Genomic DNA, 105,538 nt, shown 5'->3' on the forward strand with positions numbered 1-105,538 from the left:
CCAAGTTTGTATTTGGGCCTGCCTCTCGCTCTCTCTTTCTCATTTACCTGTAATGGTAGTTGTTGCATCACCTTGCAGACGCCACCACCAACCACCAACCGCCAACCGCCAACAAGCAGTGGCGAAAAGAGATTACTACCTGCCAGTACGGAGTACGGAGAATGTGTTTACGGATAGCCTCGTTTCCCTCTTTGCCCTCTCGCCTCCCATCAAGGCAACGTTGGACGTGGACCCCCCCTAGTCAGAATACCAGAATTTCCACTGCTCGCGGCCTATGTATCAGACCCGGCTGGTGGCCCACCCTGTCCTGTGCATGGCTTTTTTTCCTTTCTTCCTCGTGTTCCGTCTTGATGCCCATGCCCGCCCACATCTCCACCATCCCCCAAGCTTGGATGCGGATGGGGAACAAGTCTAGCCTTGCCAGGACATTGGCCGCCTTGGCTCTTTGGGCTCTTGCCGTTCTGTGGGCTTCAAACAGTGGTCCTGCTCGTCTTATTTTTATTATTACCTAGTTGCCTTGGTACTTAGCATGCACATTGGCACACCTTCTCCGTGTTGGCAAGGTGGGTGAGTAAAAAGTCGGCAGGCAAAAATAGAGTAGGCAAAGCAGGCTTTCGTAGAGCTCCCCGTCAGATCCCAAAAGGACGCCATCAATAAAAGTAACGCGAGCCCAGCCTTGCCTTGCTGCTCCATTTTGCCATTTTGCTACCTTGCACCAAGTCTTCCCGTCAGACTCTCCTCTCCAGGCCTTATTTGTACCGTTTGCGCTTCCTCAAACCCTCGGGGCGTGTAAAGTCGGGTGCCTTTCGCTAGGTACACTCTGCCTGTATCCATCCATCCATCCTCATCGCGACTGCCTCTGCACTCCAGCCAGCAAACCCTCGCCAACACCGTTGAGAGCCGTTTTGTGGCTTGCCCTACTTCTTCACCATCCATCGTCCAGTACTCACTTGACTCTTCCCATCATACATTTCGTCTCTCGCTCCAATCGATTCCCCAATCGACTCGTCATGCGCTTTTCGTCCCTCAGCCTCGCCCTGTCGGGTATGGCTGCTGTCGTCTCTGCGCTTGACGCGATTGAAGTTCTCGGCAACAAATTCTTCAAAAAAGATGGTTCTCAGTTCTTCCTCAAGGGTTAGTCTGATCTTGTAGATCAACCCACCAGTTCTATCCGGCCGCTGATGCTTGCCCTAGGTGTTGCCTACCAGCTTCGACCCCTCGACCCTTTGATTGACACCGACCAGTGTCAGCGAGACGCCAATGTCATGAAGGAGCTTGGCGTCAACAGTATCCGCGTCTATCACGTTGATGCTTCTGCCAACCACGATGGCTGCATGAAAGCTTTTGACGATGCCGGAATCTATCTTCTCATTGATCTAGACACTTTCGGCACCTACGTTATTCCCGTATGACTTGCCCCTTCCTCACTTGATACTACTTACCAAGTTGCTGACTCTGCCCCCCAGACAGACCTGCACTGGAACCAGACACAGCACGACGCTTATGCCGCTGTCATGGATACTTTCCACAGCTACGACAACGTCCTTGGATTTTTTGTCGGCAACGAGAACATCGCCAAGAGGGAGGACTCGATCGCCGCTCCTTTTATCAAGGCCGCTGCCCGCGATATGAAGGCGTATCGCGACAAGAAGAACTACCGCAAAATCCCCATCGGGTACTCTGCCGCCGACATTGTCGAGCTTCGCCCCATGCTCCAGAATTATCTTGCCTGTGGTGGCGACTCTGCCGACATTGTCGACTTCTTTGCTCTCAACTCGTACTCGTGGTGTGATCCCGCCGATTACAAGACGTCGACCTATGACAAGCTTCAGTCCTACGCCAAGGACTATCCTGTTCCCATCTTCTTCTCCGAGACTGGCTGCAACAAGCCTAGTCCTCGTCTCTTTGACGACCAGGATGCCATCTTTGGCAAGGACATGATCAACGACTGGAGCGGCTCCATTATCTATGAGTGGATTGAGGAAGAGAACCACTACGGCCTCATCAGCTACGGACCCTCTGGCGGCGACGCTTCCAACACGGACGTTGAAGGAGGCTTCACCCGCAAAGGCACGCCCACTCCCGTCAGCCCCGATTTCAACAACCTCAAGAGCAAGTGGGCCACCATCTCGCCGACCGGTGTTCACAAGTCGGATGTTGACCCCAAGACTCTGACTACTCCTGCGTGTCCTACTTCGACTGACGGAGGCTGGTGGGCCATTCAAGGAAACGTTCGTATCCCTACTCTTGGAGAGACCATGGCCGGAACGTTTACCTCTGTGCCGAGCGCTACTACCGACAGCCAGCCTCAGACTACTGACAAGGGCAGCGACGGCAAGGATGGTGGCAAGGGTAATGGAAAGGATGATGACAAAGGTAAGGACAAGGACAAGGGCAAGAATGCCGCTTCCAAGGACATGCAGGTCACCATCCTTGGATCCAGCGTTGCGGCTGTCCTTTTGTTCGCTGCTGTAGCATTGTGATTGCATTCTTGGCTGTGGGTTTTTATTTTTGCTTCGTAATAATTCTATCAACTTTTATTAAAATCACTGGTGCGTGAGATGAGGTTCATGAGCTCGTGTTCGACTTGATCACATTTTTATTTGTTTTCCGGCTACCATACAAGGTGCTTAGCTGTATGCTCAACACATGAGGTGCCAGGCGAAGACACTGCTTGGCTGGATAACGGCAGCGACGAGCATTGTTATTTTTCTTGTCCTTGCTATCCCGTGCCACTGCATTTGAGATGCATAGTTCTCAGGTACGTCCATGGTGTATGCCACTTGCCAAGGATCAGAAGTATGAAGATCAATGCGGCTGCACCGCTGATAAAAAGGACCACTCCGGCAGACGTTTGGTCTTTTGTATAAGTAGCGCCTTCTACACCTACAATGGCGGAGATGAGCCTCCTCCCCGGCTGCGTTACATGTCTCGCCCATCGGAGTGTCTATTGATACGTTTAGGGGTAATATAATTTTCGATTCAGCCAAGTCGTGTCCGAGGCAATGTTCAAGAGCGGGTGCAGTTTCCCACGGGAATGATTCAGAGCCGGGGCCGGCGTTTGGGAGAAACTGCGTTTGTGACGACATGGTGCCGAGTTTGCATCTTCGAGGAGGCGCTACCGGCATCTCGGGCGCTGGCCCCCAAATGTCAACCGCAACGTGTCTGACAATCGCTGCTTGAATGAAGGTTCCTAGAACGAGCTGGAGGGCTCCTTGAAGGAGGCACTCCCAGCACCTTAGGTGCTGGTCCTAAAATGCCAGTCGCAACGTGCCAGTACAATCGCTGGCTGGCTCCAAATCCGGAAAGTGGGTCACGTAGTGCACTAGAAAAAATTATTCGGGTGGTTGGAGTTGTTGGACTTGGCACTGGCTAGGTGGCGGCGCCAGCGGCGCAGCAAGCCTTTTCTTCTTTCTTGGTGACGCAGGAAGGCGCGTGTGTCTTGGAAGCCTTAATATCAGTATTGGGTACGGAGTAGTTACGGAAGGATGAATGAAAAAAAAAAAAGGTCGATAACGATAAGAAGCAACCGTATCAGTTGATACGAAGTCACTCCTCCACCCAGCCCACCAAAAAAGCGTAGCCTGCTGCAACTTTTATTATCTACCAGTGAAACAGATCTTCCTTTTTGGCCAGGCGCGATAATTTTGAATTCTTGTTGCTCGATATTAATTTTTGGCTCCTCGCCTCTGTGCCCGTTGTGTATCACTTGTGGCGAAAGTTTTGGGGCAAGAAATAAGGGCAGCGGTGACGACTGACTCAGCAAATTTTCTCCGCGACTGCCCGCATTCGATCGCCAGGCAAGAGTTGACGACAAGAAGACGGACAAGGACAAAAACAAATACAGCCAGAAGCAGGCACAGCTTTTGCTTCATTGGCAGAGAGGACTATCCGATACCCCTCTCCCAAACGTTTTCGCACATTTCCTCCGCCTCCTTTGGCTTCTCTTGCGCTCGCATCGTCGCATGCGCGCGCCGCTCTCCATCCAGCAAACATGGCTGAGCCGGCGCAACTTGAAGCGGCGGGCGGCGCACTTGGTACGTTGACCCTGCACCCTGCGGCAGGCATCTGCCTCGACCCTTTGGTCGTATGCTCGGTTCCAGTTCGCAATTGTGTGCTGCGGCAGCTCTTGAGACCGGTCGATTGCTAACGACACCTTTGTCGGCGCAGGCATAAAACAGGAACACGACCTGTCGGGCCTCGACGGTCTCGTTTTCAGCCTGCCACCCGAATTGACGAACCCCAAACGATCGTATGAGCAGGAGGGCGAATCATATCAAGACTCGGAGGCCAAGAGGTTGAAGACTGAGGAGGCGCAGGCCGCACAAGAGCCCGAGGATGACAACTCGCTCGAGGATGGGCTGGCGCTTCTCGTGCAAAATGCTCTTTCCAATGTTGGTGATCTTGTGGGGGACTTCGATGCGCCAGTCGATGGCGATACTAGCGACCCCATGGACATTGACACCGTCGCATTGCTAGAGAGCGTCGCGCCGCAACACACATTCTTTTCCGACCCTCAAAAATACGTGCGCAGTCTGCAGTCTCATACATTGGGCAGTCTGGTTTGTCTCTTCCCAATCCATCGACGGTCACACGAGTATTAACAGGATATGCAGTGTTTCACGCTTTTATACTCTCTTGTACAACATCAGCCCATCGACGAGGCAATCCGAGCGATACGAGATGCGGAATCAGATCATGGGCGGACGTTTCGCCATCTTCAAAGCTCCTTCGAGAGTGTGTGGAAGCTATTTACCAGCAACGATACCATGTCTGCTGAAGATGTCAACGTGGACAGTCACGCCGGCACGCTTCTTGAAATTGCCAATCTAGCGAAGCTGTGCGCCTGGCTCGTCGAAGCGACCGCTGAGTCTTACTCGATGGCTGATTCGAAACTCCTTGCGATATTCAACTGTCAAGTCTCGGACTTGCCCATTGATGCCGCTGAGCTCTACCTTGCAATCAAGACGCAAAATTGCATACAGCAGCTGTTAAATAAAACTGAGGACCAGCAGGCCGACCAATTGGTTACTCACGCTCTCACGCAAGGCCTCGGAGACAAGTTGAAAGCACAACACCCTGAAGACAGCTTGCTCAACGCCGATCAAGCCTTTATCACTTTGGCAAACGTTCGCAAGGCTGATTTGATAAATGAGACCAAAGAAAAGATTGACGCGGATTCGCTGAAGAAGAAATACCCTGCTGACGACTTGTTACGGAGTTTCGCCTCGTGCGTGAAGACCCGACTAGCAGCAGCATCCGAGGTCGGTAGCGCTTACGGGGTGCATATGGTCTTAGAGGTCGACCCCATGGAGCAGGCTACATTTGGCGATCTCGGCGGCAGCGCAGATCTTGATCTTGACGAACTTTCCTCATTCTTTGAAAAGACAGCCTCTGGGCTCGTGCAAGACGCGCTTGCTGGACTGACTGAAGCCGAAGCCACCCCCTCAATCATCATTGACGCTCCCGATAACAGTAATCCGACGAATGACACCCAAGCCATGGCTAGTGTAAACGGCACAGCTGCCACGGATAAGCCAGCGACGACTCCTAGCACCGGTACAGGTACCACCACTAGCACCACCACAGCTCCTGCTACGGGCAATCTCATGACCGACTACAAGGAGCTTGAGGCTCTGGTTGCAGAAAGTACCTCCAACTATGTCAAGACCACTCTTAATGGACTATCACCAGTGCCGTATCAACCAACTGTTCCAACCAGCACAACCGAGAGCATGACTTCTCAGCTTCCCTTCCTCAGTCATTTGCAACAGCACGGGCAGCACCACTACTACACATATTCGCAGCAGCCAATCCAGGAACAGCCACCTCAACCACCTGCCTCTGGTGAGAACCTGCCGCCAAATCAAACGTTTCCCAGCGCCATACTATATGACAAAGCACGCCAAGCTGCGCTTTCCAAGTCATCCGCGCATACGAGGCGAGAGGGGCTTCATTCTACTCGTCGCCCATGGACCCAGGAGGAAGAAAAGGCGCTGATGGCCGGCCTCGACATGGTCAAAGGACCTCACTGGAGCCAGATCCTCACTCTATTCGGACAAAGTGGCACCATTTCAGACATACTGAAAGATCGGACGCAGGTGCAGCTAAAGGACAAGGCACGCAATCTGAAGCTTTTTTTCCTGAAGACAAATTCAGAGATGCCATACTACTTGCAAGCTGTCACGGGTGAACTCAAGACCAGAGCCCCAACTCAGGCTGCCCGAAAGGAAGCCGAGGAGCGGGCAAGACTGAACTCGGAAGAGGACCAGGCTAAACTCCAAGGAATCATGACCCTTGCTGGCGGCTTGCAGCACCTACCTCAAGGGCGTACAGGAGCTTCAGGTGTCGGCTCTGGCGTTGTTACGCCCGCACAGGCGGCCAGCGCTGCTCAAGCTGCTCAAGCTGCTCAAGGTCGAGGAACGCCAGGCTTGGCAAATGTTCCTAGAACAGTCGCCGCAAGCCTGGCACAATCACGACAAAACCTACATCCCACAACGCAGCAGACCCTGCAAGCCATGTCCCAGCAGAACCCTCCTCGACCACAGGGCCAGGCACAACTCCCTCCCCACGTTCCGCGGCCTCAACCTCAACAGGCCCAGCACAACCTCCCGCAACAGCAACCTCAGCAGCGGCCACACCCAATTGCTCCACAGCAGGTATCGCAACAGCAGCAGCAACAACCTCAGCAACAAATCCAGCAGTACCAGCAGCCGAAGCCAGCACCTCAACACCTGCCCGTCCAGCCTGCCGTGCCACCTCCTCATCCGATAGCGCTACCAGCCACCATGTCCGCACCCCATTCCACGTCCCACACACCGAGCGCAACCGCTTCTCCAGCACCTGCACATCATTCCCACCCTCACACCCCTGTACTGCAGCATGCACCGCAGAGTGCACAGGGGACGCCTGTTCTGGCACCCAAGGAAACGCCAAAGCCAGAGGAGCCTCTATCTCAAGAAGCTCAGCAGGAAGCAGATAATGCTGCCGAAGCTACTCTATTAGAGGGGCTACAGGCCGCTATTGCTGGAGCGCTGGGCTAGGGCAACTATGTAAAGAGCCCACGATGAAAACTTATTATCATGACGAGTATACGAGAGACACCTTTTCTTTTTCCTTTTTTTTTTCGGGGGGACTTTTGGCGTTTCTTTCTTACTTTTCTACTTTCTCTTTTGGAGCCAAAAAGTTGGGCTTTTATTTGAAGCCTACCCTCTTCTTGTGAGAAGAGATGACGAAACAGGGCGTTTTTGACCGGTCAGTCAGATGAAATTTGTTGGAGAAGATACCAAGACAACATTGGAAATGTTTCGATTTATCAGTTAGACTTGTTCGTTCCAGGCAGATAGCTGTCGTGGTTTGTTCCAAGTAGTAAGACCGTCTCAGCGCGCGTAGCTAGTTTACAGCTAATGGACGTTCTTCACGGCAACCTACCCTGAACCCATCCTGACATGTTCTTCTGCGTGATGTAGAGCCGCTTGCTTGTGAAACCAGCTGAGAGTCATTTTTTTATTCGCTGATGGACCTTGTTCTAGGCTGTTTTAAATTTCCAGTTTGAAGCGCCATTGCCCGTGCTTGCCAGGTGTGCAAGATGTGTGACCAGTGGTACATGTATGCACGAGGAAGCTCGCGCGCGCGCAGTGTTTCGACCAGCAGGCCATAACCAGCACCTGCAGCCTCGAGTGTCGGAACTGGCTTGTTGGAAGTTGTTTTCTTGTCAAAAACTGCTCACCGTTGCAAACGACTGCCGTGCATCGAAAGGGGAGGGGACGGTGGGGGGCAGCCGGCCGGATCGTTACCCGCGTGATGGCATATTCTGATGTCACCCCAACACACGTGAACCCGCTACCTTCACCTCCTGCGGTCGAGTCAAGTCGAGTCGGGACCCCGTTACCAGGACACGAGAGGCGAGCGGGCCATCGAGCGATGAAAGGAATGTTTGATGTGCGCCATATTACGAGAAAACCGGGTGTTGTATGACTATACCATGGTCAACTGCTAGCTAGACCGAGGCCAGATAGAAATAGTGAGGCGGGTTGGAAATGCAACATGGTCAATGACCTTGCTTGCCCTATGCTAGTTTCCCTTGCCTAGGCAGAGATGGCCGTCAACCTTGTTTCCCTTTCTTATCAATCTTCTACTTTCTCCAATAGTCTTCTATTTGTGTTTACGAACGAAAACCTACTGGCGCGCACTGATTGACACATTGCAAGCCCATCCTTGTATAACACGCGACTGTTCCATTCATCAGCAGAAAAAACAAAACAAAAACGAAAGACCAGCCTAACAAGCAAAAGAAGGAAAGGTGAGCCCAGACAAAGGAAAGAGAAATAGAAGATGGATGCAGAGCCGGCCAAGGGCTTCTTCGCAGCGCACGCGCCTCTCATCGCCTCCTGGAAGTCGACGCCGATCCCGTCGCTGTCCCTCTCCGCGGGTGGTCTCCTCGCGCTCGCGGACCTCGGCACCGTGGCGCGCCGGACCGTCGTCGCCGGCGGCGCCTCGTGGCTCGACGTCCTCGTCCTGGCCCCTGGCCTGCACTACCAGCAGGCGGCCGACGCTCTCGAGGGGAGCGCCGCGGGCTGTGGCGGCGGCGGCGGCGGCGGCGAGGGCCTCGTCGGGGTGGCGCTCGCCACGGAGCTGGGCCTCACCGAGGCCGTCGAAACGGGGCCCGACGGCACCGAGGTGCGCCGCCACGCCGTCCGCAACGTCGCGACCGTCAACTACCTCGAGCGGCTGTTGGGGGTAGGTGACGGCGATCCGGGGGGCGGCAAATACCAGCAGCAGCAGCAGCAGCAGCAGCAGCAGCACGATGCGGTCGCAGAGGGGTCGGCGGTGACGATTTGTGTGGGCATGGCCAGGCACAGGAACGAGGACGAGGCGGACCGGATGCTGCTGCTGCGGCGCGCGCTGGCGGTGCTGCTCCGGCGGCGGCGGCGGCTGCGCCGAACGAGGCAGGAGGCGCGGCGCCACGACGGGGTGCTGCTGGACGTCGACCGGCTCAGCCACGCGCTGTACGTGCTCAGCCCGCTCCTCACCGTCGCGGCCACGACGCTGATGGTGCTCCTGCGCGACTGGTGGGGGCTGTCCTTTATCCTCGCGCTCATGCTGTCGCGCGCGCTCAACATCCTCACCATTATCCACCGCAGCCGGCCGCCGCCGCCGACACCACCACCACCATCACCCCCGACCAGGGCCGTGTCGCCGCCGCCGTCTCTTCCTCCTCCTCCTCCAGACCGCAACCGGGAGGAAGAACAGCGGCAGCAGGAGCGAGAGCCGACCGAGTACGTCATCGAGCTCGGCCCCCGGAGGCGACGGGTGGTGCTGCGCGGGCGGGCCGACGACCTGCAGGCCGTGACGGCGCGGGCGTGGCTGCGCGGCCGCACGGCGCGCGACGGCTACTGCGAGGCCGCGGGCAAGCTCCTCGTGTACGGCGTGGCCGCGTGCAGCGGCAACCTGACGCAGGCCGGCGCGCTCGTCCTCATGGCGCTGCTGCTGCTGAGCGCCGCGCTGCTGGGCCTGAGCAACGCGCACGCGCGCGGGCTGCGCATGCACGGGCGGGTGGCGCGGCCTCTCGGGAGGCCGCGCCGGGGCGACCGGCGCCGGCCACAGGGACAGGCACAGGCGTGGTTCCGGCGAAAGGCCGAGGACGACGAGGACGAAGACGTGGCCGATTTGGAACAAGGCCGGCGGGATGGGTTTCCGGTCGAGGACGTGCGGGGCAGATGACGAAGCTGCATAGCGAGAGACGAGAGACTTCGAACATGTTTTCAGTAAGTAAACGTTGCATGAGATGAGCGTTGTTGGTGTTGTTGGTGTTGGAGGTTTTTTTTTTTTTTTTGCAAACATATGTGAAGGGTACATGATACATATATACTCCCGAGTTTCTTGCGCAATCGTTGAGCAACATTAAAGGATCCAATAAGCACACAGCACAGCAAATACACAAAGCGACGAAAAAAAAAGCACCCAGTTGCGCCTGTTATACACGCCAAGTTTCATCTCCATAAAGACCATGTGTATTCAAAGCCCTCATTCCCGTTCGCGCCCCGTGTTCCTGGCATCTGTCGAAATGAAACACCGTTTCAGTAGCCAATAGACAGAAATAGATGTAAAAGAGAAGCGATTTAGTGTAGCTTTCTCTACGCCGCGCTGGTACCGTCTTCTTCGTTCGGCTTTGGAGCTGTCGGCGCAGGTTCCGTAGCCGGCACAGGTTCCGGCACAGTTTCTGGTACAGGTTCTGGCGCAGACTCCGGCGCAGGCTCCGGGATAGGCTGCATGACAGGTTCTAGCTCGAGGGCCTGCGGCTCTTCTGGTGCGACATCCACACTGGGCTCCGGCCGCAGTGGCACCGGTACCTCCGCGGGCTCAGGCTTCGCTTCGACGACAGCTGGCTCTGTTATTGGGGTGGGGGCGGAGGGCTTTGTGGGCTCTTCGGTAGGTTCGGGGTTGGGCTGCGGCTCCGTCTCAGCAGGCTCGGCGGCCACTGGTACTGGTGACGCCGGGACTGGAGGGGCGGCTTCAGCTGTGCTTTGCGGCTCCGGCTTCTGGACAGCAGCGGGTAGCGGGACTGGCTCCTCTTCGGCTTGCTCTTCGGCTTGCTCTTCCGATTTCTGTTCGGCCCTCTGTTCCGGTTTCTCTTCCGGCGTCTGTTCCGGTCTCGGACCTTCCTCCTCTTTAGGCGGTTCAAGCGCGGCAGCCCGAGTGTGTTCCGGCTCGGCCTCTGGAACTGGATCCTCAGCGGCGGCGGGTGCAGGCGCGGGCTCCGGTTGGGTTTCGCTCTCGACTGGACTGAGAGTCGGTGCGGGTGCGGGCTCCTTGGTCTCGTCTACTGACGCTGTGCCAACTTCCGATGGAGCGCCAGACTCTGTGAGCGGAAATCGCACCGACGCCGAGTCTTCGGGTTTGATAGTGTCCTCTGTCATGATGGAATCCTGATGCTGAAACGACTTCTCTGCATTCATGGTGTCTGATTCCTTGCTCTTATACTCAGAATCAGAGACCCTGGAGGAGCTGTCGTCAGCCTTGGGGGTAGCAATATTACCGACTTGCTCAGGGGGAGGGGGGAGCAAGGCACCGCTAGGGGTTGGAGCGAGTTCAAGGTCTCGGTTCTCCGCCGCCTCGGGCTCCTCGCCAACAATTGTAGAAGGAGGCTCGGCTACCGTCGAGCCAGATTCGACATCTGTTGGCTTGGCAAAGTCTTTGAGCGAATCTGGCACGGTGCCCTCTGTGGGCGAAGGAAGAACAACATTTTTCAGGGGACTGCCCTCTACTTTTAATGACGAATCACTGGCAAGTGAAGCAAGTGGTGGTGGCAGTGTCATCGGGTTGGCAGGTAACTTGTCGGCCGCCGCAGCATCTGCCACCATCTCCTTCACTTCCGTAGGCACGGGAGGTGCGTCGGCCATAGTCGTGTCGTGGTCCTTGGAATCTTCCACAATGCTCGTGTCCGGGTGGTCACTATCAGCGTGCTCGTCGTCATCTTCATCGCCCTCGTCACCGTCATCACTCTCGTCGTCATCGCCGTCCGCCATTTCGGTGTCCCTATTTGAGGCGCCATTGGTCACAGTCGGAGTACCCTGTATGAGTTGCGTTAGCAAAGGCCACATAACATCCAGATGACCAAGACTCACGTTCTCCGTCGCCGTGGGCTGGCTGGGCATTGCGACACCGCTACCATTGGGAACACTGATGTGTGGAGGTCCGCCTGCTATACCACCCCTGTTCTTCTTCTTGCCGCGACCAGGACCAGCCTTGGTCTTGCGCTTTGGGGGAGGTGGTCGACGGCGTTGGTTTTGAGCTTGGGCGAGAGGCGCGGCAGGGGCCTGCAGAGTCTCGACGCGCGTGGATATGATCTCGCCACTCACGGCCTGGCCATCGGCGAGCGTCACTTCTTCAGTGTACGGATTGCCGGCGGCATCGACGCGCCTCACTGTAGCTCTCGTGACAGTCGACCCTTGCACCCTTTCTTCAGGCGTCTTGCTCGCAATTGTAACGGTGTTCTTACGTCGCTTGGCAAGGCGCGCGATATCTGGTGCTTCAACATTCCTCGGAATCTGCTTCCAGACTTTGACGGAGAATCCTTTTGGAGAGGGCTCTTCCTCTTTTTTCTCGGGCTTTTCGTTGGCGTTGGCGTCTGCTTCGGTCTCTTCGTCGTCGGTGGGCACGGCGCGTTTGTAGAGTCGGCCGGACCGAGCTGCACGCAAAAGCTCTTGACTGTGCGGTGTCAGAAGACTGGAGTCCTTTGGCATGCCGTGTATCAGTTCGGATGCCCAAACATCGTTCACTTGTTGGGTTTCCTGTTCGACGGGCGGCGCGACGTTGACCCATTCCTGGCGCCATTGCCTGACGGGGAGGCCTGCATCTTGTCAGCTCGGACAGGGCCGATGGCTAGATATGCGCGGTGTTACCTTCAAAGTCATCATGCTCTGCATAGCCAGCGCGGTTAGCGCGACGAGTCTAGAAGAGTGTCAGCTGCGGGTTGCAAGAGGTGAAATGGTTGAGGCGGCTCACGCCAGGTGCCATGGTGCTTTTGCAGCGCTACAACGATCGCGATCGGAGAAAATACACAAAGGATCTCGCGCCAATATAGGAAGAGAATTGGGTGCCAATTAATTGATGCGACAGCGAAGATACGCTAGATGCCGTCGACACAGCATCTCTTGACACGGTTGGTGTCGGCGCGATGGCGGGAAGCAACGTTCGACCAATTGGTGACTGGAACCCATTACATAAGCAGGTGGTTGGACGCCTTCAACCAACCGACTCGGGAACAAGTATTCTACGCAGCTCTCGACTTGTTTGAGATTTGAAGGATCTAGAACATGATGGTTTAACGGTTGAGATTTATATATTGTCTATTTTCTTTCAAGTGCACTCGCAGTACGCCGCGCCAGCGTGGACGACCCATACGCCCTCCAATAAAGCAACATGTTTTTTGATGACCACTCTTGTATTGTACAGGTAATTGAACCATGGTTTGTCCTTTTCTGGAATTAATTGATGGGAGGGCTTGGTTCGTGTTAGTCCCCCAACTTCGCGTTCATCTTGGCACGAGATGGCTCCGAACGTAACGTAGCGACAAGCATTTACTGCTTCGCCACCTGGTCAGACTTGCTTGAGTCCTGCGACGGCTCGAAGTTAGCTGAATGTTAGATCTGTCACTGGACGATGGGTCCTACAGAGAGTCTCCCTTCGACGACTAATCTATCGAGCTGGTAAAATTGCCCGATCACTGTTTGGCGCTGTATTCGAGATTGTTAGCCATCTCTACGCAGTTGTCAGGGTCGGCGCGCGTCGGGCTCGTACCTTCATAGCTTGCAGCTCCTTGAGACCCTTTTGGATGAGCTCCTGGACCTTGCGCGAGTCCTTTTCGGCCTTGTGCTCGTGAAAGGCATCCCTCGTCCGTCGCTTCGCATACTCGCGGAAGTTGTACGCCGTGAACTGCTCGCCCTGTCGAAGTAATTGGCGGTACTAAAAAAGGAAGAAGACGGCCAGGGTTAGCAAACCCGAAAAAAAAAATGACAGTTTGAAAGGGATAGCGAGCGCGAGTTGGCAAAGGGGCGCGGGATAATGCAGCCGTGGTGGCGCACGGCGGTCGGTCAAGGAAAACAGTTTTTCTGACTTTGCACGCGACGGGCGCAAGGCGGCGCAAGAACAGATGCGATGCGTAGGCGACATACCAAAGAGCGAACCTGCTGGGGCGTTTCGCCTCGTAATGTTGCGACGGCAGACATTGCGCTTGATGGGTGTGAAGTTGAGGGAGGGAAAGGGTGATATGCAGGATTCACTAGTTCAGCTGTGCTAGGTAACAAGGCCCCGGGCGCTGATGATGTCGCCTCGCTACAATGTCGGTCTTAGTCGGGCCGTGCTTCAGCGACGGGGAGGCGGGAGGCTAGATTTTACCGACCCGCACTGTGTTGACACGGGGAAACTTGCTGGCGGTGTACAGTGCGAAATTTAGCGATACAGCAAGTCTGGATGGATTCTATTGGTAAATGCTCATGTGCAGCCAGTGTGTGTAAATAAAATGTCTTGTTGGTATTCATGCGGCATGATGCTGGATTACTAATGGAAACTATGCGGACTGAAATTTGTTGACTACATAACTGTGGGTATCGATGGCTTCTGATGCCGATTTATGTAGACTGTGATATTTGCCCATGGCGGACTGCACGTGGGTAATGTACATGCTTTGTCGCGGGTGTACGGCGTTGCGTAGCGCGGCTGTTGCCCCGTCTGGCTTTACAGAGGGCGCAGCACGAGCGAGCGATTCGCTATTACGTGGCTACATCCTTGCACGAAGCCGGATTTCCAGTCCTCGGGAAATTCGGACTATTCGGGCTTGCGTAACGCAACCAACTGCGGTGGCAGCGGCCGAGCCAGCCGGGCAGGCCAGGGGAGGCTCACCACTCGCAACGACCAAGACACACGGCGTGCGTCTTGAGAGCTGTTGAGCCTGACTTTGGAGCTCGACAGTAGTTTGTGTTTATGCGGCGTCCAAGCCTGCCGTTGGTGTCGCGAATGCTTGCAGTGCCCTTGTAATAGTGTCGTCTGAAAAGCCAGGGGTGTTGAGCATCTCGCCGAAGCGTGCAGCTGCCGAGTCTCCAGTGATTTGCGTAGAGAGGGTGTACTGGCGTTGGGACTGGCTCGGCTTGACCACAGTCGGCGTTTGGTGAGACTGCTGCGATGCGAGGAGGGGGATGAATGCCAGATTTGTGACAGAGGCGTTGAGGTTGGCGAGCTCGGCTGGGTGACTGTTGTCGGTCAAGTTCCACTTGAGAATCTTGCCTTTGGTATGACCAGTAATGAGCGTCGTCCCGTCATAGTTCAAGGCCAGGCAGGCGGCGGGGCCAGCGTCCGCGTCGGCAACGCCCAGAGGCGAGTCGACCTGGACGACGATGGAGGACAGCTCAGCACTTCGCGATCCGAGCAGGGCCTTGTCTCCAAAGAACTCGACGAGGAAGATGGAACCGTCTTCGGCAGCAACAACGAGGGCCCGAGCACAAGGGTCCAGCGTGGCGCAAAGGGGTATCGAAGGGAAGAGAAGGGTCCTCAGGACTTGGCCGGTCTGGTAGTTCCATACGATGCATGTCTTGTCTTTGCTGGAGGAGACACAGAGACTCGTCTCGGAATTGTCACCAGAGGCCACCACGAGAGACGTGATGGCACCACGGTGGTTGGATAGGGTCAGATCGGGCTCGAAGCCGGGATCGGCGCCGTACTCGAGCAGTCTGGGCAGGGACCAGACATTGATGTTGGCGTCATCGGAAGCTGTCAACACGTGGCTGTCTGTAGTGGCAAGACAGGTAATTGCCTGGACGTGGCAAGGGGGTGTGGTGATGAGACGCCCAGTTGATGTCTACACGCCGCCGAATTAGTATGGCTGGGTCGAGAGGTGGCGAGAGACGCCGACAAAAAGAAAGCAAGGATCCCCATTCGCAGGCAGCGAAAAAGGGGGATCAATGGATCATGTCTAAGGCAGGGACGCCGTTCCAAGGTATGAAAAAGAAAACTCACCTCCCAGAGAATCAGCCTGCCCTCGGCAGTTCCTAGCAGCAAGACGTTTCCTGCGAGAGCGAGACTGCGTATCCTCTCCTGGAAGGAGACGAGGGTCTCTTGGGTACCACGCTGGCGTGAGTAGACGTGGACGTGAGATTTCTGGTCCTGGGCGGCAAAGACGTGGTGACCACTGACGGCAAGACAGTTGGGAGCGACAGAGCTCTTCTTGAAGGAGGCCTTGAGACGCCACGCGGGTGCGACGATGTGGGTGTAGATGCCGACATCTTTGGGCACGGCGGTGTTGGCGGCGATGGGGGGCCCGCAGACGGCGGACACGAGCTCCTCGGTGAGCATTGCTGGTGCTTAGGTAGCTGATATGCTGCGGTTAGCGGCGTGCTTGTCGGGCTCTATTGGATGTTGGTCCAAGATTCAATGTCGAGTTATCAAGCGTTGCAGAATGAGGATGGGTTTTGCACCACCGGCACCGGCCGTTGACCGAGCAAGCAGAAAGCTTTGTCTGGCTTCAATTGGACTTGACTAATTGCGGTCAGACAGTGGTAATTGCGGATTCGACGTCACTGCATGCGCGATGGATGGATGCTGGGGGGAAAAGCAAGGGCGGCACAGCTGGAAAGGAAAAGCAATGTGAAAATTGAACGATTGGTGATGGTGAACTTTTTTTTTTTTTTTGCCCTTTGGGCGAGCCGGACGTGGAGACGGTGACGGCTGTTGAGGTTGGAGGTGTGGATAAGGCTGGTCGACTGGACTGAACCACCAACTTACTATCAGTACCGCATACCCGACAGGAGCAATTTCCTCCAAGTAAATATTGAGTCTACTAAAGAAAAAAAAAGAATGAAAAGCAATATGAATCAGTTTGAAATATAGATATTCATCTGCCTCGGCGCCGGCTAGCAGCATGTCTCCTCCGATACTCCGTAGATGGAATCTACCTACCACCTACCCATGTGCCGATCCCGGGATGCTTGACACGGAGGCAAGAGATGATTATAACATGATGACGGGAGTTTTCCTATCCGTACGTAGACACATTTTCGGGGCCCTCGCTTACAAGGTGGTGACGGCTGTTTGATTGACCTTGTTTCCAGTACCTGACCGGGTACCTGCCTACTGTACTCAGTAAAGCCAACACGCGTGCCATGCTGTAGATGCAGATGCCGTCTTGACGTTTATGTCATTTCATTACGTTGCGAGACAGCGAGCTGCCGACAAGAAACAGAGTGACCCTATCTGCTTGGTCTGGCAGATTATCAGTCACAGGCAAGGACCTCTGGAGCTCTTGTCCAGTAAGTAGTACGTCCAGTACCTTTCCGTAACCCCACTGTAGCGCAGTTCCGCTAGCATCCAACTATCCAAGCAGCCAAGTACCGACCTTTATATGATGGACAATGATTTGCACCGGCTACAAAGACACCTCTTTGGGTAGACTCAAGCGTCGTGGAATACCAAGGTATGCACTGTTGAAACTAGGACTCGGAGGAATGCCGTGCCTCGTGCCGACGCGTCGATTGGCTGCGCCCTCTTTATCTGCGCGAGCAGTGGGTGCTTGGCACGAGTAGCTAGGTAGCTGCTAAGCTACAACGTATTACAACTTCAATATCTCTACTACTTACTTTTTTCTTTTTCCTACCTGATCCTCCTGATCCTCCTAAAGGACGACTTGTTCTTTGCTTCCTTTTTTTGTTGGCCATGTTTCCTTCTTGCCCTACTTATCTAGCTTACCTCCACCTAAGCTAGGCGCTCTTTTTAGTTAGCATGCTACACCCTTTCCGAGACCCCATGCCCATCTTGCATGAGCGCCCTTTTAGCGATGGATGTTGCGAATTGCTTTTTTTTTTTTTTTTTTTTACTATTTCATTTTTCATTTTTTTTTTATCTTTACGGGAATGATCCGTCATATCCCTTTTGCCGTAACAAACCACACACGCTCCGCCAACGCACATCATTTTCAAAAACGAGCCATCGCGTGGGGGAAGCTGGCCAGCTGGCTCCATCTGCCGGTCTCGCGTAGATGCAGAAAGGAAAAAAAAAACGGGAATGGAAAAGAAGCACCTTTCTCCTGGCCTGTATAAACCTCATACCTCCCGCATTGCCTTGCATTCAACATGGCTGGGACCAAAAAAAAAAGCCATTGTAAAACTACCACTCATTCCTTTTGTCAAGCAAAAACTGGTTCACGCGAGTCCACGATGCCCTCCCCTCCCTCCCATTCCTTGCCCATGTAGCTGGGACTGGGAGGGGCTTCGCTCAACCCAGCTTATACCCACATTGCCGCACCACACCAGTCTCAGCCACGCCGCCCAGAAACATCTCATCTTCTTTGTTCTCAAAATTCACAAATGATACCGTCCGTCACCGCTGACGCCATCCGCCTCGCTCGCTCCATCCTCGAGCCGACTCGCGTTTTCAGAGCGTACCACCATTGTCCACCAACGTAACGCAAGGGGTCCGTCTCTTCTCCTCGCCGGCAAGTCGCCCTCGTCTCATCACCGCCCTCGCACCATCGCATCTCTGTTTCTTCCCTTTTTCTTATCCGGTCTTCTTTTAAAAAGTAGCTTATTGGACTCAAATCAAGGCCGACTAATCTGTGCTCAGTAGAATCCTCGCTGCTTTCAGCCTGCAACGTGCCTGGCTCCGTCTGTGCCGTCCCGGACGAGGCGTTGCACTACGTAAAACCCCTAGTTACCTACCAGTAGTTCTGAACGGTTACATGAACCGACCGCAAAACAAGGGCTTTGGCTTGTCAACGTAAAACCAATCCAATCCCACGGCCGGGTAAGTAGGGAGCTTGCGCCACATGGTGCTGTCGGCGCGCCGATTTGCTTGCTCGACGTTGCCTCGCACAAACCGCAGCAAGTAGAAAGCTTTGACCTTTTTGTCTCTCTCTCTCTCTCTCTCTCTCTACCAAGTACAGCCTCGCTATCACGCTTGCTTGCGCCATGCAGCAATCAGTTTCTCGTGCTGTGCCTTTCTCCTTGCTTACCGATGGCGCAAGCCCAGTCGCCAGCATACCACCATCTCTACCAGTAGAAATCCTCCATCATTTGATTCGGCAACCGGGCGCGTGGCCGTAAAAGAGGGAAACCCTTGACAGCCCGCCAGCAAACTAGTACCTGCGAGTTGCTTTTTTCTCAAACGCCTAGTTTTGAGACTTGCTTCTTCCAAAGTCTAAGCACTATACGCGACGGCAATTTTGAGGACGTCGACCGGAAGGAGAAAAAAAAAAACAGAAGAAAAAAAAAAAAAGAAAAGAGAAACAGTCCATGTCAAAGCTAGTTGCCATCATTCCACGTAAATCCCTCCCAACTGTAACGGCCTGCTTTAACCGTAAAAGTCGTCGTCCTGCTCTCTCTCCTCCCTCTTTCTCTCATATCTTCATAAGAGAGAGATGTTTTGGACTCCCTTCCAGCCCACACCTCCCTTCAGTCTTACACCCTTCTAGAGACAACTCGTGGTAACTTGTCTCGCCTGCCCGGCCCCCAAAGTCCTCTCTGTGTGGCCGAGGCAAACAAGTTGCTGCGCGCCCGCCTCCTCCTCCCTTGTCTCGCCCGTACGTACGCCCGCCCGCCGTGTCATCGCCGCCGCCGCCGCTCCCAGAGCTTGCTTGGGGTGCCCGGCAGTCTTTCTCGCTTCGGTGCCCGCCGCCGTCGCTTCTCTGATACTCGACCATCCGAAACCCAGTCAAGGCCTTTGTCTCGTCCTCTCTTGTCCCCCGGTTTCCTCGCTGAATGCCACGCCCCGTGGCGTTTACGTTTACTCTGCCCCCTCCCTTCCCTCCCCTTCAATCTTTGGACTCTTTATAAAGCGGCCCATCCCAGGAACGCGGCCCACCACCCTCGCTGGCAGCCCTCCTTGGTCCCCCATGCCCGCCTCCGGATACGAAGATCCTGCCTCCGTTCCGCTGGATGGCTTACACATTATACACTTGCCCCTACGACAGCAAACAGCCTCGCCGACGAGCGTCGAGTCCAGCCCAGACAGCCCAGACAGGAAACACACATCCGTCTGCTCCCGCCGCTCGTCTCTTTCACGCAGAAGATCCGTTTCAAGCATGAAGGACCTGATGCCACTTACACTGTCCACTTCAACATCCAGTCACGCAAGTCCAGTTCTGTCAGAAGAGACCCTAAAAGCGCGAGTCGACGACTACCTTCCTGAACTGTTAGCCCGCGATTTGCACCTTTCCGGTGACCTGTTCGCCGCTAAGAACATGACTGCGGGCGCACCATCCTATTCGGTCGTCGCCGACTACATGGCACGAGCCAGGGCCACGGGCAAGGTTACCAATCGATTCAACATGGCGCCTCCATACCAGCAAGCCTCCGCCCGGGTCCGGGTTCTGGGTTCTATTGAAGAACAAGACTCCATTACTTCTTTTCTGGAGCAACATGAGAAGAACCCCTACAGCGGCTATCCAGATACGTCAGACATGGATGATTTGTCCAGCGAGGGTAGCTCGTCCGGCGTGCCTCCTCCATCGTTTCGCTATCGCCGCAACATGTCCATAATTACATCATCTACGTCCTTTTCGAGTTCGTGCCAGAGGCAATCTCCTCAGCTTTCGCCGCTGTCGATGGAACCTTCCCGCTGCAGCTGGATCGACGGCGACTCAGACTCCGAGTTCGAAATGGGCGAGGAATCCGACGTCGCACCAGAGCCACTATCACCTCTTTCCCCCATATCACCAAGGCCGCTAACAGCGGCAGAGACTGATCCGTCTCTGCTCAGCCGTGACCAGTCCGCCGCGTCGTTTCGCAGCCGGTGCCTCCATACAAAGTCGCATTCTGTAGCCGAATTCCCATCCATGGCATCGCCTCAAACGGCCGGGGAAACTTCCTTGATCCATCTTTCCGTTGACGCTTCCCCGAACAAGCCGTCAAATCGCACAAGCTTCATCGCACAAGAGTTTCAGCCAGCCAGCTTGGCCGACCCGTCTCCTGCCGAGCGACGGATCTTGGTGTCACACATGGCTCCCTTGACGCCTCCACCCGTTCCGCAGAAACACCACCAGAGAATCTCGCGTCTGAGCAGAGAAAACCTCAAAAAACAGTCGCTCCCCCCTGCCGCTGCCGCCGCCGCCGCCGCCATCGCTCGTCCGCCGGCCCCAATTGTGGAATCACCACCCATGAGCGAAGTCGGCACCTCTGATGCAGATATTGCAGACAAGATCGCCTGCAACAACGGTCAAAACGAATTATGGCGAGCCCTGGACAGGGACTACTCCAGAACCACACCGCCTGCCTCGCCGCCGCGCACCTTTGTCACCTGGGCGAACTCAGCGACGCCGTACGTCCCGAATTTTGGGGGCGACGAGCTTGCTAGAGTAGTGCCGCTGCCGCCGGATGTGGTTGAGACGCTGCGAGTCTCGGTTGCGTGTTTCCCCGAGACGATTCTTCTGTCCTCCAGCCTGACAATCGAGACCGTCCGATCGTACTCGAAGAAGATGAGACACCCCGAGACGGACCTCCCGAGACTCGCATCTCCCGCGTCTTCCTCCGAGGACAATGGTAAGCGATCACTCTGGACAATGGTGAACCCGCTCAAGAGATCATCGTCCTCCAGCCTGAGGCGCAGCGCGATGCGCTCCGCCAGCGGAAGCCGCGCGGGCAGCATCAGCCTCTCGGACTCGCACAAGGCCTGGAGCGCGATCCAAAACGTCTTTGGCACCTGCTCCGAATACATATGCGACGCCCTCTTCGCCCACATCATGGCGTACAACTACCTCTCCGCGCTGCTGACCCGCAGCGCCGCCACCGCGCCGCCGGCCTCGGGCCTGCTGGGCCGGCACGCCAGCTGCCGCCGCACGACAGCGGGCAGTCGGGCGTCGGCGGACCACAAGCAGGACGACATTATTCCCAGGAAAGCCGCCTCCCTGCTCGGTCTAGAAGATGGTGGCGGCCTCGAGCCGCCCGGCTCGGCGCAGGCGCAGGGAGGGCGAGGCAGCAGCCGCCTCGTCAGCCGTACCAGCACCGTAAAGAGCACCGCGTCGCGACCTTGGTCCCGCGACGAGCTGCTGCCCAGCCAACCGGCTTCAAGTGCGGGAATCGATGCCTCTGTGCGGGCCGTGCACGAGGGCTTGTACAAGTGCATCGTGCGACTCATTGCCACGGCGCGTCTCACGTCTGTGAGCGGGCGCCTAGATCAACCCATCGTCGATGCGGACGCCACCGACGCTGATGTACTGTTTATGAGGAGTCTCTGCGAGATTGTGCGACTTGTTGAAGATACATCATGAGCCCATGGGAAAGACGGCGTTTTCGGCAACGTCGGGACCTATTCTTCGACAAGTTTTTCTTTTTGGGGGGGAGGGAGGGGGGTTTCGACATTACTATCGTTGCAGGTCATATTACGGTTTCCAAGGGATAACGGAATTTTTTTTTGTTCAAATTGGGATTTTCAAATTAGGACTCACAGGAGGGAAATACCGTCATTAGCGAGCGGATTGATTTTTTTTCTCTGAAACATATTTTTCTGATGTCTCTTCACTTTCGTCACTCTGTCGTTCTTCGCACTTGATACTCCTCACACTCTGGCTAGTATTGATTTACCCTTCTTAATCTACCAAAGAGCTGGCGTCTTTTCTACTCCACGCGCAATAGCATTGCATACTGCCTACCACTGCGTTTACTAGGATAGCTTTGTGGTCGCCATAGAGTGCGTCTTTCAGGCTTTCTGTGTCGGATTCCGGGTCACGTAATTCCTGGACAGCACCAGGACACTCGGGGCCAGTTGTTTCTACCGACGTACTCGCATGTTATTGGCACCTTCTTGCCAAAAGTGATGTCGGTGATGCAGAGTTGCCCCTTGCTCGAGCAACCAGGGAAGACTCGACTCGGATGGATCGTGTAATTGCCGCGCAACAAGATTTGCAATGGGAGTCGCACAAAGGAAAAAGGACATGGAAACTGGGCAGAATTACCACAAAGAGAAGTGCACAAGTGCTGCGCATCTCTACTTGAAAGATTCCACAAATCCACTGCTTGAGCAGTCGGAGTTGGGACCTACCTGATGGCAAGGTTCAGGGCTTTGCATCGCGCTATTGTAATTAAACCAGGTAACCAGAAGCTCCACGGTTGCCATGCAACATATTCTCTTCTGCTCGGGGCCATGTTAGCACATCCAAGGGGTTCGATGCTGCACGTTACGGCCGCCATTTGCGTCTTTGCATTTCACGGTGCAAAACGAATGTCTTGTGCAGGGGTCTGGCAGTTGCCATTCATTTATTACTTGATTGACCTTGGGTATCTTGTGCCTGCCTCCAAAGAAGAAAAAAGAAAAGCAACGTTCGGCTGTTGAAACGCCGTAGACAGGGAAGAAAAAAAATGGTATCTATGAGTCTTGTAGTACATGAGTTGCTGTCTCAGTGAGAGTACAGCGGATTAACATTGTTGAACATATAAGCCGTTTTGGTGCCAGACGGGTTCGAGGTGCTTCACAGCGCCAGGGGACCAATCTTGTCGCCAAAGAGCTCCTCGAACCACGGCTTCTTGCCCTTTTGGCAGATGCCATCCCAGGAAATGGGCGGAAACAGGGCCTCCCTGTCGTCTCGGGCGGGCTCAAACACGGTGACGACCTTTTCGTGGCTCTCGGACGCCGGGGGCATGTAGATGACCTCCTTGCCGTCGGCGGCGACGCCGTCGATGCGCACAATGGGGCGCACGCCGGAGCCGCTCTGCGGCAGGATGAGGTGGGAAGAGACGAGGCGGCGCAGCTGCGGATAGAACCACATGCGCTCCCACCAGTGCTCGACGCGCCAGGCCTTGAGGTTGTCGACGTAGGCGTTGTGGTGGATGCCGACGGGCGTGGTGCCAAAGAAGAAGTCGGTATAAAGGGGGACGTCGCCCCAGGCGATGTCGCGCAGAGGGTCGCGGTACTTGGCGGCGTCGCGGGCGGCGGCGCTGTTGGGCGAAAATGTCGCGGACGGCACCAGCTCCGGGGGCACGCCGCGGACGCGGACGCCGTCGACGACGCCGGCTCGCTCCGACTCGGCCTCGACCTGCTCGTGGTCGTTGAGGCGGACAAAGTAGCCGTCCTCCTCGGCGGAGCACGTGGGCGGGATCGTGCTGAAGCCGTAGTCGAGTCCGATGCCAAACTCGAAGCCGCGACCCTCGCGCAGCGCGGCGCGCGCGATGGGCACCACGTCCCGGTGCAGGCTCGACGGCCGGCCGTCGGCGACGGCGCCATCCCACGTCGACCCGAGATGGCGCACCCACTCGCGCCACAGCTCCTGGTCGCCCATGACCTCGCCCAGGAGCGCCTGGTCGCTCCAGAGCTGCCGCCCCGTGCGCTCCGCCTCGGCAATCTTCTCCTTGCTGCGGGCGAGGGCGGCCCGGAGCGCGCCCATGGTGCCCATGATCATGCCGCTGTTGACGCAGCGGGGCCGTACTTTTCTGTATTTCCGCGCCGAGTCGAACAGCGGGCCCGACACCTTGTCGGTGCCTGGGCCGTACATGAACTCGGGCATGGGCGATTGCGGCCAGTGGTCGTAGTGGGGGTCGGAGCCGGATTGGGGCCCCGGGTGGCAGTCCTTGGCTGATGTGACGAGTATGTTCTGTTTGGGAGGCGGTATGGGAAAGTTGTCGTGGTCGCCCCAGGTGTCCTGCCACTGCTTGCGTATCCGCCTGTCGGCCTCCTTGTTGATCTGGTGGTAGCGGCGGATCAGCACCGACGGGGGCAGCTGGAACCAAATGTCGTACGAGTCGACGAGGACGGCCAGGTCATCGTCGTGGGCAATGTCGTTGGGGTCGGCGAGCAGGGCCTCGATGGCGGCGTGCAGGCTCTCGAGCTTGGCGATGTGGCTGCCGGCGAGATGCCACTCGGGCCGGTTGAACTCGCCCTTCCAGTTGAGCAGGATGGGCAGCGGGTAGCCAAGCGCGACCGAGGACATGACGGACTTGCAGAGGCTGAGGTGCGGCGAGTCGGCGGGCATGAAGACGCGGAAGCGACGAGTGCCGCCCGCGTTTCTCGACTCTTGAGGGAGAGAGAGGTTCTGGAGCTGCGCGTGGGTGACGGAGGCATCCCAGGACGAGTGGCGGAGGGCGCCAGCAAAGGACGAATTCCTGGTGGCCTGTGATTTTGTTCCTCGTCGTGTTAGTTATGGGCTGTGAGGACGATGATGGGCTTATTCTGGGGAGAGAAAGACGCAGATGGTTTGAGTTGGGAGACGGACCATGAAACCAGTGGCCATGATGGTCACGGCCACGACGAGGACAGAAAGGCGCTTAACATTGCGGAAACGCTTTTTTTGCTTCCGTGAAGGAGGCGCGAGAGCTGGTTCGTCGATGGGGAGGCTGAGACGGCCGCCGCCACGACGAAAATGCTTAAACATTGGTTGTTGGCGGGGTGGATGTGGTGGTTCGTGATGAAAGTCGGTGTCAAGTTGAAGATGTCTAGACGATTGAGAAGGAAAAAGAATACATGGCACAGGAAGAAGGGGAAAAGTCAGGAAGAAAAGTAAAAGAGTATGAATTGAGTTACCAACTACTTCCACTTATCGGGTTCTGACAAGATCAGCTCGAGGGTGGATTGGAGTGGAACAGAAGGGGAAGGAGGGGGGGGGGGGGGGGGGGGGAACGGTATGAAGTAGAGGTACATGGCGAAAGGTTTACAGGGGGGTGTAATTCATTACACGCATAGGTAGCTACGAGAAAAGTTACGGGACAGGATCAAATAAGGCGAGCGAGTACTGGTAAGGTTTAGATGATAACTATGAAGAACGGGAGTGTGTGTGGTGCGGCGTCTGCATCTGGGGGCGGGCGGGCTGTTGTGGGCTCCTTGGGTGGACGGGTTTGTAGCAAACAGCTTGACTTTGACGGCAGAGTCGGAAACTGACTTTTTTCCCCTTTGCAAGCAGGCAAGGTCCTTTCTCTCCCTCACAACCGCCCTCCTTTCAAAAGGCGAACAGGGAGGGCAGTTGAGCAAGCTCGACCCGGAGCTAGGACGGAACGGTACTACGGCGATGGCGTTGTCTTGGGAGAAGCGTCCCCCCCCCCTGCCCTTTTGGTGTGCCTGCGTCATTTTGCAGCGTCAGCCAATGGATTGAGTACGTGGGCTAGGCATGGGCTGAGCCGGCCTGAGCCACGGGTAGTGAGCAGTTGGTGAGGATAGTAAGTACTGGTAGGCAACTCTCCCTGTTGCGTGGCTTGCGGTGTTAGTTATCCGTAGTTGGAAAGAGTCTGTGTTAAATGTTCCTTGGTGGCGCCCCCCTTGCATTTTCGTTTCTTGTTCAAGTTGTCAACGTACCTGGGCTACGTAATGCGACATCTCGCACAGAACGGTCGCGTGCAATGTCAATTCTTTGCTGCTCTGCTCTCTGCCACCTTTTGAGCCCCCTCTCCCCACTAGTATTGCGGCTAGATGTGGCAATTGAAAAAGAGAGAGAGAGACAGAGAGAGACAGAGAGAGAGGAAAAGAGAGAGAGAACCCCCCCCCCCCCTGTAGCCTTGCGGCGTTGTAAGTGGTCAAAGACGGGGGTCAAGCAGGCGGGCTGCAGCGGGTTGCCTCTTGCGGTAAGTTGAAAGTACGGAGTACCTGGTCTGTAATCATGACTTGCGGCCTGCGGGTTACGGATACAGAGGGTTGAAAAAAAAAAGACCAGGGTCTGGCAAGAAGCGATGCTGGGATTGGTTCTGCTCTCAGTTTGTTGAGAATCACATGTCAAAAGCTGGGTATATTGCTGCGCAAAAGTACGCCCCAAGGAATTCACGTAATTCATTACTCTTTGCATTGGAAATTAAAATTAGCTAAAAGGAAAAAAAAAAAAATGACAATAGCAGCTATTCGAATTATTTCGAAGGAATCAACCAACGACAAGTGTGAGTGAGATGTACGGAGTACTGATAGCAGGGAAAGGGCCATGTCTATCAATACGCGAACTAATCTGGCATTTGATGTAGGCTGCACACCACCAGCTGCATCTTGGCTGCATAGATTAGTTCGCTTGCTGAGCTAGTCGGATAGATTGGTAGGGACGCTTTTCTTGGCTGCTTTTTTCTTTCCGTTCTCCTCGCAGCCTCCTTTTACTCGAACCGAATACCAAGAACACGAACCTCCCTCGAGCCTGGATACTAACACGTGTGGCAGAGGGGCGCGTCCAGAGGCTCCCCCCCTTTCCCCTCCCCCGGTTTCGTTTTTAGCGGGTGGACGCCTCTGCGGCACAGAGACTAGCGGGCATGTTGCTATCTGCCTAGCTACCTAGCTAGCCAAGACACGGAACCTCTCTTGCCCCTGTGCCGGAGCAAAAAAAAAAAAAGGAAAAAAAAAAAAAAGACTGTCAATCGCCTACTTGTTAGTTTGTTAGTACGGAGTACAGAGTATCCGTAGTTACTCAGTAGTTACCGACTGTCGCTAGGACCGCTTGCATGAGAAAAAGGTGGTGGATCAGTTGTTTCCTTTCTCCCTTGCTCCTCTTGTGGCTTCACTTGTTGTGCGGTCTCCCCCCTCCTATCCCCTCCCATGCCCCCCTTCTGCCATCTACTGAGTATGCTGATAGAGACGGTGGTCCGGAGGTGCTGTGGGGCCGTACCTGTATGGGGCCATATCGGAGTTATGGAGCAGTCCTGCTGGAGCTCCGGTCCTTCTGGTCTACCCGAGGTGCAGCAAGATAAAATTGCAGAGAGGACGAGGAAGAAAAAAGACGGATTGTTGAGAGTGGCTGAGGCTGATGGGTGACATGCCATTGCTCTGGGTTCATTTATTCTCTTGGATAAAAGTGCGCATAGTATTTACACGAGCAGCACAGTCAGGGTCCTGGGCGGTGTTTGCAACTGTTAACTTGGCTAGGTACCTATTAACCTAGGTCAGTAATTACACGCATTACACGCATTACAATGCAACATTGCACACATTGCACACATTGCACACTTTCATCAATTGATAGGATGATATTTACCATGACTACCAATGCAGCCATTTACCAAGTCACGCGAGCTGTAGTGCATCTCGGTTACAGCAGGAAATAAAAAGAATATTGTGTCACAAGAAAAAGTAAAGCATAAAAAAAAGAAAAGACGCCAAATGTAGCAAAAATAGTGGTGCCCATCATCAGTATTATTAGTAGCCAGATACATACACCTCTCTCTACCCGCTAAAAATCAGCCTTGGGCCACCACCAAATGCTCCACTGGACCACTGCATTCACCAACCCAATGTAATCTGCAAAGTATCAGTACCTACCTACTAACCGCTTATAAGTTTTCCAACCCAACTACTCCGTACGGATACGGCATCTACCTCTAACAGAAGACTGAGTATACCTCACTCATCTAAGTTCCCAACTACCTAATACTAGGTATGTGCCAAGCTAGATTGACGCCGGCCCACCCCCCTACCCCCTCCCCGTGGGCTAACCTACTGGTCGACTGCCTCCCACACGCCAACAAGTTTTATTAATCAAAAAAGACAGCCGCTGGGCCACGTTTTTGCCATTTTGAGCGTTTCCTGCCTGGCGTGTGTCTCTGCTGTAAATCACTCCATCTCTTTCCAGCATTCTCAGAAGCAACCTCTGAGCCCCGCTCAACTCCAATTTCTCTCCGAATGCTCAGCAGCCCGAGCGCAATCCGCACGAGCTTCCTTCCTGTCCACACCTCAACACCACACGTCACACATCACAACAGCACAACAACACACTCACATCACAACATACTCGCAACCTCCAACATCGACTTCCTGCCCCGGCCCTGCCATTGACGCCATGGCTAGCCCTCACAACCATGAGCGGTGTCAAGCCATGAAAGCTCTCCGTAACCAGAGCATCAGAATCATCACTGGCTACACCATCCTCGGTGTGTTTGACCTCTGACCCCCTTCCTTCCCAAGTGCAGCCCACGCGACCTCCTCGGCAACAAGCTTCCTTCATTCTAACCACTTCGTCTCCGATCCCCAAACAGGCTTCTGCAACGTCATCCTCGCCAACATCATCTTCTCCGCCAGCTACCTCATCATCCCGTACTCGCGGCCCGTCGTGCTCCTCATCCAGATCCTGCCCGCTCTCGCGGTCAAGCTGCTCGCCCCTCACGCCCTGCACCACATCCCCTGGAAGCTGCGCCCCTTTCTCTTGGCCGCCTGCTGGTCGCTCGCCGTCTTCGTCACCTCGGTCACGCCCGCCAACGTGCCCGCCGCCTGGCGCGTCCTCATCACCATGCTCGCCGCCGCCACCGCCGCCGCCGCTGAGGTCTCCTCCATGGCCTACCTGCGGCACTTTGGCCGCGCCGGGCTCGCCGGCTGGGGCGTCGGCACCGGCACCGCCGCCCTGCTCTGGGCCGTCGCCCCTTACTTCCTCACCGTCAGCATGCGCCTCGTCCTGCGCGCCGCCGTCGGCTACGCCCACTACTTTGTCGGCGCGGGGCTCGTCGCCGGCTCCATGATCCTCCGCCGCCCGCCCGTCTTCACCAGCACCACCGTCGATAGCATCAAGTTTGATGCCCGCGCCGCCGAGGAGGGCGGCTCCTTTGTCGTCCTCGAGCCGCCGCCGCCCTCGGCGCACCAGCAGAGCGAGCCCCAGAACTGGACCGCCCGCGTCGAGCACAACCTGCGCCTGGTCGATCCGCTCGCCAAGCCCTACATCCGCTCCCTCTGCTTCGCCTTCACACTGCAGGCCCTCGTCGTGCCGGGCATATCCCGCGCCTACGCCCGGTCCGACGCTTTTGCCAGCTTCGAGACCTTCTCCGCCGTCTACCACCTCGCCTTCCAGGCCGGCAACCTCGCCTCCCGCTCCACCATCCTGCTCATACGCGTTCGCCACCTCGCGCGCCTCACCTCCCTGCTCGCCGTGCTGGCCGCCGCCGTGCTGCTCAACGGCACGGCCGCGGTCTTGTCCTCGCCGTTCCTGGTGTTGCCCGCACTCTTTGCCACCGGCCTCCTTGGCGGCGCCGTCTACGCCAACGTCTTTGCCTCAGCTCTCGAGCAGATGGCGACGGACAAGCCTGCCGACGCCGAGTTTGGCCTCGGCATCATCAGCACCGGCGAGACGGCCGGCACGCTGTGCGGCTCGTTGCTTGCGGCACTGGTAGAGCAGAGTCTCTGTAGTATAGATGCGGGAACTGGCACGCGGTGGTGCTACACGAAATCTTGAGCATATTATATTCCTCTCTATTTTTCCCTCTTCATTTTCACGGCGCTTTCAACAATGCCACATGACGCATGATACCCAGTCTTTTGTTTTTGCTTATATGTATTTTTGGCATAGTCCATAGGATATACCCCATTGGCAGGCGGCCACAAGCTGCAAGCTTCAACATTTAATGATAATATATTCATTCGCGACTCTCTGCATCCCCGCAGACACGCAAACACACACACACACACACACGTGCATGTAAATCACGACCTCTTCCTCAGACCCATCATCAAAAACAGCGGCCGCAGCAGCTCCTCCTCGTCAAACTCGCCCGCCTCGAGTTCCTCCTCGGTGGGCAGCAGCTCGACCAGCCGCGCGAGGTCGAAGCCGGCCCCGAGAAAGACGTCGAGGTAGCCCTGCACGGTGCGGTGCTGCTTGCGCAGGCCCGGCGCCAGCCAGTCGACGACGCGCTCGCCCTCGTCGTGGTAGGCGGAAAAGTTCCAGGACCGCTCCCCGGTGGCCGCGTCCGCCACGACGCGCGGCCGTCGCGGCGCCGTGTACACTGGGTGCTCGACGTTGACGGCGAAGACGGCGCCGGGCCGGAGCGCGGCGTGCACGGCGCCGACGAGCGCGCCCAGCCCCGCCAGGTAGTGCAGCGTCAGCGAGCTGAAGGCGAGGTCGTACGGGGGGGCGGCGGCGGCGGCGGCGGCGCGAGACTCTTGCGGCCCAGCACCAGCGCCAGCAGCAGCACCGGCGGCAGCGATGCCGCCGGTCGGGTCCGCGTCGAGGTCCGCGATGCGGTAGTCGATGCGCGCCGCGTACGCCGGGTCGTCCCCGTTGAGCGCCCGCGCCTTGCGGATCATGTTGTGCGAAATGTCGACGGCTGTGACAGACGCGGCGCCGTGGTCCACCGCCCACCGCGCGAACCAGCCCGAGCCGCACCCGACGTCGAGGACGTGGAAGCCGGCGACGGACTCGGGCAGGAGCGTGCGCAGGCGCTTCCACAAGACGTCCTTGTCGAGGTCCTTGCGCCCGGACCGATCAATCACCTCCGAGTAGGCGGTGAAAAAGTCCTCTCTGTCGTAAATGTTTTGCGACATGGCTTCCGAAAACTGGGGTTGAACTTGATGGCCAATTTTTTTTTCTTATTAATGGTTGAAACGGCGTAGTGGAAAATTCTTTGGGGGGATGGAAGGGGGTACAAACTCTTTTTGCAGCTTTATACTTACTTATACCTCAAGCGACAGAAACCGTTTCTACGCTTTATTACAGCGGTTCAGTTCAACTCATTGCCCTCGATTAGTCCCACCACGTTTGCAGCGAAGAAAAACTCATATTTCCCATTTTGGTAGTGATCTTTTTTTTTTGATCGATTTAATGGAGACGGGATTGACTCATGCGCCATGACAGGCGTTTTTACCCCCCATCAAATGAAGCTCTAGCTAAGATCTAGGCGATAAACGTACAACGAAGGCGTATGGCCCGCTCTACCATGAGTCACTCGGGCAAAATAAAACGTCGACTAGTGCCACAGGAATGCCGGGGAAATTTTGCATGAGAATTTCTTTCTCTACAAATAAAAAATCTATGCCTTGTCCCTGCCAGCAAGTTTTCGTCTTGTTTCGCGTCCGCTTTTCCGGCTCACGACGCAGGGCCGAGTCTCAGGGTTTGACGGGTGGTCATACCACGTTACTGGGCGCACAATAGGCCCGAGCTGTGGATTACAATGACGACTAATCTCGGCACGATTACTGGCCTTTGAAGAGGTCGTTCTGCCGGAGGCAACATTCGGTTCAGATGGAACAACGGGACGGGACATGTAGTGCATGTCCGCGTCTTGTTCTCTCATGGACCCCACTACCGAGTGTTACGGCTACTTCCAGTCATCTAACGCATTTCAAAAACAGCCTTCCCATACGCAGGATGATAGAAGCGTTTCTCGCTACCAAAATCAACAATAATCGCCATATTGTCATACGTCTAGCAACTCTCAACATTGTCATCGTCGTTATGGTTGTCGTTGTCGTCTTCGCCCCCGCCCCCGCTGCTATAAGCCACTCCATACATCTAGTAATCATCATCGTAGTCGTCGCCGCCATACGTCTCTTCGTACACTTCCTCGTACTCTTCCCGCGCCTCCTCCAACTCCTCTCGGTCACTACTGCTCGCCGATGAGCTCGCAGCGTCGCGCAGGGCCTCCTCGTACCGCGCCCTCGCCTCCTCGACCTCTTCCCGGTCGCTCGACGACACCGAGTCGCCGTCGGCATCCCGGGCGGGCAGGATCGCAGGAGCGTAGTGCGCTTCCTCCCAGCGAGCTTCGTCTCTGTCCACCCTCGCCTCGTACCGATCCTCGCGGTCCTCGACCCTGTCCTCGACGCGGTCTTCTAGTCTGTGCAGCCGACCTTCGACATCGTCCACCTTGTGCTCGACCGCGTCCTCGGCCTTGTCAAAGAGATAGTGGCCGGCGGCGCCGGCGGCCAAGCCCGCGACAGCACCCATGGCCATTCCGCCCGCCATGCCCATGCCGCCTCCTCCGCTGCTCTTTGTGTTGCCGGGCGGCGGGCCCGGCGGTGCACTGTACTGCTGGTACTGCTGCTGCTGCGGCGGCGCACCGGGCGGCGCATTGTAGCCTCGGTTGTCGCCGGCGGGCTGAGACGGCGCGTAGTAACCAGGCGCCTCCCACTGGGTCTCGCTTGTGTTTTCGTTGGCGTAATACCAGCGCTGGTGCTGCTGGCAGTAAAAGGGTCGCCATTCGCGTGGGATCGGAGGCTTGTCCTGAGGAGGCTGGTATGGAGGCGGCGGCGCCGGCGAGCCGTACTGGTCCTGTGGAGGCGGCGAGCTGTACTGTGAAGGTGACGGCTGTCCTTGGTATCCGTAGCCTTGCTGCGCTGGGAAGTTGATTGTTAACAGCTGCTCTGAACCCCGTTTAGGAATGGTATCTACTCACGAGGGGGGTACTGGCCGTTGTTGGGCCCCAGGCCCATGTTGCCAAAGTTTTGGGCGAGATTATCTTGATACGTCGCCATAGTGTCCAGTCCGCTGCGCTGGTGTCCTCGTAAAATGCCTCAACTGTCGAGAAGAAGGAAAAGCGGTTGCTGTTGTTCCTTTGGAGGCCGTTGGGCGCAGCGGGGTCATGTATGACAGGAAGTGGCAGCTTTGGCGTTTTTGTGTAAGAGAAGACGCCAAGCTCCAGCTTCGTCAAACGGGCGTTCACTGGCCCAGTTTAGCCCACAACGGGCCGCTCGGGGCCCTGAAGCGCGCTATTTTTCTCAGGGTCTCTTTTGATACGTAAGACGCGGGTTATGGCTGAGCCTGCCCGTGCAGGAGCTACTGGTACGCATTCTGACCGGGGTTAGATGTGGGCGATGACAAGAGTCAGGAATAACTTGTCCCAGATCCACCAAGTCAATCTAGCTAAGTGAATTTTGGCATTATTCTATTAAGGAGTATCTACGCCTTATACTATCTATACTAATAATAATAGAAGCCTCCTCGTAGAATAGGTATTGAGTATGATAGGTATTTTGATACCCCCATACGTATCCTCATGCTACCTCCCCTAAAAGGAGCGTCCACTAAAATGTTATACACTAATAACAGGGGCTGGCTCAAACGGAAGATATCTTGCAAGTAATATGTTTTAATTTCCTGCCATCTTCTCTAAAATATTCTACAATGAACCTATATTCAATTATGATTACGAGTTTCTGTATTGAGTGACTGTATATGCTATTTATAAAACGCTCAACTACGGTACATATTATGCAAGGTTTGCTGCCCTGTTCTGATTTTACTCAACTACCCACAGCCGAGGTGTGACACCCAAGTACTGGGTACACCCTGTGGGCTGCCACATCTGAATACTGATGCGCTCCCTTTTCTGCCCAATACGTGTCTCTGTATACGGAACCGGCGCAGCATGTTTACGCGGGCAGGTTCCGTCGTCGCCCGCGTTGCGAATTACATTCGGACCAGGCTTCAGAGTATGCTCGGGCCCATCAGACGCCCATGGTATAGCTTTGCTGTTTGGCTGTCGGCGTGTTGGGGACGTCTCCAGGCCAAGTCTCAGTTCTTTCCCGTGACGAATGCTCGAATGGAAAATATGTGCGACGCCATCGTTGCTTCCATCGACCGAGATAAGGTCTGCGACTTTGTGTCCCGTCATAGTAACGGCATGGCATGCGCAGTCTTGGAGATGAACCGCGGAAGCTACAACATATCCATACACCTGGGTTTCTTCGGTGTTATCCCAGATAGGCTGCTACGCATTCCACTTCGGCCTACTGTGCGCGACAGCTGGACGAAGATTCAAAGCGAAGTGGCTACTCTCGAGTCAGTACGCAAATGCCACTTGGTCATCGAGTTTCTCCATGGCGACTTCTAACCGCGTAACAGATTCATAGGGGAAAACACTGCCATCCCTGTTCCGAGAGTGTGGGCTTACGGAAAGGATGCCCAAATCCTCAAAGATCCTTGCCAAGCTCAGCATTACTTGCTCTGCGATTACATGCCGGGTCAGTGCTTGACGCAGAGAACACTTAAGCAAGCTACCTCGGAGCAACGCATAGAGCTGTTCTCGCAACTTATCGGGATATATGCACAGCTATACAGCCTTGAATTTCCCTTTGCAACATCGCTACTACCTAGAGGCCAACTCTCCAGTCCTTGTTTTAGTAGGTTACTCACGATAAGGTATCAAAGGGTCTGCATTGATTTCATATTCTGTCTATGAGACATTCTTCTTCCTTTTTGATAAAATTCTTCCGTCTATTCTGCCGTCGTGACCTTATACGTATACGCGACACCTTGTTCGTTCTATCCACAAGGGTACGTTTCGTTTAGCGCCGGCATGGTCAGTCGCAACACTGTGTTCTTTATCACGATTTTTGTATCTGTAGGTGTTCTTTATCGCAGCTTTTGTATTTGTAGCTCGTGCGGCAACTATCTAGACAACTAAGTGGCTGGGTAATCATCGCAAAACAAAGTGCCGGTGCAAGTGCGAGGTATGCAGCGGGTAGATAGAGAGAGAGTCGATGAACTAAGTAGAGTCATAGTATCAGAGTGCCAGGCTCTCTCCATCTAACTTCTGGCGACTTGACGCATTCTGAAGATTCTCCATCTCAATTGAATGACATTCGTCGAGCCGAGGCCAGGCTCAGGACCATACTGCCAATGCTTCAAAATTGCAACGCAGGCTCAACTCTGTAACAAGCAACAATCACCAGTAGAGCTGCAACTCGAGTTGACGAAATCGGGTGTGACGACCCGGCAGGTCAGGCCAGACTTTTCAGAAACGAACGTGATGTTGTCAAGGCTCCGAGACACGACTAAAACTGGCTGCGAGACCTTCCCCATTGCGAGTCGTGGTGCCACGCACAACATCCCGTGATGGAGCTTCGGCCAGAGCAGCAGACAAACCTAGTCTCATTGTCTCCAGCCGATTCACTACCGAGTGAGAGCTTTGTGGTGTTGGCCATCACCTCACGCTGCTAGGCTAGGGCAAGCTTGAGGACAAGGACACGGAGCTTTCGCGCCAACTTACCGACGCCCGCCCGCCAATCTGGTCAAGAGGCTTCTTTTCGGTGTGGGCAAGGGCTAACAACACGCTTGGCGAAATGGTAATGTACCTCAAGTGCGGTCGCAAAAGAAAGCCCAGGCTAAAAGCCATTCACTTGCTCCGCCACTTTGGCTTAGCCCCGCTATGATGTTTGTTGCCCCTCAGTCAGCCGTGACCCGGCCGCATCGTAGTTAGCCGATGATGGATGCCTGTCTGTCGCCTTTGCACCTCTACACATCATTTTTTTGTTCCTGCTCAACCTGCAGCATCTGCCGGCCAGCGACCGTCCACCAAAGCCTCGTTTTCCATCCCCCGCATCCAGCGACGCTACATATCCATCCCTCGACCGCGACAAGGCCAACATCGACTCCCCTCATACGACCCCCGCGCTAACCCGCCGGCAAACTCGCGCAGTCGCGTAAACGTCCCCATCAACCATCCTCGTCACCATGTCGGGATACCCGGGCCAGGGAGGCTACGGCGCCCAGCAGCACAACGGAGGTGCCTCGGGCTGGGGCTACGGCGGCAGTCCTGCTCCGGGCTATGGCTACAACGGGCCGCCCCAGCACGGTGGTTATGGCGGCCCTCCTCCGCCTCAAGGGTACGGCGGCCCTCCCCCTCAGGGATACGGCGGCCCTCCTCCCCAGGGATATCACGGTGGTCCTCCACCTCAGGGCTACGGCGGCCCTCCTCCTCAGGGCTATCACGGAGGCCCTCCCCCTCCCCCTCAGTACAGCCGACCCCCGCCACAGCAGAACCAATATCCTCCCCCTAACCGACCGCCTCCTCAAGGTTACGATTCTTACGGCTATCCTATGGGTGGTGGCGGTGGTGGCGGCCAGCGAACGGGTCCTCCTCCTCCCCAGGGTGCGCAGCAGTTCGGCCACGGCGCGCCGCAGGGCTACACTTTCCAGTACTCTAACTGTACTGGTCGCCGCAAAGCCCTGCTTATTGGAATCAACTATTTCGGCCAAAAGGGCGAGCTGCGCGGTTGTATCAACGATGTCACCAACGTGTCGCGGTTCCTCAACGAGCGCTATGGTTATAAGTGGGAAGACATGGTCATCCTGACAGATGATCAGCAAGATCCTCGCAAGATCCCCACAAAGCAAAACATGCAGCAAGCCATGGAGTGGCTGGTCCGTGACGCGCAGCCCAACGATGCTCTCTTCTTCCATTACTCCGGTACGAGATTGAATACTGCTGCACACGTGCGCATTTGCAATATAATCTAATTTGATACTATAGGACACGGCGGGCAGACCGAAGACTTGGATGGCGACGAGGACGACGGCTTTGACGAAGTCGTTTACCCTGTCGACTACCAGCGAGCCGGCCACATTGTTGATGACGAGATCCACTACAGAGTTGTCCGACCGCTCAAGCCTGGTGTACGCCTGACGGCCATTTTCGACTCGTGCCACTCCGCCACCGCCATGGACTTGCCCTACGTCTATTCCACCAAGGGCGTTCTCAAAGAGCCCAATCTGGCCAAGGAAGCGGGCCAGGGTCTGCTCAGCGCCTTGGGCTCGTATGCCCGCGGTGATCTAGCAGGCGTAGCCACGACCGTCTTCGGCTTTGCCAAGAGCGCGTTCAAAGGCGACGATGCGTACGAGAAGACGAAGCAGACCAGAACGTCGCCCGCTGATGTTGTCATGTGGTCTGGCAGTCGAGACGACCAGACATCGTAAGTTGAACGAATACAATTTCAAGGGGATTCGGACTAATGAATTTGTAGTGCCGACGCTACCATTAACTCGCAGGCTACCGGCGCCATGTCCTGGGCTTTCATCACCGCCATCAAACAGAACCCGAATCAGAGCTACGTGCAGCTTCTCAACAGCATCCGCGACGTGCTGGCGTCCAAGTACACACAAAAGCCCCAGCTTTCATGCTCCCACCCTCTCGGTATGTTGACTCACAGGGCAACTTTTTTCCTTGGATCCTCTAACCATGTTTAGATACGAACCTTCTCTTTGTCATGTAATTGGGATGGTCTTTACACTTGTGGTCTTGGTATCTTTTTTCCAGAGTATGCTGTTACGAGTAGGGTTATAGGGAAAAATGAATGAAATGCACTACTTTATCTTCCACGGTTCCCTCCCATGCTTACGTGCGTCACTCGCCATCTGCAGAAGGTGGTTACCAACTAGCCTTGGCAATAGTAAGAACAGACATGCAATTTTATACTCTATTTAACATTGGGGGCAAAAAAAGTGGCAATACTATGCACATGTTAGTAACTTGCGACTCGAGCTGAGCGGAAATCCAACACTCACCCAATGACCAGAAAGCAGGCACACAATATCCCACCTTTCAGGCCGGTCGCCCTGCGCCCGTCGCCGTTGCGGCTCCCACCCCCCAGCACCAGCAGGTTGACCAGCGACACCGCGCCTAGGAGCATGGCCATCTCGAAAACGTCCAGTGCCAGCATCACCGGCTTCCCCAGCACCCAGCCCGCGAGCACCGTCAGCGGGGCGACGCAGAGCGCGACCTGGATGGCCGAACCCGCCGACACCGCCACCGCAAGGTCGAGGTTGTCGCGCGTCGCGACGGCGACTACGGTCAGGTAGCTCGACAGGTTGCCGGCCAGCGGCAGGATGACGAGCCCGATGACGGCCTCGGACAAGCCCTGCCGCCGGGTGACGGCGTCGAGGGTGCCGGCGAGCAGCCGCGCCGAGACGGCCAGCAGGATGGACGCGACGACGAGGATGGCGGCCGAGGCCAGTATGGCGCCGAGCCGACCGGCACCGCCGGCCGCTTCCATGAGCTCCTGCCGGTCGTTGCTGAGGACGCGCGCGAGCCCAGCGCGCACAAACGAGCGGCCTGGCCTCCCGCTCGTGCCGGACGAGGCGCGGCTGCGGCTGGACCCCGCCGACAGGGAGCGCGACCGGTACCGGCGCATGTGCGGCGGGAGAAGCAGCGGCGAAGAGGCGGTGTGCGCGCTGTGCGCGCCGTGCGGCGGGCCGTAGATGCCTGTCAGGGAGCGCCCGCGCGGCGGCTCCTCCTCGGTCCAGTCCGAGTCGACGCTCGCGGGGGGTCCGATTTCGAACACGCCCCGTCGGGCGTACAGGTCCGAGGTGGGTTTGGTCTTGGCATTGGCGTCGAAGCGCAGGGTGCGCGGCCCCGGCGTAAGCGGCGGCGAGGCGAGGCGCAGCAGCAGCGGCGGGGGCGTCACTGGCGGAGGCTGCTGCTGCTGCTCGCCGTCCTGCTCGTCGGGCAGAGGACGGCGGCTCATGGTGTGCAGGAAGTAGGCCACGTACATGATGAGGATGAGGATGGCGGAGGCGCGGCTCATGCTGACGACAATGTCGTTGACATTCCGGGCGTCGACGAATGTAAAGCGAAATGCGGTCTGTGGAGGAAAGGTGTTGCTGTGTAAGTTTATGATGAAGGGCAATTGGGAGGGCAGAGGATGGGTAAAAGTGCCTTACAGGAATCATGAATACAAACACGGAAACAAAGAGTAGACAGGCCAACATCTGTGTTTCGGTGCTGTCGAGAGAGTCATCGCCGCCGGTGGTGTCGGCGCCGATGAGTGCACTGCCGAGAATGGGAAGGAGGTTGACAAGTATTGACCCTAGAATGGATGCCTGTACGATTCGCACGTGGCCATTAACGAGAGTTACACTAGTTCTGTTAGAGATTGTATCTTCTTGACTAGAGAAGGGAGACAGAAGAAAAGACTCTTACAAACTGCCAATATTGTGTTAGTAAGGAGTGAGGTGAGTTCTTCGCACATGCTACTCACAACAGGATGAGCTCCACGATGTTGCCCAGGCTAATGTTCAAAAAGGCGCCCACCGCATCACCGGCCTCCAACGCGATCCTTTCCGTGGCGTCTGTGAGCAGCGACGACAACGGCACTATAGCCAGCGCGTTGACGGCAAACACGACTATGGAAGGGGCGGCTGCCCAGTACGCCGAGACGCCGATGGGTACGCAGATGAGCAGGCCGTTGATGTACGGCTCCAGGATCATGTCTCCAATGGCAGCGGCAAAGGCGGTGGCATTCGTCGCGGCGGCGTAGCAGCAATCATCGCCATCTGCACCGCCGTATGGAAATGTCTCGTAGCGCGGTGGTTCGGGCGGCTGTGGCCGGTGGCGCGCGGGGGCTGCAGGCTCGTAGAACGCACGGTGAAGGCCCATCCAGGAATGGAGTATGTCATGGTAGGCATCTGTCCGGTTCGTAAGAGATACTCGTTAGACATCACGCAATTCTCATCTCCCCACAGCTTCATCTTGGTTTGTAGCGATGCGGCTCACTTGTAAACACCTGAGTAAGCCCCCGGCGAGGCTGGCGATAGCCACCCGTCTTGGTATCATCGCCGGCCGTGTGGAGGCTATGGGCAGGGAAACGTGTGGCCACGGATGGGTGCTCCGGGTCTTGCTGATAGTATTCATGATGATGAGAGTTGTTGTTGGAATTTGATACTTGGGTATCGGCCGCGGCCATGGAGCCCAGCAAGGCAGAGATTATTTAAAATACAAGTAAAAGATCAACCAAAAGGGAGGGAGCGCGATCTTTTAAAGTCTGATCAAATTTTGACGGGCTACTTGAACGCGAACGAGGGTGTGGCAGTCATGCGCAACATGCCGACGTGCAGAAGAGCACTCAGGGATAGCTATAACAGTCTACGGACGTCGCGCTAGGCAAGCGATATCTGAGCGGTGAGTAGCCTGACGAACTCAGACGTACACGTTATGACCAAGCAGGTGACAGAAAGTGGACAGCTATGAATAGCCTTTGGACCAGTCGTCAAGACGTTGCAGAGACAGCCGTGCGGGATATTCGACTTGTCCGCGTCGAATGAAGGAAGGGGTGCGAGCAGTGACCGGGAGCATGGCGTATTACAATGGGGCAAGTGAAGAAAGTAAGAAAACGTGGGCAGGACTATGCGGGATTTATTTATCGTCGGAGTTTCTTTTACCTCAAACAGGATGGCAGGTCAACATGGGAAACTTTTACAGCTTCCGGGTAGATCGGCGAGGTCTCGTTTCGTGTAAGTGGGAAGGAGGAGGAGAGGAGGTGTGTGTGTGTCCGTTGTCGATCAGCAGCCACGTCGATGGTGTGCGGGAGGAGGGGACCCGCGGGCGACGAGACTACGGTGGACGAATGAAACGAAATTGGATGGTAAGAGGAGGGGCTTCCGTTCTTGAACTGGAGGAGGCGGGAACAGGAGTGAGGAGCAACAGGAGGTTGCAAGGCGGAACTTTGTGTGGGTTGCAGCAATAGCCTCCCAGGAAGGGGGGGGCCCGAGGAGGGTCCGAGGGGTGGCCAGATTCGCTCCAGTGAGAGGCGACGCTGCGCCGAATTAGGCATGTATGTTTTGTGAGCCCATGTTTTGGGGATTCCTTCGGGTGACTCCGATCGAGCGGGACGATGCATGGCACGCACGAGTACTTGGCGTGTACCATCCTATCTAACGTCTTTTGCCGCCCACTCCCCCAGGCTAGTTAGTTACTGGTTACTCCTCAAAGGAGGCCTGCGGCGGGCTGTGCAAGTGGTGTTATTGCTGAGGGGTTTTATTGCTTGCGGACCTCGGCCATGTAGGTAGGGTTGCAGTCGATCAACCTCGAGCCATCCGGAATGAAAGAAGGCGTTTATGACTGATACACACACGCACGCACGCACGCACGCAAGCCTCCTTTTCCCCTCACGTTCTTTCCGGCAGGGAAGAGTCGTCATCACAGCGGATCGCCATTGATGCGCGCTGTTGGACTTTGGGCTGCCTCCCGGATCCCGCCCTTGTCATATCCCCCTGCCCAGTGGCTCCACGAGGTCACGAGGCTGAAGATACTGTATCGTCGGATACTTTGTTGAGGTTTTTTTTTTTTCTGTATTGTATTGCTGAGCCTGATGATTTGACTAGTAGAGCTATTGAATGGCTGTATTCAATGTGACGGCTGGAGTGAGACGGTGCTGGTAAGTGGTGGCCGGTCATGGTGGCCATGCCGCGGATGATAATTTACTCGTTTACAAAGCGATTTCGAAAAAAAAAAAAAAATCTTGTAATAACGAGAATAGAAATCTATATAATTAACACGACTCTGGAAAGGGGAGACTAGTGGCGCCCGCCATTAGCAAACCCGCCAGCAAGCTTGCGACTTCACGGCCTCAGCCACCCTGCGCCGCCCTAGTACTCCGTACAATTGTGAGTTATAAGGCCTAATTAGAAACGGACTAATTGTGGGCGTCTGTATGTAATTTTGTCGCGCGACATAATCGTACACTGTTAGCTGTTGTCTGGGGATGATCTTGCTCTGCTCGCTTTTCTTTACAATGAGTGTCGGTGTGTTATAGACATGGCCTACGGCATATTTATCAAGAAACGCCTGGTCAAAAGAGAAAACCATGCAGAAGAATTAAAACGCCAACACCCCAGACCTTGCCTAGCTTCTAGCCCGCCTGGTCTGCCAAAAGAAGCTTAAAATATTGTATGCATCATAAATCGCCGCTCGAGTAAACAAGCTACATGTAAGCCCTGCCTGATCGACACCGCATGCAAGCCAGACCCCCAACCTCACCAACCCATCTAGACAGCCTCACGCGCCCCTCCAACCCCCAGCCTTTTTTTCCTTTCCAAAGCTGTCACATATCTTGTAGCTGGTGCTCGTTGAATATCCCGCAGACCATCTACCACACCAAAAAATTTTGAAGGGGCACCGCTACCCACCCCCCTCCCCCCCTCCCTTGTCTACCTGCAGGTCTAGTCGTATAAGAGGGCGCAGACTCGGCGCATCTACATCGTCGTACCTTGTCTTCTCCTCCCCTCCATCTCCCTCCTTTCCAATATCAACGGGAGACACGCAGGCATGAAAGTGCGCGCCGCCACCGACGCCGACGTCCCCGCCATCGCGGCCATTGTGCTCGCCGTCGCCTCTGCCGAGGCGCCCTGGAAGAGCTACCTGCCGGCCCGCCTGCGCTGCGATCCCGCCCTCGTGCAGCACGCCGAGGCCGTCGCGCGCGGCTACCTCGAGGCCGGCGAGCAAACGTCGGTCGTCATGGTTGCCGAGCTCGCTGCTGCTGGCGAGGCCGGCCGCGACGCGCCGCCCGAGATTGTGTCCGTGGCGGTCTGGGACACCCGGGCCGCCCGCCCCAAGACTGGTGAGAGATTGGACATGCAGACTTGATCCCTCAAGCTTTTTTTTTTTCAATACTGACGGGCGCGCCTTCCAAGACCCGACGGGCTATACGTCCTCCTGCCAGGATGATGACTGGAAGCCCCCCTCGGGCGTCGAGGAGCACCCCAAGCTCACCGCGCTGAGCGACGCGATGCGCCGAGGCCGCCACCGCTACTTTGCCGCCGAGGGGCCGCACATCTTCCTGCGCGTCCTGGCCACACACCCGGACCACCAGGGCCGAGGTCATGCCAAGGCCCTCTGCCGGTGGGGGATCGCCTTTGCCCACCGCAGGCGCGTCGCCGTCTGCCTCGAGACGGGCTCTCGCGGCTACATCATGCTCTCCGGCATGGGTTTCCGCGATCTGGGAGCCGTCGTCGTGCCGGCCGGCAACGGTTACGACGAGCAGGTCCTCAAGGCCCTTCACCTGGATGCGGCCGGTGCGCAAGCTGCGAACCCTGGTGTCTGGGACTCGTTGTGGAAGTATATTTCCACATAGGTTTCCACGTTGGTGATTGTGGTTCGTGTGAGGCATGATTCTTGTCGGCTCAACGCCGCTTCTCTCGTTTGGCGTTTTCGGTGTAGGGGTGCAGTCTCGGAAACTTGCTTGGTTGCTGTCGTATCTCAATAATTCATATCTACATGATTGACTTTTATACAGAATCCCAGGAATTACACATGGCCCTTTTCATAATCATAAAAGACCAAATCACACCGTATCGTCTATTAGCCATGCCCAGTCTATTTGCCATGCCCAGTCTATCTGCCATGCCCAGTCTATCTGCCATGCCCAGTCTATTGCAGTCCCGCCATGTATTTTTCCATGATTTCATACGACATATTGCTGCCGCCGCACACCACGACCACAACCGTCGAGTTCTCGTTGAACCCGGGGATGTGGTCCTTGAGCCGTCCGTTATAAATCAGCGCCGGACACACGCCGCACGCCAGCTCCACCACGTAATGCTCCTCGTCGGCGAACCTGCGACAAGCGCGGACGGCCTCGGCGTCGGACAGCACCGCCGTCGACACGTTGTCGCGGAGGCCGTACTCAAAGGCCTGCCGGCAGACGCGCCGGGCGCCGAGGCTCGTCGCGAGGCTCGTAATGGCCGGCAGCGTCACCGGCTCCTTCTTCTGCACCGCCTGGTGCAGCGAGTCGGCGCCCTCGGTCTCGACCGCGACGACGCGCGTGCGGTGCCCGAGGCCGAGCTCCTCGACGCCCTGCATGATGCCCGAGAAGAGACCGCCGCCGCCGACGCTGCACACGATGGCGTCAACGTTGGGCGTCGTGTCGGCGGCGAGGAGGCCGTCGGCCGCCGCCGCCGCCGCCGTGACCGGGTAGTGGCTGACGGCGGCGCCGACCTGCCGCAGCACCTCCCTCGTGATGCCCGCGTTGCCGTCCCAGATGGCCTGCGCGTCAAACGGCGGCACGTACACGGGCGCCTCCCCTGCCGCCCGCGCCGCCGCCATCAGCGTCCCCGTCAGGTAGTCGTCGGCCTCTTGCCACGACGCGCCCATCTGCACCACGTCCGTCGCGCCGGCCTGCCGGAGCTTGCCAATCATGAAGTCGCTCGTCGACAGCGGCACCACCACCGTCGCCTGGCAGCCGAGCGTGAGGGCGGCGTGCACGCACGCCAGGCCGGCGTTGCCGCCGGATGAGGAGTAAAAGTGCGCCGCCGCGGCCGAGGACGCCCCGCCCGGCTGTGCGCGGAGGGCCTTGAGCTGCTCGACCATGAAGTGACCGATGCCGCGCGACTTGAATGAGCCAGATGGCTGGAGGTTCTCCAGCTTCAGGTACACATTGCTGGGGGGGGGGGACGGTCAGTATATTCGCTCAGGGTGTTGAGAAACGTTCGCGTTACATACCAGCCTGCGATCCGAGACAGGTTGGCTGACTTGACCAGCGGCGTCTCGATATAAGGGATCTTAATGTCACTTCCCATGGTGCTGGATCGACTTTCTCAAAGCCTTTGGAACGAACGATGGTGAATTGCAAGAAGATGTGGCCTTGTAATTGCTGAGTTGAAGACGAGACTGACAACTTTTTGCTTGCGCCTATAGCTCATATGGCCCCACAAAGATGCAGTTCCAGCTAGATCTTCTAGTCTTCTAGAATCGCCCTTTGACCAAAAGGCGCAGATGACATGGCATCGTCCCCAGTATTCGGAAGACTTTGGCTTGACCATTTTCTACTGATACGATTTAGCATTTATTTCCGCCCGCCCGCTAATCTTCGCCAGCAAAAAAATGTGGCTCTGCATGCAAGATTGCGCCCTTTGAAATCGCTTTGATTGTTCATATTGGTGGTTTGCCACTAGTTCCCTGACATCTAGAAAAGATGATTTTTCGCCTGTGTATATTCGTAGATGTGGAAAATAGTCGTCTCTGTCCACATAAATTGCGCACTGGCTCCTGAGCGTAAACTGGACCAAAATATCCCAATACAGCTTCTGCAGATCGAAACTTGGTTCAAAAAAAAATTGTCTGCAGCATGTTCTCCAATCGCCAATGCCGTGTTGTTCGTGCCACCCTCGACTACATGAGGTCGGCAGAGGCCAGCCAGACTTGAAGCGAAATACAGCGCGCGGTGACGCCCTTTTAGCGTTCTTGTTATCTTTCTTGAAATATTGTGACCTGTTCACATGCAGCTTACCGCCTGCGACGATGACATCGAATTCACTAGGCCAGTGGGATGGATGCCTTTGATAGAGACCCATGATGAAGCATGGAAGAGGCAGCCGCAGAAGGCCGGCAGCTATGTAAAATTTGTGCATATGGGCGAGGGACCATACATGGCAAATCATTTGACAATGCAGCTGCTACTCTGCCTTCTTTATTTTCTACATCATCCCAATGTTGCCATCCACGTAAGCAGGTGGCCTACAGTTTTGGCAGGCCTTGAAAATCCCAACAAATACATAGGAGGCTAATTCGAAGCCGTTAGGTCTGGCCAAAATAGTTTCGATCACCATCAAGAGCTTTGGCTCCTTCTAAAACGAAAATGCTACGGAACGAGTATTGCTGATACCCGACGCATACCTCAAAACTAGACGCAGCTTCCACCATAAGAAAATAGTGAAGAGGGCCCCTTTTCGGTAAGCTATGTCGCGATTGATATGCAGTTGTCGTCAAAATCACTTGCGAAGATTTCATGCACTAAATGCGATTTTGTCTGCGAATCTTTCATCTCCAAGTGTATGCTGGCATGTCTGTCCGCATCGAGACGCATTGACGAACTCTATTTGAATTCTGAACGAGCTAGATAGAAAACTTTTGCTTATATGTACATTTTGTATGGGAATTAGATGCCGGGGCAGTTCTCGGACTGGATGTCGTTGATCTTGCTGTACGGAGGCTGGTCAACCCAAATGAGGTCGAAGTGGTCGCTCGGGTAGTCGTCGACGTTGTCGGCACCAAGCTCCTCGGCAAGGTCACGGAGGGCCTTGTGCTCCCAGCTGTAAAGAGCATTAGTCCATGCTACATGGGGTAAAAGACTGCGAGCTGATTCTTGCAAAACTGCGGCCGCGCCTGCTTACCAGATGAGAATGTTGCCGCTGCCCGAGTAGTTCTTGACGACCTTCTTGACGCACTTGGGGTCGTCACGGTCGCAAGAAATGTCAACGTTGAGACCGAGGTCCGCCGCGAGAGGCTTGACAGTGTCCAGAGGACGCTGACGCTTGCCGCCTAAGTTTGAGGGCTTTGTTAGCTCCTCCGAGTAACGCTTCCGTGGGTGTGAGAGGTGCCGCCTCCATGGGCAGCAGCAGCCCTACTACGTACTGGACTTGGGGGTCTGGGCCATGATGTGGCCAATGTGGTAGCCGGAGCTGGCGCCAAAGACGCTGCGCAGGCACTGAGCACGCGCCATACCCTGAGCGCTGAGACCATCGCCGTCCTCGGGCTTCTCGCCGTGGCGGATGAAGTAGACGGTGGGCTTGGCGACGACGACAGCCGCGGCGAGACCGAGGATGGTGATGAGCTGCATGGCGAATCCTGACAGGTTTGATTCCGGCGTTATACGGTGGTGCACTGAAAGAAAAAAATCAACAAAAAAACAGCAGGAAATCACTTGTCTTATATACCAGTGCGATGCTTACGCTCTCACTCCACAGGTAATCGTCACCAGCCGTGAGACGGCGCTCGGCGGGACGGCACCTGGTCCAGCCCGCTAGTCCTCTGACTACGCCACACGTGGGAGGATCGTCAGGTCGTCAGTGTCTGCTGAGGTTGTATTCGCACTTTCAGCTCGAACCCAACGCCTTCCGCTTCATGCAGGTTCTATACCCATGATTGACCGATTCACTGTGGCGCCGCTCCGGATCTGCCTGCCTAGCATCCTATATTATCTCATATTGGATACCGATATTCCGTGATCCCCCCCATTCTTCGGTGACCCAAGGGGTTACTGGTCCACGCGGCGCCGGGGCCAAGGCCATGAATGTTTTGAGTGGTGCTTATGGACTCTATCCCAGACCTCATATGCGCGGAGTTGAATGCCGGCGGCGTCCCCGCCAAACTTTCCGGGGGTCTTTTCCCCGACTCTACCAGACAACTCTTGGTAGCTTACGCTTGGGGCAAGACGTCCTTCAATTCAAGGATAAAAACCCCCATGTCCACCGGCCGGAAACCACCCAACCTAGGCAAGAGGCTTGAGGACCTAGACAAGATCTTCCCCTGCATGTCAGCAATCCGTATTGTGATCCAATAGTAGGCTCGTGTGTGAAGCTACCGGCCTGGAACGTGCGCTACTTGCCGCTCAGATCTGCTGCATCATGCGTCTTCCATTTCACTCTTGTCTTATTATGCGTTGTTAGTCCGGCGTTGTACGGGCATATTTATCCGTAGTAACAAGAGACAGTAGTATATCATGGTGTCTCGCGGAGTAGCCTCGGGTCTGTGCTATCGACCAAGGACCTTCATTACAGGATGCTGCCAGCCTCTATGCATGTTTGATAGCCATTGAATAGCGCTGACAAGGCGGCGACCCCTGGCCCTTGGCTCAAACCAACCGATCAACACAGCACGGCACTCGAGGCGGCCCGCTCACGCGAGCTCCTTCTCCCTTGGAACGCACCCGGAGAGACCCAAATAGGGTGCAGCATCAGTCATGGAGGTTGAAAAATAAATCGCCATATAATTCGGTCTTTTAATTTTTTATTTTTTTTTGAAAGTTTTGTTTTCTTTTGCTCGCAAAAAGTTCTGAACCAGAAGCGCCACCCCCTCATTGGACTAGCCTCGACAGAGGCTACAATGTCTCGCCGAGACGCGTGACCATGACCCCAAGCAAAGCGTCCCAAGCGATGAACAATCGAAGTAGGCATACTGAAAGACATTAATAGTTGCAATTGAACCGCCGCGTGAGCTGGACTAACCATCAATACGTATGAGGACTGTTCGTGCCGCAAAGCGGGCAGGAATCTTGTGCCGCTGAGATCATGGCTTTGCACTTTTTACATGCCACAATATTGGCGTTGTTCACAAAGGGAGACTCGGTAGTATCTTGAACAGCCATGATGATTGTTGATGGTTTGTGTTCAGGTAAATGTTTGACTGGATGATGCTTCCCAAGTCTCCTCGTTCTTGCCGGCACTCGTCGTCACTTTATACTTCAGCAACAGTGACACCAACATCGTGGTTGGCCGAATGACTTTCCTCTTCCAGTCAGTTGCAGTAGCCCCAGAAACTATTGAATTGTTGGAAACATCGCATATGTCGATGCTATCTGCTTCGACCGTTGTTCTGCATCAAAAAGCAAAAAGAGACGGAGTCGAGGACATCTTGTGCCACGAGGGTATGTGGTACGAGCACTATGATTTCCTGTTGGGGGTACCAGATGACGTGCTTCAACTTGTGAAAGATGGGACGTAACATTGTGTTGCTTGATCAGTTGTACTTCATCTATTTTCGGTTGTGTACTGTTGGTGGCGAAGACATGGGCTGGTGTCTTTAGTATGATCAAGCATGGATAGACACGGCAAGTAATAGAAGCTCCAAAGACACATCGGCTCAATGATTCAAAGAGACTTTTCTTTCAATTTATTAAAACGTTCTTCTGCTCATCAAAATTTTCTAGCGCCATGTATTAGTTACCCTCAACTCTTCTGCAGCGGCGTACTATCTTGGTCATCCACAGACCAGATTTCAAGTGTCCCGAACTTGTGGCGTACCAGCCCAGTTCATGTAATACTTATTAGAATTCATTCATATAATCAAAATTCCATGCGCAACGAGAAAATCTGAACGTGCGGATTTGCCCGCGATAGTGACACTGGTCACATGATCGTATGGCAGCGCGCCTCCATCAATTTTGACCGAATATAGTCAGCCAAATTTGGATATCCACTTTGAGTCACTTTGCATACATCCAAGAACAGCTCTCGGGTCATCGTACAGCGCCTTCACCGCAATCCCTTTTTCCTGTGAGACAGTCGATCTTGGTTTTCGTAAACATGGTCCACCTCGTACGAGTTGCGACATGTGCTCTCAACCAATGGGCACTGGACTTTGAGAATAACCTGCGTCGCATCAAGCAGAGCATCCGTGAGGCCAAGGAAGCTGGCGCTACGCTCCGCGTCGGTCCCGAGCTTGAGATTACGGGTTATGGCTGCCTTGATCATTTTCTCGAGAACGAAGTTTACGAAAGCTCGTGGGACTCGCTCGAGTCCATTCTGACCGACGAATCTCTGCACGGCATCGTGATCGATGTCGGCCTGCCCCTCCTTCACCGTAACTGTCGTTACAATGCCCGCGCCATAATTCTCAATGGCAAAGTGCTCTGCTTTCGCCCGAAGCTGTATCTGGCCAACGATGGCAATTTCCGCGAGATGCGTTTCTTCACTCCATGGAAGGCCCCGCGACACGTTGAGCAGTACTATCTGCCACCCCGCATCCAGAAGCTCCAGGGTAGCCGCCAGGTCCCGATTGGCGACGTTGTTCTCTCAACCATCGATACCTGTCTGGCGGCCGAGACTTGTGAAGAGCTATTTACTCCCAATAGTCCGCATATTGAAATGTGTGTATAAATGAGATGCGCCGAATCCTAGGTCACTGGCTAATGGAAGCGTAGGGGACTCAATGGCGTCGAGATTTTCACCAACAGCAGCGGCAGTCACCATTCTCTTCGCAAACTAGATGAACGCATTGCATTAATCTCGGAGGCTACGCGTAAGAACGGAGGTGTCTACCTTTATGCGAACCAACTTGGTGTAAGTTTCTCACCAATAATACATTCACAATTGCTCCAAGCCAACAATTACTTCTAGTGCGATGGTGACAGATTGTACTATGACGGCTGCGCCATGATCTTTGTCAATGGCAAGCTTGTTGGGCAGTCCTCCCAATTTTCGTACGTTAACATGACCATGTATGATGCGGGATCCCAAGAAAGCATGGCTAATTGACTTCAGCTTAAACGAAGTCGAAGTCATCGTTGCTACGGTAGACCTAGAAGAGGTCAGAGCCGCACGTTTTGCCCCATCACGTGGCCAACAAGCGGTACAATCTCATGAATATCAGCGCATCGAGGTTGACTTCTCCTTGACGAACGACTCCTATCTTCTGGACACTCCTACCCCCTCCCGCCCACCACGCTACCATCTGCCTGAAGAAGAAATTGCCCTCGGCCCTGCCTGCTGGCTATGGGACTACTTGCGCCGATCCGGAGCGGCAGGTTTCCAAATTGCATTAAGTGGTGGTATTGACAGCTGTGCGACAGCAACACTTGTCTACTCCATGTGCCGTCTGGCGGTGGAGGCTGCAAAAAAGGGCAACGAGCAAGTCATTACTGACATGAAGCGAATTGCAACGTACAGCACAGAGCTTCCAGATACGCCGGAGGTGCTTTGCAACCAGCTCCTACATACTGTATATCTGGGAATGGAGGTCCAGAGTAGCAAGGAGACGCGACAAAGAGCCAAGGATTTATCTGCTCGTATTGGAGCATATCATCAAGACGTGAATATCGATGGCATGTTCCATGCAGCCAAGGACGTCTTGACCCAAGCAACGGGATTTACTCCCAAGTTCAAAGGTGAGAAATTGTTGATGAGTAGTGTTGCCTGGCAGCTATGTACTAACCGACACTATAAAGTTCACGGAGGGTCATACACTCAGAACCTGGCTCTGCAGAACATCCAAGCCAGATCTCGAATGGTACGTGCAGCTCGTCTCTGCATACGCAGTGCACATTTCATGCATGTACTTACCCTAAACGATCACAGGTACTTACATACCTCTTCGCTCAACAAAACTGCGAGGTGAGAGACAGGCCGGGCGGCGGTGGATTGCTGGTCCTTGGCAGCTCCAATGTTGATGAATGCCTACGTGGATGTAAGTGACAATGTGTGTCTCTATATTGTTTTACTAACCTTCTATTAGACTTGACAAAATACGATTGTATGCAACGCATCATTTCGACCCTTCATTGTAAGGAGCAATGCTAACTAGACCCAGGCTCCTCCGCCGATATAAACCCCATCGGTTCGATAAGTAAAGTCGATCTCATAAGGTTTATTACTTGGGCTGCAAAGGAGTTTGATATGCCCGTGCTTGAGGAATTTGTCACCGCCATCCCGACGGCGGAGCTCGAGCCAATCACGGCAGACTACGTGAGCTTTTCGTTTGGATCTAGCCTGACCGAAACTGATGACGGAAAATACAGGTACAATCTGACGAAGCAGATATGGGGTTCACGTACAAGGAGCTTTCCAGATTCGGTGTTTTACGCAAGGTCCACAAACTTGGTCCGTATGGCTGCTTCCTCCGCCTGCTGAGCGAATGGAAAGACGAGAAGACGCCACGGGAGATTGCGGAAAAGGTAAGCCCTGGTCTTCCGCTCAAGGCTCCTCAGCTATTAACAGCTACACAGACTCTCAACTTCTACAAGTTCTTCCAACAAAATAGGCACAAGCAAACTGTGGCCACGCCGGCTTATCACGGTAGGCACGCCCGTTTTTAGAGCACCTTCTTAAAACATTGACTGACACTGCGTAGCCGAATCCTACAGCCCTGACGATCACCGCTTTGACCTCCGTCCGTTTGTGTACCCGCCTGTATTCCAAAGTTGGTCCGCCAAGAAGATTTACGCCAGAGTTGAAGCGCTCGAGAAGAAAGCGGAGCAGGCATAGACCGAAAAGAAGAAGACCAAGTAAATAGAGTACAAGTTGGCTACGAAGACTGACGTGCCAGCTACAATAAAAGCGATCAAGCTACCGAGCTACATGAACGTATAGTATGAAGTTTGCGGGAAGATTCTGCCTTGATTTTTAACCTAATCGACCCGCGTCTGAGTGGTCAAATATGTTTTGGGTTTATTTGGACTATAACTTCCTATAACAGATTGGCGATTGAGCGACACATGGCCATCACAATCTCGAATAGCCTCTTCGGTATGTAAACAATCACCCACCCGATTCCAACTACGGCATAGTAGACGCACTTACCGATCGTACCCAATAGAATCTCGAGACTCTTACGTATGACCTGACTCGCATCTGTCACAAACTTCACGGCGGCGCTCGGCACGTCAATGAATATGGCGCCTGCTGCAACGACCATGCCGTGCCACACGTCGCAGAGTGTGATACCCTTGAAGAAGGCCAAGACAGCAGCAGCCACCGTATGCGCCAGAGACGCAAGCTTTTTTGCTCCGTAGAACGCTGAATGGCAAGCCCGCACGAGGCCGGTCCGAGTCCATGTGAAAATGAGGTGCAGAACTTGCGGCACACCGCGCAAGACCCTCCATATCGCTTTCGCCGTGTGTTCACACGCCTTGGGCACCATGTACACGGCGGCACTCGAAGCAGCGCCTTTGGTATCACCGCTGCTTTGCTCACCACCCAGCCGACCATTCGCGCCCTGCTGTCCCACGCCCACTTCGGGGGCATGCCAGACGAAGCAGCTTCGGCGGCGCCACCAACAGATAATACAGAAACGTCCCGGTATTGGCCGCCGCCCGCCTCGCGGCCCCGGCAGGTAGGCCACGACGTCGCGGTGGCCGTTGTCGGCGGCCAGCCGCAGCGCGAGCGCCCCCGTCCGGCGCCACGAGGCCGTCGTCGGCGCCGCCACTGCTCCACGAGCACCCTGACGATGGCGAGGCGGCCGCTCTCGGCGGCGCACTGCAGCGGCGTGCGCCGGAAGCGCGTGACGCGCCCAGGGCGACGAGCGCGCCCACCATGCCCACGTGGCCGCGGCGCGCCGCCGTCAGCAGTGGCGTCTCCCCGCACCGGTCGGGCGCGTCGGGGGACACGTACCCGCGGGCGATGAAGCGGGTGACCACGTCGTCCTTGTTTTCCGCGACGGCAGTGTGGAAGGTGGTGCAGAGGTTGTGGGCGAGAAGCGCCGCCGCGTCGCTGGGGCTGCCATCTGGCCGACGGGGCTGCGGCACGGCGGTGAGGATAGGCAGCGTGAGGTCCGGGTCGCTGCGATGCGCTCCTCGAGGGTTTCTGCTCGAGAGTCTTGACTTGTGTAGCTCGGTAGACCTTCCGTGTTGTGGTCGCGCGGGACTTGGCCGTGCACAATGACGGATTCCTCAGACATGGCTGTCGACGAGAAGCGAGAGAATGAATTTCCACTTCACGGAGCTACGAAAGAAGAGTCACATTGCTCTATTTTATGCCATGCCAATTTAACATGACCAAGTAGCGTGATAACTCTGGCCGAACAAAGCGCCCTGCGGCCGACTTTCAGTAAAACGCCTCGTCCGTTGTTGAGTGTGGCTTGGTTCGCCTTGCGCCTTGGAAATCAGCAGCTTTTCAAGCCCCAAGCGAGATGCCGAGCAATAGTGTGATGATTACTCTAGCAACTTCCTGTCCAATTTTTTTGGCAATGGCGGAAGACCGCGAAACACTGGGCGCCACACCAAGAAAGCTCTTATTGAAACTGTTGAATTGGATGATTTCAATGACTGTTGAGACCTGCTGCCGTGAACATAGTCGCTATTGGGCAGAGGGACACCGATATCGTTACTTAGAAGAGGATGCAATATGGGAAAATTATTGTTGTATTGATACATCGTGTAAAAATCGGTAAAAAAATTATGAGCCTTCCGTCAGTTCTCCTGGACCAACCAAAAGGGTATCAAGTTTCAACGCCCTTACTAAAACATTTGCCTCATTGTAGTGTAGAACTGATTTTGCGCCGTGGCTCTGGCCTGATCAGGCGTTTGCACGTCATTTGGATCTAGTCGGAGGTTATTAAAACCATTATGGCTCACAAAAGTTTCGTAAATATGGCAAAAATGTGTCGACAGCTTGGCGCCATTCGCCTCAATATCGGAGAGATCAGAAGGCATTCCTGGCCCCATAGACATTCCAGGACTACCATAAATATACTGAGGCGCCGCTGGATCCATGCGTCCGCCTCTAGCAAGACCAATCATGCCCAGTGCAGCGCTGGAGTGGGCGTCGTTGCCTTGCTTTGGGTGTAGTTGTTGGAGATAGTCACGGAGAGAACGAACAATGCGCCATAGGCGCTTTGAAATATGGCTCTGTGGCGAGAGGTCCTCAATCAGGCCCAATCCTGTGTAAAAGTCTTCTCTGCAAATAGAGGAGAACTGCACAGGCGCTTGGGTCGATGCCAAAAACATAATTGCTAACGCCGAAACCAGAAACTGGCTATAGAAGGCCTGTGATTTTCGAATCATGTCCGTGTGGCTGTTGACATGATTTAGGTATGCGACCGTATCCTTGGCCACATTTACGCAAATTTGTGCCAAATGTGGTGCACCAATGATCGAGTTGGTTGTGTGCAGAATAGGTGCATGCAGCCAGTTTCGTATCTATATCTTCATTTAGTCAAACAACAAGAGCCATAATTGTTCGTCACTTACTTGATTCCTGCGGAGATATGTCCAGACTTTTAAACGTTGCAAATTATACGACGATGTGGTGTTTATGTGACCCTCCTCACGCCAATCTCGGATCTGTACCTCGGTCGGCACACAGGCATACCAAGCAATGATTTCAGCATCAAGCCTCTCAATGTCCTGCACCCATTGCTTTTCACTGTCAAGGAACGCGCTTCGGCGCTGCTCAACCAAGGACCAAACTTTAGCGCCAAGCTTAGAATAGGATATCATGGAAACTAGATAGGGATGCTCCGTCTGAAGATCATGTCAGTGGTGGACGCAAGTTTTGATATCGGGTCAGCATACTGGGTAGTCAAGCTTGGGATCTATGTCCGCATCTTGGATAACATAAGGCAAACCAGTATTAAAAGCCCAGCGGCGGTCAAGTACATAGGCAGACCAGAAGCTGTTGAGAGCCAGCTGGCGCTGAGTCGGATCCGTAATGGCCTGATGTACCTCAGAACGATGTAGACCAAGCTCCAGACATAGACGGCACACTTGACCAATTACACGCCAGGCCAGCCCCTCGTCGTCGGTGAGAAAACGATAGCCAGCGAAGATGCATAGCAAGGGCAGAGTGGAAACATATACTTCCTCTGCCAGTAGCTTGCGATTGAGGACCGGTTCCATACTATCAAAAAGTTTCTGAGCCCTGGCGCTAGGACCGCTCTCTTCGACCACAAGCGCACAGCACATGACCATTTTGAGCTCAAGCGTTTTGTTATCAGTGAAGAGTTGAGCAGAGCTTTGATGCCGTAAGGAGTCGAACTGCGCAGCGATATGCCGAGCATGTTCTGTGACGCTCCCCATGTTAAGAACGGGGTACATGATGCCGATTTCATCATCATGCACTTGACACAAACGAAGCATCTCGTCGTTGCTGTACTCTAGGATGGGATCAACGCCACCAGTTTGCGGTTGGAGCGGGTGATCTAGTTGACTTGTTGAGTCCTGAGGATCCGGGTATGTGATTCCGGTGTTGGTTTGGGCGATACCAATCATGTGCGAAGTACTCGTGGACCCACGGTAGGCGCCCGGAGTCCTCGCCTGGCCAATGCTGGGCTGACGTCCGGAGATGGAGCTCTGAGCTGGTGAGGGAGCTATCATTCCTGGCGCCATGATGGTCTTGTCGATAGACGATGGCAAGATGTGAAGGCGGTCTCCTGGAGCAGCCTGCATGAGCTGCATGGCCTGCTTGAGGGCGTTGACCTCATCTTGAAGCGTTGTGAGGTGAGAGCTGACGAGTTTGTACTCCTCCGAGTCTTTGAAGGTGTTTGCGCAGCAATTCGGCGTATAGAGACAGTTCAGGCCCATGTTGCCGCAGCGCTTGCATGGTGTCTCGCCATTGCATTTGATCTTGCGTCTCTTGCACTCATTACTAGCAGGGGTGGCGTGTTAGTGAGTGTTGGCAAGTTGGGCAGGCAGCCCCTCATTGGCGAAATGAGTGTTTGAGACTATCCGGTACGTACCAGGCAATGGATATGTACTGTGGCGAGAAAAGAGAGGAAACATGGCACCCTGGTTAGCGGAAAGCATTGATCACGGGTAGAAGATCAAAAGACTAGTCTGGCGGCAGATGGCCAAGTGCCGGACAAGCCAATCCCACTTGCCCCCCCCATGCATCGCGCTCCCCGCCTCGGTGTGTCGCCGTCAGCCGTGACTGTGATGAACAGGCGGACCTTGGCGCGCGCGCGCACGTCCGTCAGAGGCTGTGGTGACGCTGGGCTGGTGACGGCAGCTACCGTCTTGAGATCAAAAGATGAAAAACTCACCCGGTTGCGCTTGCTGCGCGTCTGCTTGGCCGAGCCCAGGCCGTCGTCTGTCGATTTCCTTTTGCCCGCGGAAGCGGCAGCGGCGTCGCCATGCGTCGCGGAATTGCCTCCGAAGGACGCGGAACCGGGACTGCCGTGCTGCTGTGGCCCAGTCCTAGGTGTTTCGTAAGTGACGCTGGGCGAATTGCTCAGTGGAACTTGGGCCTGTGAGAGGAAGCGCAAATCGGAAGCCTGCGTCTCGATCTGCTCCATGGTGGAGGGCCCATTGAGGGAGGGAAGGAGGCAATGAGAGGCGCTCGTTTGCCGGTGATTCGTTGCGCTTTTCTTGATCAGCACATTTGGTAAGAGTTGAAGGACGAAGGGGATAGGAAAAGAGGAAGAAAAGAGAGAGACAAAGAGCGAGAGAATGACAAAACCCACGCCGAGTTCCCTTGTCCAGGTGCCAGCTAGCCGGACCACCTTTCCCACCCCCCAGAGACCCAAAATCGCCGGCAAGTCTGCTACACGTGACCTGGTTGGTGGTTGAGAAGCTACAGGGCATGGTGGCCAGCCTGGTGGCGCAATCAGCGGCTACGTTTAAGCCACTCCCAAAGCCACCGTCACATACGCATCCGCTAATACGCCTGTGACAGCGAGCTCGCAGCGGAAGCACTGCGCCTTTCGGAGGCTGAGACATGAGTCGGGAGCTACGGCGGATTTCAGACCTTTCATCATTTTAATTTGCCCACTGTCGGGTCTGAAAACTTGCTGCCTATTCCGACCACCCTGTGTTTCAGCCCATCGTAATCTGTACTTGAGCTGCCACTACCCGCTCGCCGGTCCGGTACAGGGCTCTCTCCCCGCTGTGGGGTGCCCCTCCCTCACTGTCCCAACGGCTGGCTGGCCATCTGGCCCTAGTCGTCCCAGTTTCTTCTGACGGCATTGACTTCTTTTTTTGTTTTTGTTTTTCATTCGTATCGTCTATCTGCAAGTTTCATCTCATCATGGCCCATGGTTCCATTTATTTATTATCTGCATCCCAGTCTATAACGTTTCCCTGCCATCCACTTACAGGGCCTTGGCGGGTAGAATGGTTCCCTCACAGTCACCAAAGCCGACGCGCACACCATCCTTCTCACAGTAGCCGTACATGACGACGCTGTCGCCGTCCTCGAGGAAGCGGCGGACCTTGCCCTGCCCAATCTCAAAGTCCTGCTTTCCGCCCTCGGTCATCTCCAGCAAGCTACCGCGTTCGCGCAACTCGGTGCCGCTGATGGTGCCCGAGCCCAGCATGTCGCCCGCTCGCAGATTGCAGCCACCAAAGGTGTGGTGGGCAACCATCTGGGGGAACGACCACAGAAGGTTCTTGGCACTTGTCTCGGAGATTATGTTGCCGTCAGTCTTTCCGTCGGCTGTGCAGGGATCTGGTTAGCAATCTTTGCGTGACGGTGCTATTTTTACGCGTGCTTACTGTTGATGGTGATTTGGAGATTGATGTCGTAAACGTTCTTCTTCTGGGCCTCTTGCAGGTAAGGCTGGATAGCAGTCTTGTTCTCCAGGGCCTCGGTACGGAAAGGCTCCAGGGCGTCGCCCGTAACAATCCAGGGGCTGATAGTGGAACCAAAGTTCTTGCCGTTGAAGGGTCCGAGGGGAATGTACTCCCAGGCCTGGATATCGCGGGCACTCCAATCGTTGAGCAGAACGTAGCCAAAGATGTACTCATCAGCCTCGTTGACGTCAACAGTGTCGCCCAACTGGGTAGGCTTGCAGATGAAGGCCGCGAGCTCCAGCTCGTAGTCGAAGCGCTTGCAGGCGCTGGTGATGGGTACCTTTTCGGCGGCGGTCGGGTTGGGCAGGATCTGGCCGCGGGGGCGCTGGATGGGCGTGCCAGATACGACAATGCTGGATGACCGGCCGTGATAACCGACAGGGATGTGGGTGTAGTTGGGCTGCAGGGCGTTGTCGGGACCACGGAACAGAACGCCGACCTTGAAGGCGTGGTTGTAGCCGGCGTAGAAGTCGGTGTAATCCCCAATCTGCATAGGGAGGTGCATCTTAGCCTGGCTGACGGGCACCAGGACCTTTTGCTTTAGCGCATCGTTGCTCTTGAGCAGTGTGTCGTTGTCGCTCAGGATGGCCTGCAGCTCAGCGCGGACACCCTTGTGGGTGGCGCGGCCGGACTCGGCAAAGGCATTGAGCGTGGGCTGCGCAAAGTTGGCCGCCGAGCCCTGAATGAACTTGAGGCCGGCGGCAGCAGGGTCGCTGGAGAGCGCCTTGAGGTCGACGATGCTGTCGCCGATTCTCACGCCGGCGCGGGGCGCATCAGAGCCTGTAGAAAAGATGCCAAACGGCAGGTTGTGGATGGAGAAGTCGCCCTTGGCGTCAGCGGGCACCCAAGACGAAGTAACAGCCATTGTGATTTTGTCTGAATGAATTGAATGAGATGTGAACGAGAAGACAAAGAGATGGATGAGAAGACTTAAAGAAGCAGAAGACTTTTGTTATGGCATAACAAAGGAAAAATGGAAATGGAAGCGGAACGACCGACCAGTAAACTTCCCCTCCTCAACACGCAGTTTGTCAGAGCTTGCGGCCGATAACCCCCATTTGGCCACCCCAAAAGCTGTACCCACAGCGGCCACGGCCCCGCGCTGCCTCTAAGCCGAACCTTTCAAAGACGCCGCAGACACGCAGACACGGTAGTCATGGAGTTTTTCCGAATGGCCAGGAACGCCAACCGATTTTACAATGCTGCAGCTGTATGCACCAAGCTCGATAACGCAGGGACCAAGAGGCTCGAGTAAGTCTCATATGCCGTGAGACCCTACATCGCGGGGTTGTCATCACTCACTAATTCAACCTCAAGCGCAGTGCAGTCTACGTACCAGGAAAGCCGATTGTTTGACTCTGCACGAAAGCACTGATCATGATAGATGAGCAAATCACTGCCTCTGGAGCTGCCGTCGGCAAGGTGGTATTCAGTCTCACCCTTCAATAAAATCAGGCCGCGAGCCACTTGTCACTCAGCCCCTTTAATCGAAGTCAGGCTCGACTGAGACAAAGGACGGCATGCATTCATGCATCGTATCAGTTTCAAAATCGTGTCTATTCTTTGATACAGAATCCAAGATATCTTTCCACTGTTGGTTTTCAATTGGCTCGGTGCGATGTAGTGGATACACCCGAGTCCTCTAAGAGCCTCGACCTTTTTGCGCGGAGATGCGTGCCGATGGTACAGGGCCAAGGACTGGTTAAGAAGGATCGGTTCTGGAGTATTCAGGCCAGCTTCTAGAGTTCTCCTGATTATCACTAGCCTCGGAGACGTTCAACTGTCGAAACTGAAGATGAGCTAAGCTCTGTGATGCTCAAAGTCAGATATCCAGCAACTACTTAGCACACCTCACATGATCCCGCAAGTGATAGCACTGCTGTCACAACTAAAGAGCATGTTATAGGTGGTATTGTTGCAAGTCAAATGAAACAAGTCCAGTTGAGACAGTGAACATGGTGGGGTTTGATTTAATGTGTACAGCAAGCGCTGAAGCCGCCACTGAAATTGCCCGCATGGGGTGCTACCTATTGACAAGAGACCACCAAGTGGGTCCAAGACACGGTTCGCGGTTTACAGTCATCACATACTATCAAATGCATTGTAGTTAATTCGCCCAAACGTACATAGTACAGAACCTGACTCCAGAGAACACCTTTCTGCTACATGGCCAAAAGGGGGTATGTGACGCTCCCGTAGTAGTGGGGGTTGTCTTCGACGGAATGCTCCCGCACCCCGCCTCAGGACCGACGAAAGCCGTCCACTAAATCGAGGAACCACGGCCCACTGAATTCCGCATCACGCCGAACGCTGTGCGGGCGCGGCATTCTGCGGAAGCACGTCACAGTGCACGGAACTGCGGATTCCTTCAAAAGAGGTGTTACAATGCTCATGCTTGTTTTCAAGACTATTCCGACTCCTAAATGCAAAAGTACACACTTATAGTGATGCATCCCGATAGACCCCGAGAAGTTGCTCCATGTTCCGAGAAAAGAAAAAGAAAATCGAATCGACCCAAGTCGGCCGACGGGCAACGCTTTACGCAAACAATCTAAAGTCCGCATCGGCGATATCATTCATGTCCTCGTCTTCATCCGCCTCGTCCTCGTTGAGCTCCAGCTTACGGCCAAACAGCGTGCCAAAGAATCGGTCAATGGCAGTCTGCTCCCACTGCCGCCTGTCCTCCGGCGCCATGAAGTTTTGCAGCTTTTCGTGGACGGTGAAGCGCATTTTACGGCCCTTGCTAGCTTTTCGGTCGACGACCTTACGCGTCCTGTTCTCGCGCGACGCCGTCAGCACCACTGATGGCACGGCGCTGGTCTGGTTGGACGAAGAGTCCACGGTCCGCTGCTCCACAAGTTCCTTGAGCAGCAGCTGGTAAAAATCAGCGTCGTCAAAGACACTCTCATCTTCGGCGATTTTCTTGGCATGTTGTACAGGGGCACACGAGCGTGGCACGCGGGTGCGCTTTGCTAGACGGTTCTCGGGGTTGTTGAGCTGGTCGTGTAGTGAGCCTACCAGCGTCTTGTTTCGCGAGCTGAGACCCTTAGGCGCCGCCACGTTGACGCTCTGCACCTTGCGAGACCATTTTTCGAGACACTTTTCACGGAATTTGAGAGCGCGACGATCCTCCTCTTGCAGTTGTTCCCAGATCTCGGTACTAGCTGCCGATACCTCGTAGTCACGCTTTCGTTTGGCACCAGCAGCCACCGGCGCGCCGCAGTTTTCTCGTAGGTTGCTGATCGTATTCAGTAGGTTGAGAGCCGTAGCTTCAGCCGTAGTGTAGGACTGCGTGATTGTGTCGTCTTTTTCGTGTTCCTCCTCCAGCGCGCTGAATGTGTTGGCCGCAATAAGCGCTTTTTGTAAGCGGATCCGCAGGTTAAGTAGGCCGTCGTATAGCTTTCGCTGCTTTTGGATCGCAACACCCTTCTCGATGTCGGCATTCGGCGTTCGTCCATTCATCGCTGGCTTGGCTGCAGCAACATCTGCATCGTCTGCGTCTCCATCTTCGGCCTCGTCTTCGTCTTCGTCTTCGTCTTCGTCTTCAACATCGTCATCTGCTTCGTCCTCATCGTCCTCATTCTCATCGTCGTCGTCGGTTTCCTCGGCTTCCCCATCAATCAGAGCCTCCAAGCCGTCGCTGATGTCATCTTCATCTTGACTCTCATCTTCATCCTCGTCACTGTCAAGCTCCTCTCCATTTGCCGCATCGTCCGTATCGGAGTTTGACATGTAATCCGCGGCAGTGGCGCGCTTGTTCCTAGACTTCTTCGGGTTGGAACTGCCTCGAAAGACGAACTTCCTCAGTTTCTCGTTATCCGATTCGCGTAGCGCATCATCGCTACTTATTTCAGAGTCGCTAGCATTTGCAGTGTCGACCTCAAGATCTGCGTTTTCGGGATCGGCGTATTCTTCGTGGTCCTCGTCCTCGTCGTCATCTTCATCCTCCTCGTCTGAGCTGTCGTGCTCTAGCGCCCTGCGACTGACTTTTGACCCTCGATATCGCGGTCCAAGAGAGTTTTCTCCCCGTTGGCGCAGTTTGCTCTTCCCGACATTGACATAGTGTTCAGTCCCAGCATTTTCTTCGTCGCTGCCTTGGTCGCTACCGCTGGCCACCACATGCTCGGTTTCTGGGTCATAATCTGCGCATGATTAGAGTCATGGCACATAGTTTATACAGGCAAAGTCTCAATCACCTTTCTCAATGTGCTCGTCGTACTTTTCGAACAATTTCGCACGCCCCGTAGGTTTGCCCATTTTTGCCGGCTTTGCGATCAATTCGGGGTTGAAGCATTGTCGAGACAGCGCCCCACGCCTGGAATTTTCTGCCTAGGCGCTACAACTTTTAGGCGGTCAGAGATGGCAGATTAAACCGGTTGCTATCAGTGGGCCGTTGAAGTGGTACTGCTCTGAAAGTGGTATGAAGCTCACTTGTTCCTTGTATCCATGGCTGTATTTGACATGTAGCAGGTTCCATCAACACGCACCAACGTGATCGTATCAGTGCCAATTCTCAATTTCGGTATACACATACCACGTATGGATGCTTGAATTATAAAGAGGCAAATATCTGCCCAACGTGTATATCAGCCTTTCGCCTTCAATGATGAGATGTACCGCAAGCCGACTGTTTCGTACAGTCGGCGCTTTGGCGCATGAGAACCCTCTGGTGAGCGAGACATGTCATCTGCTCCCGTCAACTTGCTTACATGAATAGGGTTTGCCGCGAGCTGGAACGGCACCTCACTGGCCGAAAAAGCCGCAGAAGCGCAAGATTACAGGTGTAGACAAGGTAATCGCTGTATCGTCTGCAAAGGGAGGTGTCGGAAAAAGCACAGTTGCGGGTAAGCAAAAAGATCTTCTCCACCATCGACCCTCACTCTTTAACAAAATAACAGCCAATCTGTCACTGGCCTTTGCAAGGCTAGGATTCAGGGCTGGTATTCTAGACACTGACATATTTGGGCCATCAATCCCTACACTGTTCAACTTATCTGGCGAACCCAGGCTCTCTAAAAGTACATGCACCGCTCCGAGAGATGCTGAAGCCTCACTAACATTGGATAGATAATCAGCTTGTCCCGTTGACTAACTATGGAGTAAAGACTATGTCGATGGGATACTTGGTTGGAGAATCCGCGCCTGTCGTATGGCGAGGGCCCATGGTCATGAAGGCCATACAACAACTTCTTCATGAAGTTGATTGGGGCGGCCTAGATGTACTCGTTTTGGACTTGCCTCCTGGAACAGGCGACACTCAGCTGACTATAACACAGCAAGTGATACTTGACGGTAGGTTTACCCCAGTCACCCCACCTAGCTTTAGTCTTGCTAACATTGAAACAAAGGCTCCGTCATCGTCACAACACCACATACCCTTGCCACAAAAGACGCCGTCAAGGGGATCAATATGTTCAAGACTGTCAACGTGGACATTCTTGGACTTGTGCAAAACATGTCTCTATTTACTTGCCCGCACTGTAGTCAAGGTACGCACGTGTTTGGGTCGAATGAGAGGGTAGAGAGGATGTGCTCGGAGCATAGCATTGAGTTTCTTGGCGACATACCACTGCATCCCAATATCGGAGAGGATGCAGAACAAGGCAAGCCGACCGTGGTAGCGGAACCAGAGAGTGAACGAGCAGCTGCCTTTTTGGACATCGCCAAAAGTATTGTGCCGAAAATTGAGATGCAGGAGCGCTAGCGGATAACTAGCACAAAATTGGCAGGCTATGTATTATCATGTAAAATATGTACTTTGTGGCTATTTCCAAGAATCTTTTCAGACTTGTTTAGGCACTCACAGCCAATTCATCAAAATCTCTACGTGCTCGCGAGAAAATTGTCTGAAAGAGTAGCGCCAAAATAGCAGTTAGCCTCCGCAGCAATGAACAGGGAGCCTTGTTACCGTGACGACAAAAATATTGTCTGTATAACGCAAAGTTTGGAAATCCTTCTCATCCTTTAAACGCCGAGATGATGCTCATCGTGAAAAATTGACGTAAATTGTCCTGTTATGAGCACCAGATTCATTAGTCTAAATCCTCGTTCACTTGATAGACGTGGCGGTTTCGACTTGGATCTTTTCGCATCTCTTGGCCGGATCCTGTGAAGCCAACTAGAAGTAGAAAAGTCAGTACAGTTGCAAACAGCAGGCATGGCGATGTAACGGACCTCTACCGCGGATGCCCTCTGGCGTCCGAAACATGCTCTCCTTCTTTTGCGTCTTTCCAAATTTGGACTTTGAATTGAATTCCTGCCACTTGTTCTTTCCTGCTTCAAGTTCCTTCTTGGCTTTGATTTTCTTGGGTTTTGACGGTTTAGCCTCTGCGTCAACATCTTTGCCTGCATTCGGATATGTAGTCGCGCCTGCCGAGGATACAAGTCCAGGTGCCGAATCGGGTGGCGGTGGAGGTGGCGCTTCAGCCTTTCTTTTATTAGAGACAGGGCGGATGTCTCGCGAGCGCAAAGTCTCTGTATTATCGTAGCTCTTGAACTTGACCACGTAGACGGGCGCCGCAGCGGATCCAGTAATTGAGGTGATCTTGGCTGGGTAAAAGCCCTTGTCGCCGGACATCCACTTCGCCATGACGGTATCATTTACTTGGTAGGTGACTGGTACGTCCTCTTTCTCCTCAGGCGGCGGAGGCGCGGTCTTCTTGAAGGCGGGATGGTTCTCGCGCGACCATTTCTCGGGTTCGGGTTGAGGTGAGGGCTGCTTCGGGGCTGGCTTGGGTGCCTGTTTGGGCTTCAGTTCTGCAATATTCTCATTGAGAAGATCGACGAAGTTTTTCAACTCTTGTTCAAGGGCCTTGAGTTCGGCATTGTCGGGATCGTCGCGGAGCTGCGCAAGAACCAGGTCAAGCTGGGGAATGGTTAGCAGAGTCCAGAACGCAACATTGTTCTCGTGGCGCACCTGTTCTTGGTACAGCTCCTTCTCCGTCTCCATATCGGCCAGTCCAGACATAGTATCGGTGATTTAGAAAGTGATGCACAGGTAGGTGAAAGAGAAACGACGGTCAGGGTCGTGCAAAACGGAGCAGTAACAAATGATGGTTATTGCATGGGTCAGGAAGCAGATGTGCGACAGGGAGAGAGGAAAACGAACCGGCAGAGTGGGGCACGTGATGGTGCTGCTGTAAGAAGTCAGTGTACGGATAGGTTAGGTATACTTAGGTACTAAAAGTAACAGATACCTAATAAGTAGGTACTTTTAGTGATGCATTCGTTTCTACCTAGTTAGGGAGGGAGGGGTACCATTAATTATTAAATCAATTACAGCGGCGGTCAAGATCTCGTCTATTAGATTTTTTTTCTTTCTCCAACAACTTCTATAATCGCAAGGATCGCGGCCTCGTGTGTGCCATCTCTATCAGAGCATAGAAATGCCGAAGGAATCTTGAGTAACCTTCATTTTGCAATATAGTGATTCGACGCTGTTATTATATTACACAGCGTTATCACGCGGCTGGTCTCGTACACCGTCAGATGGCCTCAAACACGATTGATTTGTCGCCGTGGCGTCAATACTACTGCGATTCGCCAAGATTAGACGCATATAAAAAGATGGCATTTTGCCCGGTGTCTCACTCAGGGCAGCCACCCGTACAAGAATTCCTGGGCGAGGAGCAATCGCGAGTTTCTCCCAGGCCACAAGCAGGCCCTGTCGCGGCCCCGCCTGGTCCTCGTTAGTGCTTTCCAGACCCGGACTCACCTGGGCCTCACTCAACTCTGTTTCCGTTCGGACTGTCTGGCACATCGTCAACCCATCACCGTCACCAACAATTGCAAGACCTCATCATCGCTCAGCCGCGCTGCGCATCCATTATCTAGCAAGGCCGCCACCGCCCTGCTCGTCATCCCGCCACCAATTGGCGCATTTTCTTGCGCTTCAGCCATTCTATAGCTCCCGCCGCCACTCCCCGGTGACGCATCAGGAGTGCAGGATCCCATCACCGTCTTTTGTTTCCCTTCACCAACGCAACCTGTGTCTCACTACTACTACAACTCTGCTATCCAGCGTTGCAGCGAGCTGGATTTCCTCCCCGACATCGCAGTGTCCTGTTTGGTCCACGTTTCCCTGCACCCGCAGCACAGTTTCGGCACCCCCCCCCCCCCTCCTCGCCGCCCAACCGAATAACCCTGTCGACGCCTCCTCGCTGCGCTGTCAGCGCAGCCCATCCAGCGAACCATGGCGCGAGAAAGAGACGGGGACAGCACATCTGCAGCGCCCGATGGCCAATCAAAGCATCGCGACGCCGACACCCACAGCGACCTCTCTGCTGCTGCCCTGCATCAACACCGCCATAAGCCGCAGCATCAAAAGCAGCACCACGTCGGTGGTCGACTTCATGCCCGTGTCCCCTCCGCCAAGGTCCTGCACACAAAGTCACACCAGCATGGTCAGGCTGCTCCCAGGCTAACCAGGCGCACAACCTCTCCCGGCGACCGCGAGGTCAATCGCCGCCCAAATCATCAGCACCGTCGCGTCAATAGCGAAGCCAAGCTGTCGCGCGACAGCTCCACCGGCAATCTTCCCAAAAGTGCCTCCCAGTCCAGCCTCAAACGCAATCGCTCTAGCATTGAGGTGTCCAAGCGCAACCGTTCCTCCGATAAGCTACATCGCAACACTAGTAGCTCTGTCGTGAATAAACACAAAGCCAATAAATCCCAAGTGACGTTCAACATTGGCGTGGATGATCCCGAAGACGAATGGGTAGACGCAAGCGGTTCCAACTCCCCGCACATGTCACGAAAAGGCTCACTTATCAACAGTGGCCAATCCTCACTACAGCGCAACCCCGCGTCCAACGGCAATTCTAGACCTCAGACACCTAACGAGCCTGCGCAGTTGTCCACCAATACTTCGCCCTCTGAGCAAGAGCGACTGAGACACAAAGAATACCTTACATCTCGCGTTCTGAAGCGCACAATGTCGCAGGGTGCGACTACGCAGATGGCAACACAAATGGCTCAGGCCAGTCTGCCACGCCATTCCCCGGAATCTGATGGTCCTACCGAATCTCTCTCAACCTCTGGCAACCAGGATGGGCTGATATCGAGATTTGTTGAGACTCCCGGATCCGGCATTGTCAGTGAGGGCTCATTTTATAACCCTCCGCCCAGCTCGCGGCAGCTGCCAGCCCTTTCTCCGCGCGCATTATCATTTTCGAGCCTGTCTCAGAACGACTCAAAGCACCACGTATCCGAAATTGATGATAGCGCACTGGTCCCGAAAGCCGCCGGTCGCAGTACCGCTCCCAGGGCGGAGACATCCCGTACACAACAAAAGTTGAATCTGCAGCGGCAAAGCTCTGCTCTCGAACCTGGCCAGGCTGTCGGAGCTGTTGGTGGCGCTGCCGGACCTCTAATCGGCATTACTGGCGCAGGGTATGATGGGGCCAGTAGCCGTGACCCACGTGTCAACAGGTTGATGGAAAGGGCTGGTATGGAGTATCTCGTGGTACGGAGATGCCAGAACCCCATTGCTCGCTCCCTCAACCGTCTCAGCCGATTGCCCGACCTCGAAAGGAGTAAGCGTATTCCTCGGCCTGGGACGCCTCTCACCAATGGTAAAAGAACAACACCAGAGGCACCAGCTCGACATATGCGTAACGTAAGTATGCCAGACCCGAGACAGACTACAGCGTCGAGGCGAGTGGTGACTATACGGAGCAACGGCGCGGGTTCTAGTTTTGAGGGTGAAGATGCAGGACGATTGAGCGAAAGAATGAGCGGCTCCAGCGCCACAGAAGAAGCTGACGATACTGTGACGTTGCTGAGAAACTTGTGGGAGAAATCGATGGAACTAAGCGCAAGCACCGACTAACTGCACTTCTACTAACCAAAATACAAGCGCATTATGCGGGAATTGTGCGCGTTACATACGTACAGCTAGCTTTACTATCACGGCCGCTTTTATCTTCCTTCTTATTCTGCTGCATGGCGCTTTTTTTGTCTGGGCTTATGGAGTCAATGATGGTTGCTTTGGTATATCTTGTCAAGAGCAAGTTGCGGTCACCCCGGCCATGAAATAACGAGCTTTGGGCATGCATACTTACATACATACATATATACATATATACACACAATTATACATATCTCTATATTAAACTTTAGCTGCACCACTGTCATGTTCAATCGGTGAACAATGGTCCATACCTGAGACGGCGAGTATATACCAGGAGATGTCCATGTTGAAATAAGAGTCGCTGCCACGCTCTTTTGTCTGAACAAGATTCTGTAGAAATCGACAAGTGGCAGTTTCATACTTTGCCACGGCCTACAGCATCTTACTAAAGAAGTCTGCTTTTACTTGCAGAGAATTAATAGCTCCGCCATTCTCCAAGAAAAGGTCTCTATATCACAGATGAGATTGTCTACCGGAAAGCCTTGACATCTATATCTTTAAATGTTTAAACATTAGGCGACAAAAGGTCGTATTTCACACATCGCTCCACCTATTATCGGTTAGTCTACTGGATATCTTCGTATGTGTAGAATGAGGAAAACTTACATCTTCGATACTCGCCTGCAGGAACTTTCTTGTCTCCAGGCCGACCCACAGAAGGATCATGGAGAAGTCGCCCACGCCACCCGCGCCCTGCGTACTGAGCTGACGCAGGATAGGGAGGGAGCTGCTGAGCAGGTCAACGTCCGGGTTCAGGCTGCGGCCGATACCCTCGAGCAGCAGGATGCTGATGACGACATTGACAAAGTCGCCCTCGAGGCGGACATGGTGACCGCGAACCATGGCGAGCACCTGCTGCAGGATGTCGCCAATCTTGACGTTGCCAAGCGCGAGGGTGCGGCTCTTGACGCTGAGCACGAGGTGCTGCATCTTGAGCGCAAAGACCTCCTTGTCCAGCACGGCCTCGGGCTGGCGGCAGCGCTCGCACATGAGATGACCGGCCTTGTAGCCGTCAAACTCGGCAACGGCACGGAACAGGTCGAGAAAGTTCTTGCGGTTCGTGGCGTTGAGCTCCGTGACGAGGCCCGTGTCGATGAAGACGAGCTGCGGCCGGAAGCCCTCGGCGTCAATTTTGGCAAGCTCCGCCTGCCACGCGTCACGGTCAGCGCGGTACGGCCGCAGGCGTTCGAGGACCTCCTCGGTCACGTCGGACGGGTCCTCGGCCGGCGGGGTGTCTGGAGCGTGGCGCATGGGCAGCTCAGGCAGCTCTGGCTTGGCGGAGCGGTAGAAGCGCACCATGATGTTGCCGGGGTGCAGATCAGCGTGGACAAAGTTGTCGAGGAGCAACATGCGAAGGAAGGCATCCAGGCCCTCGTCGGCAATGTCGTGCTGGAATACGCCGCCACCATTCTCCATGAAATCGGCGAGCGGGATGCCCTGGGCAAACTCCTCTATTAAGACGTTGCGCGTCGTGAAGTCTGTATATGGATAGGGGAACCACGCCGTGGACCGGTCCTTGAAGTTTTGCCGAAAGGTGGCCAGGTTGGCCGCTTCAATTCGCAAATCAAGCTGTAGCTTCATCATTTCGCCAAACTGCTCCACCTCGCCTGGTAGCGAGAGCCACTCCATCGTCGGAACGGCGTTTAGGATCGAGGCAAAGAATCCCATAATACGCAGATCGCGTCTGACTGTCCGCTCAACATGGGGGTGAAGCACCTTGATGGCAACGTAGGTCGACGGCACACGACTAGGAGAGCTCATTAGCACCGTCTTGACATGATGCTTGACATTTTCCGCGATGTGCTTGCTCATGACAATGTCCGAGTCGGCCGGCGACGCCAGGTCCGGCTTCAGTTTAGCTTTGTACACTTGGGCAATCGCCCCGACACCGAGTGGCTTCTCGTCGAACTCGTCGAAGATGTCCTCAAAGGGGCGTCCACCAAATGCTGCTTCCAGCGTCGCTCGCGTAACGCGCATTGAGTGGGCCGGAGCGTTGGAGTGCAGCTTGGACATTGTGTCGCAAAGCTCGTTTGGGAAGATGTCGGACCGCGACGCTGCCCACTGGCCGAGCTTGATGAAGGCCGGTCCCGCCAGCTCCATGGCCTTGACCAGAAATCCGTACCACCACAACGTGCCCTGGCGCTCATTGTCACGCTCCGGCAGGCGGCGACCGAGCCAAATGGCGGGTACGAAGACGATGACGGGCACGAAGATGGCCACAAGATGGAGGAACCGCACGCCTGTGAAGACGGGCTCCCATATGTACACGTCTAGAAAAAGCAGCGCCTCGTGAACCAGCCGCGACAGCCCCCGGTCGTCGTCGTCTATCGTTTTGCGAATCTCCTCCCTTGACAGCTCCAGCATGCGCAGTTCGCCTGTCTCCTCGGTGCCGCCATTATCCTTGCGCGCGAGCTCGACAAACGTCGCCGTCCCAATAGCGGCTGCGCCAGCCGACGCCCGCAGCGCAGCAGAGCCATTGCCACCTCTACTACCGCCGCGCCACGGTATGTGGTGCCGTGTGTGTAGTTGTCGCGCGCATTGCGGCCGGGGTTTGATCAATGACGTCGGTTTAAAGCCGTGAACTTGTCGAAAGGCCGACCGAACGGTAAATCTACCAATCAGGAGCTCAAACCTCATGTCGATAGGCTAATTGAGGTAATTATCGTATAAGCTGTAGTTTTCATACTCACCTCAGTCGCAATGCAAGAGACTGGGTAAGATGCCGAGGAGGCCTTTGGTTCCGGTGCGGGCCGAATGGCAACTCTCTGGATTGGCCTTCCCTGGCCAGTCAGTGACGTACGTACATGTGCAGTGGCGGCGGAACCCAAGCCAGGAGGAAAAGGGAAAAGGGCAGAAGCATACTGGTACCTATTGCTCCAGTAGCTGGATTGTTAGTGCTCGGACTAGCACTTCAGCCGTCTCCTAGCAAACCCGACAGTGCTCTAGCTGAGCCCTCTTGATTAGCCTTGAGGACGCCCCACGGACTGGCCGGGATGGCGCGATAAGATTAGAAATTTCTCGTCCCGTACTACTTTCAGTGGCGCTGATGAATGTCCCTTTTGGCTGGCCAATCTTTGTCTTTGCATTTGCACATTTTCGTTCCTGACCACATACGCCATTTCTTCTCGCGATGGGTTGGTTCTGGGCTGATCAGACGGCCACAGTTGGGCAGATTCCCGGTGGTCACCCTGCTGCCTTTGCTGGCCAGGAGCCTCCTGTAAGCAACGCGCGCGCGCGCGAGGCCACGAAAGTACCCGACCGTGAAAGCTAACGTGATCTTTATCAACAAGGCCGGCTGTCCGATGCACAAGAAGTCGCTGGATAAGTTGAACCCTCAAGCCGAAGCGAAGAAACCCGCGACTCCCATCCCTTCAACATCGGGTTGCCCTGTTCCCCACGACCAGCGCGCCGCAGCCGTCGCTCCGGCCACCTCGAAGCCTGCGGCCGCCAACTCGGAGCCCAAGTCGATCCTATCGCAGCTAAATCCCCTCAACTACATGTTTCCCGACCTGTCGCAGAAGCCCGCGCCCAACCAAAAGTTTGCGCTGCCCACGTCACGAGAAGAGTCGACCATCCCCAAAGGCGACGGCGACGGCACCTGGGAGTACCCATCCCCACAGCAAATGTACAATGCGCTGTTACGCAAGGGCTATACGGACACGGACATCACAGCCGTCGAGTCCATGGTCTCCGTCCATAACTTCCTGAACGAGGGAGCTTGGGCGGAGATTGTCGGCTGGGAGCAGCGCTTCCACCGCGGTCTCTACAGGGGCTGGCAGCTGTGCAAGCGTGGCGAGGAGCATTTTGAGGAGGAGCTGGATCGTCAGTGGGATGGCAAGGAACCTGAGCCCAGCCTCATGCGGTTCCAAGGCAGGCCTAAGGACATGACGCCCAAGGCGGCCATGCTCCAGGTTCTAGGCTGGATTTATCCATCCAAGTTTGGGTACGTTGATGCCTTGTCGAACTTTCAAAGGACCAACCTAATATGTTATAGCACTGAGCCTCCTTTTGACCGCCACGACTGGTATGTCTCGCGTGAGGTCAACGGCGAGCAGCAGCAGATTCGATACGTCATTGACTACTACTCTGGCGAGGACAATGACGAGAACGACGAGCCTGTCTTCTACCTCGATGTTCGCCCCGCGGCCACGCCTCAGGGAGCAGCTGAGAGAATCATCAGATGGAGCAGCGACGTGTGGTGGAAAGCAATCGGCGGCGACGTCCGAGAGCAGAACCCGCAACCATTTTTCCGTCACAACTCTCCCAAGCCGTTTGGCTGAGCAAGTGGCGGCGTCTTTTGGACTGTTTCTATTCTTTCATCTGCATTTTTACGGACTAGCGATGCGACACGTGTAACCAGGCCTTCTTTTCCCTCCCCTCTCCAAAATGGTGGAAGTATTTGTAATTATACTGTATGTAAGAGTGTACGATTTGATTAGAGAAATATTATTTTCAAGTATCTATCATGGCTGCCGACATGTTTCGAGGATGATTCCCCAGGTACCTCGGGTACCTCGGAAATTGGACTTGGGGAGATTCAATTGTTCAGTTGAGTTGAGCCAACGTTTCAATTGGGCTACTCACGACTTGGCGTGAATCTGGCACACCTCGAAAGCGTCAGCAAAACATTCTCTTGTTCTTTATTGGCGGTCAAAAACAAGGGCATTATATCAGAGTTGTCTCTCAAAGCAGAAGAGCGCTTTCATCGTCTAAGACAATTTACGAGCTAGAAGCATGATAATGGTAGAAGTCTTCACAATTTCGTGTATTTACACTGGCATACTCTTTCAGAAACGATATTACGACATGATAGGTAGGTAGTGACAAAGGCTTTTGCTAGTGCGTCCTTATACTAGGCTCATAATTCAACTCGCGCGGCGGCCGAAGCAGTCCAGGCCATTTGAACATCAACTTTTATGGTAGTGCTATGTCTAAAATGAAGCAGCTGAAATCTCGTGGATGGATTGAGAGGCGTAGAGTAGTTTCCTGCAAGTCTGGGACTGAAAGAGTAAAATCAAAGCTCGCTCACTTGCACATACCTTTGATAATCGCTTGTTGGCTGAAGGGAATCCAGCTGTAATCAGTTTTTCAGGATGCACAGCCCGACTGAAATTGTCTATCAACGCTTAAAATCCATTACGCCCCTCCCCTCGCGACGGTCGATAAAACATAGATCGATACTCTGGTTTAGGGTAGTTAGTTATAGGCACGGAGTCCCTTCGGAGTCTGTGGATCAGGCGACAGTTTTCAGGTACAGGCTACTCAGGCCGGACCCGCTAAAAAGTTCATCTGCCATCGATTTTTATCTTCGTCCTTTAAAAAGCCCATCTCATTTGGACACCAAGAGAACCCTTGCCCTGACCTGCGCTTCATACGACGGGACTGGCGATGACGGCAGAGGCCACAGAAAAGCCGAAGAAGCCGCGCGACGCCTCTCCAGAGACCACAGAGGACGGCTTCGTCCGCCTGCACATCACACCGTTCGACGCAGACCTGCTGAAGATCGTCGTGCCAGCTGCGACCCTCCCCAACGCTCGCAACATCTCGTACCACTCGATCGAAACATTTCCCGAAAAGCGGTTCGGCTTCGTTGAGCTGCCACAGGCGGACGCCGACAAGATCAAGAAGAAGCTCAACGGCACGGTGCTAAAGGGCAGCAAAATGCGCATTGAAAAGGCCCGTCCGGAGAAGCGCATCGAGCCGCCATCAGCGGACGAGACTGGCAAGACCGGGAAAAAGTCAAAGAAAAACAAGAATGAGGATAATACCGACCAGCCAAAGAAGCGCAAGCGCGAAATGGGCGTCGTGGATGGCGTAATGCTTGACGACCGCAAAGTCAAGCGTGGGTGGACGGAGCCCGCTGAATACAAAAATAAGAAGAAGAGCAAGGACAACGCCAGAGATCAGAAGAGCGCTGTAAAGGAAAGTAAGCGAAAGCAATCTAGGTCAAAGTATATCGAGAAGGAAGAATGTCTACTCAAGACTAGAATGCCTCCCAACGAAATGTGCAACCTTCCCGATGAAGGCCCTAGCACCAAGAAAAAGAAGAAGAAGGGTTCTTCGAGACAGATCACAGTCCATGAATTCGAAAAAACTACAAAATTTATGAGCTTCCTCAGGTCGGCCGCCCCAGAGACCGACGGTAAGCCTGCTACCGAATTTGTTGGGGGCAAAGGTTGGGTAGATGAAGATGGCAATGTGGTGGAGGCTGTCAAAGAAAAAGAAAAGCCAAGATCACAGCCCAAGAAGAAGACAAAGAAAGCCCAAGTCGCGCCTGCTGAAACCGAATCCGAGGATGACAGCACGAGCGAAAGTGAGACTTCTTCAGACGACACTTCGTCAGAGGATGAATCCGAGGACGAACCGATGGAGGAGGTAGAGAGAACGAAGAACCAAAGGGTGGCAGCGAATGCCAAAGATGAAAGCTCTGACAGTGACACGTCTGAATCAGACACCGAAGTCTCTGGAGACGACGAGTCCGGGGCGCATATACCTGAGAAGACTGTCAGCACCACCTCCAAACCTTTGATGATTGATATCCCACCACCTCCTACCACACCCAAGGCAATTCACCCACTAGAAGCGCTTTACAAGCGGCCCAAAGCAGATGACAACGGGGCCACAACTCCCGGGACCGAGAAGAAAGGAGGCTTCAGCTTTTTTGGCGGAGAGGGCGACGAGGATGAGGACGAAGGGGATGCTGTCGCTAGTGAAATCCCTGCAATCCCTATGACGCCATATACGAAGCAAGACTTTGAATGGCGCAACGTCCGTAGCGCCGCTCCAACCCCAGATACAGTTCACCCCGCGCGTATGCGCAGCTTCTTTCCATCCGCGGATGATGATGCAGAGATGGCGGAAGTTCAGGAAGATGAGGAGGATGGATACGATGAAGACGGCGCGGACGAAGATGCTGGCGCTCCTAGCTCTCAGCAGGGAACGAGCGACTTCCAAAAGTGGTTCTGGGAGAACAGACGCGACCTCAACCGGTCCTGGATGACGCGGCGGAAGACGGCGGCGAAGGAGAAGCGACACCGTGACAATAAGGCACGAGCCTCCAAAGCTGTATAGATATAACATTCATCAAGAAGTAGTTCGCAGACATGTATATGAAATTCAAAAAGTATTTCAGCCGTATATGATGTCAATGACTATTACTTGCTATGCCTGAAATGGTCACAATGTAGTTATGTCTTTTTGACTTTTGAAAAAACAATCTCGAGAGGCTCCTTGCCAACAGTTTCCTCCGGCAACTGCATGTGTATGCCCTCAACAGCACCGCTCACTGCCGTCGCAACGCGGGCGGCATACGCAGCAGTCGGCCTGGCCGTGTTGACGTAGCTATAGCGCCAGATAACCCAGTAGCTTCCCGATACGTGCTCGAACCTCCATTGAACGGGGAAGGCCAGGTTGCGGCGATCGGCGACAAGAGTCTTCTCTGATGCATTTCCGGGGTCTGTCACCAGGTGGAGGTCGAGCCTACCGTAGCCTGGATGATAGTACTGGCCAACGAGTGCGCTGTGCGAGTGCGGAGGAGGCAGTGCCGGAGTTGGCCGATCAGGAAACAGCGCGTCGATCGCGGTATCAACTGCCCTCTCACCCTCTGCGAGCTTTTCCTTCCAACTGTGGGTGAATACTGCGATTAGTCTAACTGAGCAGAATCGCAGGTAACGAACGACGCAGAACTCACTATCCGGAGACATCAAAACGCTCAGCCTCGGGCGTACCAATCCGATCTTCTATCAGAGCCCGCGCAATGACGTGCCGAATCTCGTTGGGTTGATTGACAAAAATGACGAGGCCGTAGCCGAGCTCGGGCAGCCAGACAACGTTTGCGCCGTGGCTGTCGGTCGAGCCGGTGTGCTGGTAGACAATGTAACCATGGATCGTGGTACGAAACCAGGCGAGGCCGTAAAGGCTAACATCCAGGCCCTGCGGAGGATAGGCCTCCGGCGGTACAATCATCCTGGCTTTGCGTATGTCATTGTGCGTGGCTTGCGTCAGAGGCGCCGTCTCGTGAATGAGGCACGCCAACCACTTTGTGTAGTCTTCGACTGTGGAGAGCTCTGTACCAGCGCCGCTGACGCCGGGCGCGTCCCAAAGAGGGTATTCTCCGAATTTCTGCTGCTCCCGGTTCCAGTAATAGCCTCTGGCGACTTGATACTTGGACTGATTTACGTCTCGCAGGTTGAGATATGTCGACATCATGCCCAGCGGCTCCCACAGCACCCGTTTCAGCGTCTGGCGGAGGGGCTCGCCGGTCAGAGTTTCGAGGACATGGGAGAGCATGGTGTACATGAAGTTGTTATAGTCCCATTGATTTCGCGGCTCATACGTGAGAGGTAAGTATCGCAGAAGCCGCGTAATATCTTGCGATGTCGCCAGCGTCTCATTCAAGGTATTAGGCAGGGCATCCAAGTGACCTGTCACCCCAGTGCGATGGCTCGCAGCATCCTCAAGCGTGAGATGTGCCGTGGCCCACTCATCGCCGACGACAAAATCATCGCGAATGATGGAGGATATAGGAGTCTGCCAGCCCCGGGAGAGAATTGGGTATGTCCCATTGTCGATGATCTGGGCTAGGGTGGCCACGACTTGAGCTTTCGTTGTTGAGCCCACATACCATAACGTATCCGGGGTGGCCGGCACGTTTGGGAGCTGAGCATATCCGTAGGCCTTTTTGTGTGCGTGTATATGTTAACACTGTAAAATTGGTGCACCCAGAGCCAGCCCTCCCTACGCACACGCACTCACCTTCGTGTAGGAATCTTGAGAGTCAACAATGCCAATCGCTAGGCCGGCGACCTTCCATTCGTCAAGTAGTCCCTCGACATAGTTGTCAAACTGGGATGTGAATGGGTTCCGGCCTGGCGACTCGATGGACTGGAAGTGGTTTAGAGGGACTTGCGCGTCATGTGCGGAGGAGACAGCCCCGATGCTTGCTAGAAGGGCCGTCCCCATGAGATACGTTATAGGGTATCGCCTCATTGTCAGGGTAGATAGCCCCTCGGTTGCTTCCGTATATGCTCAAATAAAGTGAGTGAGCTGAACGACAATACGTCTGCGTAACTTGTGTGCAATTTTCTTGTCTCGAACGGAGATGAAGGGAGAAGACGTTTTGATGAGTCTCAGATGACCGACTCCCAGCTTCCATGCAGGAACTGTTGCCCCGCACACACCAGGCTCGGCCAGGCACAACATGTAGGCCAATTATTTTTTTGAGAATCAAATCTTGCATTCTGTACATGACGATACATGGATAGGACCGCTTCGTTCTATTTCTTAATTGAGGTTGTGCGCTGTGAATAGAGCGACCGCACGAGCATTGTGCGTTGAGTATAAGCCCCCAGGCACCTGTCGAGAACTCAATGGACTGTTTTCTTCTCCCCGCAACGTGAATAGGCTGCCATCTCTGCATCTTGAGCCAAATGGCAAAAAAGTTTTCTAGCTGCGTCAACGCTAAACCTATTCAATTGGTTCGAACCCGGGGAGCCACGCCTTACAACAGCACTTAGCGCTCCTTCGCGACCAGCGGGACGGTAGCGATCAGCCACCTTGCATGCCTTGATTATACCAGCGTATGAATCAAACTCGGGGGGGAGGGCTTTACGGAAATTTCCAAGAGTACAGGCTCGAGTGCTTGAAACCTATGTAGGTACAAGTTCGAAGTGTTGGGAACCAGGCTTTCTAAGCAACTTGTTAGCTCTAGAAACGAGTTGCTTTGCGCCGAAGAGGGGCTGACGTTTACTATGAACTAAGAATACTAGCTAGCCTCTCCCCACGAGGTACTGCCGTTTCGAGATATTAAACTACTTCCCGTTTCGACCTTGCAACTGCCGAACTTTGTTCCTGGATCGGCCATCGCCCCTCTGTACACGCCCGAGGACTCTCCCCAATCTGCCTGCGGCTCCCGATCTCGACCCCGCGAGCGCTGAGCGGCAGCGGATCATGAGCTCCCTCACGTCAGCATCGTCCACGACGTCCTCCAGCCCGACGGGGACGTCGGTGACAGGTCGCTCGGAGACGTCTGAGCAGCCTCGCAAGAAGAAATGGGCACCGAAAAGCAGAAAAGGCTGCCTGACTTGTCGGTACGTATAATCTTCTTCCGCAAACGCTCTCGTTGCCTTTTTGCGCCCCTGTCCTTGCGAGCACGATTTGCACACCCGAGCAAGCGGTGAGGCCAAGTTTTGGAGTCATCTAAGTCATGGAAGCTAACCCGGAACGGCCTGTCTGGCCGGCTGCGAATGACAGCGCACGTAGGGTAAAGTGTGATGAAGCCAAACCAGCCTGCAAGAAGTGCGTCTCGCGTGGGCGGACCTGTCAGGGCTATGAGGACCCTTTCGTAGCATCAAGCGCGCAGTACCCTGTTCAGGATGGAGTAAAGACGGCGCTCCGCCAGCAGTCGTCGGACGCTCCCCAGGAGTCGCAAATGCCATTCTCGCATCAGTCTCATGCCAGGACGGTGAAGCCCTTTCGGGTGCAGTCCCTAGAGCCTTTTGAGTGCGACTTTGCGCAGTGCGCCAAGTACTGTAGGTCTTTCAAAACGCCCGCGGAGGCTCAATGCCGAAATAATTCTTTCCTGACAAGTCCCCCCCGCCGTGCTATAGATTTCGAAGTCATCCATCCAATCGCGTTCTACAAGCTAGACACAGACAAACGTATGAAGATGGCGGTGGCCCATATCTCAAACATCAGCCGACCTCGCTTCATCATTCACGTCATGGGCGAGTATCTGAATCGCGTTTCGCGGGCTCAAAACACATTACCAAACCCAGATTCTCTCCCAGCATCAAGGAGAGAATGGAACAAGTTTTATCGATATGCCCTGGAGGTCTTACAAGATGTCAACCAAAATATTAATCAGCAAAGTCCCAGCCCAGACAGTATGGCTTCCGTGTTGGTGAGAATATTTTCTCTCATAAATTCCGAGGTATGGACATGTCTTCCAATTGCTTGCAATATAAACAAGCATGGCCTGAACGATGCACTAATATTGCTCGACAGCTATATACCCTTGGTCCCTCCTGGCATGCTCATCTCACTGGCTTTCTTGCCTTCATAAAAATGAAATGGAAGCTAGAGAGTATTTTGAAAAGTGGTTTAGCCATAGTTTCGACCACATGGGTAATGACGTAAGTTTTTTTGGTTTCTTCTCAGCCAATACTTATCGTGTGTGTGCCATCTCGGCCTGCCCGCTGACGATGTGTTGTGCACGTTAGCAATGCCGTGATTGTCAACACAACAAGCCCACCAAATAACCAGATCATGCCTATTTACGACTTCTCACTGCATGAGATCAAAGAGGTTTTCAGCCGGCAGTTCTATAGCGAACTGCCCTGTCCAAGCGGTCTTTTCCTCTGCATGCACCGCATCAGCCGGTTACGAATAAGATGGGCCAACGGGGAGTCGGCCGACGACATTCAACCTCTCGGCCAAGAAATACTTGACACAGTTGAAGTCTTTGATGCGAAAACCTGGAAAGAACCATACGTGGTGCCTGACAAACCTGTGATTCCTGTTCTCGCACGGGCATACCAGGCCGCCGTGCGGTTGTACGCCATCATGACCTTGCCAGCTTGCGTGTCAGTGGCTACTGGTGAAGTGTATAGCAAGGCGGCGGCGCGCGACCATCTCATGGCGCATATACGCGAAGCTCTACCGCTTCTGGAATCAAAGTTGGCCCTGCACTGGTGTTTGCCGGTCGCAGGCGTCGCCCTGGCGGACGGGCCGGTGGAAGACCAGGAGCTTGTTGAGTACATCTTCATGGGCTGGAAACAAGACTTGGAGTTTTATCTTCCTTTTCATATTCGGGATACATTGAAGCGCTTCTGGAGATCAGGTTCTACGGCGTGGGACGATTGCTGGACAGAACCGTTCCCTCCGTTATGTTGAAAGCGCGCACTACGATACAGCATAACGGGCCTACGAAGGACGTATATCAACATGGTATAATATACATAGCATTTATAATGATGGGTTGGATATGATATTCCTATACTCAAGACCTTTTCCCCAAACGCCATCGCACCTGAGCAGGCTCTAATCGAAAACAACTTTTGATCCCGCAAAGGCCGCAGCCTTTTGCGAATCCTTGGCCTTCTTTCTCGCCTCCCAGCTAGGGTGCAGCTGACCCTCGTCGTCGCGCTTCGTAGGTGGCGGCGGCCGCCTCGTCTCCTGCTGCTGCGATCGCCCTGAGCCGGCGGCACTGGCCGACGCGGATGAGAAGGGGTTCTTGACGCCCCTTTTCCACGGTGTCCTGCTATCGCCTCCATCCACGGCACCGCGCTTCATGTCCCAGCCGTCGTCGCGACCGCGGCCTTTGCCCCTTGCCGCGTCCTTGATGTGCTTGGCGTTGCTGCCGTATTTTTGCTCCCAGATGGCGCGGCGGGCGCGCTGGCCGCGGCGCTTCTTAGGCGGCGCGACATCCACGTCCGACGCTGACTCGGAGCCCGACACGTAGCCGCCCATCAGCGACGGTAGGAACGTCGAGTCACTGGTTCTGCCGGCGATCCCCGTTCTGGACCGCTTCCGTTGCGGCTCGGGTGAGGGCGAGAGGGAGACGCCGCGGGATGTCACCTTTTTACCAGTCGCCGTCGTTTTGGTGGATGGTTTGTGTTCGTCCTGCTCATCGCTCCCCTCCTCCTCTGCGTCATCCGCATCAGAGTCGCCACCTGATAAAGATATATCGTCAAGGTTGACAGTTTCCTTGCCGCGGTACTTTTCCCATAAACGAGCACGCTCCTCGTCTTCATCCTCGTCGGAGGAGCTGCCCAGCAAGCCATCCAGGGCGGCAAAGTCGTTTTCTCGGGTGGCCTCTGCGTCGCTATCGAGGTCTTCCGCGGTCGGTAATACCTCTTCCTCATCATCTTCATCAGCACTGAAGCCTTCGAAATCGGTTTCGTCCTCATCCTTGGCGTTGGATGCGCTCTTGTCGGTATTTAAAGGTGCGGGCGAGGGTTCTTCCCCATCGCCTGTCTTGCTCTTTCGCTCACGCCTGCCCTTTTTGCCCTTTTCTGGAACTGGAAGATTGAGCGCTTCGCATACAAAGGTAATGGCCTTATCGACAGCCTTCTTGACGCCATCGCGGTTGTAGAGGCCACTCGTGACATTGTGCAGCACCACCCGCTCGTCCTCGGCCAGTTCCGGTTTCGCAACTCCCTTTTTTAGCTGTTCGGGTAGGTCTTCGTGATTCGCGATAGATTTAATCTTGATAAGCGACGAATAAAGGTGTGCGCGTGCAGTTTGATGTAGGTCTAATGACTGCAGATCGGGTATGGATTAGTGAGGTCGCTTGTTTGCACCACAGCTCCTCCTACCTTGAGTACGTTGATTTCTCTCTCGAGTTTCTCCTTTTTCCCCAAGTCTTTGCCAGCCTCGCGCTGTCTTTTGCTCATGCGCTGGCGTTCATAGCCTTTGGCCTCCTTGAGCGCGCGAGCAATGTCTTCCTGGAACTTTTCGAGGTGACGGATTGACAAAGCGTCGGCTCCCCTCTTCCGCTTGACCATTGCGCAGCGATATGGAAAAAGTTCGTCGATACAATTTGTTTGCGAGCGAGATTATCGAAGCGGGTCAGTCTGCCTTTTGCTGCGCTTTTGCTGTTCGTCTTATTTGCCTACTTGCTAGTTGACGGTTTATCATTGAATGACATCTGGTGGACTTTTTTTTTCTAGCCTGCGTTGCGGGTAGGCTTGAGGCCTTGTGCAGTGGGGCGGAATCAGATCTGGCCTACCAACAGCTACCCGAAAGTAGAAAAATCCGACAAAGACGTGGGTTGATCAGACTATTTTTTTTTGTCCTCTATGGTATCTCGTTCTTCCACATCAATGTGTTCATTGTCGTTCTTTTGAGACTAGCTCATGGCCAATAAAGCGATCTAAGATGCATCCCGCATTTGTACCGTGGCTCTACTACTAGATATCAACCTCGTTTCACAGTTCTCAAAATTGAGGTGGTCATTGTAGTAGTGACAATCAGTGTTTTCTCACTGACCAGTCTTGTAATGGAGTTATATAGTGCGTCGACTACATTGTGGTGACTGATGTCCAGGCGAATCATGAACCACGGCATCGACCAATAAAACCTAGTTGAGCGGCGCGGTGGCTCAATTCTCTCATGAGCTCGCGGGTAGATAATAACGTAATTTTGTTTTGTATCGATCGCCGATGGTAGGTTCTCATCTCTTGATATGGCAATTCTAGCTCTGGCAGCTTATGGCGTGAATAGCCGCCGCTCGCCGCTCGCCGCTGTCGGAATGATTCTCAACCCTACGCTGTATCGTAATACAAAATCTTCAACCTGCATTCCCACGTTATTGCTGGGGGTGGTACCAGTCTCAGTTAAGCAGGGTTTGATTCAGCCTTTCGACCATTGAGAAGCTTCTCCCATACTTAGGAGTCGCGGCCTGAAATTTCTAGTGAGAGCCACGGCGTTGGAGCTTGATAGGAGTAGTCTACACAGGGCAAATTACGTACTGCCAGCAACCCTGCACCCGCCGTGAGTCGAAATGACTTGTATTTCCCTCTTCACTCGCCTCTTATCGGTCGTAACTAGATATTATATCTCATTCCATAGCGACTTTTCCCGATAGACGTCGTGTCTAATCTTGGCAAAATCGGGTAGAGCTGTTAAGCCACAAGGGCCAGCGCTATCACGACAAGAGAATCTGAGGGTGGTCTCGCGACTTGATCTTTGCGCCTCCCTCTCTGGCATCCCAGCTTTGTGCCACTGGCCCGAGAAATGTCCGCCATATTCGCGGTGCCAGAACAAGCTTGGCAAATCTCGGGTTGGCGGAGAAGACACGGCGTGCGAGTGCAAATGCACACTCGGGAATCACTCTGCCACTGGCGCTGCACGGTCGCGACAGCTCGAGGATCGCCAGCAGAAGCGTAGCCCATACCTTGAGTGACATGTAAAGGCACAGTCACGTCATCCGGTGTCGGGTAGCTCAAGTTAGTGCAAGCCTTGCGTCGCCTGCGCTGAAGCGGAGCTACTAAGTACTATAGTCCTACTATTGAGTATTGACCAGCTACGAGCAGTGACAACCCCCCGCACGACTGACCAGGGCCCCAAGTTTCAGCGCTGTTGCTAGCCTTCCGCGAGGCAATCGGCCCCATCAGAGCAGTCTATTTTTGAGTCGTGCTCTGACGGCAGTTTCAAGTCGAGGTCGCGTTTACCTGTCAGTTGGAAATGATGCCGTAATTGCGCGGAGCGAGACCTGGTGGTTCTTGAACGAGCCCAGCCACGAAGGACTGTTCTGTGGGATGCTGTACATGAATTATGTATGCCTCGTAATAAAGCAAAACAAACATGCAGAGATGTACTGCATCACCAGCCGGAGGTCGGTACCATGTATGTACCCCAAACTTGGCCTTGGGTGCCCGGCCCAGCCAGGCCCATCAAGTTAGTGAGGTGTTGTTCCAGGCCGTGGCCAAGCAATCAAGCTAGTCTGTCAATCACACTCATGCAATTTCAAAACAACGGCGCTTTGCATGTATTTCGCGTGGCAATCGGCACAGAAACTCCGTGCTCCGTCCAGTACATCGACTCTTACTGCCTGTGATGTCCACTGGCGCAGGTTGCGAGCGACTCCCTTGGTCATGTAAGAGGGAGCAGCGCCACGAGCAAAACCCGCCAGGACATCGAGACAGTTCATGTCATCTACCTGGTGCCTGATCGTCCCAAATCACCACTCTGCCCATGCACATCCGCGGCCGATTGCGAAGATGGGAGGTCGCCGTTGAGCAGCGGCGGCTTCCTGTGTGCATGTGCGAGAAAGCGCTAGACTGTTGAAAGAGGCAATAGTGATGCACACGAATAATGAGCCCGGCGCAGCCCCAAAAAAAAAGTTGGTGTGCTGGTGCTGGTGCTGGACCGCTGGTGCTGGTTGTGGTGCTGCACACCAGCTTCTTCATACATCCTCTCTCCTCTCTCCCCATCATGTATTCGCCATGTTCATCTCTTGCCAGGTCCATCACTGCTCAACCCCGCAGTCTCGAAACGGGCTTGGGCTGGCATTGGCTTTTGCGCCAGCGTCGTGGCTGCCACCCTCCACACCATCCCAAACTGATAATCCGTGACAGGTGACTGGCTCAAGCCCAAAGTCTACTGGATGTAGGCTCAGGTAGGCTTCCTAGGCATCCGCTAGTACTTTGTTGCCCGCGTTGGCCTCGTGCATGTATCGCTCATGTACACCTACTGCCTCTTGATGAAGTGAGGGGTTTCGAAAATGGCCACGGCGCGGTGGTTCGGCATCAGCTCTCCAAATGCGTATTCAACGGCTGGCACGCGCCTTCTTTCTCCTCATTTTCCAACCCCTCATCCTCCTTGGCCTCGTGAAACCCTGAATTCTAAATCTAACAACACCTGCTTTCGAAATTCCAGTCTTGATAGCTCTTGTCCTTTTTTCTGCCTGTCGCTGCGAGCGCTTGTCGAATTCTTTGACTTGTCTAGCATTGAGCCTACCTTGCAACCTCGAAGCCATATCAGAGTTTCGCAATCAGACGGTTGACCTGCCTTGCCTGCCTGCTCGTCTTCGTTTCCGTTTGGTGGCCAATCCGCCCATACAAAAGAAAAAGAAGGAGATTGGCCTGCTCAAGCTCAAGCTCAAAAAGTGTATCGATTCTCTTACATCACTTACAAGTACGTTTTGACCGATTCCATCATGCAGCGCCCCACTGCATCGGGCCCGTCCTGTCTCGTCGCTGGGCGGCTCCGTGCCTTTACCCGCCGTTGCGGAAAGCTGACAAGGCCCTGTAATAAATTCAGATTTGCGGCGACGCTACGAGTCGTTGAGCATCCTCTCGGTAATTCTGTGAGGTAAGCTTTATCTTATAAGTTGCGACCCGCCACTTTTCCCCCGCTCCGATTGCTGCCGGCGGGCGGATCCCATCACCAATCCACATTACACATGAGTTGTAAATGAGAGCCGCATCCAATGTGTGCGAATATGGCGGCCTTTTCTTCTGAGGCTCCGTCTTCGCAAGTCTTGGGCGACTTTGATACCGTTTCGGCGGCCAGATACGGCTTTCTCCTCTCTTCAGCTGCCTCGAGACAATTTCAACATGTCCAGGGTCTCTGACAGCCCGGTCATATCCGGCATGTTTCGTCTCATCTTTGTCCTTATATGCTTCTTCTCTCTTGTCTTGTCTGCTGGTCCTGCTCCACGTTCTTGTATCAGATTCATCTTTTATTATTCGCGACTAAGAATCTCCTATAATGCAGGCTCCCACTGAAGCTCAACTCCCTTCTTCTTCAAAGCTCGACGCCAACTCAACACTCGCCATGACCAGTGGCCCTTTGAAGCAAGCGGCCGAGTCCGCCCGGTCGAGGACCTCTGAAATCATGAAGAGCGATACCGTTGCTCGAATTTCGAAATTTATCCATACACCGTATATGGTGGCTGCGCTACCATTCATCAATGGTGGTGTCAGTGGCATGGTAGCCACCACAGTCGTTCAGCCCGTCGACATGGTCAAAGTTCGCATCCAGCTGGCTGGAGAAGGAACCGCATCTGGCCCAAAGCCGAGCCCAATTGCTGTTGCGCGTCAAATCGTGGCAAGTGGTAAATTTACCGATCTGTACACGGGCCTGTCGGCTGGGCTTTTGCGTCAAGCGGTGTATACTACAGCTCGGCTGGGATTTTTTGACACCTTCATGGGCAGGCTTGGCTCACGAGCCAAGGCCGAAGGTCGAAACGTTGGATTCAAAGAGCGCGCCGCTGCCGGTCTCACTGCTGGCGGCTTGGCTGCGATGATTGGCAACCCTGCAGACCTTGCGCTTATCCGCATGCAGAGTGACGGCCTGAAGCCTCTTGCTGAACGTAAAAACTACAAGTCTGTCATTGATGCCCTGTCCTCTATCGCCAAGAGTGAAGGCGTTGGCGCGCTCTGGGCTGGAGCGGCTCCGACTGTCGCTAGAGCCATGGCGCTCAACTTTGGCCAGCTCGCATTCTTCAGCGAAGCCAAGGCTCAACTGAAGCAGCACACGGATCTCTCTCCACGAGTCCAGACCCTCACTGCAAGTGCCACAGCAGGATTCTTTGCTTCCTTCTTCAGTCTGCCGTTTGACTTTGTCAAGACGCGGCTGCAGAAGCAGCAAAAGGGACCTGATGGCAAGTTGCCGTACAAGGGAATGGTTGACTGTTTTGCCAAGGTAGCTAAGCAGGAAGGCGCCCTGCGATTCTATCGGGGCTTTGGTACATACTATGTCCGCATTGCGCCTCATGCGTAAGTTCACTTACACGCAGCTAGCTGCATTTCTTTGCTAATCTCCTTTGCAGGATGGTGACTTTGATTGTTGCCGACTACCTCGGCTGGCTCACAAAGTAAATCATAGATTTGAAGCGAAACTATACTGCTTTCTCCTGGTTTACTTTCCTTTTTGTACTTCCCCTGCCGGCATTCACGGCTTCGTATTTCTCAGCGGTTTTTGGCAGCCGTTTTCGACGCTTTATCAGCACCATCATATGCTAGTCAATATGTGGTCGAGCTAGACAGTTATTGAATTGAAATTTTCCGAAGATTATCAATCTCATCTTAATTTCCGACGTGCTTGGCTGTATTGACAATTTTTGGTTACTGAATCATGGGAGCCGTGCACGTGATTCCGTGCCAACCTTTACGCGCTATGACGCAGTCGCTACTTGGTCTTTTGCGTGAAGAGCTTCACTGCTAGCCTTGGTGCAACCCACAGCTTCACAGATACAATTGTCTGCGGCCTGCAGCAACCCGAGCTGCCCCAATATGTAGAAATGGTTGGAAGGAAGCGGCGATCAAACGCATCCGGTGGTCGAGGAAGCAATAATGGCATCACGGTCGCAAAGGGTAGCTCGAGCATCTATCGAGAGATGCTTGCTGAAGCAGGCGTTGAAGGATCCGCATCTCGAGACAGCACAAATGGTGAGCCTCCGTTAAAACGAAGGCGTCCGGGCAGACCGGAAGTCAGCCAAGAGCTTCAAGGAGGAAGCGAACCGATCGCGGCCGCCCAGGAATCGTCGTCCGAGGACGACGGAGTCGAATTTCTCGATGTACCTTTGCCACCCGCGCAGGTACAAACCATCGAACGGGACTCCGAAGACGATAGCGAAGAGGACGAAGAAGATGTGATATTCGAAGACATCAATTTTCCTACTGCTCCAGAAACGAGTGGGAATACCGCCTCGTCCGCAGCCGAACCAGAGGCCCAGGAGCTAGAGCTCAACCTCACAGCCCAAAAGGCCGCGAATATGCCGACCAAGGGCAGCACCGACCGACGAAAACCCATAACAAAGGAAGAGCGAGAACGGCGGCTCAATATACATAAGATGCACCTGCTGTGCCTCCTCTCGCACGTTGCGCGACGAAATCACTGGTGCAATGACGCAGAGGTGCAGGATACGCTGCGGGTACATGTGAACGACAAGACGGCTGACTACCTGACGCCGGGGTCGCATCTTCCGCAGTTTGGCCAGGCTGAAAGTCTCAAGACGGGTCTCAAGCAAGCGGCGGATGTATGGCGTGCCAAATTTGAAGTGACGGAGCGAGGGCTGCGGCGCGCGCGCTGGGCCGAGGACGCGGCGCAGCTGGAGCATTACCAGCTTCCCGATCACCTGGAGACATGCACCGACAGGCAAGACTTTCGCTATGCGGCCAGGACACTGCAGGGCTCGCGTGATGTCGGCGCCCAGCTTTACTGCGCGCTGCTGCGGAGCGTGGGCGTCAAAGCTAGGCTGGTGTGCTCGCTCCAGCCGTTGGCGTTCGGCAACGGAGCGCCGACGCTGCCCAAATTGGCGCTGTCAAAGACGCCGACCAAGACGCAGCGGGCAGAAGAGTCGCGCGCCCAGGTTGCGCAATACAAGGAGATGGCAGCGGCAGCGACTGCTACGACCAGCCCTACCGGGTCTTCTGCGGCGCGGCGGCTCGGGCACCCAAACGCTGCTAGTCGCAATTTTGAGCCGAAGCTGTCACCATCGCCCAAGAAGCCGCAAAAGAGCTTTGCGGCACCGGTTCGACTTAAAGAGTCTGCGTACCCTGTCTACTGGGTGGAAGTGCTGGATACGGGCCATCAAAAGTGGCAGCCGGCGGACCCGGTGGTGACGCATACATTCTGGAAGCCAACAATCCTGGAGCCTCCCATTACAGATAGAGAAAACTGCATGAGTTATGTGGTTGCGTTTGACGAGGATGGCACGGCACGAGACGTTACTGTCCGATATGCAAAGGCGTATGCGGCCAAGACCAGACGCATACGAGTTGACGGGACAGATGACACCGAGTGGTGGCGGTCAGCGATGCGACCTTTTAAACGGCGGCGCCGAACAGACCTCGACCAGATTGAAGATTCAGAGTTGGCGGGCGTGGAAGCGCGAGAGCCCATGCCTCGCAATGTGCAGGATTTTAAGGACCACCCTGTATTTGCGCTGTTGCGGCACTTGCGGCGCCATGAAGTACTTACCCCGACAGCGATGCCGTCCGGTACGGTGAGCTCGGGTAACAAAGGCCCGCTGGAGAAGATCTATCGGAGGCGAGATGTGCGGGTTGCCAGGAGCGCAGATAAGTGGTTCCGCATGGGGCGTGAAGTACGACCCAACGAGATCCCGGCAAAATGGCTCCCCAAGATTAAGCGGACCAGGCCGAGGAACGACCGGTTTGACGACGACAGGCGCGCAGAAGAAGATGCGCAGGATGCGGCCGGCGTACCAATTTACACAAAAGACCAGACGGAGCTCTACGAAGCAGCCCCGGTGCGTAACGGCAAGGTGCCCAGGAACAAGTTTGGCAACGTCGAGGTGTACGTGCCAAGCATGATTCCCCGTGGCGGTACGCACATTAGGCATGATCTGGCGGCGCACGCAGCGAAGCTGATGGGGGTGGACTACGCACCAGCGTTGACGGGGTTCGAGTTTAAAGGACGGCAGGGCACGGCGGTGCTCAAGGGCGTCGTGGTCGCGGAGGAGTACGGCGATGCGATGGAAGCGGTGCTCGCCGGGCTGGAGGATGCGGAGCAGCAGAGAGAGGAGGAGCTCAAGGCACTGGCGGCGCTGAAGCTGTGGCGGCGGCTGCTGATGGGTTTGCGGATCCGGGAGCGGATATGGAGCGGCGTGGACGAGGCGGAAAGACGGGCGGCGGAGGAAGAAGCCGATCGGGTGCTGGAGGAGGCCGACGCAGCCGATGGGGACAGGGGGCAACAGGAAGAGGAGGATGAAGATGCGGGCGAGAGCGATGTCACAGAGGAGTTTGACATGGTGGTGGATGGAGACGATGCGGAAGACTACGGCGGTGGGTTTCTTGTAGACTAGGCGTCTTGATTTTTCTTGAACGAGTTATGAGGACATGTACGAACACAGTTTATTGGATATACAAAGAACTGGATTAACGGTAGCGATGTTCTGTTACATGTTGGGCACGAGCAATATCGGTCGCTGGTGAAGAGTCAAGACATGGTTCGCTGATCAGGATTGACAAGGTTGGACAGTCGCAGCTGTAGATGACCTGTAGTGTCAGCATGTACTCCGTACAGATGAGCCGTAACACTTGGATGAAAGGGTAACATGGGGCGATAATATCAGTACTCGCAAGTAATAACGAGACTACCAAGTGAGATTTCAAGGGTTGTTGTCGAGTATCGGGGCTTCGGGAAGTTGACTTGCCCGACCCGAGCCTTGGCGCACGAGCTAAACCTTGATGGGCACGCTAGGCAGGGGAGAGTAGTCTTTCTTTATAATTCAGATTATTTCCGACACGGGATGCAAGGACTCTGTACTCTGTGCTGTGTACGGATACGGTGCAAGACTTTGGTAATTTGGTCCGTACCAGTGTCGGTAAATCAGTCTCTTGGTTGTCATGTTGACCGATCTGATGTCGTGGACGTTGATGTAGGAGAGACCCTGACCCGTCGGCCAACCCCAGGCCAGGCCTGGTTCTGAGACGAGACAGAACATGTCTTGGGGGATTGAAGACAGACACCGGAGAGACATGGGTGAGAGGGTCAACTACTTTTGGCTGCCGATTTTGATGCAAGGCGCTGTACAGATTACCGGGGTATTGTTATAAAGCCACGCGGGGGCATCAATTACTAATACTACCAAGAATAACAATAGGGAAAGCAGAAAAGAAGAAAAGAAAAGAACAAATAGAACAGAAAAGGATAGGAATTCATGATGATGAAAAATGTCGTCGTCATACTTTCATCTGCCTAACGCGCACTTGGCTCGACGATAAAGTTGTGCGCTCCGAACTTGGCATGCCACCAGTGACTACTTTATTTTATTCATTATAATTTTCTTAGTAGTCACAGCGTGTTACATAGGTGTGCCGAACCGCGAATTATATATTAAAGGCTGCGAAGCTGATGGCGGTGCCGAGCTGAACCCTGCCAGGCCAACCGGGGACACACAGACGGACGGGGCGGCGAATGAGGCTGTGTTGTGCTTGCATTGATTACACTTTTTACCCTTTGGCGACAATGACACCGCCCGCCAAGAGCGAATGGCGCGGCCTGGGACACAATGGCGCGGTGGACCGACCACTTGAAGGAGGTAGGAGGAGGAGGCACTGCAAAAAGCCTCGCTCGCTCTCTGCAACACCATCAATTGCGAAGACCTGGCCATTGTGTGCTCCCGAGAGCGCGCAGTTTGTCTGAATACAGACATCATCGCTACAGCCTACTTGCCTACCTACCAAGGCTCTCTCTCTCTCTCTCTCTCTTTCTCTCTTTCTCCCCTTTCCCATTGTTGCTTTGTTGATGCGGCTAGATGTCCGTTGCGTCATCATTGTCAGCACCGCGAGTTCCCACTGTAAAAGCTGCACCAGCCGAGTAACTCGACGCTAATACTCTCGGCGGCTTGCTTCGAGGCTTAGAGGCTTGGAATCATTTTTCTCGGTCGTGTCCTTGCCAAACAAGAAAAAAAAAAAAAAAAAAATCTCTCCTCTAACCTGAGGATTCTTTACATCAACATCATCAACTTGTTGCGAAATACCTTCCTTTCAAAATCTCGCTGGCCATTTGCGACTAGAGTCACGTAGCATACGCACGCACGCACGCCCTCCTCGTCCTCCTCCTACAGGCCAAATTTCACATCCGCCACTACGCCGACTCGGCATCCGACTTTCGCGATCCCGACCTCACTCAAACAAACACCCAATCCTTTGAGGCCATTTTTCTTCCTTTTGTTCTTCTTTGCCTTTTCTTGGCATCGTCCTTCGCTTGCTTCTTCTTTTCTCTTCTTCTTTTCATTTCGAATAATCGCTTCCAGTTTCTTTTTGGGTTCCTGCTTCTCCCTACCGAATGCTCTGATACACCTGCAACGCCGCATTCATGCCACATTTGTCGCGTTGAATCTGACACAACCGCCAACACCACCACGTCTTAGACGACAAGCGTCAAGCGCTTCGGCCCGTGCCGGCGTTCTCTGACGTGCTACAACAAGTAGCTCGAACCGGCCGCTTCTCATCACCCTCTCCCTCCGCCGTGGCCCTCTTCGATACACCGTCGTCGCCGTGACGCCCCGGTTGGCGTGTCGCCCCAACTCGCCACCATGGCCCTCATTCGGCAGACATGGACGCTGATGCGTAAAAACTTGCGCAGTCTCGTATTCAGACATTTTGTCGTCATCTTCATCATGGCCTTTCTCGTGCCCCTCATCCTCTCCGTCTTCTTCAGCTTCGCCCGCAACCTCTTTGTCCCGCCGGCCACCTTTGGCATCGGCGACGTCCGGCCGCTCATGCCCATCAACGACGCCTTACAGCGCGGCAGCGACGCCGGACGCACCAAGTTTATCCTCGTCAACTCTGGACACACCGGTGGTAACATTGACAAGGTCTTGGACGACGTTGCCAGTACGATCCAGAGTGCCAACGCCGGCGTGAGCGTCGTTCGCGTGAGCAACGAGAGGGACATCGTTGCCGAGTGTCGCAGCACACTCCGTGGTGTCACTTCCTGCTTCAATGCCGTCGTCTTTCGCTCCTCGCCCGACGAAGGAACTGGCCGAATTTGGAACTACACCATTCGCACAGACGCCGCCTTCTACCAAGAGCCGTTGAAGATCGAGGTCGACAAAGGGGATAATGTTGAGCAGATATACTTGATCCCCACCCAGCACATGGTTGACAAGGCCATTGCCAAGATCTCCGACCCCAGCCAGCAGGACCCTCTCGCCAATGTGCAGGAAAAGACCTTTACCAGCCTCACGACCGAGCAGCGCCTTGCGCAGACCCGCCGGCTCTACCACAGATCCATCATCAACTTCATGGGCGTCGCCTTCATCGCCACCATCCTCTGGATCTCATATCACTTGACCGGCTACGTAGCCACCGAGAGGGAAACAGGCATGTCGCAGCTCATCGACGCCATGATGCCTGTCCGGAAGCCCTGGATGGCCATGTTTGCAAGGCTAGTTGCTCACCATTGGTCCTTTTCCCTCCTGTACGCGCCCGCTTGGATCATCGGCTCTCTGGTCATTCGCTTTGGCGTCTACACCAACACCAACGTTGCCATTGTTCTCATCCTTCACATTCTTGCCGGCCTCGCCTTTGCCTCCATGTCAATCATGATTGCCTGCTTCTTTAACAAAGCCCAGCTCAGCGGCATAACTGCAACATTGTCTATGCTGCTGCTCGGTATCCTCGCCCAGGCGCTTACGAGACCCGACACTGGAACGGTTGCTTTCCTATCCGTCCTTTTCGCGCCCTGCGCTTACGTCTATGCCATTATCCATATGTCCTGGTTTGAGCGGTACAGTCACGCGGCCAGCCTCACATCCAGCCAGCCCGAAGCTTCTTTCCATTTACCAGGAATCTTCTTTTGGATCATGCTCATCATTCACATCTTGGTCTACCCTCTCATTGGAGCGGCCTTCGAATACACGTTCTACGGTACATCGACCAAGGGCCGCAACGTAACAAGCAATACTGCCTCCATGCAGGACGATGCTGTGCAGTTACATGACTTTAGCAAGATTTACCAGCCCAACATATTTTCTCGCCTATTTTCCTTTGCTTCCAAGAACCCTGCTAAGCCTGTAGTCGCCGTTGACAAGCTTAACCTCAACGCGGGCCGCGGTCAAATCGTCTGTCTCCTGGGAGCCAACGGCAGCGGTAAAAGCACAACTCTGGATGCCATCGCCGGTCTGCACAGACTCACAAGTGGCTCCATCGCCATCGATGGCACCGGTGGCCTGGGAATTGCGCCGCAAAAGAACGTATTGTGGGATGATCTCAATGTGATTGAACACCTACGCATCTTCAATCGACTGAAATCGCCCAAGAATCCTGCCAGCAAGGACGAGATCGACGAGTTGATCAAGGCTATTGACCTCTGGCCGAAGCGCAAAGCTCTCTCCAAGACGCTCTCTGGCGGCCAGAAGCGCAAGCTCCAGCTAGGAATGATGTTGACGGGTGGCAGTGCAGTGTGCTGCGTCGACGAAGTTAGTAGCGGTATCGACCCCTTGTCTCGCCGCAAGCTCTGGGACATTCTCCTCGCCGAGCGCGGAAAGCGCACCATGATCCTCACTACCCATTTCCTCGACGAAGCTGACCTGCTTGCCGACCACATTGCCATTCTTTCCAAGGGAACTCTGCGAGCGCAGGGCACCTCTGTCGAGCTAAAGGACAAGTTCGGGGGCGGATACCGTGTCAACGTCCACAAGACTGCTGCGACCAAGTCACTGCCCAGTGTGGAAGGCGTCAAAAAGAAGGATGCTTTTGACCAGGTAACCTACGTCGCCCCATCGTCGGCCCTTGCTGCAGCTGTCATCAAGAAACTCGAAAGCGCTCAAGTTCCCGACTACCGGTTCTCCGGCCCTACAATCGAGGATGTTTTCCTGCAAGTCGCGGAAGAAATCAAGGACGAGGAGGCTTTCCGAGCCGGCCAGGCGTCCGCGGAGAAAACGCGTGACCCGGACGATACATCCCAAACCGAGCAGCAACCGCAAGGGTTACAGCTCATGGATGGAAAGCAAGTTGGTTATCTACGCCAAGCCTTAATCCTGTTTGCCAAGCGAGTCACCATCCTCAAACGCAACTGGCCAATCTACGCGATCGCATTCGTCATTCCCATCCTGGCTGCCGGTCTAACAAGCCTCTTTGTGAGCGACTCGAAATTGCAAGGCTGCGCCCCTGGTGACCAGGCGTCCAACTATGGCACCGAGGATGCATTCAGCCAAATTTTAGACTCGGATACCGCTAACCGGCTGACCTTCCTCGCCGGTCCGGGCTCCAAGGTGTCCACCGACAGCCTTTTGAGGCTGTTCAAGCCCATCTTGGACGGGTCCACGGACGGTGCCTCTGCCGGAGCTGGTCTTCTGAGCAGTTTGAAGTTCGTTGACACTTTCGATGACTATACAAATTACATCACAAACAATCCCGGAAATGTTACCATGGGCTTTTGGCTGGGCGATGATAACAGCAAGCCTACATTTGCGTGGGTCGCAAACCTGTTCATAACCAGCTCCATCCTGTCGCAGCAGCTTCTCGACGTTTTGCAGACAAACACGTCCATAGCGACGACCTGGTCACCTTTCGACACACCTTTCAACCCTGGCATCGGCGATGCGCTCAACCTGGTCATCTACATGGGCATTGCTCTTGCCGTGTACCCAGCATTTTTCTCCCTCTATCCCAGCAGCGAGCGCCGTCGCTTCGTTCGGGCTTTGCAATACTCAAATGGCGTGCGTCCGCTGCCCCTCTGGTTGGCATACCTGGTATTTGACTTCATTGTGGTTCTCGTCAGCTCTGCCATTGTCACCGGTGTATGGGCGGCGCTGTCGAGTGTTTGGTACAACATTGCGTATATATTCGTCGTCCTGTTCCTTTACGGCTTGTGCTCCATTCTCTTCTCCTATGTCATTTCGCTCTTTACCAAGTCACAGCTGGGGACCTTTGCGTGGTCCGCCGTCCTGCAAGCTGTGTTCATGCTGGGCTACCTCATTGCCTATGTTTGCGTACTGACCTACGTGGACGCCGTCAATATTGACAAGGTGCTGCGTGCGACGTATTTTATCATTGCTATTGTCTCCCCAATCACCTCGGCCATGCGGTCGCTCTTCATCGCGGCGAACCTGTTCTCTATCGCCTGCGACGGCACCGTCCTCTCGCCCAACCCGCAGGGTCTGCTCTACTACGGCGGCCCCATCCTCTATCTGGCCGTCCAGTCTGTCATCCTGTTCCTCATGCTGCTCTGGCTCGACAGCGGCTCGCGCTTCGCATGGCTACGCCGCATTTTCTCGCGCAGCCGGCCGGCCCAGGATCCCGAAACCATGGACCAGGATGTCCTCGACGAGCAGGAACGCGTCAGCGGTCCAGGTGCTCAGGATGACGGCCTGCGTGTCTCGCACCTGACCAAATCCTTTGGCAAATACACCGCCGTGGACAATGTCAGCTTTGGCATCAAGCGCGGTGAAGTATTTGCCCTCCTCGGACCCAACGGTGCCGGCAAGTCCACCACCATCTCTGTGGTCCGCGGCGACCTGAAGCCCAGCCGCAACGGCGGCGACGTCTTCATCGAGGACGTCTCCGTGACGAAGAACCTGGCCCTCGCACGCACGAACCTCGGCGTGTGCCCACAGATTGACGCGCTCGACCAGATGACGGTTCGCGAGCACCTCGAGTTCTACGCGCGCGTGCGCGGCATCTCCGACATCCAGCACAACGTCTCGGCCGTCCTGGCCGCCGTAGGACTCGAGGCCTTTGCGACGCGCATGGCGCACGCCCTGTCTGGCGGCAACAAGCGCAAGTTGAGCCTCGGTATCGCCCTCATGGGTAACCCGGCCGTGGTGCTGCTCGACGAGCCCTCGTCGGGGCTCGACGCCGCCGCCAAGCGCATCATGTGGAAGACGCTCGCCGCCACCGCCCGCGGCCGCTCCATTCTCCTCACCACCCACTCGATGGAGGAGGCCGACGCGCTCGCCGGCCGCGCCGGCATCCTTGCCCGCCGCATGCTCGCTCTCGGCACCCCCGACGAGCTGCGCCACCGCTTCGGCGACCTCGTCCACGTCCACCTCGTCGCCGCCTCGGCGCCCCGCACCACCGACGAGGAAATGGCCGCAATCATCGCCTGGGTCCGCCACCGCCTGCCCTCCGCCGACGTCGACCACAAGACGTACCACGGCCAGCTGCGCTTCACTGTGCGCGCGCGCGACCTCGACACGGGCAGCGGCCGCCGTCGCCCCGCAGGGCAGGAGCAGGGCGAGGCCGTCTGGCCGCTGCCGGGCCCCGCCGGCAGCGAAAAGGATGACGGTGCGTCGCGCGCCAGCGAGTCGGCCGTCGGCAATCTCGTCGTCCTGCTCGAGGAGAACAGCAAGCAGCTCGGAATAAGCAACTACAGCGTCGCGCCGACGGGTTTGGATCAGGTCTTCCTGTCCATTGTTGGGGAGCACAACGTGCAAGAGGAGAATACGTGAAAGAACTATTGTTGTATATATCGAAATGCGCCGTCGTTCTAACTGGCAATTTCTCAGACCCTGTTCAATGTTTACATGTTTGCGTGTCTTGTTTTTTTTTTTTTTTGGTCTCATCTATTGATGGGAGGATACCACGGCGTGTAACAGCATGATTTTTTCCCTTTTAAGCATGATAGACTTCTTATGTTATAGACACAATCATTGAATACCACAGAAAATCACTCTGGTTCCTGTTTGGTAGTTTCCAAGTCAATATTGGCATCGGCGGCAATGTTTCAGTTTCAACTTGGTCAATTGTCCTACATTGCAAGCATTTTATTTTCGTGTGATAATCTCGTCGTGTATTTGGATTATAATAGTACAAAAAATTACTAGCCTGGAATATTCGTTTTCTTCCGTTCGCCTGGATACGTCCTCCTGAAAATCAGTTTGCCCAGCAAATTGAAGAGAAATAAGAGAGAAGAAACAATATCCTTCCGGTAGTCGTGTATAAATGCATGCGTGACCCAAAAAGACGGGTTCGGTGCTTTCAGATGCTTTGCACAAAAAAACATTAGACATTCCAAGAAGAAAAAAAAATCAGACCGCTCTCACCCGTTGCTCCATCATGGCCAAAACAAAACCGAGCCTCTCAGAGATGAGAAGCAACCATCATGAGAATCCAAATTTCGAAACGCCTTTTATCCATCTACTTTTACCCCGTATGCGTGATCCCGTCCGTCTGACACCTTGCTCTATATTTCCGTTCGTCCCCAGTGCAGTCGACATGCCAAAAAATCATTTCATCAGAGGCGTCATGAACCGGTCTCCGCTTCAGATGTTGGCCGACTGCAGAACCAGCCGCCTGCTTCCCACTCTCCTGGCACGTACACGGACGTATTACGCGCCTCGTCGTTATGAATCCCTCCCATCAACACACTGAGACGTTTAAAGTCGATCGGCTTCAGAATCCAGGCGTCGAACCCGGCATCAATATACGTCTGGCGCTCCTTTTCGAGTAAGGATGCAGAGACTGCAATGATTGGGACCCTTCCATTGCGCTCAGCCAGGTTTGAATGACCTTCTTGTTGCGATTCATTTTCCATCGAGCGGATCATTTTCGTGCTAGTTAGTCCATCCACAATGGGCATCTATCCAAATTAGTACTGCTCGTAGCCTTTCTGATAAAAAGCTTACCTGCATATCCATCAGAATCACGTCCACCGCCGAACCGCTAGACTTGAAGAGCGCAGCACAATCCTCGCCATTGACAGCGTGGGTCACGGTATGACCAACGCGCTCAAGACGTTTTCTCAGAACCTTTAGATTTATAGGGTCATCTTCGGCTATAAGAGCCCTCAAAGGTATCTCTTGGGAAACACTGTCGTTTCGTGGTCGCCTGAACTGGCGCCCAAACTGGTTCGGTTTCTCTGCCGGCTGCCCCGGGTCTGGGGCTTGTTGAGATTGTGCGCCGTAGTCGTCCGGTATTTTAACCGCCTTGACGGGTGTCTTGGAATCTTTGACTGGCACGGATCCTAATTCAAAACGCGATGCTGATGTCAAGCTACCCCGTTTGGACTGCTCCGGGGATGTGCGACCGGCTGACAAGCCAGACAAAGAGGCAGATATACTAGTGCTGCCCCTTGAATGTTTCCTGGGGTTGAAATAATCGATATCTGTGCTGGCACCAGCAATTGGTGTTTGTATAGCATCAATGAGACGATCCGTATCGCTTTTTCCGCTTTCGTAACTACCACGACTACCGTGACTGCCACTGCGACGACTACCACTACCGATGCTCAAGTCCCTCAATGTAGGGACGGTAGAGCCCGATTCCCTATGCACCAAGGTTATCTCGCCGTCTGATGGCTTCGATTGGCGTTGTGACGCTCGTCTAACAGTGTGCGTTGCCGGTCCGTCTGATCTTGATGAATCAATCTCGCTGTCGGGCAATTGAAAGCAGAGTTGAATGGTGAATCGAGAACCTTTCCCGACTTCCGATGTTAACCTGAGTTGTCCATTCATGTTTCGTACAATTCTCGCTACAACGGCCAAACCAAGCCCAAGCGCTTGCGAAGAGTCAGCACTATCTGTTTGGCTTGTTGAGTCCCCTGGATTGGAGATCGTTGCGCTGACTTGCTCCAAATCGCGGGAAAGAGCATCCAATTGGCGAGCGCTCATTCCGGAGCCAGTGTCATTGACTTCGAATTCGATAGTTGCTTGCTTTTCTTCCAACTCTGTCACTTGAATATTAATTTGGACGGAGCCCTTCTCAGTATGCTTAACCGCGTTTGCAGTGACGTTGGACAGCGCCTGTCTCACACGACGTGCATCTCCATGAACGAACTTCGGTAATCCATCATGTCGAAATACTTCATAAGAAAGACCTTTTCTATGGGCATCAATTTTGAATGGATCTGTTGCCTCCTGAATGCAGGGGCCCAGTTCAAATACCTCATCCTTGATCAGGTTCTGGCCTTCTTCCGCTTTAGTGAGGTCAAGAAGATCATTGATAACATATATGAGCGATTTTGAAGCAGAGTGAGATCTTGCGAGGTTGTCTCTGGTCTCGCTATCGAGGCTACCTTCGAGGGCGATTTCGAGGTAGTTGATAATGGCATTTAACGGTGTCCGGACCTCGTGCGCAGAATTGGCCAACAAAAGCCGTGTAAGCTTTGTGTTTTGTACTGCAGCCTCCTTTTGCCTCCAAATTTCGATGAATTTGCCATAAACAAGACAAAGAACAGAGGCTGTCTCAACTTGCTCCTCATCCCATTCGCGGCACTTGCCCACTACAGTTTCGTTCCAAACTTTGAAACTTGCTCTCGGTTCAAGATATGCAGCCGTACCTTGTCGAATGTTCTTTTCGTACGGATTTCCAGCCCATTTGACCTCTTTGACTTGTCCCTTGCGGAAGAAGACGATGAAGTCATTGCCACCAACGCTAAGTGGGACATAGAGGAATCCTGCAATGAAATGAAAACCAGGCGGGTATCGTAGATCAGGAAAGTCGAGTCTGACGTCTTGCGATGCCAGAACTGAGGTGAGTCTACGCATGCGCAGGTATTCGAGTAACGCCAAGGCTTCTTGACTATGTTCCATGACACCCAACATCTTCGTCTCATCTTTAATCGAAAGGAGGCCGCAGTCAGCATCAAACAGTTTCAGCAGATCATCAGAGGATGCCACAATGTAGCCTGACGGGTTTTTGTCAGTAGGTGAAGTATTGATGAGCTTCCGAGCCTGTAGACGAGAAGCATAAGAAAGTCGTTCTATGTTTCTGGAAGCGGTTTCGCCAACTAGTCGACATAGTTTACGAACAGGAAACGATACTCTCATACCGCGATCTCCATAAGAATGGCAGGCTATCAAGCCCCAAAGTTCGTTGAATGCATTGATGGAAATGGACATGGAGGATCGAACCTCCATGTTTCCAAGATACTTGACGTGAATGGGGGACATGGCGCGAAGGTATGCATGTGTCATGTCCAAAGGGACGTCCAAGTCTTGCTGAGAACGACAGACAATTCGAGCCGTAGGCTGGTCACGATCATACAGCAACCGTACTTTGTTCACTTTGTACAGCTCGCGGGCCTGACGGGGAATATCTGAAGCCGGGAAGTGTAGACCCTTGTAAAGATCAAGAGTGTGAGAGGTGTCAACCAATTCGGTAACGACTTTGCCGTTGAAGCTCGAGTCAAATTGATAAATCATGATGCGGTGAAAGCCTGTGAGTTCCTTCACAATGCCAATAAGAATCTTCAGAAATACTTCGAGAGTGGCTGCAGATGCTAGCTGCTCTTGTACCTGGGACAAAATGTCAAAGACTTGCATAGCCCCTTGCTCACCACGGCGTTTCCGGGCGCTTCGAAGAATTCGCAGAGGCTTGCTGATTATCTCTGTGCTCTCTTGAATGGCTTGCTCGGAGGGATTGCTCTCGAGGGTGTCGGTTGGCACATCGGGCGTAAGCTCGTTTGGCGGTCGTAAAGGATTCTCGATGTCATCATCCAGCTCAAACTCACAGATGACGAGGTCTGGATGAGCAGCATTGATGTGTATAGCGCACCAGAGCTTCACTGCTCTGCCAATCTTTGGGTGGCGGATAGAAATGCTGAGAATTTCGGGCCCGTTGGTGGCAGGATCCGCGTCCTCATCCTTGATGAAGTCGATGTGGTCGAGAAGGTTGTCTTGTTGGTCGTCCGTCATAATGTCCAGAAAGTTTGTTAAGCGAAACAGCGACCTGGGCGAATATCCGAGGAAGCGTTTCGAGTTTTCGCTGACATAGCGAACAAGAAAATTGCCATCTGTTTCTTCATGCATAGCTAGCAGGCAGCCAAAGCCCTGGACGGCACCGGGAGTATGGATGGGCTCGTCCTCGCACTGCTGCAGCACACCGTCTCTTCCTGTGATAATGGCGTGGCCCTCCTCCGTTTCAACGTGGGTAAAGCGAGTTGTGACTAAGGGGACATCGGTAGAGGACTGTGCTTCGGATAGCTGGGATGACAATTCCGGCTCGCCTTGGTGGCCAGGTCGGCCAAGCGCACCGGATTCAACATCACTCCCAGGATCGGATGCCGTGATGTCGAGCTCGATTGGCGCAATCGAGGCAGACGGGCGGGAGTTATCGGTCTGGACGGCGGAGTTCAGCTCGACAGATGCCCTGGATCGGCCACGACCAGTGGGCGACATGGCGGCGGGCGATGGAGGAACAGAGCCAGGCCGAGTATCCAGAGTGCCACCTCTCGACCGAGTCGACCTGGCGACTGGAGTTCCAACGGAACCGGCGTACGAATGGCGGGAGGCGCGTTCATCGGCTTCTGACCTCGCACTCGATTTATCGACACTAACAACAGAGCGGATAGGGAAAACGAGATCGCTGACTTCAGTGACGGCCGAGGGAAAGCCTATGTAGGAATCTGATGTGGCGCTGGGGGACGTGGCCGGCTCACGGCCGGCGTCTGAGGAGAACTGCGATGCATCGCGATTGAGCGAGAGGGGTCGAGACTGGTGCGATGGATGGCGACGGGTAGCGTTTTCGGTTTGGCGCTCGTCGGTTCGATCGGCCTGCGGGCTGCTCATCCTGAGGAGAAGCCGCTTCGGCACGACGAGGCTACAGCGAACGGTAGCGAGGAGGCAAGCCGTAGTATCATGCGAGAAGGGGGGGAAAAAAAGTAATCAAATACTGGTGGTTCAAAAGCGTAGGCGCAGGTGGGGTGGGAAGCTAGAGCAACCAAATAAGTCGTATACGGACGGTGGCGGAGACGGGTAGTCTAGCCGCAGTCTCCCAAGCAAAGACGGGGGGGAAGAGGGTTGAGGCCGAATCTAGTAGACAGTAGTAGGGAGCGGCATGAAACGGGATAAATGAAGGTGATGGAAGGGAGCTGGAGATGGAGCAACGATGAGACGAGACACGCCGTTTAGCTTGGTAGCAGAGCCGCCCTCCAATGCCAATAAAGTGTAAGATGATGGTGGTGATGAAGGTGCCCACAGGTGCCACACCAGCCACAGTCGCCGGGCCTGGACGACTCTTTGACTGTCGAGACAGGAAGGTGGGCTGGTGGGGGTAGTGACGCCTCGGTAGCCTTGGCCCAGGATTACTATACTGGAGGAGGTAGGGTACATACCGAGTAGGTACATTAGTAGGTTAGTAGGTAAGGTTGTCACCGTTTGCGCCACTGGCGACTGCTGCTATTTTTTTTTGTTATCCTTCTTTCTCCCTCCCATCTTCTCTGCTTCTTGGGCTGTACCAGCCAGATCATTCCAGCCTTGTGCCCTTGTTTCCTTGCTCGACTCCAATCTCCCTTGAGCCATTCAATCTCGCCACAAGCCTTGGACTGCTTCCCCACAAGTCTCCGGTGCAGATGCTCCGGTCTGTCGATCGCACCCAGCCCACCTTCTATATATATTAAACCTCCGACCGTCCCACCTCAACTTCACCATCTTGACAGTCGATACCCATTTTCACCTCCAGCACCGCAACGACCAAGCGTTTACGTTTGGCGCGCATCTGCATTTATCGTCTTCACAAGTCGAAGGCGATCCAGAACCGTCAATGCCGCTAGCGACCCCAACATGACCCCTGTAAGACAGTGCAAGCACTGTGCGACACTCTGACGACACCGTGAGTCCCAACACCAGCATCGATGTCGGTCTTGTCGCACTCTTCGTCCTCGATCCAAACAGTTTCGCCCCAGAGGCTCAGCACATCACCTTCGCCCAGACTTGCTCGTTCATCCGACTAGAATCACTCAGTGGCGGGTCAGGCTCAGCTCCAAATCCACTCACAGGGTATTTGCGAAAACGCCATCGGCATGAGGCCCATACGAGATCCTTGGCCACGTACTTCTCATCGACGCTTCATTCCGATGTACAAAATCCATTGCGGCCGCCTTGATTTCTCGTAAGGATTTTCAGGTTCAGAGACAGCCCACGACTGCTGCCAATGCCCAGTCAACCCCGAGTTGATAATGACTTGACTGTACTGTAAAAGTGCCTGGGGTGGAAATATACAGCTATTGCAAACACGGGTGGCTCTCATCGTAGGAATTGGCAATTTACACATTTTTCCCCGTAGATTCTATCTACCCTTGTCTTGCATGTGCGCAGTCAAGCCCGCATGCAAGACGTTCAGCTGTATTCGGTGGGAGCATGCCAATGAAGACTTTCTGCTTCCAATTTCTCAACTTCCGAGTATGTATTACTCGATATCTAATGGCAGCTTTGAGCTATAGGCACTTTGTGCGCATGAGAAGTCTCCGTCATGATCTCAATTCCCATCATCACTGCCTCTTTCGAAATACTAAATGGCTTAGATAGTGCACAAGATTTTCACCATTCTTCTCAAGCCGTTTCGCCTTGTGGCTTCGTGAAAACCACGACCTAAAGGGGGGCAGTTTTCTCCGTCAGCAGTACTTTGGGCAGAACACAGGTAGGGGCCATGTCTCTCGGCCTTTGAGAAGGTGTCGCCATGATCTTGTATGAGCTCTGCATCCAACATTATATCTTTGCCAATGAGCATCGCAAATATCCGCAACAAGTTATATCTACTCTACTCGAACACGAATCAACGTTGGACTGCGGCGCTGCTACTTGCATAAAAGGGCCGGACTTCTCAACAAGTAGCACCTGGGATGACGGTTGGCGATTCCCTTGAACCAGGCTCCTAAACAAATTGAATCATACGCTTCTAGAAATGATTCTCTCGAGGATCTTGACATTGTAGGTATTGAATATGCAGTATCAAGGGTATTGGGTGGCTGTGAAACGCACAAACAGACACCCCAACAACTATATAATTGCCGTTCAAAGTCTGGTTGATGGCTGCAACGCGTTTCCTGTATGCTCTTTGATATTCGATTTCAAGTCCAGAAACCCTCGTGGATTCAATTTCACAAATTGCAAACCTTAAATCGCGTCAATTTGAGCTCAGTCCGGAGTTACTTGGTAGCACCATTCATAGCTTCTATTCGTTGCACGCCGACTTCGTGTGATGGCACTCAAGTCTCGGCCGCAGTAACAGTTTCGTAGTAATCCGATACGAAACTTGGGTTCTCGTCTTTCCATTGCCTCAAATCGCCATCAACTAGCTTTGCTCTACCATTCCGGGGCAATGGCACAGTAGCTTAGCTCGTGCGAAGAAGCTGGCCCCTCCTACTTCACCAGAAAGCGAAATTGATGCATGGATACCACACGTAGACTGAAGGGGTTTGTAAGTTTAGATGTGTCTAGTATGACTCTAAACCATGATCGCCTTTCTTTGACGGTCCTAGCTTTGTCTCTCTCGGGCCGTCTCGGAACGGGATACGCGCCTTGTCCTGGCTTTGTCAACGACAGCTTTCGTTCTCAACAGCGAGTAAAATTTTCTAATTATTTGCATTTCCATATTATTAGCTCCCTTTGGAGGTATGCGTCCTTTGCTGCTCTTTCCCGGAATGCGCTGCCATCACCGGACAGCGACGATGAAGAGTATGACGACAGGGGAGGCCACTCAGTGCCATATCGTGGCGGGTGTATTGAGCGAGGCATGCAATACTATTTTGTTCTACTACAGAGTATCTGGGTCTTTGAGATGGCGAAGATGACAAAGACTCGCGCTCGGCGTTGGATGAACGCAATGCTAGGAATGAACGTAATATAATTTGCTGTTTAAGCCCATCCCCTGTGGCATATTCTTGAGCTCTCCAAGTGTGAGACTTTCACTATCTGTACAGTCGGAAATCCGATTTCGAGCATAAAATGGACGCGTACTGGTGGGAACGACGGTGGTCAGCGTGCACTTCGTCATACATGCCATTCAGTGTCGGGGCATGGTTACGTCCAGTAATCGGGTTTCCAGTTTTTGGCATTCAAGGTATGTCTCCTGACGAATAGCTTGGTGCCTCAAGAACGAGCGAATTTTTGTTTGCAGAGCTCAACTATACCATGATAGTACGTTCTGGGAGCTACGTATTCTACGTCTTGAAAAATCACAATTCGTCCTGGAGATAGGGACCAATCGTTCAGTTCTCTGTACTACATTAACCAGTGCTCAATGGCAGGTCCCGTGTCTATCCAGTAATATGTTTCGTCTTGCTCAAACTTCAGGTTCTCAAGGTCACGCACATCACGACTAGTTATACATCGATGGCTGGCTGCTGGTTGTTGCGCAAGTCTGGAACTCCTCGTTGGTATGTATTATCACATCCGGTCATAGTTCAGGCAACGCTACGGAAAGAAGTAGTTTCAGATGCCGCTTCCTGTCCTGCATCTTGGCGCGCAGTCACTACTGGTATTGGCAGGAATATGAATTGGTGTGAGCTTGTAGAGTCCGACCGAAGAAGACGGCTTCTGTGAGACACTGGATATATCTGACAAGAAGAAGGTACTCTGGTCAAAAAAAAGCGACCTTCACTTCATTTATATTATTACCACAACGATAAGACATGTCTTGGGAAGCTGTTGCCCAGGTTTGAAGGCTTCTTTCTTTGGTCTACATGGAACAGAGCTTTTTCCACATTCGTGTCAGTGCAATCGCCATCCGACTATTACATATCACTGTCCATCTTATTGGCTCAACTCAAGAGTGCTCGACGCCGCGCGACGATGCGGCTTTGTGAAACTCCATGCCGAGATCCGATCACGCAGGCCTCTAGATGGACAAAGGAGAATTTTCACGCGAGCCATCCTATTAAAGCCACCGGAGATCTGTTCGGCGGTGTTGTCCGACGGTATTGTCTGACGGTGCGCCTATGTACACTGCTGCCAGGATATCTCTATGTTCTCCGGGGGAGATCGAGCCGAAGCTCGCCGTCGAATTGCATTCGTACTCGCCCATTCATGACTTACAGCGGGCCGGCGAAAGGCTCTTGGCTGACTTGAGGACAGCTCCGTGATACCAAATTAGTGGCATATGTAGCGCGTTATGTAACTACAAACCAATCTTTGACTCGTCGCAGATGGGCAAAGCCATCTCAAGTCAAAAGATGAGCAGCGAGTCAAACTCTATTCTTCTTCTATGCCAGAGCGAAAACATCCAAGCCAATGGAGGAACTGGCAGAGAATGTCGATACCACGTCGAAACACAAGGGCCTCGGACATGGAAGCTGGCAAAATAATCACACAAAATCACTGAGAAACCATGCTACATGTAGTACACATGCACTCTACTACTTACACACACATAGATGACTCGGGCTGCAGCGCGAGATAGTAGGGACACGGCCACCCAGCGCTGCGAAGAGGCCAACACTCGCATCCCATCTCAGGTTGCACACACACGGTATGCAGGGTTCAGACGACCGCCTCACGATCCTAGAGTAACAATGGCGCCGCCGCGAGCCGACCACGCGACGTCATGTCCGGTCGATCACTCGGCCCGAGTCCGTTGTGTCATGTTGCGCAGGGCA

The 105,538-nt window shown here is 54.3% G+C and overlaps 35 protein-coding genes across 35 annotated transcripts; 17 read left to right on the plus strand and 18 right to left on the minus strand.

The window, feature by feature from the left end:
* Window positions 1-1,010: 1,010 nt before the first annotated feature.
* On the plus strand, window positions 1,011-2,483 carry V2A60_006509 (uncharacterized protein; the record flags this gene model as incomplete). Its single annotated transcript, XM_083257803.1, has 3 exons — window positions 1,011-1,134; window positions 1,195-1,406; window positions 1,467-2,483. The coding sequence occupies 3 exons, from the start codon at window positions 1,011-1,013 to the stop codon at window positions 2,481-2,483; spliced, it is 1,353 nt and encodes a 450-aa protein (XP_083113929.1).
* Window positions 2,484-3,994: 1,511 nt separating this feature from the next.
* Window positions 3,995-7,043, plus strand: V2A60_006510 (telomere repeat binding factor-domain-containing protein; the record flags this gene model as incomplete). The annotated part of the gene is made up of 3 exons (XM_083257804.1): window positions 3,995-4,037; window positions 4,171-4,562; window positions 4,617-7,043. The coding sequence occupies 3 exons, from the start codon at window positions 3,995-3,997 to the stop codon at window positions 7,041-7,043; spliced, it is 2,862 nt and encodes a 953-aa protein (XP_083113930.1).
* A 1,291-nt stretch (window positions 7,044-8,334) lies between these two features.
* On the plus strand, window positions 8,335-9,723 carry V2A60_006511 (uncharacterized protein; the record flags this gene model as incomplete). Its single annotated transcript, XM_083257805.1, has 1 exon — window positions 8,335-9,723. The coding sequence occupies one exon, from the start codon at window positions 8,335-8,337 to the stop codon at window positions 9,721-9,723; it is 1,389 nt and encodes a 462-aa protein (XP_083113931.1).
* A 413-nt stretch (window positions 9,724-10,136) lies between these two features.
* Window positions 10,137-12,519, minus strand: V2A60_006512 (uncharacterized protein; the record flags this gene model as incomplete). The annotated part of the gene is made up of 4 exons (XM_083257806.1): window positions 10,137-11,573; window positions 11,628-12,352; window positions 12,405-12,453; window positions 12,508-12,519. The coding sequence occupies 4 exons, from the start codon at window positions 12,517-12,519 to the stop codon at window positions 10,137-10,139; spliced, it is 2,223 nt and encodes a 740-aa protein (XP_083113932.1).
* A 563-nt stretch (window positions 12,520-13,082) lies between these two features.
* On the minus strand, window positions 13,083-13,730 carry V2A60_006513 (LYR motif-containing protein; the record flags this gene model as incomplete). Its single annotated transcript, XM_083257807.1, has 4 exons — window positions 13,083-13,118; window positions 13,176-13,238; window positions 13,303-13,467; window positions 13,677-13,730. The coding sequence occupies 4 exons, from the start codon at window positions 13,728-13,730 to the stop codon at window positions 13,083-13,085; spliced, it is 318 nt and encodes a 105-aa protein (XP_083113933.1).
* Window positions 13,731-14,482: 752 nt separating this feature from the next.
* V2A60_006514 (WD40-repeat-containing domain protein) lies at window positions 14,483-15,849 on the minus strand (the record flags this gene model as incomplete). The annotated part of the gene is made up of 2 exons (XM_083257808.1): window positions 14,483-15,355; window positions 15,514-15,849. 2 exons carry the CDS (start codon window positions 15,847-15,849, stop codon window positions 14,483-14,485), a joined length of 1,209 nt encoding a protein of 402 aa, XP_083113934.1.
* Window positions 15,850-19,378: 3,529 nt separating this feature from the next.
* Window positions 19,379-21,751, plus strand: V2A60_006515 (uncharacterized protein; the record flags this gene model as incomplete). The annotated part of the gene is made up of 1 exon (XM_083257809.1): window positions 19,379-21,751. One exon carries the CDS (start codon window positions 19,379-19,381, stop codon window positions 21,749-21,751), a length of 2,373 nt encoding a protein of 790 aa, XP_083113935.1.
* Window positions 21,752-22,948: 1,197 nt separating this feature from the next.
* V2A60_006516 (glycosyltransferase domain-containing protein) lies at window positions 22,949-24,844 on the minus strand (the record flags this gene model as incomplete). Its single annotated transcript, XM_083257810.1, has 2 exons — window positions 22,949-24,583; window positions 24,686-24,844. The coding sequence occupies 2 exons, from the start codon at window positions 24,842-24,844 to the stop codon at window positions 22,949-22,951; spliced, it is 1,794 nt and encodes a 597-aa protein (XP_083113936.1).
* A 3,363-nt stretch (window positions 24,845-28,207) lies between these two features.
* V2A60_006517 (batten's disease protein Cln3) lies at window positions 28,208-29,587 on the plus strand (the record flags this gene model as incomplete). The annotated part of the gene is made up of 2 exons (XM_083257811.1): window positions 28,208-28,298; window positions 28,404-29,587. 2 exons carry the CDS (start codon window positions 28,208-28,210, stop codon window positions 29,585-29,587), a joined length of 1,275 nt encoding a protein of 424 aa, XP_083113937.1.
* A 248-nt stretch (window positions 29,588-29,835) lies between these two features.
* Window positions 29,836-30,672, minus strand: V2A60_006518 (class I SAM-dependent methyltransferase; the record flags this gene model as incomplete). Its single annotated transcript, XM_083257812.1, has 1 exon — window positions 29,836-30,672. One exon carries the CDS (start codon window positions 30,670-30,672, stop codon window positions 29,836-29,838), a length of 837 nt encoding a protein of 278 aa, XP_083113938.1.
* Window positions 30,673-31,639: 967 nt separating this feature from the next.
* Window positions 31,640-32,598, minus strand: V2A60_006519 (WW domain-containing protein; the record flags this gene model as incomplete). The annotated part of the gene is made up of 2 exons (XM_083257813.1): window positions 31,640-32,460; window positions 32,520-32,598. 2 exons carry the CDS (start codon window positions 32,596-32,598, stop codon window positions 31,640-31,642), a joined length of 900 nt encoding a protein of 299 aa, XP_083113939.1.
* An 893-nt stretch (window positions 32,599-33,491) lies between these two features.
* V2A60_006520 (uncharacterized protein) lies at window positions 33,492-33,956 on the plus strand (the record flags this gene model as incomplete). The annotated part of the gene is made up of 1 exon (XM_083257814.1): window positions 33,492-33,956. The coding sequence occupies one exon, from the start codon at window positions 33,492-33,494 to the stop codon at window positions 33,954-33,956; it is 465 nt and encodes a 154-aa protein (XP_083113940.1).
* Window positions 33,957-35,578: 1,622 nt separating this feature from the next.
* V2A60_006521 (caspase domain-containing protein) lies at window positions 35,579-37,116 on the plus strand (the record flags this gene model as incomplete). The annotated part of the gene is made up of 4 exons (XM_083257815.1): window positions 35,579-36,314; window positions 36,378-36,816; window positions 36,868-37,037; window positions 37,091-37,116. The coding sequence occupies 4 exons, from the start codon at window positions 35,579-35,581 to the stop codon at window positions 37,114-37,116; spliced, it is 1,371 nt and encodes a 456-aa protein (XP_083113941.1).
* Window positions 37,117-37,320: 204 nt separating this feature from the next.
* V2A60_006522 (uncharacterized protein) lies at window positions 37,321-39,585 on the minus strand (the record flags this gene model as incomplete). The annotated part of the gene is made up of 5 exons (XM_083257816.1): window positions 37,321-37,354; window positions 37,409-38,484; window positions 38,564-38,759; window positions 38,881-39,307; window positions 39,396-39,585. The coding sequence occupies 5 exons, from the start codon at window positions 39,583-39,585 to the stop codon at window positions 37,321-37,323; spliced, it is 1,923 nt and encodes a 640-aa protein (XP_083113942.1).
* Window positions 39,586-41,945: 2,360 nt separating this feature from the next.
* Window positions 41,946-42,750, plus strand: V2A60_006523 (uncharacterized protein; the record flags this gene model as incomplete). Its single annotated transcript, XM_083257817.1, has 2 exons — window positions 41,946-42,237; window positions 42,311-42,750. The coding sequence occupies 2 exons, from the start codon at window positions 41,946-41,948 to the stop codon at window positions 42,748-42,750; spliced, it is 732 nt and encodes a 243-aa protein (XP_083113943.1).
* Window positions 42,751-43,046: 296 nt separating this feature from the next.
* On the minus strand, window positions 43,047-44,194 carry V2A60_006524 (uncharacterized protein; the record flags this gene model as incomplete). Its single annotated transcript, XM_083257818.1, has 2 exons — window positions 43,047-44,055; window positions 44,118-44,194. 2 exons carry the CDS (start codon window positions 44,192-44,194, stop codon window positions 43,047-43,049), a joined length of 1,086 nt encoding a protein of 361 aa, XP_083113944.1.
* Window positions 44,195-45,552: 1,358 nt separating this feature from the next.
* V2A60_006525 (uncharacterized protein) lies at window positions 45,553-46,233 on the minus strand (the record flags this gene model as incomplete). The annotated part of the gene is made up of 3 exons (XM_083257819.1): window positions 45,553-45,706; window positions 45,788-45,935; window positions 46,029-46,233. The coding sequence occupies 3 exons, from the start codon at window positions 46,231-46,233 to the stop codon at window positions 45,553-45,555; spliced, it is 507 nt and encodes a 168-aa protein (XP_083113945.1).
* A 2,464-nt stretch (window positions 46,234-48,697) lies between these two features.
* V2A60_006526 (glutamine-dependent NAD(+) synthetase) lies at window positions 48,698-51,373 on the plus strand (the record flags this gene model as incomplete). The annotated part of the gene is made up of 11 exons (XM_083257820.1): window positions 48,698-49,260; window positions 49,315-49,453; window positions 49,511-49,593; window positions 49,655-50,277; window positions 50,338-50,399; window positions 50,468-50,576; window positions 50,625-50,642; window positions 50,700-50,854; window positions 50,908-51,063; window positions 51,115-51,184; window positions 51,240-51,373. The coding sequence occupies 11 exons, from the start codon at window positions 48,698-48,700 to the stop codon at window positions 51,371-51,373; spliced, it is 2,112 nt and encodes a 703-aa protein (XP_083113946.1).
* Window positions 51,374-51,575: 202 nt separating this feature from the next.
* On the minus strand, window positions 51,576-52,784 carry V2A60_006527 (uncharacterized protein; the record flags this gene model as incomplete). Its single annotated transcript, XM_083257821.1, has 3 exons — window positions 51,576-52,312; window positions 52,365-52,676; window positions 52,727-52,784. The coding sequence occupies 3 exons, from the start codon at window positions 52,782-52,784 to the stop codon at window positions 51,576-51,578; spliced, it is 1,107 nt and encodes a 368-aa protein (XP_083113947.1).
* Window positions 52,785-53,343: 559 nt separating this feature from the next.
* On the minus strand, window positions 53,344-56,117 carry V2A60_006528 (uncharacterized protein; the record flags this gene model as incomplete). The annotated part of the gene is made up of 5 exons (XM_083257822.1): window positions 53,344-54,024; window positions 54,076-54,348; window positions 54,400-55,471; window positions 55,563-55,579; window positions 55,773-56,117. 5 exons carry the CDS (start codon window positions 56,115-56,117, stop codon window positions 53,344-53,346), a joined length of 2,388 nt encoding a protein of 795 aa, XP_083113948.1.
* A 795-nt stretch (window positions 56,118-56,912) lies between these two features.
* V2A60_006529 (uncharacterized protein) lies at window positions 56,913-58,258 on the minus strand (the record flags this gene model as incomplete). The annotated part of the gene is made up of 2 exons (XM_083257823.1): window positions 56,913-57,256; window positions 57,316-58,258. 2 exons carry the CDS (start codon window positions 58,256-58,258, stop codon window positions 56,913-56,915), a joined length of 1,287 nt encoding a protein of 428 aa, XP_083113949.1.
* Window positions 58,259-59,931: 1,673 nt separating this feature from the next.
* On the minus strand, window positions 59,932-61,650 carry V2A60_006530 (apoptosis-antagonizing transcription factor; the record flags this gene model as incomplete). Its single annotated transcript, XM_083257824.1, has 2 exons — window positions 59,932-61,535; window positions 61,590-61,650. The coding sequence occupies 2 exons, from the start codon at window positions 61,648-61,650 to the stop codon at window positions 59,932-59,934; spliced, it is 1,665 nt and encodes a 554-aa protein (XP_083113950.1).
* Window positions 61,651-62,501: 851 nt separating this feature from the next.
* V2A60_006531 (P-loop containing nucleoside triphosphate hydrolase protein) lies at window positions 62,502-63,097 on the plus strand (the record flags this gene model as incomplete). The annotated part of the gene is made up of 3 exons (XM_083257825.1): window positions 62,502-62,612; window positions 62,670-62,685; window positions 62,742-63,097. The coding sequence occupies 3 exons, from the start codon at window positions 62,502-62,504 to the stop codon at window positions 63,095-63,097; spliced, it is 483 nt and encodes a 160-aa protein (XP_083113951.1).
* A 328-nt stretch (window positions 63,098-63,425) lies between these two features.
* Window positions 63,426-64,360, minus strand: V2A60_006532 (tudor domain-containing protein; the record flags this gene model as incomplete). Its single annotated transcript, XM_083257826.1, has 3 exons — window positions 63,426-63,511; window positions 63,568-64,258; window positions 64,310-64,360. 3 exons carry the CDS (start codon window positions 64,358-64,360, stop codon window positions 63,426-63,428), a joined length of 828 nt encoding a protein of 275 aa, XP_083113952.1.
* A 1,224-nt stretch (window positions 64,361-65,584) lies between these two features.
* V2A60_006533 (uncharacterized protein) lies at window positions 65,585-67,222 on the plus strand (the record flags this gene model as incomplete). The annotated part of the gene is made up of 1 exon (XM_083257827.1): window positions 65,585-67,222. The coding sequence occupies one exon, from the start codon at window positions 65,585-65,587 to the stop codon at window positions 67,220-67,222; it is 1,638 nt and encodes a 545-aa protein (XP_083113953.1).
* Window positions 67,223-67,808: 586 nt separating this feature from the next.
* Window positions 67,809-69,940, minus strand: V2A60_006534 (ABC1 kinase family protein; the record flags this gene model as incomplete). The annotated part of the gene is made up of 2 exons (XM_083257828.1): window positions 67,809-67,853; window positions 67,910-69,940. The coding sequence occupies 2 exons, from the start codon at window positions 69,938-69,940 to the stop codon at window positions 67,809-67,811; spliced, it is 2,076 nt and encodes a 691-aa protein (XP_083113954.1).
* Window positions 69,941-70,433: 493 nt separating this feature from the next.
* Window positions 70,434-71,583, plus strand: V2A60_006535 (holocytochrome c synthase CYC3; the record flags this gene model as incomplete). Its single annotated transcript, XM_083257829.1, has 3 exons — window positions 70,434-70,520; window positions 70,594-71,246; window positions 71,298-71,583. 3 exons carry the CDS (start codon window positions 70,434-70,436, stop codon window positions 71,581-71,583), a joined length of 1,026 nt encoding a protein of 341 aa, XP_083113955.1.
* Window positions 71,584-72,691: 1,108 nt separating this feature from the next.
* Window positions 72,692-74,374, plus strand: V2A60_006536 (uncharacterized protein; the record flags this gene model as incomplete). Its single annotated transcript, XM_083257830.1, has 1 exon — window positions 72,692-74,374. The coding sequence occupies one exon, from the start codon at window positions 72,692-72,694 to the stop codon at window positions 74,372-74,374; it is 1,683 nt and encodes a 560-aa protein (XP_083113956.1).
* A 116-nt stretch (window positions 74,375-74,490) lies between these two features.
* Window positions 74,491-76,291, minus strand: V2A60_006537 (uncharacterized protein; the record flags this gene model as incomplete). The annotated part of the gene is made up of 3 exons (XM_083257831.1): window positions 74,491-74,939; window positions 75,031-75,979; window positions 76,058-76,291. 3 exons carry the CDS (start codon window positions 76,289-76,291, stop codon window positions 74,491-74,493), a joined length of 1,632 nt encoding a protein of 543 aa, XP_083113957.1.
* A 1,216-nt stretch (window positions 76,292-77,507) lies between these two features.
* On the plus strand, window positions 77,508-79,195 carry V2A60_006538 (Zn(II)2Cys6 transcription factor; the record flags this gene model as incomplete). The annotated part of the gene is made up of 2 exons (XM_083257832.1): window positions 77,508-77,827; window positions 78,523-79,195. The coding sequence occupies 2 exons, from the start codon at window positions 77,508-77,510 to the stop codon at window positions 79,193-79,195; spliced, it is 993 nt and encodes a 330-aa protein (XP_083113958.1).
* Window positions 79,196-79,342: 147 nt separating this feature from the next.
* Window positions 79,343-80,808, minus strand: V2A60_006539 (Bud-site selection protein; the record flags this gene model as incomplete). The annotated part of the gene is made up of 2 exons (XM_083257833.1): window positions 79,343-80,563; window positions 80,620-80,808. The coding sequence occupies 2 exons, from the start codon at window positions 80,806-80,808 to the stop codon at window positions 79,343-79,345; spliced, it is 1,410 nt and encodes a 469-aa protein (XP_083113959.1).
* A 3,775-nt stretch (window positions 80,809-84,583) lies between these two features.
* On the plus strand, window positions 84,584-85,629 carry V2A60_006540 (mitochondrial carrier domain-containing protein; the record flags this gene model as incomplete). Its single annotated transcript, XM_083257834.1, has 2 exons — window positions 84,584-85,527; window positions 85,581-85,629. 2 exons carry the CDS (start codon window positions 84,584-84,586, stop codon window positions 85,627-85,629), a joined length of 993 nt encoding a protein of 330 aa, XP_083113960.1.
* A 422-nt stretch (window positions 85,630-86,051) lies between these two features.
* Window positions 86,052-88,577, plus strand: V2A60_006541 (uncharacterized protein; the record flags this gene model as incomplete). The annotated part of the gene is made up of 1 exon (XM_083257835.1): window positions 86,052-88,577. One exon carries the CDS (start codon window positions 86,052-86,054, stop codon window positions 88,575-88,577), a length of 2,526 nt encoding a protein of 841 aa, XP_083113961.1.
* Window positions 88,578-90,815: 2,238 nt separating this feature from the next.
* Window positions 90,816-95,675, plus strand: V2A60_006542 (P-loop containing nucleoside triphosphate hydrolase protein; the record flags this gene model as incomplete). The annotated part of the gene is made up of 1 exon (XM_083257836.1): window positions 90,816-95,675. One exon carries the CDS (start codon window positions 90,816-90,818, stop codon window positions 95,673-95,675), a length of 4,860 nt encoding a protein of 1,619 aa, XP_083113962.1.
* Window positions 95,676-96,469: 794 nt separating this feature from the next.
* Window positions 96,470-100,733, minus strand: V2A60_006543 (uncharacterized protein; the record flags this gene model as incomplete). The annotated part of the gene is made up of 4 exons (XM_083257837.1): window positions 96,470-96,805; window positions 96,852-98,446; window positions 98,504-98,851; window positions 98,996-100,733. The coding sequence occupies 4 exons, from the start codon at window positions 100,731-100,733 to the stop codon at window positions 96,470-96,472; spliced, it is 4,017 nt and encodes a 1,338-aa protein (XP_083113963.1).
* Between the last annotated feature and the right edge of the window lie 4,805 nt (window positions 100,734-105,538).

The sequence above is a fragment of the Cordyceps javanica genome, chromosome 4, assembly GCF_051103115.1.
Source record: "Cordyceps javanica chromosome 4, complete sequence".
Lineage (NCBI taxonomy): Eukaryota > Fungi > Ascomycota > Sordariomycetes > Hypocreales > Cordycipitaceae > Cordyceps > Cordyceps javanica.